Source organism: Canis lupus, chromosome 26 (assembly GCF_048164855.1).
Source record: "Canis lupus baileyi chromosome 26, mCanLup2.hap1, whole genome shotgun sequence".
NCBI classification, from domain to species: domain Eukaryota; kingdom Metazoa; phylum Chordata; class Mammalia; order Carnivora; family Canidae; genus Canis; species Canis lupus.
Window position 1 is genome coordinate 35,451,380 of NC_132863.1, and position 141,993 is coordinate 35,593,372.

The 141,993-nt window shown below is 52.4% G+C and overlaps 1 protein-coding gene and 2 long non-coding RNA genes across 3 annotated transcripts; 2 read left to right on the forward strand and 1 right to left on the reverse strand.

Annotated features, from left to right (window-relative positions):
• Positions 1 to 24,478: 24,478 nt before the first annotated feature.
• CDH22 (cadherin 22) lies at positions 24,479 to 92,137 on the reverse strand. Its single transcript, XM_072801277.1, has 11 exons — positions 91,883 to 92,137; positions 82,929 to 83,223; positions 69,676 to 69,795; positions 61,393 to 61,560; positions 57,646 to 57,839; positions 54,997 to 55,250; positions 46,076 to 46,212; positions 35,266 to 35,387; positions 35,032 to 35,149; positions 28,763 to 29,014; positions 24,479 to 25,812 (listed from the first exon to the last, which is right to left on the reverse strand). The coding sequence occupies exons 1-11, from the start codon at positions 92,135 to 92,137 to the stop codon at positions 25,226 to 25,228; spliced, it is 2,502 nt and encodes an 833-aa protein (XP_072657378.1). The 3' UTR covers positions 24,479 to 25,225.
• Positions 25,610 to 30,267, forward strand: LOC140618561 (uncharacterized). Its single transcript, XR_012018641.1, has 3 exons — positions 25,610 to 25,790; positions 26,299 to 26,416; positions 28,849 to 30,267. It is a non-coding gene; the product is annotated as an uncharacterized lncRNA (long non-coding RNA).
• A 39,969-nt stretch (positions 92,138 to 132,106) lies between the features above and the next one.
• On the forward strand, positions 132,107 to 136,409 carry LOC140617894 (uncharacterized). Its single transcript, XR_012018041.1, has 4 exons — positions 132,107 to 132,615; positions 133,584 to 133,650; positions 135,205 to 135,299; positions 136,054 to 136,409. It is a non-coding gene; the product is annotated as an uncharacterized lncRNA (long non-coding RNA).
• The last annotated feature ends 5,584 nt before the right edge of the window (positions 136,410 to 141,993 follow it).

Consider the following 141,993-nt stretch of genomic DNA (forward strand, 5'->3'; position numbering starts at 1 on the left):
TCCTGGAAGTCCATCCCACTAGCAAAGGGACAACCAAGCTTCCTATCACCCATGCCCATTGCCTGGGGCAAGGCACTGAACGGTAGGACCACAGGCAGAGGCAGGAACACAGCAGCCTCCAGCCCCTTTGTGGGGGGCGTCCAAGTTGAAGTGGGAGAGAGTTGAGATGGCTCGATCTTGAAGGGGTGACTTGGGAACCCACTTGATGAAATGGGAAGAGAATGGGCCAGATCATATCAGTGTCCAGCCCTTGTTTCCCTTCTCCCATTCCCAAATGACAGAAAACATGTATCGGATGCTCATGCCATGTCCTGCACTGAACTTAGCCTGTTGGATGTAGCATCTCATTTAAATATCACAACAACCCAGGAGGCAGGCATTGCTACTGTCCCACCCGTTTTACAGATGAAGAAGCTGAGGCCCTCTGAAGTCAAGTAAGTTGTTCAAGTTCATCCAGCACGGAAATGACAGAGGCAGGTCTCAAATCCAGGCCCAGATGACACTGAAACCTGGAATGCCAGTCACCCTGTCCAGTTGTCACTCAGTGCTGCCAGGCTCTCCAGGACGGCCCCCACCCCGTGCCACAGCCCTAGGAACACCCCCCCCAAACACACTCCGTTCCCCTCCTGGGCTCATACCATGAAAGCCCCGTGCAGAGCCTTCTACTCTAGAGGGATATATATTATCTAAATTTGATAAGACAACTTAATTTCACTCCGTGTCTGTTACCGGCGATAAAACCAGGAGACTTTTATGACCCAGCGTCCTCGGCAAGATTGTCAGGAACTTATTATACAAGGTCTAACTGGATTTCTCTCTGCAGATGGCTGGGAGCCATGGGCTGGAACGCAATTCGGCAACACATTTGGGGGAATAAATGCAAAATGCTTGTTCCAGAGACTTAGATAAGGCAGCAGGCCTCTGAGCTCCCCAAGAATAGGATCCGTCTTCCCTGGGCCCCAAAGGGTGCTTTGGGGAGGATTTGCCTTGTTGGGGGAGGAGGGGATGGTAGGTTCTCTCCTCACCTCATCCCTTGATCCTCCTCACCCCAGGGAAGGAATGTGGAGGCTCCTGAGGCTTGGGGTTCAGAACACTAGCTCCTGGAGAGTCAGCAGTTCTGGGCAGAAGTGGGGGTGAGGGACGGAGGCTGAATGGGTGATGGAGGGTGAAACCAGAGAAAGGAGATTGTGTGCACCGAGAGAGGAGGGAGGAAGAAACGAAGGATGGGGAAGCTGTCTGTCTTCATCTGCTGCCTGGGGATCCACCCAGGACTCACACCTTACTGCCCTGAGATGCCCAGCTCCTTCCTAAACACACTTCCGGGGCTGGCTCAGACCCTTACAGCAGGGCTCCCCAAAAAAGACTTCATTCCTCGGATGTGGGGTTCATATACTTGATATTGGTGTACCCCAATTCAGAGCTCACTTCAAATTCTGATATGTTCCAGGCACAGGCTGACAGGCTTGGGGGCTCAGCTCGGTCCTGATAATACTAAACTTGGATGTGCAGACCCCCAAACCTGGAGCATCACAACCAGGCTCAGCCCCAAGTTCAGAGCTCTCCCTCCAGTACTGACATCCCCCAAACTTGGGCTTACCTACAGATTTGGCACAAATCCAGAATCAGATATCTCCCTGAACTAGACCTCAAACCCTAGTTTGGGCTCCCCCAGACTCTGAGGGGTCACTCCAGGTCCCCCTAAATAAGTTCATACCAAGCCTTGGGGGTCACTGCCAGCTCTGGCTCTCCCAGTGCCCCCCATGTGCAGGGGAGCTGCTTCACTTCCAATGGCCTGGGATGTTTCAGGCCTGTCATGGCCCTTCCTACCAGGCCAGGGAGGCAGTGGAGGTATTTTCACCTGTCACCCACCCCCTGATGCCTAATTTTCCCACCTTCCCCATCCCTTTTGGGACCTCTCTCACCCTTTTAGCCTCTTCTTCCATCTGGGATCCTCATCCCAGCCGGGCCTTTCACCTTTAGGAAGGAAGGTCACGTTTACTGAGCATCCTATGTGCCATAGCCTCACATGTCTGTGGTCTCCTGGAAACATCACCACAGCTTTTCCAGCTAGATTTTCATCATCCTCTTCTACAGATGAGAAAACAGGGCACAGAGACCTCCAAAGGTACACAGCTCAGAAGGGGGAGAGCTTTTTCTGCCAGGATCCTGCCCCAGGACTTGGAGCAGAGCTTTGGAGAGCTCTCAGGCTTTAGGACTTGAAAGGGCTATCACCTAAGGTAGGAGGCTGGGTGGGGGGAGGCTATTGTCATTGAGCTAAGTCTGTATTATTTCCACACTAACAAAATTAATTCTTTCCAGTAGACCAGAGGATGGGGTGGGCAGGGAGCAGAGAAAACTGCAATGAGGTCAAGGGTACCGGTTCCCCGGGCCAGTCACCGTGGTGGGGGTGGCAGGAGCCGGCCTTTGCCAGGAGACAGTTATGAATAGGCTGGGTCGCAGCCATGGGGTGAATGGCAAATGGAGATCTGGTTCCTAGGTGTGTGTGGAGGGGTGTCAGAAATCACTGCCACCCTGGAGGAGCCAGGAGGGGGGACCACCCCATCATGAGTGCAGGCTGGGAAGTCTGTGGGGCCTCTGGACTACTAATGACCTCTGACTAGCCCCACAGGATGCAGCAGGCAGGCTGGAGCCCCTGCCTGGCTCCCCATCCTCAATCTGGTAGGTTTCTGTGGGGACTGGGACCAGGGAATGGGGTTGGATAGGACCCTGGCTGCCATGGGGAGGTCAGGACAAGGCTCTACCAAATCCCTGCTGTGTGACCTGGGCCAATCACCTCACCTCTCTGAGCCTCAGGTACCTGTGAACAGGTACAATCATGCTGACCTTGGGGGTTTGTGAGGGTTGGAAGGTATACAGTCAGTGCTCTTTCAAAAAATGGTGCTTCATATTATAAAGGGCTTACCATGTCTACAATCTAATAAGCAGGCCCTGGAAAGAGCCTCCAACGAGGGTAGAGTCAGAACCCAAATCCCTCAGCTGAGAGTGATTTTATTTTATTTTATTTTTAAAAAGAGAAACAAGTAATATAATACTCAAAGGATTTTCCCTCTTGGCTCTAAAGAAAAAAAAAAAAGAGAGAAAGAAAGAAAAAAGAAAAAAGAAAAGAAAAACTAATATCTTCATTTCCATCCTCCCCCTTTTAAGCTAATTTGTGGAAAATTAAAATGGGGAACTCATAGAGGCTGGCATTTTAATTGGATCTTGTCTGGCGTCCTCTCTAGGATTCCCTGATTAGCTTCCTCCATTGATTCCTCTGTGCTCTGGTTAGCCAGTTTCCTGCCCTCTACAGGGCCTGGGTGACTCCCCACGTAGAGAATGCGGCTTCAGGCTGGTGCCCCAGCTGCCCTAGAGGCTCTGGGGTCAGGGTGGCCCAAGTTGGAATTTTGACTCTATCCAGTGATCTGTGCGAGGCACCCTGCTCGTCTGCTGGCTAGGCCCACGTCCTCATCAGGGTTCACCTGAGTGATTTTACCGGGTACATTCAATCAGTCCCTGATGTTGCCTTCTTCAGCCCATCTCCAAATGCGTGGGGGTGTGGGGGGTGGCTTCCTATAGTGAGAGGAGGGCCACTCCACCCTGCCTTTACGCCCTGCCTGCATCAGCTATCCAGCCTCTGGTTAAGAAGACAGTTCCCTCTTTTTCCTACTTTCAGGGATTTGGGTAATTAATAAACTAAAATGATATTGGGGCACCCGGGTGGCTCATTCAGTTAAGCATCTGACTCTTGATTTTGGCTCAGGTCATGATCTCAGGGTCCAGGGATCCACCCCTGAGTGGGGATCCACACTCAACATGGAATCTGCTTCTGTCTCCCTCTGGTCCTCCCCCCTCTTATGCTTTCTCTCCCTCTCTCTCTCAAATAAATAAATAAATAAATAATAAAATCTTAACTATAAATAAATAAATAAAGTTAAGATTTTATTAGATTTTATTATCATTTAAGAAATGATGTTTCTTAAATGCTCATGTCTTATCAGGCGTGTCACTTGCAGAAGCTTATTTTGTCCTCATGACAACCCAGAGAAGAAGGGACTACTGTCATCTTCCCATTTTATGAAGAAACTGAGGCTCAGGGAGGTTAAGTAATTGCTACATGGCTAGCTTAAGTGGCAGAGCCAGAATTAGAATTAAAGCACTTTGGCCCATGGAGGCCCCTCAACCCAGCCTCAGTTTCCCAGTTTTGGACTTAAAAGTATGTCTCCTGGCCTGTCCCTCTGCAGCTCAGATTTTAGCCCCCAGGAGCCAGCCTCCTCCAGGGCTGGTGAGAGAGGGACCAGGTGGATGAGAGGGACCCCTGGTGCCCTGCACTCCCCCCCTCAGGCCCAGCTCCCAGGCAGGGCTCCCTTTCTGCCCCGCAGAGCGGGGGCTGCAATCAGTGCTAATCAGCCTGGCTAATTACTCAGCCCACAGGGAGGTGAGCAAGCAGAGACGCTAGGAGGGTTCCAGCCCCGCGGCTGGCGCAGTGGGACACTGGCACAGTGCTCTTCCTTCTGGGTCTGGGTTTCCCTGGCTACACACTGGTGTGGGTGAAGGTAGTAGGTCTTTAGCTCTGAAATGCAAGGGAAAGAGCCTAGCCACCTACCTCAAAGAAAGCCAGGGTGGCTGCATAGCTCCTGACCAGAGGAGTGGGCTTAGCCCAGCTGCCCAGTTTAAAACCTGGCTCTGTCCTGAGCTGCTGGGGTAACTAATTCAGCCCGGTCTCACTTTTCCCATCCATTAGATGGGGATAAGCTTGGAGTACGGACATCTGCTTAAAGACTTTTATTTATTTATTTATTTATTTGGGAGAGAGAAAAAGATTGAGCATGAGTGGAGGAGATGAGCAGAGGGAGAGGGACAAGCAGACTCCATTCTGAACATGGAGCCTGCCTCAGGGGCTCGATCCTACGACCCTGAGATTGTGACCCCAGCTGAAATCAGACCCTGGGCACTCAACCGGCTGATCCACTTGGGTCCCGCTGACATCTGCTTAAAACGATTGTTACAAGGATGCAAGACAGTCCTTAGGAGCTGTTCCTGACATAGTGTAAGAGCCCAATAAATGGCAGCTCTGGTTAGGGAACATTTTGCTTGCATTATCTCATTTAATTCCCAGAACAGTGTGGCGAGGGAGGCATTGTCACAGATGAGGAAACTGAGTCCTCCAGGGGAGGAGCCCCTTGCTTTGTGGGGCTGGCATCCGTTCCCCGGGGAGCTCCAAGCCCACTGCTGAAATGGACAGACAGCTCCCACCCTCTAGGGGCTCAAGGTCCAGCAATTTGAATCACACCCCACCCCCAACCTTAGCCCCCCCACCCCGGGGAGGGATACTTCCCCACCTCCTCATAGTGGCTGGAGAGGAAATAAGGGGGGGGTCCCAACAAATGGATATCCTCGGGGTTCGGGTGCCTAATGATCCCCTCCTCATAAACATCTCATGTAAATTTCTTTCATAATTACACTGAAAGCTATCAAACTATCTAATTTAATTTCTTTGCGAAAATAAATAGCTAAAGTGGCCCTAGGTACCGGCATAAATACTTCAAGCAGAACGCTTGGGGATTGCTGCTTGTGCAGGCCTGACTCTGGCCGCAATACCCACTTAATAAGTACATATTTATTGGTCCTGTACCCCCCCCCCAAGAAGAGGCAAGGATTCTGCTGACTCAGCCAGAAAGAGAGGAAGGCAATTGGGGCCATGGTGGCAATGTGGGAAGGAGGGGAGGGACGGGAGGGAAAATATGCTGGGTAATTAATTATCCGTCTTTGTACATCCATAACTTTTTATTAAACAAATATGCAAATGCTGCCTAACCGGCTGCCTTCTCCTGGGTCTGCTGCGGGGATGACTGTTAATCTGCGGCCGGGGCCACAGGGAGCAGGCCTATACGCAAAGTGGGTCAGGGCTGAGCCAGCCTCCCCTCCCTCTCTCACCTGCTAGGGCTCCCCAGGTTCACGGGGCCCAGCATTGTTACTCCGATTTGCTTACCCACAGCAGGGCAATTTTGCCGTCTTTATGCTGCTCCTCAGCATTCCCATCGCTCGTCCCTGCTGCCAGGGCTCAGCATCTGGCACCATCCTCTCTTGTTCTGGCTCTGTCTCCTACTTTGTTTCCTATTCTGCTCCCTCTTCGCTAGTATGCCTCAGCCGTGCTGACCTCCAACTAAACCCCGTCTACCTCAGGACCTTTGCACTGGCTGTTTCTCTGCCTGCAATGTTACATTCCCACAGCCAGCTCCTTCTTGTCATTCAAGTTTAAATCCATGTGGCTAATGTGGTCATTTCTACTTTTATGCTACTCTGCTTTTTTTTGTCCCCCATGGCATCTATCACCTTGCTAATTCTCCTTTTTTATTTATTAGCTTTGTAAGTTTAATTTTTTCTTCCCCTAGAATGTGACTTCTCTTAAAATTTTTTTGTTAATATTTTGTTTATTTATTCCTGAGAGACATACAGAGAGAGGCAGAGACATAGGCAGAAGGAGAAGCAGGTTCCCCATGGGGAGCCCGATGTAGGACTCAATCCCAGGACCCTGGGATCCTGCCCTGAGCCAAAGGCAGACGCTCAACCACTGAGCCACCCGAGCGCCCCTAGAATGTGACATCTAAGACACAACAGCCTTGTATTATTTATTGCTATATCTCTGGTGCCTAGAACAGTACATTGCTGGTCTTGCTAAACATACATTACCGGATTGAAGGAAGGAAGGAAGGAAGGAAGGAAGGAAGGAAGGAAGGAAAGAAGGAAGGAAAGAAGGGAGGGAGAGGGAGGGAGGGAGGGAGGATGGAAGAGCCTCCTCACTCCTCCCTCTGTCCCCAGCCACCCTCTTCCCTTGTCCACAGCATTTAGGATAGTCTTTTGAAGACAAGAATCTCACTGTGGACAACATTCCACGGCTCCTTAGTTCTTTGGAATAATATCCACTGCCCCTTTGCAACCTGGCCTGTTTACCTCTCCTTCCTTCTCTGTCCACCCTGGCTCTCTTCCTCCCACACACATTGGCCTTCACACGAAGCACCAGTCTTCCACATGAGCCGTGGCACAAATTGTTCTAGCCACCAAATTTTCTCCCACACTCCTCTTTGCTTGGTCAACTCTGCCTTGTCTTTTGTTTCTCAGCTTGGGCATCACCTCCTCCAGGCAGGCTTCCTGCTTCATCTGCTTTGCCTTCCTCCAGGAATGCACTTGCATCTCACTCTCTTACTTTTCTGCTTCTCTCTAGACGGAGACTTTCAGGAGGGGCGGGGGATGATGTCTAATTTCTCATCATTCAATCATCAAACAATTGTGTAGCCAGATTCTGGATTAAGAATGGGGATTCTGGGGACACCTGGGTGGCTCAGTGGTTGAGCATCTGCCTTCAGCTCAGGGCATATCCCTGGGTTCACGATCAAGTCCCACGTTGGGCTCCTTGCATGGAGCGTACTTCCCCCTCTGCATATGTCTCTGCCTCTCTGTGTCTCTCATGAATAAATACATTTTTTTTAAATCTTAAAAGAGAAAAGAACACGGATTCTGGAGCCAGGCTCCCTGGATTCATACCCCAGCTCCCCTATTTACTGGCTGTGCTAGGCCAGTAAGATGGCCCCAGTAAGGTGGTGGCATCTGATATTCCCGCTTTCTGTAGTGTGGGTTGGACCTAGTGGGGCTAGCTTTGGGTAAACACAATACAGCAAGGATGATGGGATATCACTTTTTTTGGGGGGGGGATTTCACTTCTGAGAGTGGGTTATAAGAAGCTGGAGGCTTCCATGTTGGACCCCCTCTGCTGCTTGAGGGAAGCCAGCTGCTAAGTTGTGAACTGCCACCTGGGGGAGGCCCACATGCCAAGGAGCTGATGTCTCTGGCCAGGAGCTGTGAGGCCTGAGGCCCCAGCTAAATGGCATCAGGATTCCTGACATACAGAAACTAAGAGAATAAACATTGATTGTGTTAAGCTGCTACATTTTGGTCTAACGTGTCTATACAGCAGTAGGTGACTCCATACTGACTGTGTTCATGGGCAAGTTACTTGATCTGTGTCTCAGTTTCTATATCTGTAAAATAGGGCTAATTATCACACCCATTTTGTCAAGCTGTTGTACAGATTAAATGAGTTAGTACTTAGGACAGTGCCTGGTATACAGTAAGTGCTATATAAGTGTAGCTATTGTCATATTCTCAGCACTCTGGAGATGCTTAGTAAGCATTGAACAGAAGTAAACAAGGTAAGAATAATAGTCACAGTGTATTGCTCTCTGGGCATGAAGGTCCAGCTTCTTGAGATGGCACTCAAGGCCCTTTATGCTTCCTCTGACTTCTGCCAACTTCGTGGGGCTGTGCTGCCGGCCACTGTGTTCAGCCCGTCATGCCCCATCTCATCCTTACACCATCCCTGTGAGGTAGGGACTATGTTATAATAAACATGGAGACCGAGTACAGGGAGGTTAAATAATTTGCCCAAGGTCACACAGCCGGAATGATTTGAAATTAAGTTTTGAATGCAGGAACATCTAGCTTCTGGTTCAGACTATGTGCATGTCCTCAGTGCTGCCCACAGGCCCAGCATAAAGTAGGAAGAGGGCAAAAGGAGTGCCTGCCTGCCTGGATGAATATTGCTCCTTCCCCTACCTCCCATTTGTCAGGTGAAAAGACAAAAAAAACCTCATCTTTGCCTAGAAACATGGAGAGCAATGCCTACCCCAGAGGACTGACTGGCCGAGGGGGCCTAAGGCATCAGCCCAACGACCCTGTTCAGTGGCCTGCTTTATAGAGGAGGAGGCGGCCCCGGAAGCCAGCAGGAAGAGCTGCCCATTAGCCCTAATTAGCAGCCCGTCTGGAAAAGAGCTTGGGCTGAAATTAAGATGCTGTCAGTGGGTCCCAGCTGGGTCATAGCAGAGCGGCAGCTGCAACATTTCCAGAGCCTGAGCTTGAAGCACTCAGCTGGGAAGTCCTCTCTGCCTGATTCCATCTGAACCCAGCAGCCCCTGGGAGGCAGCCAGACCCTGTCCCAGGAAGGCAATGATCCCTGAGACCCTCTCATAACATTGGAGGACTCGCAAAGCCCCCCTCCACCTGACTCTCTCCTCCCGTAGTGCTGGGAGATGGCACCTCTGTACCCATTTTGCAGAGGAAGAAACAGAGGTCTTGAGAGTTTTAATGATATGCTCAAGGCCACACAGCTAGAAAGTGGCAGACTTTTAGGGCGCTCTTGAGCCTGTGCCCATCCAAGGTTGGGGGTGGATGGCAAAGGGAGGCCCAGAAAGATGCTGGGTGGGTTTGGGTGAGGGTAGTCACCAGGAGGACGAGGGGCTCCATTCCCTCCTCCCATGCCAGGGCAGGGCAGAGGTCAGAGACAACATATGCTGGTTAGCAGAGGTGGGTTGGGCTTGGGGCTTGGGAGGGTGGGGAGCCAGGGGTGGAAGAGCAGGAAAAGCAAGCATCAAGAAAGATCCAGCCTGCCTCCAAATCTCCACTTCCTCTTTTAAGGCACTAAGAATAAACCAGGATTTAAAATCAAACTAAAAAAAAAAAAATCACAAAACCCCTAAAGCTGCCTTCCAAGAAATCGATGACAGTGATTTGTGCAGCAGATGTGTGGTGGGGAAGCCCTGCTGGACAGCGGGCGGGGCTGCGTGGGGGAGTTGAGCCAGCCTGAGTTGGCTGTATTGTTATTCATAATAATAACAGGTAACGTGTGGAGGGCTTATCGCTTGCTAATACTTGCTGAGTGCTTTGTAAAGATTAACTTCTTTTCCCCTTTGCAATTAGCTTTACGAGGATGGGTATGTATCAGTCCTCTCTCTTCTTTTTTGCAGTTGAATAAACCAGGTCCAGAAGGTGAAGACATTTGTCTTCATGACAGGTGAGGAGGGGGAGTGAGATTTCAGGTCCAAACCTGTCAGTGTCCAGAGATTTAGGTGTGTCTTGGCTATGCGGGGTGGAAGTGCCCTGTCAGCTCTGAGTGGGTTCATGATTTCACCTCGAAGAGTGACTTTGATCTTTTCCGATGAGTAAGTTTTGAAAGGGGAAAGAAGGGAGCACGCACGATCACGGCTGCCCCAGGAAGCATGTGGTGAGCCCTCCTGGAGGGGAGGCTGGGGCCTCACAGGGGACCTAGACCCGACCCATCACAGACCTTGTGGGGATTTCCCTTGACCCTGGGGCCTCCTCTGTCCTCCCAGATCTAGACTAGGGCTTTGCAAACTACCACCTGTGGCTGGTCCCTGCTTGTCCTTGTCACAAGAGGTCTACTGGAACACAACCATGCCCGCCCGTATTGTCTGTGGCTGCTTTCACACTACAATGGCACAAATGAGCGGTTATCAGCTACCATATGGCTCTCAGAATGGACAATGTTTATTATTTGATCTGGCCTTTTACAGATAAAGTTTGCCAACCCTCATCCTAGACAATATAATCATCCCCTTTTAGATCTCAGAATTTTAGAATATCAGAGCTGAAAGCATCCATAGAGGATATTCTGTCCAACTGAGGCACAGAGAGGGGAGAGGATTCACCCAAAGACACACAGCACATAGTGAAAGAATCAAGGCGAGTGAGAACCCTCCTCAGCTCTCATGTTGGGCTGTTGTGGTGGCCAAGTGGGTCAGCCCTGGGAAACCCTGACCGTTAGCATCGAGCCTAGTGCTTCCAAAAGTGTGACTTGCTTGGCCCCAAGATCCATAAACAGAATTAAATAACACTGAACTACCACCTGGCAAGAGAGGGGGCTCCTTTCCAGCTCTTTCCTTCTTCTCTGAGCAGATCTGGTGCTAGCATGTCTGAAACACCTAATTCTCAGTAACCTCCCTTTGTTATAGGAGGGCATAATGGGGCACCTGGGTGGTTCAGTGGTTGAGCATCTGCCTTCGGCTCAGGGCATGATCCTGGGGTCCTGGGACCGAGTCCCACATCAGACTCTGGAGGAGAGCCTGTTTCTCCCTCTGCCTACGTCTTTGCCCCTCAGTGTGAATAAATAAATACAATCTTTTAAAAAAAATAAAGAGGGCTTAAGACAGACTAAATCTTCGATTGGTAGCATTATCAGAGCAGGCCATGATAATATCGTTTTACCTGAGTATGTGTGTTTTATGTCACCGTCTATGTCCTGTGTTACTGTTTATCCATTTAATGTATTGATGTAAGTTTTACTTCCCAAATAAAATTAGGTGTAAAATGGGGGTCATTGGAAGAAAAAGATTCAGTAAATAATAGTCCAGGTGGCACTTAGATATGTCAGAAATCATGAATATGGTATTCGAATAGCTGAAATGGGGAAAACCGGATCGATTCAATAATATTTCTAGAGCTGAAGTTCCAAGGTTCTGTGATTTAGCAGCAGAATCTCATTTCAAAGCAAAGATCGGGCTGTTATGCATGGTGGTGCAGGCTGGGTACTGCACAAGGTTACCAGGCCCTCCCCTGGACAAAGAGGGTCACTTTTTCTAATTTATGGGAAGGTGTGCTATGGGCTAGCAGACTCCCCACCAGGTTCCATCACCCCTGCCTTCTGACTTTAGATACTGATCCTATGGCGCTGGGATTTTGGAGACAGCCAGGTGACTGACAGAGGTTATAGGTTGCGGGGGGTGGGGGGGGTGTGCCACATGGTCAACCGTGTCTGTAGCGAGGGCTCTCATCCCGAGCTGCTGTGTAGCAATGCCCATGCTGGCATTGGGTGACTTGGCTTCAGAGGCTGCCAACTGCCATCCACAGGAGCCAGGCTCTGGGATCGGTCAGATCAATCTGGGATCAGTCAGATGCTGACTCTGCTACATCCCTGCAGTGTGACTTTAGGCAACTTTCTTCACCTCTCTGAGCCTGTTTCCTCAACTGTGAGAGGGGGCTCTTTAGTGATTGGACCTACCTCCTGGGTTGCCCTGAGGGTCTGGATTAGGTGGTGCAAGGGAGTGGGTGGCATGCAGTGGATGTGGAATACATGGCAGGCGGACTGAGCATTCCCCATCCTGGGGTGGCCCTCTGGGAGGTACCAGGCAGTCAGCTCTGCCAGGGGTCATGGCTGGATCTGCACAAAGCTGGCATCTGCAGAGGGGCTGGGCTGATGACTAGAGCTTGTGTACCCTCACCTCAACCTACCTGCCCACTTTGCTGCCAGGCAGAGTTGATGGCAATTGGCTCTCCAGCCGGCAGGCAGCTACTGACGGTTTTATGGGTGGATCACAGGTAATGAGCTCTCCCCTCCAGTACCTGGGGACATTCTAGAAAATGGTATTCGAATTGGAGAGTGGGAGCAGGGAGAGTAGGGCTGGGAGGTGAGAGGCCCTCCCTGCCTCTGCCCATCTCCACCCCCACCCTCAGCCCCACTGCATCAGAGAATCAGGTGAAGCCATCAGGCTCACATGGAGGCCCAGAACCACACAGGGGCCCAGTAGGTGGACTTGTCTTCTGTTTCAGGATTACTTCATATTGAACTTTGATCTCAGGAGCTGATTGCTTGGAATTACAGATGGTACTTATCTTTGCTCTGAAGGTCTTTCTTTCTTTTCTTTCTTTCTTTCTTTCTTTCTTTCTTTCTTTCTTTCTTTCTTTCTTTCTTTCTTCTTTCTTTCTTCTTTTTCCTTCCTTCCATCCTTCCTTCCACCCACCCTTCCATCCAACCAACCATCCATCCACCATCCAACCACCTACCTGGTAAGGTTCTGAGGATAGGGTGGTAGAGTGGCCAACGGGGCAAAGAAGAAGTTCCTGTCCTTCCTATTCAATCACTTATTCATCTATTCAGAGGATAGTTATTGAGCTCCTATTATGTGCCGGGCACTGTGGCTAATGGGGATATAGTGATGACTAACAAGGACCCAGTCCCTATGCTTGCGGGCATCAGTTAGGTTGTTTACCCAAGGGCTTTGGAGATGGACACAGATGGGTGCTCCTGAGAATATAGGTGATGGGCTTGCAAGGGCACTGGTGAACCTTGATGGTGCCCCAAAGTCACTGACAGTGTTCTCAGGCGAGAACTGTTCTCAGGTGCTAAGCACTGTTGTGTTTCCAAGGGCATTGGTAATGGCCATTGATGGTGCTCCTATGGTATCAAGGGTGGGCACTGGTGCTGAGCACTAGTGGTGCTCTCGATCACATAGGCCCTGGGAGGGATCAGTCTTTGCTTCTGCTGGAGATCTCAGTTTTCTCCCCATTTCATCTCCCTTTCCTCCCCAATCAATTACAGCTCCTGCAGGAAGACAGACATTGGGATGACACTGTGGTCCACAATGTAATGTGCTGGTGGTCATCCCACCGCTTCTTCCCACTGGCAGGGCTGGCTCCCCAGCTGGAGGCGAATTGATCCCCTTGCCTGGGATTCTCTCTGTGGCTAGAATGTCATTTTCCACAGAAAAACCCTCCTTCTTGCAATTACTGAGAATTACTTATGAAGAGAGAGAGTGTGTGTATTGATTACCACCCCCGAGAAGCTCAGGAATCATTTAGAGTAGATTAACCTAACTTTCTTTTGCCTTTTGGGAAGTTGGACTGTAAGTTATTTAAGGAGATTAATCAGCTCATCAGAGAACCAGACAATCTTCCCGCCTCTTCCATTCTTTTTGGACTACCTGAGACTGTGTCATTTTCACTCTCCCTTTGAAATATCTTTTTTCCACCACACCGTGTGCATTTCCACCATTATTGCCCAGTTCAGTTAAGCAGGGTCCTCTGTGGGTTCTTCTTCGGGGAAAAGGTAGGCACATCTATGGCTGATATTTGTTTATGCAGACGGCCACCTATTGCCCAGACCCCATCTGGACACAACCTCAGAGAGACCTGGGCCACCCCAGGCAAGTCTCCCTCATCCAAACCCTGGCCTCTCTGCAGCTGTCACATAGCAAGGGTCCAATTGTTCCATTTACTAGAAGGCGATGGCTTCCAGTGGCTTTTCTGTGAAGCTTGCACATCAATTCTGCAGATGTCAGGCCTAACTATCCTCACCTCTAAGTTTCCAGGGGCAGCACAGTCCCCTCCTCCCTTCCAGGAAGCCAGCCCAGACTGTGTCATCATTCTGGGGACTGCTGGTCTGCTTAAAGAGGTGGAGAGGAGGGGAGGGGAGAGGAAAGCAAAGCAGCCAGAGAGAGGTAGGGGAGAAGAGGGGAAGGAGGGGAACATTTTCTGTGGCAGGGACTGGGTAGGATTCAGCATCTGTCTGACTCCACTGCACACCTGAAGTATTTGCCCTGTGTGGATGGAAAGAGGGTGGGGTATGAAGTCAGACAGCCTGGAGTTCAGATCTTAGCTCCAGCCTTTCCTGGTTGTGTGGCCTTGAGCAAGTCAGTTCACCTCTCTGAGCTTTAGATCCCTCATCATTTAAATGGACAATAGCAGTTCCTACTTTTTAAGGTTTTCCAATCCCAAATGAAGACATGGACGTAACATGCTTAAAACAAAGCCTGGTACTTGGTTGGCGCTGGCCCCAGACCAGATAGAGGGACTCCCAGTGGATCACCTGTGAAGACTTGCTGTGTGGTCTGGAACTTTGTCTCTGTCTTGGGGACCTCCATCCCTCCTCCCCCATGCCCCCATCCCCAGGCAGATGCCCAGGAGCAGTCAGTGCCCCTGGATCTCTGGGAGGAGAGGCTGAGAGTCTCAGCTCCTTTTCAGAACATTGCAAGCCCTCTCTGCCCCCTCTCTGCCATTTCTCTCCTTTTCCACAAAAAAAAGTTTGAAGTCGAATGGGTCCCGAGGTGGGATATTTTCCAAATGTCAGTGCAATCTGTGGTACATTACAGCTAAATGTGATCATCTCAGTGCTGGCTCTGAATGTCAGCACACCGGCCTTGATGGAGTGACAAACAGCAGGTTGACAGGAGTGTGTGTGGGGGGAGTGGCTCCCCCTCTCCTGGGAAATCACCCCAGGTAGTGAGGGAACAGGGCCATTTCTGGGTTCAGCGGCGGGGACCATGGGTCTCTGTGGCGATGTGCAGAGGGCCAGCGAGGCATCCTGTGTGTTTTGTGTGCATGCATGTGTACCCCTGCTCCCATGTGTCTGTGCCTGCACACTGCTTCATTGTCATCGCGTGTCGGTGTCACATGCTCAGCCGCCCTGGGAGGATGTTCACTGAGGACAGGTTGAGGTCTGTGTGTAGTTATGTTCAATGTGCCCTCCATCTCAAGGTGCCGTGGACTGTGTTCAAACACAGTAGCAGAACTCCTGGAAAGGTGTACGCATATACACCAAACCTGAAACTGCTTGTATCTGGGTAGATAGATAGAGCTGCCAGCTGTCTCATGGTGCCTTCTACGTGTTGTGTATGCTCTCTTCCTGTGCCTCTGTGTGTGTATGCACGCTATTGTGCCTGTTTCTGTGTATATGTGATTGTGTGTATGTGTACAGTCTCAGGATTTTAGTGTGTGTGTGTCTAGGTTTGCAAATCCCCATCTCGACTGCGGAGGTAGATGGGGAAACCAGAGTGGGGAGGGGGCTCTCTGCTTCGCATTTTGATGACTGCCTGTTCTGGGGAGCCTACGATTGGCTGGGCGGGATGGGGATTAAATTGCCTCCAATTACTAGGGAGTGAGTGGTGAGCTGTGAGGCCACAGGGATGCTGTGTGCATGCCAGGATCTGCTAACCACTGCTGGATTAAAAAGTCCTGTGTATGGGGACGGCCTTTGCGTGCACGTGAATGCCTCTGTCCGTGGGTTTTGTGTCTGCGTGTGGGTGTATAGGCCTATGAGAGTGCAGGCGGGCAGATCTGTGCTGTGTGATTGTGAGGTCACAGCTGTGTCCCTCCCTGTGCATCTATCTGGACACAACTGTCATTGTGCCCATGTGGATGTGCTAGCATGTGGCTGTGTGTCTGGAGATATGTGTGAGTCGTGGTCTATCTCGGTGCGTGTCTCCATGGCTCTGAGCGGGTACATTCAAGAAAAGATGTGTAAGATTCTGCAGGTGTGTGTGTCTGTGTGTCTGTGTGCCTTCGTGTATATGGGTGGGTCTCTGAGGTTTTCTCTGAATGGAGAGTCTGTGTGTGTGTATTTGTGTGTGACTGTGGTTAAATGTGAGGTTCTTTTTTTTTTCTTTTAAGATTTTATTTGTCTATTCATGAGAGACAGAGAGAGAGAGGCAGAGACACAGGCAGAGACACAGGCAGAGGGAGAAACAGGATCCATGCAGGGAGCCCGATGTGGGACTCGATCCCAGGACCCTGGGATCACGCCCTGAGCCAAAGGCAGATGCTCAACCACTGAGCCCCCCAGGTGTCCCTAAATGTGAGGTTCTGAGTGAATCAATGGATATGAAGGAAGAACAAGAGAGGAAACAGTAGTCTATCCCTAACCCATCCCAGCTGGCATTGGGGTCCCAGGGCCTCCTCTGTCAGATTACACAAGCCTCCACCAAAGGGCAGAGGACACACACACAGCCCAGTAAGGGAGCCCAGCAAGGGGTCTGTGGTGACAGCAAGTGCTGAGTCCGGGATTAGGGGGTGTCCCCCTACAATTCATATGCTGCTCTCCTAACTGGCAGTACTTTAGAACGTGACCTGATGTGGAAATTGGGCCATTGCAGATGTGATTGGTCAAGATAAGGTCATGCTAGAGTTTGGGTGGGGCCCTCATCCAATGTGACCGGTGTTCTAAGAAGGAGAAATCTGGACAGAGAGACAGACACAGAGGGAAGACAGGGATGAAGAGACACAGGAGAAGGCAGCACATGGAAGGAAGCTGGGGAGAGGCCTGCTCTCACAGACCTTCCCCTCTAGTTCTCCGAAGGAACCAAATCTGCTGACACCTGCATTTCAGCCTTCCCGCCTCCAGCACTGTGAAATAATGAATCCTTCTTGTCCACTTGTTTAGACAACTCGGCTTCTGGGCTTTGTTATGGTGGCCCTACCAAACTGAGGCCTGGGACGTGTAGGGTTAAAAGCACTTCTCCTTCCATGCTCTTCTGGTCCCAGAAGGCCCATTTCACAGGTTTCTCTGGGGTCCTCGGCTGGCTGGCACATCTTCACTCTGCCCAGTGGGATCCAGCTCAGAGCCCTCAGCCCCAAGGCCTCAGCTTATCGGCCCTTCCTCTGGGCTAGATAACCCTACCTCTGCCCCCTCTTAACGCCTGTCCAGTCCCTGGATCTTCGCTTCCTCCAGTCTCTCCAGGCAAGGCTGGGCTTTATCTCCTTGGGGTAAGTGTGCCTTCTCCACATTTTCCCCCCTTTCCCCACCTGGCTCTGTGTTCTGTATACAGGCAGGTGCCCACTAGAGATCCCGGTGAAGGGCCCCAGGCTTGCACTTCTTTTTGGGCTTGGAGTGGGAAGAGGACTCATCCCCACTGCTCCTTTGCCCACATGCAGCCTCGAGTCCATGTCCTGACAACTCTCGTCTATTTTGCTTATTCTCTGTGGGGACTGAACTGGGTGCTAGTGTGGGTCACTTTGTCCTCCAAACAACCCCATGAGGTAGGTACTCTTTTTAGCCCCATTTTCCTTTTTTTTCTTTTTTTAAGATCTTATTTATTCATGAGAGACACACAGAGAGAGACAGAGAGGCAGAGACACAGGCAGAGGGAGAAGCAGGCTCCATGCAGGGAGCCTGAGGTGGGACTCGATCCTGGGTCTCTAGAATCAGGCCCTGGGCTGAAGGCGGTGCTAAACCGCTGAGTCACCTGGGCTGCCCAAGCCCCATTTTCCAAAGGGGAAACTGATCACAGGGAGGGGAAATAAATGGCCTAAGATCACACCTAAGAATTCTTGAATGTTAGATCAAGAAGAAACTTTAGGAATAAGTTAGGTTACCCCTCTCTCCTGCCCCATTTTATAGCTGGAGAAACTGAGGTCCAAATAGCTCCTCTCTCTCCATCCATGCCTGATGCTTTCTCAGCGTTCCCCTGGACCCTCTGATCCCACAGTTCTGCACTCTGCTCAGGCCTCTCTTATTCTTATGGCTCTAGGGATCCTATAGATGAGGGTGACCAGCAGAGCTTGTGAGCCCCTCCTCTTTCCTGTGCTCCAGTCCTGAATTTCCACATCTAGGGTACATGACCTTTAGGCCCCTCACACTCAACCTACCCAAACCACACTGACTTCCCATGATCCAGATTCTAGGCTTCTCCTGATTTCCCTGGTCCATACCAGCTCCATTGTCCTTATCCCCTCAACCTTCTTTACCCTCTGGCCTTGGATCTCTTCTATCCCCCATCCCTACTCCTGCTCCTACTCCCCATATCTACACACCCACCTACTCCTGCTGGGTCTTCCTCTTAAATATTTTTCAAACCCACTGTTGCTGGCTCCAGATTAAGCTTCAATGTCTCTCGCTGAGATTCCTGTGTCAGTTTCTTGTATCTGCTAGAAGTAGACTTGGCTATTTGGGAAGAAAAACAAAGGTGCCTTCAACAATTGAAAGTTTATTTCTCTCTCAATGGAATCCAGGTGTGGATAGGGGCAGTTCAGGATTGGTATGGTGGGCCCATGAGGTTGAAAGGAACCACGTCTCCTAGCTCATTATTTTGCCATCCATGGGGTACAGCCTTTGTCCTTGTGGCCCAGGTTGTGTTCACCCAGCAGAAAAGAGGAAGAGCAGGAACGAAAAGGCAAAAGGCATTGGTCAACAGTCTTTTGAGGAGGTGTCCAGAAGCTGCCATATGACCATTCTACTTGGATTGTACTGGCTGCAACTCAGTCCATACAATACAGTTGTGAGGGAGGCCAGGAAATGTGGTCTTTATGATAGATGGCCATGTGCCCAGCTAAAAATTGAGGGCTCTTTGATTAGAGAGGAGGGTGAGACTGTGGCCTCCCCACCTCTTCACGGATCTCCCTCTCTCTTCTCTCACCCTCTAACCTACCTTGGACCCAGCAGCCAGGAGGATCTGTCTAAGATGCCAATCCATATATAGATTTGCCAGATTTGGCAAATAAAAATATAGGATTCCCAGTCCACTGTGAATTTCAGATAAACAATGACTAAGTGTTTTAGTGTAAGTATGTCGTCTGCAATGTTTAGAACATACTAATGCTAAAATAATTATCTGGTATTTATCTGAAGTTCACATCGAACTGGGCACCCTGTATTTTATCTGTCAACCCTAAGTACCTTTCCTGCTTCTCCGATGTTCTGGGGAAAAGGCCTAAGCTCTTTGGAAGGGCTTTCTGGGCCTCTTAAGATCTGCCCTCCACCTGCCCTAGCCAGCCCAGCCCAGTGTTTCCTGGACAAGCCCTACACTGCTACTATGTCTCCAAGCCTTCCAGTCTTTGTTTCATTGGCCTGGAATGCTGTTCCATCCAGGAAGCCCCATGCATTCAGGAGGAACCATGGCCTCTGTGTTTTTATGTTCCTGTGACCTGAGTGAGAGATTATTTGATGAATGAAACAAGCCCAAGGCTGCACAGCCAACAAGGGGTGAGGTTGGAGTGGGCGCCTGGACTCATGATTCTCTCCCCAGTGCTCTCTGCACCCTGGCTGGCTCACGTGGGCCCAGCACTGGGATCTGTCTCTTGGGCCTTCATTCTCTGCAAGCATGACAGCCCCAGCACGCAAGGGGTTAAGCCAGCCTTGGAGCTGGGCGCTGGAGCCCATGGAGTCCTTCCTGACAATAAAGCTAATGAATCCCTCCTTGCCGGTTTCTCTAGCACAATAACATTTAATCATCATTTGCACAGCAGATGAGAAGTTTGCGGCAGATGCAATTCTGCATGAGTGGCGATTTCTGTGTGCGGGCACTATTCCTGCTGTCCCCAGCACACCTGACAATCTGGGACCAGGGCAGGCTACACGCTAGAAGGGGTGCACCAGAGTGCCAGGGCTCTGACCCCATGCACGAGTCTGTGTGAGTGCATGCTTGTGTGTGAGTCAGGCCCATGTGACGTAGTGTGCGTGAACCATGGTGGGTCTGTCTGAAGGTACATGTGACTGGAGGTGGTTAGGTGCCTGAGGACTGTGGTCTAGAAGTAGAGGTACATACATGTAGGCAGGCAGATGCATGGGGTATATATCATTCATTGTTTTTCTTTTCTTTTCTTTTTTGAGAGAGAGTAGGGGCAGAGGGAGAGAGAAAATCTCAAGCAGGTCCCACGATCAGTGCAAAGTTTGAAGTGGGTCTCAATCCCATGATCCTGGGATCATGACCTGAGCTGAAACCAAGAGTTGGATGCCTCACTGACTAACCACCGAGGCGCTACCCTGCGTGGGGTAGTTCTGAATGCTTGTTCAGGATGCCTTGTTGTTTAGATGCTTATAACTGATCATGTTTATTACGTGCACATAGACTTATGTGCTCATATACAGGTCTATAGGCATTATGCCCTGGAATTTAGAATTTGTAACTGACAGTTGTTCCTGAGGCCACACATGCTTTCTTCTGCAAGGACACAAATGTGCATATGGCAGTATGAATGTATGTGTGGAGCTAGGGGTTTGTGTGCACAAGCACATCTGAGGGGATACACATTTATGTGCTGGGTAACTGCATGGGAATGTCATGAATGTGTATGAGTGCCTGTTTGCGTTGGAAAATGGAAGCGGATCGGTGGATACACATGCTCATGCATGTAAGAGAACACACCTGCAGAAGGTATGTATGTGGTTTGTGTACAAATGTGAGTGCACACACGAAAGCTTGCCTTCAGTACACGTAGTGTGCCAGCCTGTGACCACATTTGCAGACCTGCAGATATGCTCTATGTGCATGGCCGTGAGCATGTGTATGTCAGCACTGTGCACCCAGGTGGGAGCATGTTGGGGGGGGCACACCTGCGTGCATCCTGTGCTGGTGTGAGCACGTGGCCGAGCTCATGCACCCGTGTGCAGGCATTGAAGCATAAACCCCCTTCCCTCAGAGTGAGGGCTGACAGGGTTACATTTTCCAAAGGCTCAGCGGCCAGTGACAGAGCTGGCCCGAGAGCGCTTGCTGGCAGGAGGTAAGTGGAGCTGCTGATTCGTGACCCGGGGGTGGGCAGCGATGACGGCTGGCTGACGGATGCGGACGCTTAGCCGCCCCCTATGACAGCAGCTGGCTCTCTCAGCTGCCCGAATCCGGGAGGTGGGAGGTTAGTTCTTGACCTTTGTGCTTGGCGCCGGCTTCCCCCTCCCCCGGTGCATGCCCACAGCCACATGCAGATGCACGCGCATCAGTACACAGACCCGGGCATGCACTGCGGCCTCGGCCCCACCGCCACCTCGCTCTGCAGCTCGGCCATCTGTCTGCAGTGCCTCCCCTCCCCTCCCACCAGCTGCTCCTCTCCCCTCCACCCTCCACCCCAAACTCCTCCGAGTCATCCTGGTTCCGTGCAGACTCATGGGGTGGCATGTGTGCAATGATCCCGCCCTTACAACCTCTGAGCTCTCGAGCGAGCCTCTTCTCATCTGTGAGCACTGGATTCCTCATCTGTAAAATAGGGCTAATCATGTACCTGCTTAAAATTAACGCAACTTATGTAAAGCACTAAACACAGTAAACGTAGAGTCCACCCTCCATGGGTTTTACCTGTACTGGTGATAATTACGTGCCGGGCTTAGAACAGTGCCTGGCAGGCAGCAAGTACTCGGTAAGCGTGCTGTCACCGTCATCACTGTTAACCATCGTCGTCGCTGTCATTAATATCCCTGGCTCTAAAATTCTTGGCCAATTATATGCCAATTCTTGCTCATGACCCTGAATCCTCCTTTATTCCGTGATGATGACGGTGATGGAGACAATGACAGCAAAAGGGAATTCTTTCCATTTTCCCTGATGCCTTGAAAAGAAGGCAGACCTAGTAAATGGAAGGTTCATTGCTTTCTGAGCTCCTTGGTAGAGTCGGGTGTGGCCAATTCGAGCCTAGAACTAGGAGGGTCTCTGGTGGCCGTGCTCTCTGCTTGGCACAGGGAGAGGATTTGGAGCTCTTGGGAGAATTTGGTGGGAACCCACAAGACAGATGGCCAAGGGCTGTGTACACAACAAGACCCTTCTCTGTGACCCTAGACCATCAGAACAGTTGCTCGCAAAATGCTTGCTGTTCTTGGTGTTTGTGGACACGTTGTGGGGCCCAGTACAGGGGCTAGACTCACCACTGGATTTCACTCTTAGGCTGGTTCGGGTCCAGTGGGGACACAGGAGCTGGAAGCAGAGGGGCTGAGGGAGCATTGCTTTGCCCTCCACGCCCCACTCCGGAATAAGAAGAAATTGTGGGGAGACTTGAGGACTGCCACAGGCCGTAGAACACAGCAGCGAGTGAAGAACAAACTCTCACAGGCATACATGGTGACATCGGGTGCACCCTGGTCACTTGTCCAGTGCTTCCCGTGTGCCAAGCACTGTGTGTGCTCCTCACGGTGGAGGTGCTGGGGCCAGGACACCTTGATGAAATCCTGGCATCTCTATCAGCTGTTTGATCTTGGGCAACACACTCAACCTTTTTGTGCCTCAGTTCCTCTCCCATAAAACAAAGGCTACTTATTGGGTGGTTATGGGATTAGATGGATTAGTTCACGTGACATGCTTTGAGCAGGGCCTGGCACATGAGAGATGCCCAATAAGTACCAGGTATCAGCGGCCATTCCTGCATTCTATCCTCACTACAACCCTATGGAGTAGGTGGTCTGAGTCTGCAAAGCATGGGGAGGGTAAATAACATATCCAAAGTCACACAGCTGGTAAATGGTAGAGCCAGAGGCTCAGAACGTGAATCTCGATGAATAATGTTCTTTATTTCTGGCAGGATCCTGGGTGACCTTGGGAAGGTTATTCCCACGTGTGGGATTTGGAAGATGTTCAAGGATGCTTGTGACTCCGTGTGTGTCTACATCGTTCTGGACATGTAACCTGAACGTAACCTCCTTCCTGGCAGGGTCAGAATCTGTCAGGGCAACCAGGACACAAGGAAAGAACAAAGACTTGGAATTAGGGGTCCTGTGATATCCCAGCTCTGTCCTATACTAGCTGGGGGACCTTGAGCCAATCACTTTACTCCTCTGGATCTCAGTTTCTCCTCTGCAATGGAGAGAGCAAAAACCAATCTGAGAAATGTTGCTGGGATTCTGTATATGGCAGCTGAACAGACACAGTGAGGGAGGGGATTACATGTCTCCTCCTGGGTCCCTGAGTTACCATGCCCACTTGTAGAGGAGATAGATACAGGAACCATGGGCCAAGTGTCCTACATGGGATGAGGGTCCCAATGTCACCCAATTTGGGACTACCTCACTCAGCCCATATATCTACTTTCAGGAGACATGCTCAAGTGCAGGGAAACATCCAGTTCCTCAGCCTGGCCTTCGAGTTCCTTCCCTGCCTGCCTCCAACCAGCCTTCCCTGCCTCAGGGCTCGCCATCCCTCCACCCAGTGATCCAGCCCCTAGGACTACACGTAGTCCCTGAAGCCATCACATGCTTCTGGCCTCTCCCCTCCTCCTGCCTTTGCAGATGCCTTTCTCTCTGCTTGGAATACTCTTGCTTGCTCAGACATCTCATACATCTCATTCTTTAAGATACAGCTGGAGTCACCTCCTCTGAGAAGCCCTCCACAAATTATTCAATCTTCCTTCAGTGTTTTCAGGACCTTGCCCCGTTAGTTCTGCTACAACTCTTATCAAGGGCATTACATTGGCTGCTTCTGCCCACCATGCCTGGTCCAGTGGGCCCTTTGCAGGAAGGCAGGAAGTACTTCTGACCTGCATAACCTTGGGTGCGTTACTACCTTCAGGACCTGTTTCCTCACCTGTGAAGCGGGGCTGACAGTATCTAGCTTAGATGAAATAATACAGGTAAGGCACTCAGGGCATAATGACCATCTCTGGATCTGTCACAGGGAACCTTGGCAAATGTGAAGGGAATCAATGACTATTCCCTGGATGAGTTAAAAAAATAATAATAATGCTAATGAGCATCCACTGAGCATTTCCAATGTGTCAGGAAGGCACTGGGATCAGAGCTTAACATGCATAATCTCCTTTAAGCCTCTTAACAACTCTTTAAGGGAGGGACTACCTACCATTAGCCCCATTTCACAGATGAGTAAACTGAGGCTTCAGCAGTTGAAGACTTTGATGAGGGCTGCCCAGCTAGTAGGAACTGGAATTTATAGCTGATTAATGCTGAATGAATGAATCACTTGGGGGTGGGCTGGGAGGACAAATAATCTATATCTTGTAATCATATGGTTTTAGAACTGGAGGCTCTTAAAGACAACTTAGCCCAAAGTTTTTAACTTAGGGGTCATGGGTGGGGAGACTGATGGGCTCCCGGACCAAACAGATAAGGTGCCCATCACACCCAGTGGCTTTGGCTCCTCCATCCCCTGCCAACTCTCCCACCTCACCGGAGTCCTTGAGCCTCTCAGCTTGTCCTCTCTTGGCACTCCTGCCAGGGGTCCTCTCCCAGTTCCACCTGACATTCCGGAAGGCTCCACAGTCACTGGGAATGTCCCTATCCCCTACTTTGGGTAGGAGCAGAGCCGACAATTGGAACCACTTCCTTCTCCCTTGGAGATGTTGGGAGAAGGGGGGAGAGCATAGCATGGCAGGAAGACAGTCACGGGGTGGGGTGGGGGTGGGGCTTCTAATAACGACAAAGATAACAATAGTATCAAAGGCTAACATTTATTGAACACCTACTATGTGCCAGGCACTGTCCTAACCACATGACCCCTATGACCACTTCTTACCCTCACAACTCATCGAGGTAGGTTCTGTTATTAGCCTCATGTGACACACGAGGGAACTGAGGCCCAGAGAAGTGAGGTAACTTGCCCAAGGCCAGGCAGCCTGGAAGGAAGCGCCAGAGGCGCGTCGTTCTGGCTAGGTGTCCTTGGACAGGCCACAGCCACTTCTCTGGGTGGCCGTCTCCATCTGTTACTGCAGGGTCCCACCTCATGTTTTCCGCGACGACTAAGATGGTCTCTGTACAGTGTCCCAGCACACAGTAGGCGCTTAGTAAATGAACAGCCCTCCTTCTCTCTTGACTCCGATGGGGGGAGACCCGGGAGGGGGGCACCTCAGCAGCATCCTCCCTCCGGGGTTCCCCCCCCAGCCAGGAGTGAGTGACCCGCCCCATCTCCCCTTCTGACCCCAGAGCCACACAGTGCCCTGTCTCGCTGCAGTTTTAATGACGATGGTGGTGAACCCCCCCCGCACGTCTGGGCCAAAGCTGCACCCCCTCCCCTCCCCTCCCCACCCCTCCCCCCGGGCGGGCCGTCCAGGAGGCCGTCTCCCAAGTCCCCGCTCCCGTCCGGCCGCCCTGGGAGGGTAGGGGGGCTAGGGGAGGGGCGAGCCGGGAAGCGCTCGGTCCTGGGGCCCCGGGGCGGGGCGGGGCGGGGCGGGCGGCGCGGAGGGGCTAGGAGGCCGGGGCCTCGTCGTCCGCGCGGTGGCCGGCGTAGAGCGCGGCCAGGGGCCGGAAGCGCGGGCCCCAGCCGCTGAGATAGGCGAAGTCCTGCTCGGAGCCCGACGAGCCGCTGTGCAGCGAGCTGAGCGAGGCGGCCGGCGAGTCCGCGCCCTCGAAGGCGTAGGTCTGGAAGGCGTCGTAGGGCGGCACCGACAGGTCCCCGTCCGCTAGCGCCACCTTGCGGCTGATGAAGTCCCTGAACACCGAGAAGTCTGGCTCGGGGCTCGGCGGCCCCTGCGGGAGCGAGTGGCGCTCGGACGGCAGGTGGGCCTGCGGGGGGGTGCCCGCGCCCCCGCCCGCGCCCCCGCCCGCGCCCCCGCCCGCGCCCCCGCCCGCGCCCCCGCCGCCGTCGCCGCCCTTGAGCTCGCCGCCGAAGTCGTAGAGGCTCCGCAGCGCCGACATGTCGTAGGCCTCCGTGTCCTGCTCGCCGCCGCCCTCGTCGTTGTATTTGATGACATTGTCCCGCATGTCCTCGTCCTCGTCCGAGCTCAGGTGGCTCTTGTGGTGGCGCCTGAGGGTGAGGATCAGCAGCACCAGCACTGCGCGGGAGACAGAAGGGGCACGTGAGGGCCGGGCCCAGGGGCATTCCGGGGACCCCCCCCCCACCATCACCACCACCATCCCTCACACACAGGGGAGCCGGCCCAGCCTAACCGCTGGTGCGAATTTCCTAGATTTCTGTGCAAGAAGACGCTTCTTACAGTCAGACTGTACTGGCTATATGGATAGGTAGTGAGCTACCCATCTCGGGAGGTGTGCAAATCGAGGCTGCACCACCAGGCTGGGGTGATGGCACAGATGGCAGTGTTAAGAGATTTCAATGGGTGTGGGGGGCTGGATCCAACCTCTGAGGTCTCCATCCTCAACTCTATGAAGAGATCCAACCTGAGAGGTCTCTAGGTTCCTGGGGGCCCGGGGTGTGTGTGTGTGTAAAGGGGGCAGCTGAGGGGCAGATGGGGCAGGGGAATGAAAGATGTTTTCAACCTGACCTCTCTTTCCGCCTTACCCTCCTCTGTCTATTCCAGAAGTCCCGAGCACCTGCATTTGAGACCCCTTGAGTCTCGGGTCAAGATGTCCTCTGCAAAAGCCCCCACCCTGAGAGCTCCAGGCCAGGTTCCGAGCCTTCACCTCCAAGCTCCCCTGGTGAGGAGTCCCTCCCTCTGTCTCTCCGGTTCTCAGAGTGCAGTTGCTGGACCACCAGCAGCAGGAGCATCTCCTGGGAACTTGCTAGAAATGTGACTTCTCGGATCCTGTCCTAGATCTTACTGGCAGGCTGTCTTGATGAAGCCTCCAAGTGAGGCCCAGGCACTCAGGTTTGAGAACCACAGCTTCCCCCACCCCCAAACACACACTCTAAACTCTCCTTGGGGCCCCAGGGCGTGTGCCCCTAGCTTGGTGCCTGGCAGGCAGTAAGCCCTTGAAGCATGTTGTTGAGCGAATGACTGACTGAAGAGGTGGATGGAGAAGTAGTGAGTATAAGGATGAAGAATGAGAGGATCGCTCCTTCTTGTGCTTTCTGCACTTGACTTGCAGGACTCCACGTTCTCTCCTTCTCCCGCTACACTGATCACTCATTCTCCGCCTTCTAAGCAAACCTCCCCTTGCCTGTCTGACCTCTTAAAATCAGATGTCTCTGGATGGGGTCCTTGGCCCCGTATCCACACCCCTCCGTGGGTGCTCTCTTGTGGTCCATTTTGGGGCTGACCGCTCCCACATCCTAGCCTCCCACTCGGACTTACTTCTCCCTGTAAATCTACCTGTACGTCCAGCTTGCTCCTCAGCAAGTCCTCTGGGCCGACCAAGAGAATCTCACACTTAGCACTTGAAATAACCTTCCCCCTTCCCTGCCCTCAGTCTCCTCCGTGTCTGTGACGGCAGCCCCAACTTTCCAGTTACTCAGGGCTTTTGTGGGTTTTTTTTTTTTTTCTTTTCATGGATGGATCCCAGTGCCTGCAATAGTCTAGTACATGGAGGGGACTCGCTGGATGGATAAATAAGGAGCTGATGAACCATTGAGAGAATTAAATGGGTAGGTGAGTGGGTGGATGGAGAGACACGTGCTGGGTACCGTGCCAGGCACGGGATTCTTCTCGCTGCTCCTAACAGCTCTGGCGGGGCCAGTGGCCAGAGCCAGCTGCTGGGGCCAAGGGGCCGGGTTCCAGCCGGTGACCTAACAAGGTGGCACATGACAGGGAAGTGGGTGGGGCCTGGGAACAGGTCCGGAGGGAGGGAAGGTGTCAGGAGAGAAGTGGGAAAGATGGATGGACAGCTTTCGGAGTGGAGGCTGGGAGCTGTGGAGGGGGATGCCCGAGAGAGCAGATGGTGGGGAGTGCGGGCGGCGGGCAACAGATGTGCCAGGCCTGATCAGCGATTCCGCCCGTCACCTTTAGAGCACTGATGTGCACTTTCTTCGTTTGTGGGCAATTAGGCAGAAATTTGTTTGCACTGCCTCGGAAAATGAAACCGCTGTAAAGTGCACCCTCTGGAAAAAGGGTTTCTGAGCCATGGGCTGGGGAGGGGAGAGAAGGGGGGCTGGGGCCTCCCAGCCAGGAGGAGCCTGCCTGCCCAGGGCCACCGCAGGGACCCGAGGAGGTGCAGCAACACTGGCAGGTTCTCGGCGGGGTGGGTAGCGGCCACCGCACCAGCGCCAGCGGGCAGGCGGCTGACATCTCCCAGGGAACAGAGCAGAGCTGTTAGCCACAATCTGGACCACACTTGGGTTCTTGGAGCTCTGGCTGGTTGCTGAAGTCCGGCAGTTGGAGCTGAGGTGAGGCAGTGGGAGGTGGCATTATGGCCACTGGAATCCAGCTCAGCATCTAGAACTTGACCTCTTCACTGGTGACGCTTTGTAGGCTCAACTGGATGCTGCTGGGATTGCTACCAGAGTAGATTTCGTCTCTTCAAAAGTCTTAAGATTTTTGCCCCAGCTCTCCTTGGGTTTTGCCCAGTTGAGCTTCATAGCAGGTGGCGTAGTTAAAGGGAACACAAGGTGAGGAGGCCTGATTTCAAGTCAGAACACTATGTACCCTTATGCAAGCCACTTAACCTGCGAGCCTCACTTTATTCCTCTGGAAAATGGGGATGATACACCCGGCCACATGGTTGTGAGGTTCACAACAGCCCCTTTTTACTAAAAGGATTTTACTAAAAGTCCTACATAGATAATAAAAAGGACAGTGGACATGAGAGAATTTTTAATAATATGCTTATTTTTAAAAACTGGGGAGAGTTTGGGCTGTGTAGAGAGGATGGCCGGCATGCAAATAGTCTCAGGTAGGGGTTGACACTTTGTGGAGTTGGTGGTGGGGCTGCTCCATCCTTAGAAGACTTGTCACAGGAGCTGCACCTTGGGGCTTGGACATCATTGGGGCCACCCTTCCTTGTGAGAGAGGGAAGCTGAGACCCGGGGGCAGGGGGTTACTAGGAAGCAAACCCAGGGCCCTGGGGTGGAGGCCAGAGAAGCAGGGGCGGGGCTCTGGGTGGACTCACCGACCAGGATGAGGACACAGACCAAGAGGGCGATGAGGGCGCCGGGGCTGAGGGAAGCAGCCATGACAAAGGCTGTGGTGTTGCAGGACTGGATGGCGCCAGAGCTGTCACAGCCACAGATGCGGATGGTGAGCGTGCCCGTGCTGCTCAGCGTGGGCGGCCCGCTGTCCACCACCAGGATGGGCAAGAAGAACACGTCCTGCTCCTGCCGGTTGAAGCCCAAGTGCTGAGTGTGCACCGCTGCTGTGTTGTCTGCTCCGGAAAAAAGGGAGTGGCGTGTGACTTGGGGTCCCGGGTCAGCCTCCCCTGGCCTGGCCACCTCCTGATGCCACCTTGGGACTTGTCTCCCTCTGCCCCAAGCTCCTGTCTCCCAGGGGACCCGTGGATCTACTCCTCGATCTCCCCAAATTCTGCCCCCACCTGCCTGACAATCCTGTTCCCAGCCATGTAGCCCATCGTTCCGTCCTTAGCTGTCACAAGATTCTACTCCCAGCTGTCTCAAGATTCTGTTTTCAGCTATTCCAAGGTTTTGTCCCCAGCTGCGCCAAGGTCCTGTCCCCAGCTTTTTCAAGATTCTGTCCCCAGCTGGGCCAAGGTCCTGTCTGGGGCTATGTTAATTTTTTTCCCTCATACATCTCAACAGCCTGTTTTTCTTCCACCCCAGCCACCCAGTGTTCCCTGACCCTGGGGTCCTGGGGTCCTTGGGTTGTGGCTTACTGTGTCCTGACAAGTCCTGGGTCACAGAGAAGACTGAGATGTCTTCTCTGGCACCTGGCTCTGGCTGAGGGAGCTTTCTTAAGAGACTGATACTGGAGGGCTGAGGGCATAGTCCCTGGGGCCTGATGAGGGGACCCTGGCGCACCAGGGTCTTCTTCCTACACGTGTGACCAGAGAGGACAGTGAACTAACACAAGTCATGCTCATTACACCACTTCAGCCAGTTGCTGGGAATGCCAGGCAGGCCTCAGTGGGACTCTGGTCTCAGGGCATGGGCTTATGTGCTAGGCAGTGCCCACTTCCCCCGCCCTTCCTGCCTCTCTTGTATAGGTCAGGCCATCCCTGAACCTCCACCATTTTGATGCCTGTCAATGTGGTGGCACAGACTCGGGGCCCAGCTGGCTGCTGCCCCCACCCCTCACAGCCAGCTCCACACAAGGGGCCCTGCCTCCCTGTGGGGAGCCCGGGCTTCCCTCCAGAGTCCTTCTCCTGCCCTCACAGCCTTCCTTCCGGCTAGTCTCTCTGACCTCCAGCTTTGGCATTCTGGGTCCCCTCCCCAGCTCTGGGGTCCCAGTTACTCCAATTCATTCCTTAGTCCTGGCTTCCCCCAATCATGGACATGATGCAGGAGGAAAGAGCTGACTTGTGACCTTGAACACATCTGTGAAGTGAACTAGAGGTCCAGCTCAAACAAGACTGCTCATGGGTTTTAGCTCATGTGATGGTATCATGAGGTTTTGTGACATTATTCTATCTACTTTTACACACATTTGAAAATTTCCATTAAAATATTTAGAAAATAATGCCGAGTCTATCATTTACTAGCTTGGGACCTCACTTAGCTTCTCCGGACCTCAGTTTTCTCATCTATAACTGAGGCAAATCGTAGGACATACGTGTGAGGGTTATGTGGTGAAATTCATGCATAGCCCTTAGAATCAGTCCCAGCACATAGAAATTCTCCATAAGTCCTGGCTATTCTTTTTGTCCATGCCCTACCCCCATGGTCCCTGTGCTGCACCACTGGCCTGCTCTCTGTGTAAACTGCCCTGCTTCTACTCGCCATGTCCCTTGCTAGCTGGAATACCCTTTCCACCTTCTTACCTGGGCAAATTCCTCATCTGTCATGCTCCAGCTAAATGTCACCTCCTTTCTGTGGCCTCCTTTCTCCGCTTCCCTGGGAAGGAAGGATTTATGGCTCCCCCTCCCTGCTCTGACTATGCAGGTGCCATGCACACTTCTGTTAAAGCACTTGTCACATTGTGTTAGGTTAGCGTGTGCCTGTCTCTGTCCTGGCACTGAGCCAGATTTAAAGACTGGCACTTGAATGAACCACAACTTTTGGGGTAACTGGTGGTCCCCAGGTCAGCTTCTCAAGCTCTGGCTTCAACTGCAGCTGGCCTATCAAAGGGGATATCAACCCGAGCTGTGAAAATATCTGCCTTCCTGAGGGGAGGAATGAAGTTGAGAGCAAGATAAGAACAAGGGAATGATGTGGGGCTCCTCTGCATTGACTGCATGCTTTTGATGTATCAAGGACTGTGTGGATGTTTTAAATAGATAGTAATGTTTAATTGTCCTAACCACTGAGAGTTATGACATTATTTACATTTTATGCACGTGGAAGTTGAGGTTCAGAGAGAAGTGATTTGTCTGAATTTATCCAGTGAATTGGTGACATAGCTATCTTTCCCATCCACCCATCAAATCACCCATTTATCCATCCATCCTCTATCCACCCATCCATCCATCCTCCATCCACCCATCCATCTATCCACCTATCCACCCATCCATCCATCCTCTATCTATCCATCCTCCATCCGCCCATCCATCTTCCACCCACAAATCCATCTATCCTCCATCCACCCACCTATCCATCCATCCATCCATCCATCCATCCATCCATCCTCACTCACCCATCCATCCATCCTCCATCCACCCATCCATTTATCCATCTATCTTCCATCCACCCATCCATCTATACATCCATCATCCATCCATTTATCCATCATCCATCCACACATCCATCCTCCATCCACCCATCCATCTGTCCTCCATTCACCCATCTATCCATCCATCCATCATCCATCAATTCAACCATCCGTCCATCCATCCATCCATCCATCCATCCATCCATCCATCATCCACCCCCCATCCACCCATCCATCTTCCACCCATCCATTCACCCATCATCCATCCATTCATCCATCCATCCATCCACCCACCCACCTATCCATCATCCGTCCATCATTTATCCATCCAATAAGTCTTTATTGAGTAATTACTGTGTCCTAGTCCCTGGGAGAAAACAATGGAGAGCTAAACCAATCACAGTCCTGGATATGAACTTATATTCTAATGTGAGAGACAAATGTTAATTGAGTAAACCCACAATTTAGTCTATAATTACAAACCATGGGGTGAGTGCTAAGAAGGAAAAGTACAGGAAGAGCGCCTAACAGAGGACTCTACTTAAGTAGTCTGAGAGGTAAGGGGAGATTTTCTTGAAAGAAGTGATATTATTGCTGAGACCCAAGTGGTGAGTTCAAGGAAAGGGGGCACCCTATGCAAAGGCCTTGAGATTGGAAGAAGCATAATTTTCTCAAGGAACTAAAGCAGTCCTTTGTGACTGGAGGGATGAAGGTGATAGCTAGAGTGAGTCAAGGTCAAGCTGGGGGTGGGGGTCAGGAGCTCATCATGGAAAGTCTTAGAGGCCATAGTCAGGAATTAGGGTTATTTTCTTAACGAGAGGCCATTGATTGGTGGGTTTTAAGAAAAGAAGAGACTGAGCAACATGCCATCCATTCATTCCACAGAAAATACTAATTGAGCACCCTCTCTATGTCAGGACTATCCTAGCACCTGAGGAGATGGCAACGAACAAGACAGACATGGCCCCTGCCTTTGCTAAGCCTACATTCTAGGCAAGGGAGTTTCTAATCTAAAACACAAGAGTGGACATGGAAGATCAGTTAGGAAGATATTCTGTGTTTTAGGTGTGAGAGGATAGTGGTAGTAGAGGCATAGAGAAGTAGATAGATTTGAAAAATGAGTAGCTGGTTCTGGCTCAGCCTCAAATTCCTAAGCAAGAACAGGGGAGAGGAGAGGAGATGTTTGTTTCTCAGGGTTGCTGTCTTTGGCCATGGAGCCATATGTTCTGAGAGCTCTGGTCCCTGCCACTCCTCCACCCGACAAAAGGGAATCCCTGGGCATCAACCCTGAACTTCCTGAGTTGCCTTCCTCGGCAGCAGCTGGCTTCACCTGGGGAAGCCGCTGGTCACTCCAGACCCTTACCCCACCCTTCCAGGCAGGATCTGCGCCCAGCATTGTACCCATCCATCTGGCCTGACATACATCAGTGTCAATCCCTGGCTGCAAAAGCAATATTTATAAATCACGTTTCCAAACTGGCTACAAATGTGTACAAAGAAACAGATGGGTTGGGGTAGCTGTTTGTCACCCAGGATATTTATACGGTGAGGAGGAGGGGGCTTGGCAGGCCGTGGGAAGGGGCTAGAGAGCCAGTGGAGGAGCCCTTCCACGGCTGTGCTGAGCTCAGCATACGGCTGCCACTCGTGCTCCTGGAGCCTGCACCAGGTGGTCACACTGGATGGGAGCGTTTGGCGGCTCCCCGTCAAAGAGGGCAGTTGGGAAAGAACTTCAGGCTCCTTGGATTGGAAAGACTTGTGAACTTGGCGAGGTCAAGCCAGGGCTATTTGTGTCTCCTGGGGCCAACTCAGGATACCGCTGGAATAATGAGCAGGCAAGGCACTACCAGTTGTTAAAATACTGAAATACTTCCAAAGAGGTTTCAACAGCTCTGACTCTGCATGCCCCAAGTCCCCCTGCTGTCTCTGTCTTTCCCCCATGCCCACCCCTAACTTTGACACAATCAAGCCACTAAGGTAGTACAGTAGGGCTCCAGGGTCCTGCTCCAGGTTATTTTTGGTCAGTGTCCCTTTCGGTTGGTTATCTGAACTGCACTGGTTGTGAAATATTTTTAGTATGACTAAAAATACTAAATAATAATACTAATAATAATACTACTATTTCTCTTGGAAATACAGAGAATCTGGCTTCACAGGCCACTGAGGTCCCTCCTTTTAGAGGGAAGGGTTGTAAAGGCATTGGGGGTGATCCCAGACCTGTTCCAGGGTCAGAAAGAACCAACATGACTTGATCTCCTAGTCCTGGCATCCACTCACTCCAACCAGACAGGCTTTCTGTTCCTTGAACATCCCAGGCCTGCTCTCACCTCAGGGCCTTTGCACTTGCTGTTCACTCCACCTGGATCAGTCTTTATCCAGCTATCAGCATGGCTCACTCCCTAAATTCCTTTACATTAGTACTCACTATTGATTCCTTCAGAGAGGGTTTCCCAGACCATCTTATTTTAAAAAGCTCCTACTCTTACTCTGCTTTATTTTCCCGTGTTTTGTTTAATACCCACTATGTGCCAGGCACTGCTGTAGGCACCCATGGCCCAGCACTGAACAAAACCAAGTCCAGACTCCTGTGGAAATTGCATTATTCATCCTCCAGCCACTTAGCATCCCCAACATATTATCACTTGTTTAATCTCTACCTCCCCTCACCAGAATGTCACCTCCACGAGGGCAGGGATATTGGCTTTTTTGCCACTGCATTTTGGGCACTATGTTTCAATAAATAATTGCTAAATACAGGAAACTACATGTTCTAGGTACTAATAATATACCCCAGCAGCCCTCATCTTGCTGGGGCTCCCTAGCCAGGTGGCTAGGCACTTTCAGCTCCAATTTACAGATGACAAAACAGAGGCTTAGGAGGTGCAAATCTTGCCAGCATTGCACAGAGAGTCCCCAGCTGAGCCTGGGCTGGGATCCAGGCCCCTCACGCCCAGTCCACTGACCACTCCCCCACCCCCACCTCCAGTTCAGTCCTCAAAGGGTCAGACTTGGGCTTCTTGAGGAATTTGCAGGGGCATACAGCGGGATCAGTAAGGCTGGGCAGGGTGGTCACTTTCAAGGTGGCAAATGAGCTAAAGCAGGAAGCACTCTGGATCGGAGACAGGGACTCCCTGTATGGCCCTGGGTGGGCCCCTTTTCTCTTAAAGTCTCTGTTTTATCACAGGCAAAATAGGGGGAGGGGCAAGAAAACCACCTCCCAGGGCGGCTGTGAGGACGCAAAGGGAAACATGAGTGGGATACAGCACTTTTTAAATTGAAGGGTGGGAGTGAGTGCACGTGGCTTATTTCAATCTTCAGTTAGACCAGGGGCTCTTTCCATCCAGGACTCTGGCCCACCCACTCCTCATCTGTTCTTTCTCTGTATCTTTCCATTCTCTTCTCTTGGGGCGACCCCTCCCCACTCTGCCAACCCGCCCCCGGCCTGTTCTTCAGAGTTTGGCCAGTGGGCTAGGGAGCACCTTTAGCTTGATTTTCTGTTTGATCTTGAGCCCAACGCTGACCCTCTGGGGGTGCCTGGTCTCTCCACCTGTAATGTGGGAAGGGGAAGGGAGGCGAGGCCCTCCCTCCATGCCTCCTAGGTTTGGTGGTTCAGAGAAAACTCACCTTGGATGTCAAGCAGGGAGAAGTGAGGGTTGCTGGGAGCTTCAGGCACCAGGCGGAAATAGAAACGGTGCCCACCCTGAGGCTCATCTCTGTCCACAACGCTGATGGTCTGGATAAGCTAAAGGGTGAGGACAGAGCAGGGAGCTGATGTGAGGCCGAACCCACTCTAAACCCAGGTAGAGGGTGTCCTGGCCAGTCCTGGCAACAATCCCAGTCCCCAGCCCCTTCGTGTACCTGTCCTGGCTTGGCGTCCTCACACACAGCTGCCTCGTAGGGGGTGGCCAGCTCTGGGGGATTGTCGTTCACATCCAGGATTCGGATCCTGAGGGATGCCCGGGAGAGCTGGGCATGATTGTCTGCAGTGAGAGCACAGGAGCAGGGTGAGCGGTATCAAGTGTGAGATCGAGACAACCCCCCATCTGCCAGGAGGACAAGATGAGGCAGTGGGGTCACACTGAGAGATCTGTGGATTGATCCAGCAGGTAATAGGATCAGGACTGAGGACATTGATCATGAATAGGTCACCACCACCACTGCTGTCACCATCACCACCATTCGCTCATTACTGTCATCATCACTGCTAGTGTCACTATCACCATCACCATCACAACCTCCACCACTATAATCCGCAGTGCCACCCAACACCATCATCACCACCATCCCTACCACTGCTACTTTCACCATCACTGTCACCAGTACTCTAACCACTACCCTCATTAACATTATCCTTGCACCTCTACCAACATAATTACCAGTACCACCATCACCAACTTTACCACTCTCACTGTCACCAACCTGTTAGCTTCACCATTAGACCATTACCATCATGACCATCACCATCAAAATGAGTGCATCACCACCACCCTATCCAAGGCACCACCACCTCATCTCTATGATCACAAACACCAAGGCCATAACTATCAGCGCCCTTACCACCACCATCATCACCATCCATGCGATCACTATCTCCACCACCATCACCATTACCAGCCCCACCCTTTCTACAGTTACCTCCGCCATAAACACCCATGGCACCATCACATTGGCACCCCTACTCCCACCTCTAGCGACACTGTCATCGCCACTGCCATCAACCAACATCTCATCTTCAACATCCCATCACCACCGTCTGCACAGAACGCACCCGGAGCATCCCCACATCCATCATTTCAGGTATCCATGTGGAAATCCCGTGCTTTGGTTCAATTTATATCCCCACATTGTAGAAGAGAAACAAAGCATGAGAAACTTGAAAGAACTAGTCAGCTGGCAACTGGGTCTCTAGCCCCGCTGGCAGGGGCCTCTTTAGGGCGCAGCCTGGGAGCTTCCAAGCAGCCAGGAACCCTATGAGTTCTGGGGGGAGTGGGGCTGGTCGGCCGCCTCTTTCTCTGAACTCAGGCCACTGCGGGCTGACTGCAGCTGCTCCTGTGTTGATAAAGAGAAATGGGATGGGGAGGCAGGTGCAGCCACCTCCGGGGGTCAGGGAAAGAGGGGGGCGAGTCCTTAATTAACACAGACCTCGACCCCTCTCTGGAGCTCCCCTTAGCCGGGGGCACCTTATCTTCTCGGCTCACCCAGATCTGCTGCTTCAGTGATTAGAGGGGGCTTTTCTGAGGGCGGGAGATTGGAGTCGTGACTGGGAATGCCGGGCAAGCCGTTATTTTTAAGAGCGTGTTGCCGGAGAACTTAAACAGGCAGAAGGTGGGTGCATTTGGGAGGAGGGGGGTGGGGAGGGTGAGGCCCGCTGCCAGGACCAGGCACCTCTTTCCTTGCTGAGCAGAGGGAGGGGCACAGGGGCCTGTGTGGCATGCAGAAGGGTGACCTCAGAGTAGGGCCAGCTCCTCCGAGGCTGAGACACTCTTGGGGGGCTGGGTCCACTCCTGGTGAGACCCCCACAGTTGAGCCATTCCTTTACCATCTGCTGGGCCTCTTCTACCTCCTTTTTTTTTTTTAATTTCTATCTTTATTGAGATAGAATTGACAACATTGTGTAAATTTAAGATTCACAATGTGATGATTTTAGACACATATTGTGAAATGTTTTCCACAATAAGGTTACTTAACACATCCTTCACCTCACATAATTACCTTTTTGTTGTTGTCCTGCCTCCTCTTTCATTATTTTATTTCCTATTTTTAGAGGGAAGGAGCAGAGGGAGTGGGAGAGAGGATCTTAAGCAGGTTCCCCACCCAGTGCAGAATCTAACATGGGGCTCGACCTCACAACCCGGAGATCATGACCGGAGCTGAAACCAAGAGTCAGATGCTTAACTGACTGAGCTACCCAGGTGCCACCCTACCTCCTCTTTTAAAATGTCACAGGTCACCTCTTGGGAAAGCCCCAAACCTTTTGGTGAGGCTGTGGATCCCAGGTCTCAGAGGTGGGGCGGCTGAGTGAGTAGTGAAGGGTGAGCCAAGTGCTCACTTGCAGAACTGATCCCAGGGACCCCCGAATTTAAGGCTGGCCTAGAACCCCCAGAGCCTGTGTGCCCATGACATCACAGCAGCTCCAGCCTGGCTATATATTACAATCGCTGGGGAAGCCTTTTAAACACAATGATGCCCAAGCTGAGGTTTTTAAATGGCTATAGGAATCTAATGTGTGGCAAGGGTTGTCAACCACTGCTCCGGGGTGACTAGCAGGTGAGGGAGTCCAACCTATTATCTTACTTCTGGTGGACTTCCTCTAAACCCCTCCTGATCACACTTAGCAGCATTTGTGATCATTGCTAATAATTAATTCATAATTTTACCACCTTACATGTTTCTGGGAGTAAACAAAGACTCCATCAATTAATTAATCTTCACTTCTGTGCAGGACTTTTCAACTGATAACAAACTTTCTTATCTATGACCTCATTTGATCCTCAAAACAACCCGTAAAGGAGGCCTTGTTAAACCCATTTCATAAATGAGAAAACCGAGGCCCAGAGAGGGCCAGGGCCTTGCCCAGAGCCACAGGCAAGTCAGCATAGAGCTAGGTTGGCTCCTGGTTCTCCTGCCTCTAAGGCCATTGCTTTGGTCTAGATCCAAGGCCAGTAGGCCCTTCTGCCCCCTGGATATCTGTCCATCCAGTACCGACTACTGCTCAGACCCAGGTCCAAGCTGACTCCCCCAACGCCCAGCAGCAGGTGCCCTCCCCCAGGGGGCTGGGTCCTTCATGGGTCCCAACCCCCCTCTTGGCATCTCAGTTCAGCTGACTGACATGCAAATTAGTTTAATTATTTCTTCTTCTAAAATAAATTATATTTTGCAGTAGCTGCAATATGTTGTGTCAGGCAAAATTGCATTCAATATTTTTAAACTAATTGATGCAGCCTTGAGGAAGGCTGATTGACAGCCCGGAGCTGAGCAGGCCTGCAGCCTTAACTGGTTCCTAGATGAAAATTAAATGTGCTCCAGCCTGGTGCTCCCTCTCTGAGCTAACTCACTAGGAATCGGGGAAGGTGGCAGGTGAAGCCCTGGAGGCCTGTGGGGCTGAGGAGGCTGGGCCATTCAGTAGGTGCCTCAGGAAGAGACTGGGATGGGGGCAGGAGAACTGCTGTGCACTGTGGACAGGTCTCCTGCCCTCTCTGAGCCTTGGAGAAGTCCCTGATGTATAACGGATGGGATCAGACTGAGCCGTTTGGAGCTGAGACTTCTGGGTTTTGCTGACAATTATGAATTGAGTACCTCCTTTATGCCAAGGACATTACAATGAACAAGATCAACATGGTCTCTCAGTCTAGTGGCAGGGACAGACAGTACTCCAGACTGATAAGAGCTAAGAGATAAAGGTTCAGGAACGGGTGGGTGCAGGGATGTTTTCCCTGGAAAAAGTGACCTTTAGGCTGAGACCCAACTAGGAAGTAAGCAGGTGAAGGGGATGGGAGGGAAAGTGTGTCCCAGGGAATGGGAACAGCACGTGCAGACACCCTGGAGGAGCACAGAAGGCTGTAGATAATGAGACTTTGGATCCCTTCCAAGGAAGACCCCAGCCCTCAGCAAGTACACACCTGGAATCTGAACCAAACTGGGTTTGGATGGCTGGGGGCTACTGGGAAGGGACAAGGACATGGGGCTGGCCTGGTGACTCTGTTAAAGGTCCTCCTAGGAATGTGCTCCTTCCCAGAAAGACAGCAGCAAACACACACAGAGCATGTGCTGTGGGCCAGGGTCTGCACTGCCCCATTTCACCCTGTCAGCCACGGTGGGAGGTAGAGACGAGTGCTATTGACATTTTACTGAGGAGGAAACCGTTCAGAGAGGTAGCGAACTTGCCCAAGGTCTCGTTGGGGACGACCGATCAATCTGGGACTTGTGCCTGGCCCTGGTTCCAAAGGGGGAGTTTCTAATCATCAGATGGTACTGCCTTTCTTGCCGTCTTTAGCTGTTGGAGTCCCACTTGCCCCATGTCCTAAACAAATGTCTCTGCTTCCTCTTGGAAGCTTTCCCTGATTGCCTTAGTTCTGGGCCATCAGAATATAAGCCCAAATCCTACATGGCCGCAGGCTTCCAGTCCTCTCCCTGGCCTTGACCCTCACCCCTCTCTTCAGCTCTGCTCCAAGTTTTGCTCTGTTCTCTCCTTCAGATCTGCACCCAGATGCCTTCTCAGAGAGACCTCCCCTGATGACTTCTTTAAATGTGCCCCCTGCCATTCCGGCCTTCCCTACTTTCTCTCCTTGACACTTCCTAACCCCCTATATTTGTACTTACTTGCTCATCACCTGTCTCCCCCACTAGAAAGTAAGCAGGATTTCTATTTTGTTTACTGCTCTGTGGTGGCACATAGTAGGTGCTGCTTAAAAGATGGTCGAATGAATGGATGTCATTGTCCGTGGCATCCGTGACTATGCTGGGATACTGGGGAGGCCCCAGGAAGAGACCAAGACCTCCTGGGATGGACTGGTTGTGAGACTCACACCCCCTCCAGGGCCCCTCCATCTGGGAAGGAGTCAAGCTGTGACCCTGTTCTTGCCTCTCTTTGGACTAAGGTTTTCTCATCAGTAAAACAAATGGAGAGAGAGAGAGAGAGAGAGAGAGAGAGAAGCCCAGGGACAAGGAGGGGCAAGGGAGGTTTCAAGAGTGGGAGAAGTGGGGGAAGGAGAGAGGGACTGGCAGGGAATGGAGTGGGGAAGGAAGGAGGGTGGGGGGAGGGACAGAGCTTGGGGGAGCGTCTAGAAGGCATCGTCTTCCCACTCACTTCAGTGGGGGGTGGGCAGCAGAGCCGGACCCCCTTCCCAAGCTCCCCCAGCCCCTCCCCCTCCCGAGAGAATTAAATTGCATCCAAACACCAGGCTCTGATTAGAGCTGGCCAGCTGGGCAGGAAGATTTATCATCCCAATTACCCGCTGGCCAAGACAAGCAGGCAGGCCGGGGAGGGGGCTGGGTGAGCAAGTGGGGGTGTTCCAGGAGAGGGGTGTCAGGGCTGTTGAAAGTAGACTCCTTGCACCCCCTGCCCTGTCCTCACTCACCTTTAGCAGGAGAGAGAGGTTTGGGCACCTCTCTCTCTCTCTCTCTCTCTATCTCTCGACTTTATCTCTTGAGCTACTCAGTGGAGATCTACCCAGTGGAGATTGGAGGCTTTGACCTTGTTGCGGGGGGGGGGGGGGGGGGCGGGGGAGGATGTGTAGTTCTCCAAAAGGTAAGGGAGGACTTCGGGGTGAATCAGGGGCTCTAGAAAGGGGGTGGGGTGGGAGAAAATTTTCCTTCCTAGGGCTGAGCTGGTCCTGATGTTCTGGGCTGTCCTCTGGAGACTCCAGGGACATGACAAAACCTTTTATTCCGGTCGGCATCTGTTAGGTCCTCAGGTGGCAAAGGATTCCGGGAGTTACCAAGAGGAGCCCAGGCCTGATTTACACACCTCTGGTGATGGGGAGTTCAGTGCCTCTCGAAGCAGCCCCTTCCATGCAGGGCTGTGCCAAGCCTCTTCCCCAGACGACACCACACTCCACTTCCCTGGTGATTTTTCCTGCCCACCCCCAGCTCATATCTAAGCCTGGGTCTTCCCAACAGCCTCCTATGTGTCCTCCTGCTCCAGGCCAGCACCCTCTGTTCACCCATGAGCCCGAGTGAACATTGGGACCGCACATCTGACCAAGTCACTCTTCTGCTTAAAGACCTGCATTGGCTCCCCGTTGTCTCCGCGAGATGCCTGACTCCTCAGAGGACATTCAAGGCCCTTCCTGTAGAAGCCCAGTGAGCTTCTGCATGCTCACCTCACCTCGCCTGCTCCAGCCGTCCCCCAGCCCCAGCCTCCAGCCACACTCAGTCTCCCCGTTCTCAGAATGGCCAGTGGACTGCTGAGCTTCTGGGTCTTTCCGCTTAGAGCGTCCAAACCCCCTTTCCTCAGCCTTTGAGACCCAACTCAGATGTCTCCTCCTCTGGGAAGGATTTTTAGCTTTCTTCCCTCTGGTTGGGCAAGTCCCTCCCTGCTCCTCCTGTGTGCCCACTGTCCCCATCCACTCTGTGTTGTTCTTGATTGTTGACATGTCTCTCCCCCACCCACCCGTGAGCTCCGAGGTCGGTGGCCAATCCTTGTTCACCACCAGATCCCAGCACCCAGCCTGGATTGGGCAGTGGCGAGAGGCCCTCAGAAAACACTAACTGAGGGTAGATATGGGGGGGGGGGGTTATCTTTGTGGCAACTGAGTACTCTATCTCTCACCCCACTGCAAGCCCTCACCCCCATTCCTATTGTCCTCCTAAGGAGCACTGGACTGAGAGTCATAAGGCCCTACTGCTGGATGTGGCCAGGGTGCCTTCCTTCCTTGGGCTGTCTCCCCAGCTATGAAGTGGGAGTGGGGGTGGGGGTAAGGGCTGGAGTCTATCATCTCTGACATTCGTTCTCTCCTCGGATTCTTTCTCTGGCTATGAATAGCTCATACCGTGTGTCAGGAACCATGCTAGGCACTTCACATACACAGATTCTAACGTACATGCCATGTAGAAAGCTTTCAGTATGATGTCTGGCACATTGGAAGCCGCAGATAAATAGAAGCTGCTATTATTGTAAAGATATGGTAAAATTATTATCTTTTAAATTACGATCTTTACAGCCACCTAACACAGTGTCATTTTAGAGATGAGAAAAATAAGGCAATGAGAGGGGGAGTGACCTGACCAAGCTCACACAGCCGGGAACTGTGCAACTGGCACCAGTTCTCCGCCCCCCATGCCGTCCTGCTTTCCTAACTGGGTGGGTCAGTAACTTTATCCATTCATTCAGTAAATATTTACACACGCCTACTAAGTGCCAGGCCCCATATGTATAGTGCAGGTGCAGATGAGCCCCCACCCTCTTGGAAGGTACAGCTTCCTGGGGGAAAACAGATTAATTAAATACTCGCACAAATGCATATATAAATCATAACGCACGCTCCATGGTATGCAGAAAAAAACGGGGTGCTGTAAGATGTATTTGGCCTGGGGTGACCCAGATGGGGAAGCTTCTCGCTAATCTGGTTAACTCTTTGCTGTTTCTGGCAGCTAGAGAATGCCCCCTCCAGACCAGATTAGGGACAGACGACCCTGGAGGAGGGGGCAGGATGCAGCCCCTGGCACCCCCAACCCAGCACTGGCCTTCCAGTCTGTACCCCCAGCTCTTTGAGGACTGTCCCTTTACAACTGCCCTTTCCACCGAAGGATTCAGACACAAATTGTACTTTAAATTCAATATCGGTCATTAATATTTCATGATTACAAAACGTTAAAGATAATGTCAGTGGAAGGAGCGTCTGCATGGGCAGAATGGATGACTCAGAAGTTCGGGGAGAGGGGAGCCGGCATACTAAGTGGCTCCAGAGTCTTTGAGGTAATCCAGTATGACAGCGGCGGCTCCCGACTGAGTGCAGCCTTCTCAAAGGTGCTCACCGAGCTCCGCCACTGTGTATAAATATTTCCCCTCTGATTCTTGTCACCTCGTGTTTGTTACGCCCGGAGCAGGTGGGGCCACCATGACCCCACCAGCATCCTCTGTTTCTCCTGGAGCAGGTGGGGCCACCGTGACCCCACCGGCATCCTCTGTTTCTCCCGGAGCAGGTGGGGCCACCGTGACCCCACCAGCATCCTCTGTTTCTCCCGGAGCAGGTGGGGCCACTGTGACCCCACTGGCATCCCCTGTTTCTGAGGAAGCCAAAGGGATGCTTCAGCAGGAGGTCACGGGCAGGCAGACCCACTGGCATTACACTTGGAGCTCAGGTTGGCTGCTGGGAAGCAGAAGGTCTGGGGGTGGAACCCTAGCCCTGCCTGGATTTGCTCTGTGATCTTGGAACCATCGCTGTTCCTCCCTGAGCCTTTATTTCCTCGTCTGTAAACTGGGGATCATAATTTTGCCCTTGTCTCACAGAGATGGTGGGAAGCTGGAGTGGGTGTATTATTTGTGACACTCCTGGACTGGTGCCTGGCACCAAAGAAACATGACTCGAGGGGCATCCAGGTGAGAGCCGGGCTTCGGAGTCAGACAGGCTGGGGCTGGGAATCTGGACAAATGACTTCACCTCTCATCCATACAGTGGGGATGAGGCCAGAACCGGCACCTCTTAGGTGGGAAGGTACAACGAGCGAGCGCATCACACTGTAAAATGCCTTGCGCAGAGTAGGTTCTTAAGTCAAGTGCACAGAGTCAGGATCAATAGATACCACTAATTGAGCACTTATTAAGTACTAGGCAAGTTCTTTCCATGCATGATCCTATTGAATCCTCCCACTAGGTCTGTGAAGTGGGAGCCATTCATTTTCTCATTGATTAATACCTGGTGAGGGTTGGGCAGGGGTTGTTGATTGCAGCTCGGAGGGCAGGGGGGAGCGGAGGGGGGGGGTGTCTCTAGCCCAGTGATCAGTCTCCTTTCTGAGCCTCATCATCCCCATGGCCGGTTGCTAGGCACCGGTGGGTGGGAGAGGGGCGGGGCTCAGATTGCTGAGAGTATCAGGAAAAGGGAGCTAGGTGGTAATGCCCAGGAAGGAACCAGGCAGACTTGCTCCAAATCCCAGCTCGGCCACCGCACATCCTCGGGCAAGTTTCCTCTCTGAACCTCGATCTTCCCATCAGCAAAGTGGGTGCTGATCGGTTACTGATCATACTTCAATAAAAGTCCACACTAGGAAGCATCTAGCCCAGAATACGTATGAGGCAAACACTGTAAAATGTTTGTGGGAGAGTCCCCTCCACATTCTTTCTTCTGTGAAATGGCAGCATTACAGGCTTTGTATGCCACTCTGGCTGCTCGCTGAAAAGAGACCCACTGGGCAGCAGCACAATGCTTAACTCAAGAGTGGGACGTCAGGCAGTGTGACAGGCTGTGGGGGGAGATGTATCTGTGGGCAGAGAGAGGCGGCGGCTCTGCCCAGCAGCCAGGCCAGTCCCCCTGGCTGCCCAGGGAGCAAGTTCAGGGAGGTAAGGAGGGGGAGCTCTCCTCCCCCCCAGTCCAGCCGCCACTTCCTCTCCAGCCACCTTTGTTACCTTCCTTTCATGCGGTGGAGGAGTGGATTCAAAGGCTCCAGAGCAGCAGGCACTGAGGTTTGAGCCAGCTTTGTATTTTCTTTTAAACTGAAGTTGAAAGAGACGAAGGGAACTTCAGCCTAGGGACTTCCTTGGCCCACGGGCCGGTGGGGCCTGCAAAGTGGGAGGGCACCAGCAGGGGGAAGAGTAGGAAGGCTGGCAGGGGGCTCACAGAGCCAGGAGGGGCTTGGGGCCCGAAGTGCGGAGTGCAGGAGTGTGTGCAGGGGCAAGTTTGAAAGTCACCCACCCACCCACCCACCCACCGGAGGCTCGGAGGCTCAGAGGCTCAGAGGCTCTTCGAGTCTCTCTGTTGTCATGGCTGCTTACTGGCAGCTCTGTTGGCTCCTGGACCTTGAGAGCTGTTGGGGGGTGGTGCGGGGGTGGAGGGCTTGGAGACCAGGTCCAGGCAGTATTGCTCTGGTTTTGGAGGAGTCCTGGAACAGCCCTCTCCCCTCTTCTGGGACTCTGTGAACCCCTGTGGTCTTAGTTCCTCACCTCCATGGCCTTACTTATCTGGACCCCATACACAGGCCGCCCCCCCTTTCTCTTGCAGCTCACACTGTGCCAATGGCACCAAACTGCCTGTGGGCACACGCACGTGTGCACACACACACACACACACACTTCCAGAAAGCCAGGTCAAGCTCCTTGAAGTAGTCCCGGACCCCTTTCCATCTCTTCTCTCCATGCCCATCATTCCATCAGAAAGTCCCAGGGTGCCATTTTCAGCCAGTCTCCCAAAGCTGACCACATGTCACCTATCGCCCTGCACCAGGCCACTGTCTCATTTTCCTGCCACTGTCACACTTAACTTCCACTTGAGCCCCTGCTTCTCCCCTCACCCCCCAAATGGCCTATTCTCATGCAGCAGCCAGAGGTATCCTGTCCCTCCTCAGTTCAAATGGCGCCCCTGTCCTGTGATTCCAACCGTATTCAGAGTAACGCCCAAAGAACTTGCAATGGCTGATCACTCTGCCCCTTGCCAACCACGCTGGTTTCCTCGCTATTCCACCAATATGCTGGACAAACTACCACCTCAGGGCCTTTGCACTGGCTGTTCTCTGTTTAGAACACTCTTCCCTCACACATGGGCATGACTCTCTCACTTTCCCAAGGTCTCTGTTGAAACGTCTCCTTCTCAGAGAGGCCTCCTAAGAGGAACAACACCCTTGTCTTTCCAAACCCCTTCTCCGGCTTTCTTCTTCTTCCCTGGTTTATTATCACTAGCATTTCACATCCTCTGACATGTGTACACCTGTTTGCTGACAGTCTAGCGCTCCTCCACAAAGACAGGAGCTTTTTTGTCTTGTTCAAGGCGGCATCCTCAGCTGCTAAAAACAGGGCTTCGTACGCAGTGGGTGCTCAATAAATGCTGAGGGAAGAAAGCCAGCTTCACGACCAGCTCTCGCCTTTTGGCTTGGGATCCTGCCCAGGTTCTTTGCTCCAACTCCCGGGCTTCTGCCTCCCGCAACCCGGCCACCTGGCCACCTGTGCCGGCTTCTTCCTCTTCGCCCCGCCCCCTCGGCCTTCGCCCCGCCCCCGACATTCGCCCCGCCCCCGGCTCACCCGCCTCCATGGCCAGCACCGTGATGTTGTGCCAGCCGGCCGTCTCGCGGTCCAGCCCCTTGCCCGTCACGATGGCGCCCGTGTCCGCATCGATATCAAAGATCTGGTCCAAATCCGAGTCGCGGTCGATGGCATACCTGAGGGAGGCAGGGCGGGGCTGATTGAAGGCGCCCTGGCGCCAGGTGGAGCCCAAGCCCAGGTCCACTACCTCCACCCCCCCACCCCGCCCCCAACCCCCGCCCCTAAAAGAGGGACCACCTGCCTGGGAGACGCCAGGAGCAGAGAACCCCCTTCCAGGAGAGGAGGGGTGGAAAGGGATCTGGGTTTGCATCTCTGCCGCACCGGTACCTGCTGTGCGACCCCGGGCCGCCCTCAACCTTTCTGAGCCTCGGTTTCCTCAGCTGGGTAATGGGGCTAGTCATTTGCACCCCTCGGTTGTGAGGGCTGGAAGTGGGCAAAGTCCCTGGCACGGAGCTAGCCGTCACTGTATATCCGATTCTTCTCTTTCCTAAGAGGCGACCCTAGCACGGGGCTTGGGAAGGGGGGGGTCGGCACGGGTGGGGGAACAGAGGTGCAAAGGATCGTTCGGAGAAGGGCGGGCAGGAATCCTCCCGAGAAGGGCAGCCGGTGCCCACCGCGCAGCCCCGAGAAGCAGGTGGAGTGCGGCGGCGGGGCGCGGGATTCGGGGCTGGGCCGGGTCCCGGGGGGCGAGGGGAACCGGAGCGGGAGGGAGGCGGGGGGCGCGCAGGCCGCAGCCGGGCCACGGGCGGAGCCAGCGCGGCCGAGGGCTCGGGGACGGCCGCTGCCCCTCCCCGCCTGCGCAGCACGCGCGAGCTAATCTGCGGCTTTTCAGTTGCCGCGTGAAAAAGCCCTTTGTTCCGCCTTCTTCCCGGGCCTTTGTGCGGCGGCTCCGGGCCTGAAAGGCCTGTGTCCAACACATGTCTCGGGCGGCGGCCCAGGGAGGCCCCGCGGCTCCGGCCGCCGCTTCCCTGCGCTGATAACGCGGGCGGGGGCGCCGCGGGGCTGCGCGGCCCACAAAGGCCTCGAACGCCAAGCAAGGGCGCATTGTGCGGCGAGGACAAAGACGCTTGGCCGGGCGGGGCTCACCCTGAGCCATCCGGCCCCTCCCACACGGAGGAAGGGGACCCTCTCCGCAACTCCCAGAGGGGGAAACTGAGGCCCAGGGAGGCGAGGGCACCAGAAACGCCCCCTGCGGGAGGCTCAAAGCCCCGAAGCGACCCCCTAGTGGGGCTTAGCTGCATTACAACTTCCCCGGGGCCTCAGTTCCCCCATCTGTTGAATGGGAATGATGACACTCACTGGGACTGCCCGGGGCCTTTGCGTAGTCAGCGCGCTGCTGCGTTTGAATCCTAGGCTACCGCCTCTCCCTGTGTGACCTTGGACAAGTCACTGGAGCTCCCTGGCCTCTGCTTATCTGGAAAAGGGGGTGATCTATACTCACCTCACTCTGCTATGGGTTAGAGGAACTAATTCATAAGACGGGGCATAGGCACAGGTGACATCCCTTATTTTCATGGTTACTGGGGTCCAGGTGAAGGTGGTGAAGGCTGTGACAAACTATAAAGGGCCGTACTATGGTATAGTAGGCATTTACAGCCCGTCTCCCAAGACCCCATCAACTCTCCTTCCCATCCCTGAGCTGCCAAGCCCACATCCTCCTTGCCCCTGACCCTCCTGAGTCCTCCTGACCTGGGTGAAAGTATATGGGGGACTTCAAACCCAAGATGATATACTTCCTTCCGCTAGTACAGCACTTAATAGTTTATAGTCTGCTTTTCCCTTAGCCATCCCCCCATGCATTCCTTTATGCCTAGACATTAACTGAGTGCCTTCTCTGTGCTGCTCTGTGCTAGGTCCTGGGGACAAAAGGGCAAATGAAACAGATGAGGTCCCTGCCTGGCATCCTATGAAGCTGATGGGATCTCCCCAGTTTTGCAGATAAGAACACTGAGGCTCAGAGAGGAAACTTGCCAAGCTTTGACTGCCAAGTATGGTTGAGCAGGTTGTGTCCTGCACAAAGGAGTGAAGTGGGGTTAAAGTCTAACCAGCGTTCCGCTTGCCAAGCCATGTGTCCTAGAAGAGGGAGTATCTTCTCAAAAAGGGATCTTTTTATTTATGCAAAGATGCCGTGTGGGTTAGTGATGACCCTGCTCAAAATTGCACAGGGACTGTCACAGAATTGGAATTTGTACCCAAATTTAGGACTCTCCACCCAGAGTTCTTTTTAGCTCACTGCACCACCCAACGCTGCAAAGCACGGAACCTCAGGTCCTGTTTGCCCCCAGGCTGGCCTTGTCAGATGTTTGGGTCCAGAGGAGGTAGAACCAGACTCTGAGCGTCAGCTCAGCTGGGAGGAACCTCCTTCTGATTTTACTGGTGGGAGAACAGAGTCCAGGAGAGAGCCAGGGCCTGACACCGCCCAGGGCTCCTGACCACTGGGGTCAGGACTGGGCAGGAGGCAGGGCTGCTGGGAGGATGCCTACCGCCTTCTCACTTCTCCCGCTTCTCCCATTCCTGCTTAGATCTCCCTCCTCTTTTCTCTCCTTCCCATTTTTCTCTTTTGTTCCCTCCTGGAGGGGAAGGGGGTGGGTGGAATCTAAGTGGAGGCAGCTGTTCCCAAGGCCATGGGGCGGGCGGGAGAGACCTGCCATTAACCGGCAAAAGACTTGGGGCTGCAGGTCAGTGTGGCTGGCTGAGCCCAGGTGGTTTTGTTCCAGCTCAGGAAGCCAGCCAGTGAGTGGGAGGGAGGGCTGGAGGGGCTCGGCATGAGGCAAGGAGCTCTGCCGAGGCCTCGCAAATATGGGGGGGGGGTGGCGGGAGAGGGGGGGGCTTATGGACCTCACGTGTAGGTACACGAGTTGTATGTCTGGTCTGTGTTGTGGGTGGAAAGTGTGTGTGTGTGTGTGTGTGTGTGTGTCCTGAATATATGAGCGGTGTGCATGTGTGTCTGTGTGTGTGTGATATGGCTTTGCTGTTGGAAAAGCTAAGGCTCAAGAGGCAGCTGCTTAGCCCTGGGTGTGGATCCAAGTCCACGATGCCCCTGACAAGTCACTTCAATCTTTGAACTTTAATTTGGAGCAAAATGGAGATGATAATCCTACCTTGCAAGTTGCTGGGAGGATTAAATGCCTAGCTTCAGGATAAGGTGCCTAGCTGAGCTCCTGGAAGATTACTCCATGAGAGAGAACGATTGTTATTCTAATTATTATTCAGAACCGTCTAGCAATGGGTACACAGGAGTCCCTCCAACTAGTGTGTGGTCAGTGTTCCCCGAGGGTGGGAGGCAGCTGTGGGTCTAGAAGAAGGTCCTGCTCCTCATTCAGTCAGCCGGGACCTGGATGGCAGAGAGCTGAACCAGAGCAGGTGTGGGAGGAGGAGTGGATCGAGAGAGCATGGGTAGGTGTTAGCTAGTGTGTTGTGTGTGTGTGTGTGCCTGTGCACCGTGCAAGGGAGGCCCTGGAATGGTGGTCAGGAGTGTGGAACTGGTGGCCATCTGCCTAGGTTTGAAACCTAGCTGTGTGACCTTGGGTAAATCACTTAATCTTGGTTCCTCCGTTTCCTCCTCCTCTTAAAAATGAAGACAAGAACAATACCTTATTGAGTGGCTGTGAGGGTCAGACAATAGCCTCTGGTAAAACACTTCTAGCAGCACTGGGTACCTGCCACATGACCTATGGATTAGCTTAGGTTTGTGCCAGGCCTGCAGAAGGGCTTTAACATGCATGAGCTCCTCCAATCTTCCCAGGCACTGTTATCACCCCCATTTCATAGATGAGGAAACTAGGCTAAGAGAAGCCAGGTGCCTGCCTCACCCTGGGTCACAAGGGCCAATTAGTGGCAGAGCCCCATTCCCAGCCCACATCTGCGCAGGACCTCGTGTCTAAGGGCACCCTTCTAAGGGCCAGACAGGCACAGCTGCAGACACAAAGCACACACTCCAACAGCACAAAATGCTGCTGTGGCCAGGGTTAGGTGGGGGATGTGGGGAGGGTACTACTTCCTGGCCTGGGCGTGCATTACGTAGCATGGTTTTCCCCCACACAAATGTGTGCAAACAGCATGCACACAGGCACGATAAACATAAGAGGCAGCAGGCTCGTGTGTGTGCAGGCTTCCCAGGGTCCAGGTACATATGTGCACGGCAGGCTGAATGCTGCAGCCCCTACCAGAGCTACTAGACAGACAATCTCTTCAGATGCAGAAGGGGCTCCCCTACCCACCCCCAGGGATTCCTCTCTGCTCACCTGGCCCTCCCCAGTCTGTGACTTTCTCCTGCACCTGCCCCTCCTCCCCCTTAAGACACACACTTAAAGCCCAAGCATGATACTTGGGAATTTGTATGTAGTTAGTGCTGATCGAAGAATGAAGGGCAGAAATGAGTGTCCAGGCCATAAAGGAAAAGAGTACTGTCCATTTCCTGAGGGCCTATGATGTGCCAAACAAGCCTCTGCTCCAGCCCTGGGAGCACTGAACACAGAACCTAGTAGAACACAGTAGACATTTAATACCTATTTTTTGAATAAATGAATGCGGCGGGTACCATCACGATGCCCATTTTAGAGACAGGAAAACTGAGGCTTGCAGTGGGTCCAGTGATTTTTCCCATGGTTCTACAACTGAGCTGGGATTCTGACCCAGGTCTTTGATTCCAGAGCCCATGTCCTTTCTGCTGCGCCTCACTGTGGAGTGCTGGGAGGAAATGAGATATTTGCTCCCTCTGGTCCAGTGTGGGCTTTTGCTGGTTCTGATGTTTGAAGAAGACTCACCAGGGTGTAGAGCTATGCAGGGCTGATCAAGAGCCTGACTATCTGCAAGGCTGCCTAACCCAGAGATGGGCCTGTCCTGAGCACTCTCCTCCCTCCCTGCAAAGCTTCCAAGGCTCCCCATTGCCTAAGTATAGAGTCTCACTTCTCCACCTGACATTCAAGGTCCTTCCCAGCCTGGCCCAAGTGCCACTCTGTCCTCATCTCTGCCCACCCTGACATGAGCTCATCCAGGGCACCATCCTGCTGCTCAACTAACTTCCATGCCTCTGTTCCTGCTTCCCGGCCCCCAGCATCACTCCAGCCAGGAGCATCCTCTCCCCCTTCCAACCTCACCTCTTCAGCCTTGCTCAGGGGCCACCTGGGGAAGCCTGGGCTCATTCCCTTCCATGTACCCCTGCACTGAGCACTTGCCCCTCCATGGAGCTCCGTGCTCCCCAAGCCCTGGCCTCACCCCAAGACCCCTCAGACTTAAACATGTCACTAGAAGCCTTCACATGGAGGCCTAGCCTTCCTGTGGGCCTATGTCTGATTCATCTCTGTGCCTTATGCACAGGGGAGGACACCTAGCCACAGAGAGTAAGAAGCAGGGATAAAATAACACGAGGCTGAACTCAAGAAGCAGACAATAATGGGTTAAAGCACTCCTCCCCTTTCAAGCTGAATAACACTGGGAGAGTCACTTCTCTCTGACCCTCAGTGTCTTCGATCTGTAAACTGGGTATGCAACAAGATGAGGCACTTTCCACTCTCCCCAGTGCAGGAACTCAGAAAAACTGCTCTGTATATCTGCATCTCTGTATTTCCCAGGTGCCTAGTGTGTTAGGCAAAATCTCCCAGGATACCACTTTACTTCTTCATCTCCGGGATCACACCAAGTTGCCCCATGCCTCAGGACCTTTGCACTTGCTGTTCCCTCTACTTGGAGTCCTCTTCCTCACATCTTTGCAGGTTGGGTCTCACTTTATCATTCTGGTCTCAGAATTATTCTCCTTGACTACTCATTCCATAGTAGCCCCTGTGGCCCCCATCCTCCTTATCCTATTGCCCTCTTTATCTCCCTCATAGCTCTTATCAGCAATTATTTGTGTCTACAAATGTTTTACTGCTCGTTGACTTTTCCTCTCCCAGGAGAAGGCCAACTCTCTGTGGGCAGGGATGAGGTCTTATCACGTTTCCCCCTGGACTCCATGGGTAGGTGGTGACTGAGTCCACAACTATAGAACTCGGGAGCCTGGATACAAACTAGGCTCCGGGCAGCACATGTGCCTGGTGAGGAGCTCTTCGGCCTCAGCGGCCTCAGCGGCCCCTCCCTGCCCCTCCCTGGCCTCTTTGAGGCTGTCCCTTTGTGCTCATCCCCAGCTCTGTCTTTGGCTGAGTCATCTCCTCATCCTGGGGCCTGGCTCAGGGCCTGGCACGAGGAGGAGTTGGGTAAATGTTTGTGGTGGTAAATTGGCCCTGTCTCAAGCTCCTCACTGCCTCCACATCTGAGGAGCCCCAGGGTAGGGGCCAGCCAAGAGAGATGAAAGGAGGTGAGAAGCTGGTTTCAAAGTTGGCCCTTTCAGTGCAGATAAAAGCCGGTGGGAAGGGAAGTCAACAGAGGGAGGAGGGAGAAGACTGAGATGGGCTGTGAAAGCGACATTGCAGGGGAGGGGAGGCGGGCAGATGGGGGAGCACTAGCCTGGAGGCAAGGACTCAGCTCCTACCTTTGGCTCTCCACTGCCAGAGAGAGCCCAGGGTCGCCTCCTCCCCTCTCTGGGGGCCTCCTCCCCTCTCTGGGCATTGGCTTCCTCACACACAGGGTGATAATCCCAGAGTGAGCAGAGAGCCCAGGCTAGGGGGCTGCTCCCGGACTGTCCTGACAGCCTGAGCAGACAGGCAGCGGAGGAGCTCAGAGGCGGCAGGCAGGACGGTTTAGGCTGTGAGGAGGACAGAGGCAGCCCCAGGCCCTCCAGCCCTCCGGCCTGAGTCTGAGCAACTTGGCCTGCCCTTGAGGCCCGTTGGACTTCATTTTTGCTGCCTCATCTCCCTCAGTCCACTGTAGCCATCAGGGTCTGCTCGTCCCCAGGCACATCTACCTCTGCCTCCATATGTCTGCACAAGCTGTTCCTCTGCCTGGAATGTCCTTCACCTCGTATTTACACCTGACCATACCCAGGTACCAGCTCAATTCATTTCCTGCCTCCTCCAGGAAGTCTTTTAAGACCCTTGAGGGTAACTCCTAGTCTGGGAGTCCGTAGGGAGTTAGGCAGGATGGCATCTCTCTGTTCTCACCCATGTAAGATTGCTCAGGCTGTGCACTGTACAACTCAGAGAACCATCCACCTAGATGATGAGGGGAATGTTACCCACCTGGAACTGTAAAAAAGAGATCCTCAAATTAACTTCCCTTCTCCCTTTCTTCAATGCTCAGCACAGAGCCTGGCACACAGCTGGTTCCGGGATTACTTACTGATTACGTACAGGGGTTTCGGAGAGAAAGCAGGAGCTTAGGAATCTCCTTCCCGTCCATCCAGCAATGGCCATGCCCCCGTCCCTGACCCCCTCTGGATCATTTCTGCTACAACCCTTCTTCCCTTCTCTTCTACCTGACCTTATTCCAACTTGGGCCACAGTCTGGGACCTCCCACCCCGCTACAGTCCCCAAACCCCTCCAGGGACAGGGACAGAACTGCAGCATCCCCTCCCCTCTGCCCATCTGCCTCCCTCCCTGCCCACCCTTCTCTCTCTCCACGTCTGTTTCTCTTTCTTTCCCTTTCTGGCTCTCCCAGCAAATCTCCTCCGTCTCCACATTGTCAGGTAGGTCCTCTGCCTCTTTTAGTTCCTCTCACCCTCTTTCCACCGGCTCCCCCCTCTCTCTGACCTCCTCCTCTCATTGTAGATCTGTACCCCTGCCTCTGAGTCTCTCTCTCTTTCCTCTGCCTTTACATTTCATTCACTCCCCAGGGCAGTCAGCTAATGTCTATGTGTGCAGGGCATTGTTACGCCCTGAAGGTAAAGGGATAAGCGCACAGAATTCCCTGCCCTCAAGTGGCTTATCTTGTAGCGAGAGAGACACACATAGTCGGAAAATGAGGTAGTGATAGTGTGTGAGATGGTGACGAAGGCTACTGAGCACAGAGTAACTTGAGGAAAGAGGATGTGAAGGGTAGGGCTGGGGGTTGGGTTGGAGTTGAAGTTTTAGAAAAAGTGGTTCAGGAAGGTCTCACTGAGAAGGTGATTCTTGAGCAAAGGACTGGAGGAATGGAGAGGAACAATGGCAGGGATATTAGGGAGGGGAGGCGCAGGGAACAGCAGTTGCAAAGGCCCTGAGGTGGAGTGAGCTTGGAGCACCTGCAGAGCAGTGAGGACAGTGTGGCTGAGCAGAGTGAACTAGAAAGGAGGGACGGTCTGAGGCTACAGTGAGGCCAGATCTCATGGGCCTGGGGGCCACTGTGAGAGCTTGGTCTTTTATTCTGAGCCAGATGCCTCTGGCGGGCTCTGAGCCGAGGAGGGCCATGCTCTGATTTCTGTTTAGACTGGATCAGCCAGGCCCTGGGGTCAGTTCTAGATTAAAGAGGGGTGGGGCAGAAACTGGGAGGTCAGTGGGGGTTGGGGGCAGTGCAGGAATCAGGGTAAGAGAAGATGGTGGCCTGCACCCCGAGGGTCGAGGGTCGCAGGGTGAGTGGAGAGAGGTGCTTGGATTCTGGATTCGCTGATAGACTGGAGGGAGGTGTGGGAGAGAGACAGGAGGCAGGGTGTCTCCAATATTTTAGATTTGAACAACTGGAAGGTTGAGGTCCTCGTTTTGGGGTGCAGCCACCTGGAGCTCAGTTCAGAACGCGGTGAGCGGCTGCTGAGACGTCGGGGTGGGCGAGAGAGTGAAATTGGGGGTCAGAGGCCTAGGGATGGACAGGCTGAGGGCACGAGGGCGCCAGCGTGGGCAGAGGAGGACCGGGGGCTGAGCCCTGTTCCCCCTGCTCCGTCTGGCAGACCTGGGTCTCCCTCCTTGTCCGGAGTCCCCTGACTCTGTTTCCTTTGTCTCGGAGCCGCGCCTCCGTGTCCATCCCCCCGCCCCTCCCCCTCTGCCCGCAGTCTGGCCGCGGGGGCGGGGGCGGGTTAGCAGGCAGCAGGCGTGGCCCCGGGCGGGGGTCTCACCGGACGGGCCGGTTGGCGGCGTCGGGGTCCCGCGCCGTCACCACGCCGACCAGGGAGCCCACCTGCGCGTCCTCCTGCACCTCCAGGAGGCCGGAGGGCGGCCGGAACTCGGGGGGCTCGTCCACGTCGGTCACGGCCACGCGCACGATCGCCTGGTCGCGGAACGTGCCCAGGTCAGCGAAGCGGGGGTCCACGAACTTGTTGAGGGCCTCCAGCACCACGGTGTGCACCGGCTGGGACTCGAAGTCCAGGCGCTGCGGGGAGGGGGCAGAGGGCGGGTGGGTGAGTGGGCCGGGTGGGCCCACAGGGGGCGGGAGACCCCAGGTCACGCTCACTCTGCGTTGGGGCGCCCGGGACCTGGCCGTTGGGAGACCCAGACCAACCCTCCCGGTTGCAGGTGGACCAAGGGAGACTGCGAGGGAGTTAGTCCTGCCAAGGGAACACGGTCCATTAGGGCTAAAGGGCGCTGACACACCGCCCCCAGCGCAGTACGTGGGGGCATTTCATGCATTTATTAATTCACGGAGCACTTACTGTGCGCCAGTGCTTTAGATACATTAACTCATCTAATCTTAACAACATCACTAAGAGGCCTGTATTGTGATTATCTCATATTATACAGGAGGAAAATTTGTACTTTCGCCCAAGGTCACTTAGCAGTCAGGTACTGGCAGAGGCAGGGTTCAAATCCAGACAGTGCTGCTCTCAAGTCCTGGCCTTTAACCCCAGAGGAGGAAAGCGCACTGGATCTGTGCTGACTAGCTGTGTGTGTGTGGGTAATCTATTCAGCCTCTCTGGGCCTCGGGTTGTGAGGGTTAAGGAGACATTTCCCAGTGGTCCGTAGGCGCAGCAACTAATGTTGAGTTGAGCCTGATAAGCCAGGCTGCCTTAGAGCTTTCCTTGGAAATCTGGCTAAACCCATGCTGAGCCTGGCTTCTCATCAGGGAGTGCTAATGGGTGACCTTCTGATGAATGAGCTCCTTGGCTGTGTGTTGGCTCCGGCCTTCTAGAGACAACTCCTCATAGCAAAGGGAACCAGCAGTGGTGGGCTCAGGCGCCTCTGTCCAGTGAGGGGAGCTATCTGAGTGGCCAAGGTGACCTTGCTAGAGACCTGCCCTGTGCGTAGAGACCCCTGCCTTTTGTCTCAGAACCTCCCACCCCCACCTTCTTGAGCAGCAAACACGGCCACCTCCTTCCTCCATCCTGTTGCCTGGGAAAAATCAAGATGCAGGGAGGCAGGCCGGAGCCTGGCCTGTGAGTGAGCGATGGGCTCTGGAGCCAGGTCATCAATCAGGCATAGGCTCTGCTCCCCGAGCCAGCTCGCCTCCACCGAGACACCTCAGGCGCCACTGGGGTGGCTGGGAGGGGCATGAGATGGAAGCAGGGAGGCAGGGGCAGCCTGGAGAGGAGAGCAAATGCAGAGGCTGGGCTTGGAGCATGATTCTGCTGCTCTGTGATGCTGGGCCCCATCTGTGAAATGGGCTTATCTTCCAGAGAGGACAAATGGATCTCAGAAGACTGAAAGACATGTCAATGCCTAAAAGGGTAGATTCTGGAGCCAGACTGCCCCAGACTCATAACCCTACTCTGCTCTGCAAGATGCATGACATTGGATGCGAATTGTTGAATTTCCATGGCCTCAGTTTCTCATCTATAAAATGGGCAATGATGGTACCTCAGAGGGCTGTTGTAGGGATTGATTAAGTTAATACATGAAAAGCAGTTGAAGGGTGCCTAGCATGTAGTATACACTTTATAAGTAATAGCTATTATATTTTAATCTTCAGCAGTTGAGCATCTGCCTTCGGCTCAGGTTGTGATCCCAAGGTCCTGGGATTGAGTCCTGCATCGGGCTCACCAGAGAGAGCCTGTTTCTCCCTCTGCCTATGTCTCTGCCTCTTTATCTCTCATGAATAAATAAACAAAATCTTAAAAAACAACAATAACTGGGAGTTTTCTCTCTTTTCAAACCTTCTGGTCCAGCTAGAGAGCAGGTCATTATGTGGGGATTGAGTGAATGAAGGGCTGGAGGGGGGCAGATGTTGCTGTGGGTCCCAGAAGGCAAGGCCCAGGCTGATGGGAGCTGATTTGGGGAGACTTATTCTGGCTGAATGGCAGGAGACATAGCTGCACAATGGCAGGGAGTGAGCATCCCATCCTGGAGGTGTACAGAGGCCTCCCATCATTTGCAGGCCAGTGCAGGGGATTGACCTCCTGTGGGAGAGCAGGGCTGGGGTGATGGTCTCAAAGGCCTGCGTAGCCCTGAACTGCCAAGCCCACGACCAAGTCCTGGCAGGTGGATCTTTTGCTTTTTATTTGCCCTCCATCCCCTTCCCCTAGGGACTGCTGGGTTTGTTCTGGTTCCTGAGAGCCAGCACAGTGCTTGAGAGCACAGATCCAAATCTGGTTTGAATCTGGGCTCTCCCAATGGGCTGTGCAACCTGCACTCATCACTTACCCTTTCTGTGCCTCATTTTCTCATTTGTAAAAATGGGACTGATAGCATGGCTTCTTCCCAGCTTGGTCCCGGGTCCCTGGAGAGACCCAATCCCTGGAGTGGGGTAGAGTGGGGCTCTGCAGCTGCTCTGGGGCGTCCCTATCCCTGCCACCCTGGGTCTGCCGCCCCTGTCCCTCCTGGGGAAACCACACCTTCTGCACCACAATGATGGCCTCCTGGGTGTCGCTGTCCGTGGTGACCTTGAACACGTGGCCGCCGCCGCCACTATCCTCCTTGAGGTGGTAAGTCATATCTGTGTTCTCGCCTACGTCTGAGTCCTCGGCCTTCACTCGTCCCACAGCAGTGCCGATGGGGGCCGACTCCTGGATGCTGAACTGGTACATCTCTGTAGGGGACACAGCTGTGAACAGGGGTGGGGGGCAGCCCCTACCCCAACTCTCACCAGCTTTATCAGAGAGGAGAGGGGGGCCCAGATAGGCTCCAGCAGGGGAGTGTCTGCAAGGGGCTCCCAAGTGGGCGGTACAAAGAGGAGGGTCCTAATTCTGACCCTGGGTTGATTTGCTAACTAATGGGAAAAGTGCCGGCTGTGTTCTGGGCTTCAGTTTCCCCATCTCCCCATGAGGGGTACAGAGGAGACTCAGGCTCCAGAGTCAGTCCCAGCTGTGTAATCCTGAGCCTTGGTGTCCTCATCTGTAGAATGGAAATAGTGCCTTCCTAATGGCATCGTCATTTTCCCAATTAACTGAGATGATGAGGCATGGAAAGCACCTAGTACAGTGCCTAGCACTTGGTAGCTACTCAATAAATGCAACCAATTATGGTAAAATAGTGGAGCTTCATGCCGACTTCCTGTTGCTCTGGATGTGAATGGTATTGATTCTTTCATTTCCATGTATTTGTTAAGCTGTTATGATGTCCCCAGATGCAGTTCAGGCACTGGGATTCCAGCAACAAGCAGGATAGACCCAAACCCCAGTTCTCACAGTGCTTTCCTCTCAACAGGCAGAGAAAGACACAAACAATCACATCAGTGGAACATGTAGTCAGTCTATCAAATGGTGATAGGGACTTTGGGGAAAAATAAAGTAGGGGAAGGAGAATGGGGAATGCTGATGAGGATATGTGTGAAGTTTTAAATAGGGTAAACAAGAAATGCTTCACTGGGAAGGTGACATTTTTGTCAAAGTCTGAGGGAGGTGAGGGAGTAGGCCAAGCAGATTGGTGGGAAAGAGCATTCCAGACAGAGGGAACAGCAGGGGCAAAGGCCTTGAGGTGGGCGCAATGCCCGGTATGTCTGAAGAATGGCAAGATGGCCATTGTGGCTACAGCAGGGAAGCAGAGCAAAAACATAGGGGAAGGAGGTCAGATGGGACACAATGGTCCCCTGCCCTCTTCCCAGAGTCAAGGTTGAGATGAGGGTGATTCGCTAAATGATGGGCCAGTGCAGGAGAAGCAGGGCCTGTGGAGCTGAGGATGGGCCTCTTGGCGTCCCCAAGGTCTGGTCACCCCTCATGTGGAGTGGCGGCCTCCAATGCATTCTCACACGGCAGCCGGAGGGGCTCTCTCTATAACATCCTGACTGTGCCACTCCCCCGACTGGAGTCCCCTCCACAGCTCCCCGCTGCCCTGTGATGAGGCCATACAAGCCCTCTGGCCTGCCTTACAGGACGCTCGCTGCCTGGCCCCTGTGGACTCCTGCAGCCTCAGCCTCCTTCTCCCTGACCCCAGCTTCACCCTGTCTGAGGTTCTTCTAATTCCTCATCTTCTAATCCCTCTCTCTATTCTCCTTTCTGCTGTGCCCTTCCCCAATTCCTGCCCTTCCTTTAGTCTCACTGAGCCGTTCCCTCCTCCAGGGAGCCTTCTCAGACCGACCTCCAGGCTCTGGTCTTGTGCCCCAGGACCTCCGAGCTCATCCCACTGTAAGGATTCCTGCATTTCCCTACTACTTTCTGCTTTTTCTCCTCCTGCTCTCTCCCCTCTCGTCCGTCCAGGGTGTGAGCTCCTGGAAGGCAGGAACCACATCCTTTATTCATCAGGCATTCTCCGAACCTGGAAGAACACCAGACTGTCACATAAATGAAATGTGTGAGTGACTAGGGAGTGAATGAATGAAAAGATGCATGGGTCCACACTCGCTGGCTTAACACAAATTAAAGAGTCTGACAATAGCAAGTGTTGGTGAGAATGTGCTACAATGGACACGTGCATTTTTTTCACAGGGGGTTTGGGGGGCGGTGGGGAGAGCAGTTTGGCTTTATTTAGTAAAGCTGAAGAGGAGTCTATCCCATGAGCCAGCTATTCTGTTCCTATGTCTACACACCGGAGAAATGCATGCAAATCGGCACTTGGAGATGTTTTACAAGGTTCAGCAACGTTCAGAGCAGTGTCCTTCATCATAGCCTCAAACTGGAAACAAACCAAACGACCATCAACATGTAGTAGATAAATGATAGGATGCTGTACAGCAACGAAAATGAATACACTACAGTGACAAGCAACCACATATGATTTCATAAACATAATTTTAAGAAAGAAAGAAAGCAAGACACAAATAGTTTATATGATATAATTCTGCTCATATAAGGCTAAAAAAAACCAGGTGAAATTAAGCTATGATGTTAGGTGATGCGTATATGGGTCAATGGACTCTAAAGCAAGGAGGCGGCGATCAAAAGGCACATGGAGGCTTCTGGGGTCTGGGAGTGTGGTCTATAGGAGTGTTCGTTTTATAATTAGTTGCCAGACTGGACGTTTATATCTTACACCCTTCTGTTTGTGTGCATATTTCACAGTAAAGAAACGTTAAAAATAAAGAGAGAAGGAATGTATTTATGGATAAACAAGAGTGTTCCTGGGGCCCGGGGTCCCTCTTCTCTGCTCTGCCTCACTGCTTCCAGCTCAGAGCTGGCACAGAGCCTCACACAACTGGGCAAAAGAGTGGGTGGTCCCCACACCTCCACACAGTGCCTGGAAGCTTCCCCATCAGCTGGTGGCGGTGGGGAGGGGTTCTGTGCCTGAGCTCCCTGGAGACACGGAGCTGGCTGGCGGCTCCACTCACCCCACTCTGAGTCCAGGCTGAGGCCCTAGGCCCCGGTGATGGTGCGCTCTCAGCTAAGGGATTGGATTCCCTTATCTCGCGGGGGTCAGTCCCCTGTGGCGGGCCTAATGTGAGAGCAGCAGACCTCGAGTAATGACTCCCCGATAGGGATCAGCCCCGCTCGCTGCGGTATTTAGTCTCTGCCAGCTTGGGCAGCTTTGCCGGCGTAGCTCTCGGGCCAAGACTGGACAGAGGGGCTGGCTGATGGGGAGGTGGGGGACTCAGCTAGAGAACCGCCCCCTCTTTCATCCCCTGTTGTGCCAGGAGAGGCAGAGAGTGGAAAGACATAATCCAGAGGCACGGAAACCTGCCCTCCAGGCTTATTGCAGGGACAGACCCATTACCCCAGACCTCAGCTTCTTCCTGCAGCATGGGTGGGCCTTGGCCTGGATCTGGCCAAAACCTCTGCCTAGATCCCTGGGTCTCTCCCCCACCCCTTCCCTTTGCAAGCTTGGGTCACCAGGCAGGTCGTCTGGGATAATATGCAGGAGTGGGGTATGTGCTGAGGGCCAGTGAGGGGTTGGAGTAGGTCCATAGGAAGCAAGATGAGAAGTAGGAAGGTAACAGTGTTACTTGGCCGTGTGGGAAATCAGACAACTTTGAGGAACTTCTCTGCAAGAAATGGGATTGGAAGGGCACTGCGGGTAAATGCGTGACTTGGGTGGATGGATAGACAGGCAGATTCAAGTCCCTTTTCAGTGGGAGCTTAAAGGGAAGCATGAGGTCGGTGGGTGGCTGGACACCCATAATACGCCCCATGGAAGCCCGATGGGAGGGTGCTGGGGGGTCTATCAGATGGACACAGATGCAGCCATCTCCTTCTGGAAAGGGCATCACTCACTCTGCGGGAAACGAGGTGGGTTGTCATTGACATCGGTGACCACGATAGTGACGGTGGTGGAGCCAGAGAGGCCGCCCAGCTGGCCCGCCATGTCTGTGGCCTGGATCACCACCTCGTAGCGCTCCTGGCTCTCGCGGTCGAGGTCAGGCACGGCTGTCCGGATCACGCCTGTGGGTGAGTGACAGTGAGGCCGGGGATGCTCCCAAAAGCTGTGGCTGGTACAGAGACCCCTCCCCAGGCAGAGGCCAGGCTCAGGCAAGTTCGGGAGGGGAACGCAGAAGACAAGGAGGTGGCTGAACAGTACAGGTGCAGCCTCAGCAGCCACCACACACGCTCACGCACACTCACCCACGTGCTCGCACAGATAACTCACGATAACTCACACTCACACCTGCTCATAGAGATATGCCCTTTCATCTCTGTCAGTGGCACTCAGCAGAGCCAGCACGGAGCAGCAGTGTGGGGAGTGTTAACATGGTGAGCTGGACTCACACCCATACTCATGCACACTCACGTTGGAGTCACACTCCACTGTATACATACACCAGGTATGTCTCACACACTTAGGTAGTAAATACATAAGAACACACGAGATCACATACACACACATATGCACACTCACAGCTACGAGTGCACACTCTTATTGTCACACGTCCCCCTCCCCCCTCTGGTGGAGTCATTTCCCAGTCCTTGGGGCCCCATGTGCTGGCCCAGCCCTAGATTCTCTGTCCAGGCACCAGCTAATCACTGATCAGACAACCTTTCAAGCTGTTGTTGATGCAAGAGGGGCAGGGGCAGCAGGAATGGGGGTGACCGCAAGATTAATTCTGCCGAGAAGCAGAGAAGCAGAAGGCCGAGCTTTTTGTCTCCCTGCCAGTGGGGGACCAAGGTGGAGGGGAGAGTCGATGAGGCATTCAGAGCCTCCCCCGCCACTCACTCCAACCTGCCGAGTACCAGGTGGTGACAGGTGGTGCCGGGGGCCTGCACGCCAGGTGGAGTCATGCACCAGCAGCCCCATGATGCGCCCCATAAAACCCAATCTCTGACTCCTGATGTCCCCAAACAGCCCCCAGACTCCAATAAAGATGCAAGAACGAGGGGAGAGGCTGCAGTGTGTGCGTTTATGTGTGTATTTGTATGTGTAGCTGGGGGAGCCGGGGGTCAGGCAGCTAGGAGATGGCCCTGTTTTTGTGGGATCACATGGAGATATACAGAAAATGTGTGGTCTATCTAATCAAGAGTTGTACAGACTCTCTACCGGTGGCCTCCAAGACCCCATAGGCTCACTGCTGACCCCTCCTTTACCAAGAATGTCTTCGCAAGGGCAGAGGAGCCTTGGAAGCAGATGAAATTGGGATAAATCTGAGATCTGCCATTTTTGGGGCATGTGATCTTGAACAGATCCCTTCTTCTGACCCTTAGTTTCCTTATCTGGAAAATGGGACAATTGCAATATCTCCCCACAGAACAGGAATTCTCAACCTTGGCCTTTGGGTGGGATAATGCTCCCCACCAGCTGCCAGTAGCAGTGCGCTCCCCACCAGCCCTAATTCTGGCCAGAGTAGGTCCTCCTTGACCTGCCCCAGGGGCTGCACCCCAACACGGGGACTGGGGGGGCTTCTGGTGGTGAGCAACACTCAACACCCTGCTGCTCCACTGGTCTGTCCGCTGAGGCTTTGCAGCCCTGGCCAGCAGGGGAGACAGAAGAAATGGAGGCCAGGGACAAGAGAGATAAAGAGAGGCAGGAGGGGAAAGACCAGAGATACAGGCCCTGGGGACAGAGAAGGGAGAGGAGAGGGAACAGAGAGCCAGAGAAGGGAGTGGCCAAGCCAGAGGGAAATGCACACTCAGAAGGGGCCAGGGAGAGAGAACAGAGAGCCAGAGAGCCAGAGACAGAACAAGAGGGAAAAGAAAGAACGAAGGTGAGAAAGGAAGACAGAAAATACCAGAGACAAAGCAAACGGCCCTTCTCACCATCGGCAGGGACACCCAGGGGACAGGGGATGGGAAAGGGGGAAGAAGATGGTAGAGGGAGGAAAGGAGAGGGCAGACAAACAGACTGACGGTGGAGTGGCCACCAGGCCAGAGACAGGGGCTCCCTGAGTGAAGCAGTCGGAAAGGCAGAGAGGGGAGCCAACCAGCGGAGCCTTACTGCGTGCTAAGCCATGTGCATGCACTTGGCATCCAGGACTGCACAGAATGCAGAGATGGTGCTGGGATTTGGGGTGACTGTGCACCTGTGAGCTTGTGCACCAAGCACTCATGAGTGAGGCTTGGAGTGGGGCTCTGGCTGAGGAGCCATGCTCATGTGGCTGCCTCCTTGTTGTCCCTGCCACTTCTAGCTCTGGAGGAAGCAGGGACACTAAAGTCTTTCCATTTGGCAACTGGTCAGGAAGCCTTGTAGATGGTCAGATGCCATCCCTGGGAGGCTAGGAGGTGGGTACCCAGATGCCATGCCGCCCCTGGCCCTGGCCCTGGGATGACACCTAGGGATAGGCTGGGATGATGACAGCTCCCAATAAAGCACACCTGCTGATAGGCACACTCGGGTCACCCCCTCTCACACTGGCTCTGGCCTCGGTCATACAACTTGCTTTGGCCCATGGGACATCAGCAAGCATGACAAAAGCAGACGCTTGATAAGCCCTTGTGTTCTGGGGCCTGTCCTCCTGGAACTCCAAGACCCCCGTGCTGAGAAAAAGCCCCAAGATGAAGGCCACCCAGAGGGAGGGGGCCCAGCCATGCCAGCTGTCCTAGCTGATCTGCCAGCTGACTGCTGCCACACGAGTGATCCCAGCAAAAGAACTGAAAAGAACTGAAGCTAAGCCACAGAATTATGACAAATAATAAACTGTTGCTGTTTTAAGTCACCATGTTTGGGGGCAGTTTGTCATGCAGCAGTAGATAATTGATGGAGAAATCATGTTCTCCGGCCTGTTTCTCTCCCGGACTCACTTATGCAGCCACATTTCACGAGAGGCTCAGCTGGCCAGAAGGCCCAATGTGGCCTCACGCATATGTCTGGCAGGTGGTCCTGGCTGTCAGCTGGAGCTTCTCGTGTCTTCAGCAGGCTGGGCTAGTTTCCTTAGATGGTGGTCTTGGGAGAGAAGTGTGAAGGCTACAAGGTCTCTTAAGGCCTAATCTGGAACTTGGCAGATTCAAGACTCCACACCTCTCTCCCCCTCTCTTTTTCTCTCTACTTTTTTTAAAGTAGGCTCAAGGCTTGAACTCATGACCTTGAGAGCAAGAGTCCCAAGCTCTACCAACTCAGCCAGCCAGGCACTCCTCAAGACTTCACCTTTTAATAGGAACAGTGGCAAAGTCCCTTTACCTAGAGGGGTGGGAGGAACTGATGGTATATTTCCTTACCTGCTACATTCTGCTCCCTACCCCACCTCCCCACGCTGGGAGGAGCACCCTCGGGGCTGGTGCCTTGCTCCCGCTCTGGGGTAAAATTCCATGCAGTTGTTCTTGAAACCTCTGGCTCTGCAGATCCCTTCATTCACTCATTTGTTAGATGTTTACTGAGGACATACTATGTGTAGGGGTCACAGAGTCAGATATGAGGCCGTGCAGAAAGGAGGGGCTTTGGGGTCAGACTGGTTCAAGTCTACTTTCCACCATTTATATGCTATCTGACCTCGGGCAAGTTCTTGAGTGCCTCTGAGACTCAGTTTCCTATTCTATAAAATGGGGCTACCCAGTTGGAAGGCTTTTAAGAGAATTAAAAGAGACAAAGTTTCCAGTGGCAGGTCTCACATTCTGGGGATGCCATGATGATCCCCCCCATCCCAAGACCTGGATTGGGTACCTGACTAATAAGCTCCGTGAGGGCAGACATTCATACTGACCTTGTTCATCATCTTAGAGTCTGGAACATAGTAGGCGTTCAATAAACATTTGGACTGTCTGACCTACTGCCACAGACCCTCTGTCTCTCCTCTCACAGGCAGGGTGTCATTGTCTATTTGTTTCTGGCTTCTCTGTTAGAACAAAAGCCCCCTGTGGGGCAGAAACCAGATCTAGTGTATCATCCTGACCCCAGGATCTGGCACTTTGAAGGTGCTCGGCAAAGATTTGTTTCATTCATCCCAGGAAAACAGACGTCTCTGGTCCAGTTGAGAATTTTCAGCAGATAACTTGGAGCCTCTGAGAAACTCTTTCTATTCTTCTGGGGGTGGGGGTGGGCAGGGGCTGGAAATTAGAACCTGGCCACGGCTCCCTGCAGCCCCATCCTCGCCCATCACCCTAGTTTCAGCTGTTGTCCTCGCCACCCCCCGCTGTCCCCTCCAAATTCTGCAGAAGGGGCCCTGGAGCCCAAATGATGCCTCATTAGCCCGCAAATGCCAACCCTGTCGCCCCTGTGGGGGGCTTGCTGGCAGGCCTGGCCTTTAAAACACACAAGTTAATTCCTCCTCTGGCACTCGGCCTCATGGCGCCCCGCCTCCTCCTTTCCCTCACACCTTCCTCTCAGGGCCCGTTCCGGCTCTGCTCCCTGCTATCTGCACAGCAAGAACAGACTGTACCTCGCAGCAGCTGCTAAATATAGACCTGCATCAGCGGAATATTCCTGGCTGGGGAAATGGAGCTGGGGCTGGGAATGGCACCAGGGCGGCTCCTGCAGTGGGGCTGAAGGCAAGGGGAGGAAAAAATCTGGTCCTTCCTGGGAAATGTCGGACAAGACCTTCTAGGACTAAGAACGTGGAAGACCCTAGGACAAGGACTTGATTTGCGCTTCTTCTCCTGCCTCGCTCGGTGCCCACTCACTGGCCTCTTGGGAACCGTTCCCGCCCTCCTGGGCTCTCCAAGCCCTCCCACTTGCCACCCTCTTCCTGATTCTCTGCAGCGGGGGATGCTCTTTCTTAGAACCTGGCCGTCCTCCTCACTTTCTTGGAATCTGGTCCTCCATCTGCTCACCCCCACCACCTCCCAGACTCAGTCCTGACCCCTGCCTTATTTCTGTCTCTTTCTCCCTTTCTGAAAGAGGATTGACTCTAAGGGCCCCCTCCTCAGGCTGAATGAATGAAGGCTTTGGTAGTGATAGCAGCCCCTTGGTTTACCAGTAGGTACCAGGTATTGTGCTGAGCACTCCATATGCTTGCTCTTCCCTTGGCCTGCACATTCCTTTCTAGATACCGACCAAGGGACTCATACCCTTCCTTCATCCATATCTCTGCCCGAGGTCACCTCCCCAGAAAGGCCTGTCCTATTCCTTCACCTAAATCTATCCCCTCACCCTGCTTTCTGTGTCTTCCTAGCACTCATTATGCTATAAATGCATATGCTTATTTTCCATATTCCCTACTTGAATTAAAGCTCCATGAGGGTAGGGCCTTGGATTTGCCTCCTGCCATATGCTTAGAGCCTAGAACAGAGCCAGGCACATAGCAGGCACTCACTAAAGAATTGTTGAGTGAAGGAAGGGACTCTCCCATTGGATCTTCACAACAATCATGTGAGATGGGAATTACTATCCTTCTTGTACACATGGGAAACCAAAGCTTAAAGAGCCCCAGTATTCAGGGAGCTCTGGGCCCATATTTCAGATGGCCTACTAGATGTTCTAGATGTTTCTTTCTTCTCCTCTCTCCTCTTAAAGCCACTATGGTTAAAAATGGAATTAATTAGCTCTGCATCAGATCCCAGGGCACATTCACTAATTCTTCTGCTCCTACTTTTTCTAATCCATATTCCTCCTTCTGTTTCTGTACACGGTGCCCCTTCCCATCCCAGGCCCCAAAGCTGGGAATCCCCAGATTCGTTCCTCAATCTACTCCCCTACATCCATCCAGGTGCCCAAGGTTTGCCCTTGGCAGGATCTCACTGTCATCCCTCCTTCTCCCTCCTCGGCATCTCTATTAATCTTCACCATCAATCCTGTGTCATCTCTGGCTCCCTAACTAGATGGATCAGGTTAAGGAGTCTGGGTGGGAGGCCGAGAAAAGGCGCAGGCCTTGGTGTTTGTCCTTTGGGGCTCTCTGCTGGGCATCCCAAGCTACGGAATCTCCCTGAATTCAATTCCTGCCTCTGAGCCATGCTAGAGAGAGCAGCCCGAGGGATCTTGTTAAAATGAAAACCTGAGCATGTCACTTCCCTGCCTAAAAGTCATCAATGAACCCAGAGTGCTGGTGAGGAGGAGGGGAAACAGGCGCCTTCCTATGTGGCTCTCGGGAGTGTAATCTCGTACATTTCGGCATTATCTATCCGGATTCCAAATGCATGTGGTCTTTGACCCAGCTTTTCTACTTCCCGAAAATTATCCTGCAGATACACTCACACAAGCACAAAATGATATATGTATGAGGTTATTCACTGTAGCATTGTTCGTTGTAGCAAAAGATTGGAAACAGCGTAAGTGTCCATCAATAGGGGACTGGTGAAATAAATTTTAGTGTATCCACAACAGCTGTTAAATAAAAGAATGAGGAAGCTCTTTATGTACTGATATAGAATAATCTTCAAGATGTATTGTTAAGTGAAAAAGGCAAGCAGTGTGTATAGTGTGTGTTTATAGCTACCATTTCTGTAAAAAAAAATAAAACAAATACATGTACCTATTTTCTTGTACATGCATAGAATAGCTCTGGAAAGATACCCAAGAAAATTACATTGGTTGCCGTGGGGACCCAGACTGGGTGGCTGGGGGACTGGAAGGGGTGAAGAATTTCCACTAAATGTCTATTTTGACTACTTTTAAAATTTTGAATCTTGAAATGTGTTATCTATTAAAAAAACAATATTTTTTTTAAGTGAATGAGTCCAAGGTCTCATAGGATATATACATCAAGTGGCTACCTTTGGGGCTGCAATTAGGGGATGAGGGTGGGAAGCACCTTTCTTTCTTTCTTTTTCTTTCTTTCTTTCTTTCTTTCTTTCTTTCTTTCTTTCTTTCTTTCTCCTTCCTTCCTTCCTTCCTTCTTTCCTTCCTTCCTTCCTTCCTTCCTTCCTTCCTTCCTTCCTTCCTTCCTTCCTTCCTTCCTTCCTTCACATTTCTTTAATGTTAGAGTGTTTCCTAAAATGTATTACTTTTGCAAGGAGAAAAAAATGACAAAGATATTATGTGTAAAATAATACAATTGTAACTATGCTCATAGCCTGGAATCCTTAACTCCCCACCCCCCAAAAACAAATACACAAATGAAAACCCAAAACCTAGATCACACACACACACACACACACACACACACACACACACCCTTTCCCATTACCCTTAGAATAAAATCCAAGGTCTTAAGGCTCGCTACTACTAGGCCCAGTAGGGCCCCTGCCAGCCAGTCCATATCACATCTGAGCCGGCCTGCTTCCCCAGTCCTGAGCTGCTTACAATTCCCCTCATGCCTCAGGCAGTTCTTTCCCTCCTAGTTTTGCCTGCACCATGCCCTCTGCCTGGAGTGCCCGTCTCTGAATCCCAGTCTGGCCAACACCTTCTCATCCTTTGGAGATCAGCTGCTTCCGCCTCCCAGAACCTTGCATCCTAACTGCCCATGCATCTTCCCTTCGCCCCAACCCTCACAGGACTGTGAGTCCCATGATAGCATCTGATAAACATCCTGTGGTGTGCGGTCTCCCCTCTCCCCTTCACTCCTGCCCTGCCCCTCCCATCGCGGGGAGGGGGAGAACACCGCCCTTGGCATCAGCAGCTGCGCCCAGCTGCGCAACCTCAGTGAAGCACTTCACTTCTCTGAGCCTGTCTCCTGCTCTGCCCTCCCTGCCGCTCGGGCAGGGCCCCTCAGGGACATAATCAGGTTCTAAGTTCAGAGAAAGTGAAATAGGGACTGTGTTTGATGGCGTTGGGGGAGGGGAAGAAGCCAAGAAGCCATCCTTCCCTAATGGTCTCTGTCTCTGTCTTTCCATCAGATCCTTGACAACTGCCCTTTGAGCCGAGCTTTCACAACTGCTGAAAGGTGCCCTTCACCACCTGACCCTCCAAACGACACTTACGGCCGACCTCAAAGGGCTCCAGACACACTTGCCTCAATTTAGCTCCAAGGACAAGAGGGCCGCTTAGTTGCGACCTCGGAAGTCCTTTCAGGGCACCCATGGCGGAGGCATCCTGCCTCTTTGTTTCTCTGCGAGTCTTGCAAGTGCCCCCCTCCCCACGCCCCTTCCTTTTCTGTTCCTCAGCGGTTCCCTCTTTCTGCCTGGCCGCCCCTCCCGCCCTGCAACCCTGCAACAAGCTAGATGCCTCCGCGCTGTCCAGTCAGAAGGCTGAGAGCGGACCTCAGTCCATCCTCTGGCCCCGCCCCTCCGCGCCCCCCGGCCCCGCCCCGCCCCGCCCCTCACCGGTCTTGGGGTCCACGGTGAAGTGGTGCTCGCCATCCAGCACGCTGTACACCAGCCGAGCGCTGCTGCCGTACGTGGGGTCATCCGCATCCGAGGCCATCACCTGCATCACCGACGTGCCTGGGCCCGGGGGACCAAGCGAGACGGGGAGTCACCTGGGGCTGCTGTGCTTGTCCTCCCCACCCCAGGGAAGCAGGGGGAGGAGATCCAAGCTGGAGGTCCCGGAAGCTAGTCCCCTCACAGTCCCCATCCTCAGTCCCGCTTCCTGATCTGGGGCCTTCCTGTGGTACAAGCGTGACCACTAGAGTCAGACCTGGGTTCAAATCTCCCTTTGGTGGCTCCTAGCTGCAGGACTCTGGCAAGGGAAGGCAGCCTCTCTGAATCTGTTTCCTCTTTAGCAAATAGGGAATAATCCCAGTCTTTGGTCCTTGAGGTTGAGGGAACGCACTTTAAATTCTCAGTGCAGACGGGGCTCAACCTCAGTGGGCAATGCCAATGGTCATCTTCATCAGTTAAGGTCATTACTTTCAAACTTAGAGCCAGGACTGGAAACCAGTCACCTGACTCCCAAAGCAGGGGTCCTTCTACCCCACCCCCAACCCCTCTTGATTCCTCAAGGGAATTCTGTTTTTCTTCCCTCCCTCCTTACCCTCCCCACCAACAGGATGGGGATTGGGCAGCCCAGAAAGATAACCAAGTTCACTGAGGCAGTGTCTTTTGGATCTGGGGCCAGAGGATGGCTGGACCAGCTTTCCTTTTGGGAAGTAGTTGGCTGTGGGCTCTGGCGCCCTCCTTGCTCTTCCCCCGGGTGTCCAGACAGTCCCCCACCCCAGACACACATGCACACACACAGACACACACACACACACACACTTCTCCACATGCTCCGCACGCTCTGCACGTAGGCTGCTGGGGAGAGTATAAATTGGATAAAAGTCCATCAAACAGCGGCAATTAAGTTATTGATTTTCGACGCTGCCTCATTAAACTGGGAGCTTCTCTCGGCCTGTCCCAGAGATGCCTCTAATTTGACATCATGTTCAATTTGACGAAATCAGGGCTTGGGACGTGAGGCTGGACAGGATGGGGGTGAGGGTGGGGTGGGGGAGGGGTGGGGTGGAGAAGCAGGCAAAGCCTTCTGGTCCATCTGAACCTTTCCAGAAAGGAGTGGGTGAGGTATAAGACCCAAGAGGGAATCAGTTAGGGCTCAGGATATGACCTAGGGGGATGAGACTCAGACATCACTTCAAGGAGATAGATGCCTTCTTTTGGTGCCCTGCTGGTGAGGGGATGGGGCCCGGACCCCCTGAGGTTCTGGGTGGGGCCCTCCTGGGGCTGGGTTGGACTCTCTGGGCCAGGAGAGTGGCATGCTGGGAGGGAAGGCCCATTCACAGCTTGGCTAATGAGTGAGGCTCTAGAAATGCTACTGCAGCAATTCTGCTAAGCCCAGCCTGCCGCCCGCCTCTCCCGCCTCCAGCCTGGGGCCCTTGATCATTCCAGACAGACATATGTATTTATTTTTCACTCTTTTGCATTTCTCATTTCGCTCTCCATGCCCCCCCTCCCAGCCTGAGCCTCCTAAACTGGCCCTGCAATGCGCCTCTCTTTGGCTGCTCCTGCTCCACGTCAACCATGTCAGGGTTGCCCATAGAATCCAAAGAAGGGATTTGAGCATGCCCCCTCCCTCTTGATGCATGGTGCCTAGGGTCTCCTACTCATGGCCAAGGACATAACCCCAAGGTTCCTCCTATTATACAGAGAGAGGAGAAAGAAAGAAACTCCTTTTGAGCACCCACTACATGCCCAGCTTCACCAAGCACTTAAACCCATCATCTCTAATCCTCATTGTATTTCCAAGAAGCAGAGTGGGCCCCTCTAAGTTACAGGCAAGGAAACAGGTCAAACAGGTAAGAAGACTTGACCAAGAGCACAGAGAGAGGAAGTGGTAGAATTTGAACCCAGGACTCTGAGCTCAAACCCTGCTGGGTGATAGTCAGCACAGGCAGAGTGGCCCCGTGTACTGAATCACAATCAGGGATGACTCTGCCACCTACTAGCAGTTTTACCTTGAACATGTCACAAGCCTCCTTGTGCCTCACTTTTCTTATTTGCGAAATGAAGATGATGGTAACTACCAAACTCCGGGGATTGTTTTGAGAATTCAAATAGCCTTCCTTGTTCAGCACCGAGGACAGTGCCTAGCCCATGCTAAGAATTCAATAAATGCAGGTTGTTGTTGTCTTGGGAGGCACGGCATGCCCCTATACAATAGAACAATCATGCCTCCCTCACAGACATGCTGAAAAGGGAGAAGATATATAAAGCATCAGGCTCATGGTGGGTGCTCAATAAATAGTGGTTGTTGTAACTGTTATGAGAGAGGGTCTCCCTGTCACTCCCCTCTGCTTGTTCCCCCCACCCCTTGGGCAAGGCACAATGTCGGGCTGAGTGACGCCCCAGGGACATGGCTGCCCCCCTTCTCTCTCCCTGGCTGCATCCCAGGGACTCCTGCGGGGTTGATGGAATCATTTCCCCAATCCAGGATTCTTTATTGCAGCCATTACAGTTAATGCCTACACGTGGGGATGGTGAAGGGTCAGTGATTCACCACTGGCTCCCCAGGCTCCAGACCCCCTCCCACCTTCTTCACAAGTCAGCAGCTCCCCAGAATGGGCAGATAAAAGGGTTCTGCGCTTGTGGCTGTTATGGAATCACCTCGGGGTCATCCCCCCTCCATTCAGCAGCTTGTATTTTTATAATGACTATCACATCCACTCCCACCTTTAGTTCTCAGAGCAACTCCATGATGTAGATGCAGTGGTGTACTGGTACATGTGTAACCATCGGCTCCAAAGGCTAGAGGGGTGAGGAAGAATGCCTTGCCTTGTAGTGTTTGTTGATTTCCATGGTGTAGAGACTCTCACCATGGCCAATTTCAAGCTACCAATGTGATACCAAGTGGCTCACAAAACAGAAAATCAATATCTGCCTATTGTGAGCTGATACGGACCAACACAGTACAATCCTGCACCATTCCCATTTTACAGATGAGGAAACTGCTATGCATGGTGAAGGGTGAAAAATGTGAATAAATAAAGATGAAACCCTTTATCACATATCATTATTCAATGGTCATGATAGATTATGTTTATTGAATAACTCCTTTGTGCTAGATCCTATGAGAAGCACTTTATGTATGTTACCTCATGGAATTTATAAAATAGGCTTGAAGTAAGCTCTATTAAGATTTCTACTTTACAGATGAAGAAATGAGGCTGAGTGGAGTTAAGTAAGGAAGCCCTTTGTGCTTCAGTCTCCTCACTTGTGAAATGAAGGTAATATTACTGCCAAACTCTCAGGATCACTGTGAGAACTCAAATAGTTTTCCATGTTCAGAACTGAGTTCACTTGGCAAGGAAGCAGGAATGGCAGGATTCAAACCCAGGATGATCTGATGTCAACCCCCATTCGTGCCTGGCCTTATAAAGTAGGAGGAGGGAGGTCAGTAGGAGTAGGAGACAGGCAAGTAAGAGAGGGAAGAGTGGAGAAAGGGGAGGGAAGGATGAGGAGGGGAGTGGCAAGGAGTTCCTTGCATTCAGGATTCTCCCTGCCCACAGCTGGTCAAGCTCAGACTTCTAGAAGCAGGGTTGGGATTAGCTAGGATGAACTGGTCGCTGTCCGTGGTGCTGTCAGCCAACTCTTCATCTACGAGGGGTTAAGGGCCTCTAGCCAGGCTGGCATAGGAAACGTTGCCTAAATGATTCTTGGATAAACAAGATCTCAGAGCAGAGCTCCACATGGAATGTTAGATGTGGAAAGGTTGGTCCTTGGAGAGCACAGAAACCAGTGTTTCTTACCCTGGCTGCACATTAGAATCTCTTAGGAGCTTTAAAATAAAACTGATGCTGAGCCCCACCCCAGACCAATTCTCTAGGACTCTCCTGGGATGGAACACAGACAGGGGTATTTTTAAAAGCTCCCACAGTGATTCTAAAGTGCATCCCAAGCTAAGAACTGATGTTCTAGACCAAACCCCTCATTGAACTGATGAGGAAACTGAGTCATTGAGCAGAGGCAGAGGCTCAGTGACATCCCCCAGATTCTATCATTAGTAAGTGGTAGGGGAAGATTGAAACCCAGGTCTGTGCGGCCATCATGTCACCCTCCTGGATTCACTGTGCCTATACTGAGACTGACACCAGGAAGGAAGAAACAAGGACAACACATGCCACCAAGTCAGCAAAGCTCCTCCCAGGCAAAATCAGCATGAGACATCAGACTCTCCTGCGAGGAGATGAGATGAGGTGGGCTTTGGCATCAGAGAGTCTTGGGTTCAAATTCCACCACTTCTTCACTCTGTGCCCTTGGTCAAGTCTTTCTCCCTGTTGACCTCTTTCCTCACCTTTGGTCTAGAGGGGGCCCCTCTGCCTCCCAGAGATGCTCTGAGGACTAGAAATGATGGATTTATTTGGCTGATAAAGCTGGATATGTAGCAGCTCTCAGGAGTTTATTCCTTTCTTGTCTCTGACTTTTCTCCCTGCTTATCTCTCTGAGTCTCTGTCCCTCTGCCCCTTGTCTCTCTGTCTCTGACCCACTTTCTAGCCTCATCTCCCCATGCCATCTTCTCTGTCACTTATCTCTGGGCCTGCCTCCTACCCTTCTCCCCCACCTCCTCCTCCCCTGCTGGCACATTCCTGCCTCTCCTGCATATCATTAGGCTGCCCTAGTCGGGCAGCTGGAAGATGTGAAGGCAGCGCTGAATGGGCAGAAGGTCTCTGGGACTGTGTGCTTGGCCTGGAGTAGGAGATGCCTGGGCACCAGTATCAGGAGGGAGGGGGCATGGCCACCCTTCATCTCTGGTTTATCTGGGTGGCTCTGACATGTTTTGCCATGGAGCCAGAAATGGAACCCATGGCCTGGCCCCCAAGCCAGAATTCTTTCCTTTCTTGTCTCTTATCTTTGTTATCTGTGAGGTCCAACTGCAGCCCAGACTTGGGCTCTAGAGCCCCCAGGGGGAGCTCCCATTGACTCAGGAGGGAGGTGGTGCTGCATGGAGGGAGCTCCAGGATTGAAGTCATCCCAGCCCTCTCCTGGGCTGTGTTGGCTGTGGGAAAATGGACCTGACTGGGCCTCAGTTCCCCTTCCGTAAAATGGAGATAACACGTCATCCTCCTTGCCTCCCTGGAGGAGGGAGGCCCTTTAATGAGATGAAAGAGATGAAGCAGTTTGGAAAAGAACAGAATCTTCCCACAAAAGAACTAACGAACAAACGAACGAGGTGACCAAGTGTCATTATTATGAAGATGTTTGTAATTATTACCATCCTGCCTCTTCCTTACCTCCCTTTGCTGCCCTGCTGGGCCTGGGGAAACCCTCAGCTCACATTTAGCTTCTCAAACATTTATAAAAAATGAGTCCCACCCCCTGCTGCTGCCAGAACGGCACGGAATGCTTTCTATTAAAAATTAAAAACCACTTGTCGAATCCCTGGGAACGTTCAGATAACACGGGGAAACAAACCCCTTCTCAAACTCTCCCTCCCAACTCCCTCTTTGATCATCACTTATAATGCTGGCTCACGGGGCTGGCCTTCACAGCTTCCGGCTGCCCGGCCAGGGCAGCCTAATGATATGCAGGAGAGGCAGGAATGTGCCAGCAGGGGAGGAAAAGGTGGGGGAGAGGGGTAGGAGGCAAGCCCAGAGATAAGTGACAGAGAAGATGGCACGCGGAGATGAAGCTAGAAAGTGGGTCAGAGACAGAGAGACAAGGGGCAGAGGGACAGAGACTCAGAGAGATGAGCAGGGAGAAAGTGGGATAACAGATACCCAGAACTTCGGGAAGAAATCAGGACAGAGACAGAGAGATGAGCATCAGAGAGGCAGAGATACATAGAGACGGAGAAAATGGAACACAGAATGTGACAGAAAAAGGCAGAAATGCACAGATAAAGTCAGAAAGTAGACTTCTATAGAAACAGAGACAGGCAGAGATACATATTAAGCAAGAGGAGAGTGGGAGAGAGTGGGAGGGGGGAAAAGGAGAAGAAACAATTTTGGTTCAATGGGATGAGGGTGCCCTATGTTGCAAACACGCTTCTCCAGAGCCTCCAGTGACCTCTGGGACACTGTCCCCTCTCTTTCGCCTCATAGATTCCAGGCATGGACTCACCCATGAATGCATGTGGGGATCTAATCTGTACCCCCCTCCCCCAAGAGAGGGCTTTCCTACCATCCCAATTTGAGAAATTTATGCTCTTCTGTCCTTTACGCATTTAAGTGGAACCCTCCAGTAAGTAGTCTGGTCATCCTGTTTGTTTGGGACAGCAACATTGTAAGTATCTGCAATAGCATCCCTCTGCTTGTTGTAGAAAGCAAACTTTTTTTTTTTTTATCATAATTCAGTTCCATTCAGTCACCCAACACAAATGAAGCACCCACTGTGTGCTGGACCCTTGAGGGCAGGATGGTGGCTTTGTCACCTTTGTACCCACTGCCGTGTAGACGCAGGGCCCAGCATAGAGTAGGTGCTCATGTTTGTTGAATAATTTGTTGATGGAAACGACAAAGAAAGGCACGGATACGCTCTTTGCTGTCCAGGTTCCCAGGGCCATGGGGATGACTCCTGAGGGCCAGGGCCTCTCTGCTCCTCCTCATCACCTCTCCCCACCAGAAATCTCCGGTCCTGTTCCCCCCAATCCTGGATGGTGAGAGCCAGTGCCGTTGCTAGGCAAGGAGATATTGCACATATAGATCTTCCTGGACTTTAATTAAAAACATCTTTAGAAGTTGTCTCTGCAGAGGCCAGCGATTGATTCCTGGCTTGGGCCTGAGGGCTGCTGAGCCACACTCTCTCTGGCTGCAGATAGGACAATCAGAGGCTCCCAGCTTGTTGCTGCCCTCCCCAAATGAGGCCCTTGGGGAACACACTGCCTCCTGCCTTCCTCCTTTCCTCCCTGCCACTGTCCCCCGCCAAGCACTGGACTCAGCAACCAGATAGTGTGCTCTTCCAATCTTATTTCCTTCCCCTTGTGAGCCTCAATTTCTTCAGCTATAAAATGGGCATGTTAACGCTTGGCCCGAGTGCTCCTGGTGGGGATGAAATGAGATCAGGGATGTGAAAGTGCTTTGCAAGCTGTAAAGTCCCTGGGCATGGCTGTTTCCCACTAGAGCCGAAGCAAGTGGCTTGGATTCTACTTCCAGGTTCTGGGTCCAGTTCTGGTTCTAGCTCTTACTCTGGAAACTCAGGCAAGTTACTTTATCTCTCTCTGCATTTATTTCCTCATTGGTTAAATGAAGACAGTAATACCTGCCCTGCTTATTTCCCAGGATTGTTGAGAATAAAGGGAAATAGATCCGTGAAAGCAGTGTTGGCTGACAGCTGTTATTTAGTAAATGTCCCAAGAAGTGCGGCCTGTACTACAAAACAGCCTTTCCATCTATTAAAGATGCTGCTCACTAAGGAACTAGAATACATGGGAACCCAGCTCTGGTAGAGCTCCTGCCCATGTCCACATCTTGTTGAACCCCAATCCCATGGTCCAACAATGCCAATCCTATGCCCAAAACTGCCCCATTTTCCTGCCTTTGCTCACAGCAGACATCACTAATCGTTTGTGGTGCTTTCTCCTGAGCTTGAATGGGGCCTCAGACTGTCTCAACCAACCCTACAGTCACTATCAATTGATCAGAGATCAATTGACCCCAGAGATGAAACTGATCGGCCACCACTCTGAGGTCAGGCGAGGGTCTTGCTCATCTTTGCATCCCCACATACCTAGCAAAGTGTCATGTACACAGTAGGCACTAATGTTTATTGAATTGAAAGCAACTGCTTATTTTTCTATCCCCTTGGGGCTATATACATAGATAAAGTAGGTGCTAATAAATGTTTGCTAAGTTAGGTGACTCATCTTTGCAACCCCTACAGAGCCAAGTACACTGGAGGCCTTGTACATAATGGGTGCTAATAAACATTTGTGGATTTAATTCAATTACTTATCTTTACATCCCCTGCAGTGCCCGGAATAAAGTAGTGGCTAATAGATGTGTGTTGGATTGAACTTCTCATTTCTGTATCCTCAACAGTGCCAAGCATACCATCTTATACATAGCTGGCATTCATAAGTAGGTGGAGTCGAACTGGGCACGAAAGCCCTGCGAAATTTTGCTGTCCACTGGTCAGGTTGTGACACTTGTGGGAAGGGGTCTGGTGTCCCCAACATTAAGAGATTGTCTAGTCCAAGCCTTTTCTCTCAAAACTCACTCTTGTTGATTTCACCTAGCCTCAGGCTTTAAGTTCCTTCTCTCTGCTGATGACGTCCAATATTGTATCTCTGACCCTGATCATGCTCCTGACCTCCAGACTCAGAGACCCAACTGTCCCCTTGACAATTCCACTTGGATTTTTTAGTAGACATCTCAATCTTAACATGCTCAAGAGTGAAGTCTTGAGTTTGTGCTTTAATCTTGCTCTTCTCAGAGCATTCCTCATCTTAGCTGCTCCATTCGTCCAGTTGCTCAGGCTAAACACATCATTACCCTTGGCTTATCTCTATCTCACTCCCCATATCCAATCCCTCACAAACCCAGTTGGCACTGTCTTCAACATGCATCCAGAATCCCATATCTTCTCACCTTCTATGCTGATCTGAGTCCCCATCACCTTTTGCCCGCAACCTGCCTCCTCACTAATCTCCCTACTTCCAACCTTGTCCCTTACAGCCCATTTTCGACATGGTGGCCAAGAGGCCAGTCTTTAAAAGTTTAAGTTGGATCACATCATTCATCGACTCTGTATCTCAGAGTACAACCAAAATCTTTAAAATGGCTACAACGTCCTACAGGATCCAGTTTCCAGTACCTCCTTTGATCTCATTGGACATGCTCCTCCCTTCACTTACTCTTCTCTCCACCCATACTGACCCCCTGCTATTCTCAAACATGACAAACACACTATGCCTCAGGACCTTTGCACTTGCTGTTTCCTCTGCCTGTGCATTCTTCCTTCAGCTTAGTGGTTCTCCAAGTGTGGTTCCTGAGCCAGCAATAACAGCGTCACTTTGGAATTTATTAAAAATACAAATATTTCTAGTGGCCGGACCTACTGATTCAGAAACCCTGGGGGAGAAGGGGCATCAGTCTGTATTTTAACAAGCCCTCCAAGTAATGTGGATACACAATACAGTATGAAAACTACTGTTTCAGGGATGCCTGGGTGGCTCAGGGGTTGAGCATCTGCCTTTGACTCGGCATGATTACGGGTCTGGGGATCGAGTCCTACATCGGACTCCTTGTGAGGACCCTGCTTCTCCCTCTGTCTATATCTCTGTCTCTCTCTGTGAGTCTCTCATGAATAAATAAATAAAATCTTAAAAAAAGAAAAAACTGTTTCACATAGCTCCTTGGTTCCTTCAGATCTTTGTTCCAATGTCCTCCTTTATAAAGAAAGGCCCACCCTGATTCCTCTATTTAAAATAGCACTCCCTCAGTATAATGCCAAATTCCCTTGGTTTCACAGCATTTATATACCACAGGACCTCTAATATACTGGCTTGTTCATCATTTTCCTGTCTCTCTCTCTCTGCTCTGGACGTAGGCTTCCTAAGAATCCCCAATGCCTGGAACAGTGCCTGGCACAGAGTAGGCACTCAATAAACATCTGTTGCATGAATGAAGCCCCTCAATACTTAGAAGGGAACTTGGTGCCCAGAGAGAGGCAGGGACCTCCCCAAGGTCATGTAGGGAGCCAGGCCTCCTGACTGTCAGCTACAGGACCTACTTTGCTGCATTAGGCTCAGCTTGGCTGGTGTGCCCCTCCTCAGAAGTGCGGCTCATTGGAGGCCCCCGGCACACTTCCCTTCCTTTTTAAGCTGTGAGTGGTTTAATTTGCGAGCAGTGCTGTCTTTCATGTCCCAAGCTGTGTCCCTGCTCCCTCTGATCTTCGAAGCTGCCCAGACCCTGGTGCCGCTTGTCAGCCCCGCCCTCCTCAGCCCAGATCAGGAGGCTCAGTAATTGTGTCTGATTTTCAAAGCTGCCTGGAGTCTCCACGAGCACCCCGGTGTCAGATTTGCTTCCTCTTCAAAAAGTTGCTTAAATGAAATAAACTAATTTAATTTCTGTTTCCTCCTTCTCCCTCCCGGGTTCCTTGGCTTGTCTGCGTTGAATCCAATGCCAGACTCTTTCCTGAGCAGAATGTCAGAGTCCGTGGGCTGGGAGGGGGAGGGGAGGCAGGGCAGGGGCTCTTCAGGCTGATACTCATGAACCCGGGGCTGGCTCTGCTTCCTACAATCTGGGTGATCTTGAATGTGTCCTTGCCTTTCTCTTGGCCTCAGTCCCCCCAAGTGTGACACAAGCACTCTTGCCATTCCCAACAGCCTGGGAGGCAACTCTTGGCTGGCTCAGGCACTGACTTGCTATGTGACAGTAGGCCCATTTCTCCCCTCCCAGCCTCAGTGTTCATATCTGTTCAATGGGGATGCTACCACCAGTCCCCCCACCGCTCACAGTTGAAGTTGGGAGTGGAGTGATGGATGAGCACCTGGTGGATGCCTCCCTCTGGAGTCCCCTGTCCCCACCTATCTTCCAAACTGTAGCAGAGGGAGCTTCCTAAATTCCATGTCTGCCCACATGGCTCCCTTGCCAAAGCCCTTCCCAGCTCCCATGCTTCCCTCAAGTCCTTCGGGGGTGGCTCCTGCTTTCACCTCCTGCCTCACCTCGTGTTACCTCTCTGGCCTCTTCCATGTGGAAATGTGCAGGTCCATTTGGGATGAAGAGAGAGGCAGGGCTGTGATTTGAGTCAGTGAGTAGGGGCTGCTGGACCGGGGATATCAGGGGCTTGAGGTGCCCCTGACTTGCTAGGTGACCCTGGACACGTCATGGCCTCACTGAGCCTCAGTTTACCCCATTTGCAAAACTGATTTCTAAGTAATCACTGGGCTCTGAAAGTCTGTGGGTCTTTGCTACTGACAACTTCTGATGCTCTCTCCAGTGAACCTGTATGTTGAAGTGCCTTTTGTAAGATCTCCACTTGGCTGTCTAATAAGTACTTCCAACATTAGCACTACAGCAACCAAACTCCCGATGTCCCTCACTCAGTCCCCGAGATCTGCCCCTCCCGCTGATCCTCCCATCTCAGCAAATGGAAATCCCATCTATTTAATTGCCCAGGTCAAAATCCCTGAATTGTCTCTCTTTCAAACCCCACATCCCATCCATTAGCAAATGCTTTCAGCTTCTTCTCAAAATATATCCCAAAGCCGACCTCTTCTCAGTACCCTTACTGGTCCCACCTTGTTCCAAGCCACCATCATTTCCCGCCGAGGTAATTACAATATACTCCTCTGCTTCTGTCCTTGCCCCACGCCCCAATCCCACCACAATTTGATCGTCATAGAACAGCATGGGATCCTGTTAAAACTAAGTCATATCATGTCACTCTGCTGAACAAGCCTCTCTACTGACTTCCCAGCTTTCTCACCATAAAAGTCAAAGCCCTGACTGTGGTCCACAGGGCTACACAATCTGATTGCCTTTCCACTTCTCCTTGTGGCTTTTGCATGGACTGTTCCCTCTGCCTGGAATGCTTTTCCTCCCAGGACCCATCCTTCACTTTCTTCAGGTCTCTGCTTCAATATCATCTCAGAGAAGCCTTCCCAGTCCAATGATCTGGACTTTCCTTACTGCCTATCTTCCTCAGCTGAAAGGTTCCCTCCGTGAAAGAGAGGCTTGCAGCCTCCTTGACACTCTGTTCCCAGGGCCCAGCACATAGTAGGTCCTCATACACACTTGTCAAATCAATAAATTAATATGCTCAAAAAAAAAGACACATAGCATGGCATACGCATGCACAGGCCTTAAAGTGCCATTTGACCAGCCATGTACATGCACACACATGTGCAAATGCATACACCCATCAGGCACACGTGCACCCCTGTGTGCGTGCACACCAGTTTGCACCCACCTCCCTGCCCCTGCCCTCACTGTTCCGTGTCCTCCCACTGTCCCTCTGTGTCCACCCTTATCTCTGGTGCACTTCCCTCTCTTTCATTGCTGGCTGCTGCCTCTACCCACCAATCTGCCAGATTTAGCCCAATCTGGGGAGGCGGGGGCTGACAGCACCCTCTCCCACAAACTCAGACACCCCTGCCTCTGACATGCATCAGCAGAACTGGAAGGCCCAGAGAGGGGCAGCTTGGAGGCCATGACCACAGTGCGGCAGGGATGGAATGAGGTGTCTAGGACTGAGGGCCACTGCTCTCTGCCCAGCCTGGTGTGCAGGTGCTTGGGCTAACCCAGTGGGTAAGAAGATGGCTGTGCCCCTTGCCCATGACTCTGGCTTCTCCCAGAAGCCCCGGGCTAAGGGCGCCCCACCGTGGGAGCAGGCATATTTATCCAACCTTTAGCTACAGTGTCCCGCTGCTATGTGAAGATGAGCCTTTGCCTGAGCTCTCCTCGCACATGGGGGTTCTGGTGTGTGGGCCCCCATTTTACACGTATCACTGTGCGTTCCCAGCGCCCCTGCACGTTAGCAGCCATACCCGGGTAGGTGCCGCTGAACCACTGTCTGGGGCTCAGTCATTTCTGTGAACCTGTGTCCCCAGGGGGCTGGGGCTGGGTGTGGCTGGGGTCTCTGGTGGGCAGGGCATGAAGCTGTCTGGATGCTGTCGCACCTGCTGCTGTGGCGACACTGATGGAGCCTGGCCCGGGGAGGGTCATGTCTGTTTGTGGCTTCTGCCCATGTCTACGTAGGTGGCTGTGTCTGTGCATAAGTTCCATCTGTGTGAGGGGCTGTTTGCTGAGTGGTGTTGTACATGGTTCTGTGGGGTGTGAGGCTGTCTGGTCGTGTGGTTCAGCCTTGTTCCAGCTGTGTTCCGCTTTGCTTGTTCCCAGTTCTAGCGCACCCGCCTTCAATTATGCCAGCGCCTGTGGGGGTCTGTGGCCAAGGGCTGGGCGAGGTCTGCGCAGAGCCGTGCTTGTGTGGGGCTGTGTACAAGTGGTCAGCTGAACTTGTAGGCTGTTCATGTACGTGCCTGAGGTCATGTGTGTGCCAGATGTGCAGCTGTGGCTGTGCCATCACTATTGCCTGAGCCCATGTGGGCACCTGGGCTCATGACCGTACTGTACCCCCTACTGGGGCAACAGCCTCAACTCTCCCAGATCATCAGTCGGTCCCCAAAGCAGACTCCCCCAGAACCCAGCAGCTCCCCATATCCTGGCCCCTGGCTCAGCCTGGTGCCCCCGGAGCCCGACGCACACCTGTAGGTGAGAGCTCGGCAACGCTCCCGATGTAGGGGCCGTGCAGGAAGCGGGGTTCACTGTCGTTAATGTCTTGCACCTTGATGATGAACTCTGACTCGGGCTCCAGCAGGCGGTTGGTGGCACGATCCCGAGCCTGAGCCCTCAGCGTGTAGAAAGTTTTCTGCTCACGGTCCAGGCGCTCCATGGCATGGATGTCTCCGGTCAGCTCATCAATGAGGAAGATGGTCCCAGCGCCCTCGCCCGAGATGGTGTACTTGATGGCTCCGTCACCCTCGTCGGAGTCTGAGTGGATCTGGGGAGGCAGGGAGGAAGTTCAGTGGGTCCGGGTTGAGGCCTCGGGAGTCTGCACCTCTATCAAGGTTCCAGATGGCTGTCTCTGACTCCCACTCTGAGATATAGGTCCATCGCCCCTTTAGCCCCCCAAGACTCTGAGCTCAGCATGTAGTTGGGACAGGGGGTGAAGGGAGCAAAGAAGGAAGAGAATGCATATTGAAGGAGAATCTACTCCATGCCTGGCACCGTGCAAAGCCATTTCCATACTTATCTGTTCAGACTTCTTTAAAAACTTTTTTTCAAGTCCACAGAAGGCACTAGCACCTGCCTGGCACCACGGGACACATGATATTTGTCAGCCAGCCTGGCGGGGGCATTGCCATACAGTGGTACTGCAGCAGGGCCCTGGCTGGCCAAGGCAGGACCCTCTGGCTATTGGATCATGGAGAGGTACAGGGGGCAGACGGAGGGAACGGGGGTGAGGGAGAGGAGAGAGACCATTTACCGCAGGTGGGGAGCTTTTTCACTTTCTTAATGACCGCCACAACCATACTCGTATGTACTAGCTGAAAATCAGCCCTGCCCGAGACGTAATAAGTGTCCAATAAATGGTAGCTATCGTTGCTATTATATTATTTACTAAATGTTAGCTATATATAACTGGGATTTAATCCAGGCACCGTCAGGCTCCAAATCCCAGGCTGTTTTCACTGAACTGAGATCTCTTAGGGAAGAAGCCGGTAGCAAGCTTGTTACCCAAATAGAAACCCCTAGGTCCTGATCCTCCAATGCCCACAAGGCAGCTCTAAGCAGAGGGAAATGCATCCGATGAAGCTGGTGACCTTGGGTGGGTCCCTACTCTGCTCTAAGCTTCTGTAGAGATGGAGTGTGAGTGACAGATTCCCTAAGGCCCCTTTCAGGCCAGGATGCCACGTACCCCAGCCCACTCGGCAGGACAACAGGTGCCAATGAAGTCGTCACGAAGGGGGATGAAAGCCCACCCCTTGCCACGCAGAAGAAGCCCGGGTATAAATTCTGCTGGTGGAACTCTGTGTCTGAAAGGTGGATTATAGAAGTGCCATTTGGAAGATTGAATGGCCCATAAACATTTTCATATTTCATTAGCCGATTAATGGGCATCTCTCTCTTTTTGGCGAGTCTGCTGATTCTCAGCAGAAATTGCGGGGAGTAAATGGAGGCGTCTGGTGGAACCTTCCCGGGTCCCCGTCCTGTTATAGATTGCCCCAATTAATGCCCGTTCTGGGCTCCACTGAGAAGCCTTCTTCCTGTCCAGTTACTGTTAATAGATTTCTCATAAGTGGCTGGATTGTAAAAACCTCATAACTCAGTTTAATGCCCCCAATAAAATTATCTCAGGACGTCAGCCCTGAATCATTGGCAGTGCAGGGGATGAAGAGACCTGTCTCTCCTGTTTGCTGTTTATGCTTTCCCTCCACCTTTGTCCAGGGCACGTGGCGAGGGTGAACTTGTCCCTTCAAGTGCCTCCATCCACTTTCCAATCAGACCTGTCCTCTGGTTATTTAGTCAGCCAGCACTGCTGAGCTGTGTGGTGGAACAGATACCATGTGGGGGAATGCTTCACAGCTGTAATCCTATTAGTTTTCATCTCTGCCCTATGAAACACTGTTCTTCCCATTTCTCAGATGAGAAAATGGAAATGCAGAGAGGGTAAGCCCTTTGCTGTGTCGCACGGGTAAGTTCAGGAAGCCAATCTCCTTTTTTTTTAAATATATATTTTAAAATTTTTATTTATTTGAGAGAGAGTGAGAGAGCGAACACAAGTGGGGAGGGGCAGAGGGAGAGGGAGACACAGGCTCTTAGTAAGCAGGGAGCCCCACATGGGCTCAATCCCAGGACTCTAGGATCATGACCTGAGCCCAAGGCAGATGCTTAACCACCTAAGACACCCGGGTGCCCCGGGGAAGCCAATCTCCTGATCCCAGCACTCAGTAATGTTCTGGCCATAGGCTTGGTCCATTCCTCCTCTCTGTTTTCCCACCTGAAAAATCAGATCAAGCCCTCCCTAGCACAGGTGTGGTGAGGACTCAATGAGATCCTGTTTGTAATGACCCGAATCTTCTGTAGACCTTGTTGCCCTCTCTTTCTGTCCCGTGGGACTCTATCATGTCTCTGCAGACCTTACTTACATGTGAGCTCAGACCCTGGACAGGGATTGCTCACGAGTGAGGAGTGGGGAGGAGGGGGTGGAGCCACCAGTGGTGATGTCACCAATGTTCTTCTTCCGTGAAGAATGACACGCTGCTCATGCGGTGGCCCAGAGGCTGCTCTCTGGGGACTGCAGAGTCAGACAGGGCTGAGCGACGGGGGCAGGAGCTGAGAGCTGGGAGCTGTGGGTTTGGGCTGGGCCAGGGCTGCCTGCACTGCCTGCCCTGCCTGCATGGGTCCTGGCTCCGGATCGAAGAGGGTGTGCCTGTGTCTCTACCCCTTGAAGGACATTTCTCAAGACTCTCAGCTGTGAGTGGAGGCTGGAGGACAGTGGTCTTGTTTACGGAGTGCCTACCACGTGCCAGCTGTGTTGCGGGCCTCTGCAGAAATCTAATTTAATGTTGGAGTGCCCACCGTCGTATCCCCCTCTTCCAGGTGAGGACACTGAACCCGACCTATGTCTGTTTGACTCCGAAAGTCCAGTCTGTCCCTCTGCAGCCTCTGCAGATCTGTTAGCCTGGACACACCTTCCGCCTTGTACTGGCCTCTTCTGCCTGAGTCTCCACTTCACTGAAACTTAGAAAAGGACTTTGTGTTTGAGAACAGCTGGGTGCCAGCTTAGGTTTCGCCACTGGCCCGTCACATGGCCCTGACCAGAGACTACCCCTCTCTGAGGCTCAGTCTCCTCATCTGTAAAGGACACAATGTGACTCCCGTGCATTCCAACAATTCATAAGATAACGTGTGGAAGCTCCTGGCACTTAGTAGGTGTTCAATGCAGATTAGTTCTCTCTCCTTTTCCCATCCTGAGCTCAGGAGGGACTGAGGGTCACCCACTTCATCCCCTATCTCCTGACACACCACCATAGACTAAAGTCCTGACCCATTGGAGAGACAGGGGGATCATCATCTAGTACTTTGTCTTTTAAACTTGGCTTGTTTCCTCTTTCAGGCAGTCCTCTCAGGTGTCTTCCTCCCCACCCTCCCCCATTTGGTTGAAGAGCCTTCGCCCTGCTCCATGCACACTCCTCTCTGCTCTGCACTCCCCTGTAATACCTCAGTGTGGCACAACTCTCTCCCCAGCTGTTCTGGGCGTCAGGGGTGCCAACTAACTGACTCATGCCTGTCTAAACTCCCCATGCCTGGCACACATAGATGTCCTGACCAGGCCTGCAGAGAAAATATGGGGGAAAGTGAGAGAGCTGAGTGTGTGCATGTGTGTAAGAATATATGCAGGTGAGGGTGTGAGATGTGAGCTCCTTGAGGACCAAGCATATGACTGTTCGTTTCCTTCTACCCAGCACATAGCACAAGGCATGGCACCAAACCAAATAAATGAAGAATGAAATATATGACAGTCACCACAATTTCCCACTAACCTTCTGGGATTTCTGGAGGATCTGGTCACTGTTAAATCCCAGGTACACATGAGCTAGACTAGGGAAGTCACCAGACACACTGCTAGACCCTTTACCACAACCTCACTGACATCTCATCATGATCTTGTGAATCAGAGGTATTCTCTCCCGACTGCACAGGTCGACATGCTGAAGATCAGAGAGGGCCTACATCCTCCCTAAAGTCACACAGCCAGCAAGGGGCAACCCTGAGGCTTGATTCCACCTCCTGGGTTCTTCCACCTGCCATCAAGTGCGGACAGCCCCAGGGGAGATCCCCGCCCCGCCCAAGCCCCAGCCCTAGATCATAAACAACATGAAAAACACAAGAGTGATGGCTTCTCATCCCGGGGGGAACTGAAAAATGGGATTTACGAGGCCATTAATTACTTCCTCCTAATTAAATCAAAATTAAATGCGAGCAGAGGTACGTTTTCCTTATTAAAGACAATTAAACGGACAGCACGGCTACGCAAATAAAACGAGTCCAGGATTTAAACGGAAAGCAAATCAAATAAAGAGCCTCCCCTGGAATGAGGGGTCTGTTCATGCCTGTGCTTCTCGTAAACCAGGAGTTCATCAATTTTCTTTAAATATTAGCAACTTAATTAAATCTGCTCTCCTCCCCACTTTAATCCTGCTGTATATCTAAAATAGATCTCACCGCCCACAGGAGTTGGTCATAAGTGCTGACCCCATAATTCTATCTTTTAAAAAAAAAATTAAAAATCCTACAAAATCCACATCCAGCTGACAGAAGCCTCCAGGGAAATTATAGTTCGGAAAAGGGATTAGTCAAAGTACCCAGATTGTATGGAAATCTGGGAGGTTGCTTTGAGGGTGGATGTTGTGGGCAGGTTAGGGGAAGAGGTGGGCCAGGCTGCCCAGGGAGCAGGACAGCGGAGGGAGCCGCGGATGTGGGGCCTTGGTGACAACCACGGGCCCCAGCGGTTCCTGTGGGTGCCGACAGGAGCCTGGCGGTGAGTGATGGAGAAGGCATTTGTAAAATAGGTTACTGTTGGGCGCCCGGGGTTCACTCGGCGGATGGTGCTGTTGCTAAGCTACCTTTGGAATTCGACAAGGACGGATGCTCCGAGCGGCTCCCTGGGGCGGGGGACCAGGAAGCAGTGAATTCACTGAAACCGTGGAGAAGTCTTTTCTCCTGCAAAGAGCGAGACAGCATGGTACGAGCATGTGTGTGTGTGTGTGTGTGTGTGTGTGTGTGTGCACATACAACTGCCTGCACAAAGGTGAGGTTTGGCTGGAAAAGGGGACAGGTGGTTTTTAAAAGTCCAAGCTCAGGGATCCCTGGGTGGCGCAGCGGTTTAGCGCCTGCCTTTGGCCCAGGGTGCGATCCTGGAGACCCAGGATCAAATCCCACGTCAGGCTCCCGGTGCATGGAGCCTGCTTCTCCCTCTGCCTGTGTCTCTGCCTCTCTCTCTCTCACTGTGTGCCTATCATAAATAAATAAAAAATTCAAAAAAAAAAAAGTCCAAGCTCATACTCCTCATATTCCTATTGAATACTGCGTGAGGGGCGGGCTTAGCGACCCCTTCCCCCTGCCCCCCACCAGTTGGTGGGGAAAAACCGGGACATCCGGTTGCTTGAGAAGCCTTTCAGGGTTGGGGGCAGGGGTTCACAGTCACTGCGATGCTCAAGCTGGTGGAAATACCAGGCAGACCTAGAATAATAAAAGTATAATAATAAAAGCTAACACCCAGCACACGCCGGGTGCCAGGCACTGGCTCTTCTAGGCTCATGACATGCGCGAACTCAGTGATTCCTCACCACACAACCCATTGAGGAGGGGAGAGGAACAGCCTCACTCAACAGATAAGGAACCTGAGGTTCAGAGAGGTTAAATAATGTGCTCAAGATCAGAGAGATAATAAAGGGCAGAGCTGGGATTTGGGCCCAGCAGCCTGGCTCCAGTTGGCCCCCTCGAACCACATACTGTATACCACTTTTCCAAAGAAAGTGTGCTCTGGGCAAATGTTTGCAGAGAGATGGAAACTTCTCTCTCTTCCCTGCACGAGGAGGGCTCTGGACTAAGATGGGGAGGCTCTGGGTGAAGGTGACAGAGGGGAGGATAACATGGTCGTGGCAGCAGTGGGGATGTTAGGAGAGGTGGGCACAAGAAGAAAGACCTGGGCACAATGCTTGGCTCATGGCCAAGGGCAGTCACATTGCATTGGGCCCCACGCTAGTATCCAGAAATCTGGTCTCTTGGATTGGTTCTGTCACTGTGTTGCTGGGTGACCTTAGCAATGATATTCTCTGCCTCTAGCCTCAGTTTCCCGGTCTTACAATGAAGGGACTTTACTAAGGCCTCAGACTCTGGTTCCTGGAGATAGAGATAGGGTTCCCGTCATGTTGTTGAGATGCAAAGGACTATCGGGATGCAGCGCAAAGTGCTGAACCAGTGATGGGTTCTCTTGTGTTTTCAGGACTTGGGTGGCTGGGGAAGCCTCGGAACTCCAGCTGCTGGGCAGAGAGCAGAGCTCAGGTACCTGCCAGCATGAAGCTGATATCTAGGCAGATGCGTGCGAGTCCTTCCCTGTCTCTCTGGGGGTTTCTTGGACCCAAATCCACCTCCCAGGCCTGTATGTCCTTGGACAGGTTTGGAGATGAGGCTGGGATGGGCCTCCGACACACGCAGGTTCAAGTCCTGGCCAAGCCTCTTGCCCACTCTAGGGCTTTGCCCTCTCTCCATCTCGGTTTCCTTGCCACACTAGGGAACAATGATTTCTACCTTGCAGTTTAAGGATTAAGTGCTTCATATGAGAATAATGAGAAAACAACAATGAACAGCCAACCAGGCTGCAGGCTGAACACTGTATACACTGTTTTCTTCCTTAATCCTTTCAACGACCCTATCAAGTGGGCTCTCTAACCCCCCCTTTTACAGACGAAAAGACAGATTCAGAGAGGTGATGCAACTTGCTCAAGGTAATACAGTTCATGGGTTGGCAAAAGCAGGCCAGAAGCTTAGGTGTGTCTGGCCCCCAAGCCTGCATTCTTAGTTATCTCACCAATCTCGCCAGACCTGGTCTGGAACTGGTCCCTCCTTCCCCATCCCCTCACCTCATTCTGCCAGCACCACCATCTCACTGCCCTGGCTGGGAGTCCGTTGTCCTAGGCTCTGTCACTAGTTTGCCAGGTGACCTTGAGCAAGGGCAGGTATGGAGGGCAAAGTAGCCAAGAACCGGGGATTACTGTGTCTAGACCAGAGAAAATCTAGGTTTCCTGCAAGACAAACCCAGAGATTTACATCAATGCCTTCCTCCCCTCCTCCAGCCCTGAGTTTCTGACCTGAGCAGTTGGTCAGCCTCCCAATCCTCAGACCTGTTGAGCACACAGGAAACTCCAGAGTTGGTCCCTCCCCTCCCTTGACTCTGCTATCAAACATGTTTGGAAAGCTGACTGGCCTCAGCAGAAACCAGAGAACTGTGCCCTACCAGCACCCTCCACTTCAATACCTCCACTATTGACAAGTCTCTGACTAAGCCAGGCTCCCTAAGGCCTCCAAGTCTTTGCACAGCCTATGTATGCCCTCTTCCTCATCAGCCCAACGATCTCCTACTCATACATCAAAAACCCCATTCATGGGATCCCTGGGTGGCGCAGCGGTTTGGCGCCTGCCTTTGGCCCAGGGCGTGATCCTGGAGACCCGGGATCGAATCCCACATCGGGCTCCCGGTGCATGGAGCCTGCTTCTCCCTCTGCCTGTGTCTCTGCCTCTCTCTCTCTCTCTCTGTCATAAATAAATAAAATATTAAAAAAAAAAAAAAAAAACCATTCAGGTGTATTCTCCTCCATGAAGCCAGCCAATGGATACCATTTATTGAGTGCCTACTCAGTGCTAGGTGCTGACCTGTGAAGCTTTCCGTACCAGAGCATCTCTGCTACTCTGGGGAGCCCCCCAAACGGCAGAGGCTGGATCTTACTTGCCTTTGCCTCTCCAGCCTCATACCCATGAGGCACTAGGAATTGAATGGCTGAACAAAAGCCATATCCCAGCTTCATATATCCCTAAGGCACAGATCCTTAGCCACAATTAACCAGCATTTACTCAGAGAGTTTAGAAAGTAGCTTTCATTCATTCATTCGTTTGTTCATTTAATTGCAAACAGTTTATGAAGAATGTGTTCTAGGTGCTGGATTTAACAGTGTACAAAACAAGCACAGTCTGATAGGAAATATATACATTAATTGCATAATCAAACAAACACATACATAATGAAGTGTGATGAAGGTAAGATATGGGGACCTTGGAGGGCACGTGACAGGGAGGGATGGCCACATACAGGGGAATCTAAGCCTGCATGATCAGGCTGGCTTCCCTGGAGATGTGGCATTTGAGTGGAGACCTGAGTGTCAGGATAAAGTAATCAGCAGGGGCAGCCAGGGTGGCTCAGCGGTTTAGCGCCGCCTTCAGTCCAGGGCCTGATCCTGGATACCTGGGATCAAGTCCCACATCAGGCTCCCTGCACGGAGCCTGCTTCTCCCTCTGCCTGTGTCTCTGCCTCTCTCTCTCTCTCTCTCTCTCTCTGTGTCTCTCATAAATAAATAAAATCTTTAAAAAAAAAAAAAGTAATCAGCAAACCGAGCAGGACCGACCTATTCAGAGGGAGGAAATGACCCAGGCGAAGGGGCGGTGGCAGGAGAGCGCAGGGCGCTGAGAGGACCACCATCAGAAGAGCCCTGGGAGTGAAACTCAGAGGAGTGGGGCAGGAGGTGAGGCTGCAGGGGGAGCCAGACCTTTGTAGGAGACCGATGAAATTTGGACTTGACCCCAAGTGCCTGGGAAGCTACTGAAGAATTTTAAGCAGGGTGGGGACAGTGTGCGTGTGACATGATCAGATTTGCAAACTTGTTTCTACATTCTAGATGCATCCAGCGACAAGACGGCCTGGGTTTACTTACTAGCTCGCTCTGCTCTGTGATGCACGGGGGAGAGGGACCGGAGGGGGGTGGGGCCCAGGAGGCAAGCCCAGGGCGCGGACCCTGCTGGCTGGGAGGAGGCGGCAGGGACTGGGACTTGGGGGCCTCCGGGGTCCTGGGCGCGGGCAGGGGTGCGGGGCCCCACTTTACCTTGCCCACGTACAGGGGCTCGGTGCCCGTGTACTCCTCCACCACGAAGAACTGGTTCCACACCCAGCCGCGCTTCACGCGGCCCGCGCCGGGCGCGCCGTCCTGCCGAGCCCCGGGGGCAGCCGGCGCGGGGGTGCCCGCCGCCCACAGGGGTCCCGGCAGCGGCGGCGGCGGCGGCAGCAGCAGCAGCAGCAGCAGCGCGGGCGACAGCGCGGCCCCCGCCCGGAGCGCCCGCCCGTCGGGCCGCGGCCTCATGCTTGGCCTGCGCCTGGCCGGGGCCGGGGCCGGGGCCGGGGCCGGGGCCGGGAGCCTGGACCGGAGGTGCGGGGCGTCGGCGGGCGCTCGGAGGCACGACGGAGAGCCCCGGGTCACATGGTGGCTTCAGCGCGGCCGCCGGGGCGCAGCCCCCGACGGGGCACCCGGACAGGCCCGCCGCCCTGCGCGCCGCCCGGCGGCGGGGGCGCCCGGCTGCAGGTGGCGGGGGCGCGGCCGCGCCCGGGGCATGGACGGCCCCCGGGGTCCCCGCCCGCGCCCCCCTCGCGCCGCCGCCGCCGCGGGATCAGCAGGCGGCGCCCCGGCGGCTCCCCAGGCCGAGGCCCGTGTGCGCCATGGTCCCCGCGCAGAGACAGGGGTGCTGGTCGGGGCCCCGCCGATCCCTGGAGGGCTGGGGGCCGTCCCGCCCCGGGCCTGCGAGAGAAACAAGAGAGCGTCAGAAGAGGCACCTTCGGGAGCTGGGCGGGGGAGTCGACAATTAAACACCTGCTGTGACCCCCAGGGGTCCCTAACTTCTTAGGCCCCCGGGTTTAGTGCTCTGCTCCTCCTTCCCCTGCACCCCGCCCCCCCCAGCCCTGGATCCTTTCTTTCAGCTCCCATCACGCACCTGTCCTCCCCCAGCCTCCCCCACTTTCTCACGGCCCCTGGCCCAGCTCCTTCTCCGCGGTGCCCAGGGGAGCCCAGACTTTATCAGCTGCTTCCCCTGATGCTGGCTGACAATCGGTCCAGCCCAGCCCACCCCCTGGAAATTCTCCACCTCGGAGAGGGAGCAGACACTTCTAGAAGAGGTCTTCAAGGGCTCCCAGGACCCAGGCCTCCTGCTGCACAGAGTCCAGCATCCAGCCTGCCACCCACATTCCTGCCTTCTGAAAGCAGGTGAAAGGTCATTCCATTAAAAATAGAGCCTAGGGAAGGCCCTCTGATCATGGCCCCTTGGGGGGGGGGGCATCTGAGTCCCAGGGGGCCTTGCTTGGAGGCGCCCTGAGTGACTTTGGGCAGGGCCACAACCCCTCTGAGCTTGCTATAGTGCCTCCACGTTGCCCTGGAAAACCCTCCTTTTGCAGAGTCTGGGAGACACTTCTCCCCATCCTGGCCCAGCACTGCCGTCCCCAGATGAATCCATCTCTCCTTCCCTCACCTCCATCAGATCCTGCTTTCAGCAAGAAAGGATCTGAGGGACTAACTCCTACTCAAGCCATAATGATGAATAATGGCTTAATGTGGGTGTTTACAGGGGACAGCACTGCTGCTTTAATGGAGGAATTTCAGGCGCTGACAAGAGTGACTGGAGGTGAGGGGCTCAGTCCCCTCCCCTCTCCCCAGGCCCACTTCAGCTCAGTTCAACAGCTCAATTCCACTGAGCATCATTGGCTTGGGCGGTCTGGTCGGGATGCTAGGACAAAGAATAAATAAGCTCACAGTTTAGTGGGGTGGGCAACAATGGTGCCAGGTGGTGTGTGAGCAGGGCTCCAGGAAGGGTTCAGGGAAGAGAGTGGGCACCGGTGTCTGGAAGGGGAAGGTGGTAGGAGGGAATCCAGGCTGTTCTTGGAGGCGGGGCTTCTGAGCCCAAGGGGAGAAAGGGATGGGCATGGTGGCAGAGGAGTGTGCAGGCAGTCTAGGGGGTGTCTGGCTGGTTGGGGTAGTCCGGAGGGAAACATGAGGTGTGTGGCTGGGCAGAGGATCTGAGAAGGATTGACCCGGCCCCGTCCAGGTCCTCCTGTGGAACAAAGGTGGCTGGAATCTTTGGGGCAGAAGAAATGCAGACCACCTCCTGTGGCCCAGCTCCACAGCATGGCCTTTAACTGACTTGTATGTCATAGCAACTGTGAAGGTTGCTATTTTATACTCCTTCTGCACATGCTTGGTTCCCCACTGTTCTTTCCCTGCACGGGCAAAGGGAGCTTCCTTACGGAAGGGGTTCAGGGTGGGGAGTCACCTGTTGGAGGAGAGGACCGTGAGGAGGTTAAAGTTGCATCTCAGGGCAGTGAGAAGGAGAAGACCTCACAGCCCCTCAGGAAGAGAGGGAGGAGTCCCAAACAGGTGAACGTGCTGTTCCCTCTTTCCCATCAGGTCCCAGCCTGAACTAATGGAGGTCAGGAGGTCATGCGGTGACCCTGGCAGGAGCATCCCCAGCCCCCCCCCCCAACCCCTGTCTCAACCTCTTCTCACCCCCTGTCTCACCCCACCCTGTGGGGCCTAGGCATGAAAGTAGAGCCAAGGGATGAGGACACGCCCCCTCCCCTTGTGGCCCTGCTCTGCTGTCCTGGAGCTGTGCCGCTGCCTCTGGGGATTCGGCTCTGATCTCCCCCCGCTGCCTCTGGGGATTCGGCTCTGATCTCCCCCGTTACAGCCTGGGCTGGTCGTAATGAGGCTGGAGTTATGGGTGAGGAGGAGGCATCGCTCCGCAGCCTTCATTTCCTGGAGCTTATGACTTCCCTGCGGGCTCGGCAGGAACTGTTCCCCTGACTCCATCAGGCAGTTCCAGGACCCATCACAGCCCTGCAGGGATGCAGAGGGGAGGGGCCGATGGGAGGGTGGGACTGGGGGGAGGCTGGGACCACCTCTGGGGAGAGCTGTGGGGGTGCGGGGGTGGGCGATCCCCGGTGTTTGCAGGCACCCCATTGCTGCTCTGTTTCCTCCCCTCTCCCTCCTTCCCTTTCTTTCTTTACACCACCTTTTCAAAGATTCTGTCATTCATTCATTAGTCAAACCTTCGCATCTACTACAAGTGGGGAGCCCGAAATGCATTCATTCATTCATTCAATCTGCATACTTTCAACATCGTTTCTCTGTGAAGACAGCAAGATACAATCAGTTCCTCGGCTCTATATCAGGAGAGAGATACATTTCTTATGGTTATTCGTTTACTCTTTCAGCGAGTATTTACCACACCTCCCCAATGCCAGCCCCTGTGCTGGGCACTGCGAACAAAGCAAAATAGTCCTGGTCCTTGTGAGGTTGACCTTCTATTTATAAAGGAAATAAACCTACCAGAGAATTTCTGGGGGTGATATGTGTTAAGAAGGAATATAAGACAAGAAAAGGGGGAAGAAGAGCATGATGGAGGGGCTGGAGTGGGTGTCTTATTAGAGATGTGCTATCAGGGAGGGCCTCTCAGAGGAGGTGACATTTGGCTGATCTGGAAAGATGAGAAGGATCCTGGCAGGAAAGGTTTCCACGTAGAATGAACAGTACAGGCAAAGGTCCAGAGGCCGGATTAAGCTGAGGAACAGTAAGGAGGCCACTGTGGCTGGTGCAGAGCAAGAGGGTGGCTTAAAGATGAGTCAGCACTGGGGCGCACGGGCCAGATCAAGCAGGACTGGGAGCAGGGAAAGCAGTTTCCATTTTATTCTGTGTGTGAAGAGAAGTACTGAGAGGAATTTAATACAATAAAAGCCACAGGAGACCGAAATGGTCTCCGGCCATAAGGGAATTTTATGATGGAAGTCCTTCAACGCCAGAGGGCCAAGCGCAGCACAGTGGGGCACAGAGGAGGGACAGCATCGTAGAGAAGGTGGCCTTGGAAGTTAAAGCGCAAGAAGGATCTGGACTTGTGGAATTGGGGGTGTGCAGGAGCAGAAGGAGCTCTCCCTGGAAGGACTGCCTGGAACAAAGGCCAGAGGTCAAGTCCCACTTTAGAGAGGGGCAAAGTCAAGGGTATCGACCAAAGTGGCAGAGTGTGGTCTCGAACCCAGGACTGCCCTTGGTGTAGTGCATCTTTGAAGGAACAGGAAAAGTCGCCCCTCTCAGTGGATGTAACTCCGTGCCAAGGGGGGCGCTTGGCAGAACAAGGGTGGCTGTGGCTCAGCCCCGGGGCCTGTCCCTTGGCCAGGCACCCTGGTGCAGGGCAGGTCCTGCGCTACAGTTTGAGGGGCGGGGCCCTCAGAGCCTCCACCTCTTCCTCCTCCCCAGGCCTCGGTATCACCCTCCCGGGGCCACTCATGGACGCTTTGGCCAGGTTTCCTGGCCACCTGCCAATTCTCCACCACTCCGCGTGGCCCTGCCAGGACTGCTGCAGACACTCCGGCCTCCTCTCTCCCCCACCTTCCTCCCTTTCCTGCTCCAGCTGTGTCTTCTGAGCGGGTGTAACCATGGGACCCCATCCAGGCCTTCAGGGGAGGCCGCTGTGGAGCCTCGGGCCTGCATTCGAATCTGCCAGGCCTTCCCATGAGATCTTGAGTGTGTTGGTGGCTTTCTCTGAGCCCCAGGTCTCAACCTACTGCACAGCTGTTCCATCCCAAATGGAATTAAAAGTCAAGCCCTCGTCTGGCTCAATAAATGTTGGCTTTGCCCTCTCCACTCTTCAGCCTCAGCTCCTGTGATCCATGTGCTCTCCCAACCACGTACTCGTATGTGATTCCTATGTGCGTGCGGGCCTGCATCTGCGGGTGTCGTCGTGTATGCGTGTATCTCATGCACATTCATTCATTCCAGAGATATTTGCGAATTTCCACTGTGTTGTTCTAGGCACAATGAAAAGAAATGAGTAGAGTCCTTGTCCTTGCAAGTCTAGTGGGGGACAGACAATAAACAAAGAACATGACAGTTCATGGTAAATGCTGTTGAGAAAAACAAAGCAGGGTAATGGGCATAGGAAGTGCTAGAGCGTGTGTGGGGGGTTGGTAGGGGTGGGGATTAGCTCGCTCTCTCTGTTTCCCAATCATCTACTATAAATGATAATTTATACAAGGTGGTCAGGGAAGGCCTCACGGCTAAGGTGTCATCTGAACAGAGATCCAAAGCGAGGGCAGGAGGCAAGGCTGTGCACATAGCTGGGAGAAGAGCATTCCAGGCTGCGGGAACAGCAAGCACAAAGGTCCTGAGGTCAGTGCATGTTTGGCGTGCAGGAGGACTAGCAAGAAATCCCTAGTTGCTGAAGTGGAGTGATGGGGTGTCAGCAGCGGGAGACGGAGTCAGAGAAAATACAGAGGTGGGCATCAGAGCCTGCAGCGTCTCCTCTGGGTTTTTACTGTGAGATGGGACCCCTACCCTGGGAGGGTTTGAGCAGAATTGACATGATCTAATTTACATTTTAAAAGATCTCAGTGGCTATTGTGCTCAAAATAGAGGGAAGCTGGGCCTGGAAGGGGTCTGGGGGGATTGGCTCAACAATGCAGGGGAGAAGCGAAGGAGGCTTGGACCATGGGGGAGCAGCAGAGGAGCGGAGAAGTGGAGCCGTGCCGCAGGTACAACGTGGGTCCCAGATGGGCTGCCAGGGGAAGAGGACCCAAGTGTGACCATCGGGCCGCCTCAGTAAGGGGAGTGGCGGGGCTCCCTCTCACCAAGCTGAAGGCAGCTGCGGGCAGAGCAGGTGTGGGGAGGGCGGGAACGCAGTCTTGCACGTGTTATATTCAAAGCCTGTTGGACACCTGGTAGCATGGGGAGCAGACCAGCGCCCCTACCGCCAGGGGCTCGGCCGCGGGGGGGCCCCGCTGCAGGTGTGAAGCTGGGCACTTGGATGGTATTTAGGGCTGAGACCGGACAAGCCCACGAAGGAGTGAGCACACTCCTGGGTGGAGAGGCCCAGCATCTTCATTGCGGAAATCAGGGAGATGAAGAGGGCCCATGAAGGAGCCTGAGCTGGAGGGAAGAGGAGGGCAGGGGAGGGGAGGCAAAGAGGGAGGAGTTATCCTGAAAGCCCACTGAGGACAGTGCGTGAGAAGGAATGGGTCATCAACTGTGCAGGCTGCGCTGTCTGGGAGTGACCTCTGTCCAGCTTGGCCTATGACAGTCCTGCTTTACATCTGTTGTCCTGGCACCACTGCTGAGAGTGTCCCCCCCTTTTTAAAAAAAACATTTTTAAAAAGATTTTATTTATTTGACACACACACACACACACACACAGAGGACTTGCAGGGGGAGCAGCAGAGGGAGAGGGAGAAGCAGGCTCCCCACTGAGCAGGGAGCCCAATGCAGGGCTCCATCCCAGGACTCTGGGATCATGACTTGAGCCCAAGGCAGATGCTTAACCAACTGAGCCACCCAAGCACCCCTGTCCCCCCTCCCCTCTTTACTCCCAGTCTAGAGTCACCCTACTGCCAGGTCAAGTCAGATGTGGACCTTGAACTCCCCACTGGCTTTAGCAACATGGAGGTCATTGGAAGCCTTGATCAAAGCCAGTTTGGTGGCATGGTGGGCGCGCAGGCTCGAATGGAGTGGGTTCAGGAGAGATTGGGAGGCAGGTCGGCAGAGACACAGGTGGGGGTGGGTGACAGCCCCTCTGGGGGTTTTTTGAAGGTTCCTTTTGCCTGCTCTCCTAGCCCCTAGCCTGACCCCACAGCCTGCTGGGTTTCACGATATATAAAAGAGAGGGATGGGAAACAGATGGGCCTGCTGCTAATAGCCAGTTCATTTCCTAGTCCTTCTTTCTTGTTTCAATTCTGTTTCGGTGTTCGCTCCCAAGCTTGGCCATGTGCTCAGCCAGCCCCTGTGAACAGTGATTAGTCTAAACCAGTGAGAACCATTCCCCTGTCCCCACCAATGATTGTTTTAGAAAGTATCATGTGACACAACTCTGGCTAGTGAGATATAAAGGGATACCTGCTGGAGAGCTTCTGGGACTTGTTTTTTGCTCCTTAAAAAGAGAGGCCTTGAGGATAAACTTTTCATTTTCTGCTTGTGTGAGGAGGGGATGGCTGGAGCTACAGCAGCCACTTTGGGACAATGAAGGAAGCCACCCTCCAAGAAGCTCTAGGGACTTACTAAGAAAGATGGTACAATCTGTGGCTTTGGTGATGTTGAACGACTGACTTTACCCACTTTGGGCCTTGAGGATCCAGTTCTAGCCCCTACTTCCTCCAGACTCTCATTCTCTCTCCTCTGAACTCCCTTGGACCTGTCTGGCTGAGTCGTCTCTGGGATTTGGTGTCAGCAGTGACAGCAAGCTTCTGGAGGACAGAAACCATGACTATTGCTTCTTCCATCCCTCCCTGTTCCTTCCCACACATTCCTGGCAGAGCCACGCAAGAGCTGGCCCTGGGAGGGACCCTGGAGAGTCTTGCCTCAGACAGAATTTGCTTGGGCAACATTCTTTTCCTCTCAGTGAGGACCTGCCAGCCTTGCTGATTTGCTGTGGCCTTGTCTATGCTCTGGGCATCACTGCCACTGCCCACACTGTGTCCTTCCAGTGTCTAGGCTGAGTGGCCGGCATGTCCTTTCTTGATTTCTCAATGCCTTGGTATCATTGCTGCCAAGGCTGTATGACTGCCAGCTCAGTGGCTCCAGGCTCTCCTTTGTCATCTGGCTGTCTCCCTGGGGACAGAGGAAGGGCTTCCTATCTACCCATCCCACATTCATTTCCTACCTTCTCTCTCTGCCAAGACCAAGAAGAGGGGCTGGGCACAGCGACCCCCAGGCACCATAAAGTGGGGGAGACTTCATGGAGTAGCCTGGAGCTCCTCATCTCTGCCTCCTCCCTAAAGCTCCTGATAATCTTCCTAGCCCCTATCTCTGGGGATTCAGGGAAACTAAGATGATGGGGTCCAAAGTCAGGGGTTTGAGTCGCATCCATTCCTGTATGTTTGACCTTGGTAAATTTGCTCCATGTCTCTCTCGGTTTTCTCATCTGAGAAATGGGGCTAGGGTCAATGTGAAGAATCAATGGGATGATGCACATGGTGGGATCTATGATGTTTGGTAATAAATATTAGCTGATGTGAGAATACTGGCTGTTGTTCTTATTTCTGGTCACCTGACAACTACTACTGGAACCCTGTTTTGTACCAAGTAGGTAAAAGGGGTTCATAGATATTTGTCTCCTTGTTGATTTATTCACTCATGCACTTAACAACTGCCTTGGAGCCCACGAGCACACCTCATTCCAAGAAAAGTGAGGTGTGTACAGGGTAAGGGTGGTGCCTCCTGCTGTAGTACAAAGCTGGTGCCCGGGAGGAGGGGGGGATTTGCCAGCGGGGGCCGTGCCCTGCAGCCTGGCTCCTGTCTGCCCTCTCCGAATCCCCGCGGCACTCTGCCCACTGGATCCTGAGCCCAGAGCTCTCTGTGCTTGGCTGCTGTCTTCTCCCTGGGGGGAAATTATTTCTACCAGCTCAGTGCTCTCCCTTCAGGCCAAAACAGCCCTCGAACAACTCCCTGTACATTGGAGGTGCAGTGAGTGTGCAGGGAGGGACTGGATGGGAGTCTGCTGTGTGTGGGCTGAGCCCATCGGCTATTTCTGGGGCTGTGGGTGGGTGTGATGCCATGTCCTCTAAACTCAGCAGTGTATTGCCGGTGTGGGGTGGGGGTTACATCTCTGAGTGTGTTTGTGTGTGGGGGGGTCAGGATCTACCAAAGCTTCTGGGCCAGGTAGCTGGCCCATTACCTAGGGAGGCAGAGGTGGGAGGTGAGGGGAGAGGGGATGAGCAGAGCTGAGGCCATACACATCCCATTCACATGGTCACCCCATCTGCAAAGGCTATTCCAAGGGCCCCCAGTCTGTCCCCCAGTCTATGCGGAGCACAAATATGCCCTCATGAAGCCCAGTTCAGTCTAGAAGGTTCCCTGTTTGAAACCTTCTCTGAGACAAAGTGAGTTAGTTACCATTCATTAGGTACCATCCGGAGTAACAAAGGGTTTCTCATGCTCAATGAAGCTGCACACAATCCTTTCAGGTACGTACTGTTACTTGCCCTCATTTTCCAGATGAGCCAACAGAGGCATAAAGAAGTTGTCTGGTATGTTGGGGAGCTGGGATTTGAACCCGGGGCTGTTAGCTCCAAAGCCTGTACTGTCTGCCACCACACACGTGGCTGCTCAAGGCCCTGGGAGATCCAGACCTGCCCACCCTACCTCATGGCCATTGCCTCTTTTCCTATGTCTATCTCTCAAGCAGAGGGCTCCACCCACTATTTCCAACCTGCATGCCTCAGGCCCTTTGCTCCTGCTGTTCCCTGTGCTAGGAATGCCCTCTCCCTTGTTGCCCTATGTGCAACCCTGGCCCACCCCTCCACACCCAGCCCAGTTGGCCTCTGCTCTGTGCCTCCTCCCCCAGACCCCTGTGAGCTCATTCGTCTGAGCCGTGGCTCAGAACCAAATTCTCCCTTGATTGACCTGCTGGCTGTGGGCGCCTCCACTATTGCTCTGTGTGGGCATGGATAAAAGAATGAGCGGATGGACAGATGAACAGAAGGACAGGTGGCACCGTTTCCTTCTGCTGCTTCTGTTTATTGAGTCATCAAATATTTATCGAGCACCTACTATAGGCCAGGCTGCGTTGGAGGCTAAGGATGTAGTCGTGGGTGAATCAAAGTCCCATGGCCATGGCCTTCTGTTGCGTGTGTGTGTGTAAGGAGAGATGTTTGTTAACCCAATAATCTCATGGGTACATGTACAATGTTCCACAACCAGAAAGTACAAAGACCCCCCACACTTCACAGGAGACACACTCTCATTAGGGGCAGATGGGTTGGTGACGGGCAATCCCCCGAGAAAGGGGTTTTGAGCTGAAACATAGAGGAGGAGCAAGTGAACAAACTGCAGGTAACAGAACCAGCAAAAAGCCAGGGCCTCAGAGCTCAGGGGCCGGAGCACAGCGTCGGGGGCGAGGCAGCTTACCAGCAGCTTAAGGAGTTTAGATTCTGGCTCAAGAACAACAGGAAGGCATAGAACACAGAAGATGTGATCAAATTTGTGTTTTTAAGATCACCGAGTTTGCCGCTTAAAGACCAAACTGCTGATGTGCAGGACAGGAAGCAGGGGACCAGTGAGCAAGGCAGTGGCAGCGTGGCCAGAGTCGGTGGTGATGGCTCAGACCAGGGAGGCCACCTTGGGCTGGAGAAGAAGTGGCAGATATGAAATATTTAGGAAGCAAAGGGACCAGACCAGATGGATCAGATGTAGCGAATGAAGTGGCAGCTGGGGGGCGGGGGGGGTTGGCGACATCAAGAATAACTCTTAGCTTTTGTTTTGTTTTAGCTGACATCCGCCGAGCACCTACTAACGCTTTGGGCTCCACCCCACTTACTGCTCACAGTAGCTCCATACAGGAAGTTACTGTTACCCCTTCACAATCTCACTTCCCTCTGGTAAGGATGCGGGGGCAGGGGGACCCAGTAGGCTTTGTCCCAAGCCTTGCTCCTTTGGTGGAAGAGCCTTGGCGGATATAAGGAAGAGAAGGGAGAAAGAAAGGCAGGTTGCATATATTGAGCCGATTCTGAGTCAGTGAGAATAATGATAGGTAACATTTATAGAGCTTTTACTGTGTGCCAGGCGTGGTGCCATCCAATTAGCTAATAATAAGAGGTAACACTTAGTTCTATGCAGAGCACTTTATGTCAGTGGTCTGATTGAATTCTCACAACTCACAGCTGTCTTTAAAATTTCAGAAGAAGGGACAGTGGTTCAGAGAGGTTGAGGGACTTGTCCAAGGTCACACAGCTCGTTGGTGGTGGATCTGGAATCCAAACAGGCCGTGGTAGGGTGCTGGGTGACTGCCCGGAAGGACAGGCTTGCCTTTGGCTCTAAGCACGAACCATGTCCCTCCCGACAACGCCTCTTGATGCTGTTCACCCTGTGCCTGGGTCCCTTCTCAAGGCCCGACCTCCCACGCAAGTGACGAACACACACGCGTATGCATACACACGCACACACACACACATGCCCCTTGGCTGCCACCGCTCGCCTACCCAGGGCTGGCCTGCCCAGAACCTTCCACCCCAGATGCCCCCGGCCTGCACCTGTCTCCCTGCCCTGCCCCCGCCCTGCCCGCCTGCTGGTGCCGCGGGCAGAGTCCGCTGTACATCATGTTGACAGTAGAAATTACATCCCGAGCTGCTGTTTTACACCGAGCCCTGTCAGAACTCACCGCAGCCCAGTGATCAGGACAAATTGAATACCATCCTGGCCGTGTCAATATTTATTCCATTTTACAAACGCGGCCGGATGGGGGACAGGGCCCCGCTGTGGTGCCAGCCAAGCATGGCCCCAGGAACCCCTTCTCCCTCTCATGCCGGAGCCGCCTCGTCCGTTCGCTCCTCCTCTCTCCCTCCTCCTCTTTGTCAGCTTTTTGTCTTCAGCGAAAATTGTGAAATTCAACATTTCTACCAAAAATTGTACAAATCATAAATGGGGAGTTTAACAAATAATCAAAGTAACTCATGCAAAGTACTTAGCACAGTGGTCAATAAGTGATCAATAATAGAAAATGAGCCCTGTGGAGCCACCCGTCCATCAAAACACTGAAAATAGCCCCCTCCTTAGGAGCCTCTGCTGTATCCCTTCCTAGCGGCCACCCCCTGTGTCCCTCTATCCTGGCTCCTTGTCTTTCTGTAGAGTTTATCACCCACCTATGCCCTCCTAAAGTCTCAGCTTCGTTTTGCTTGTGCCTGAGCTGGATGTAGATGGAATCCTACTCTTTTTGTGTTTTGCTTCTTTTTCTCAGCATTATGTTTTTGAGATTTGTCTTTGTTCTTGAGCCTGCCCTTTTCACGGCTGTATAGTACTCCACAGCATGGCCATACCCTGTTCCCTACCTCCATTCCAGCCATGCTCCTTCTTCCTCTTCCTTCCTCCTTTCTCCTGCCCTCTTCCTGGTCAGCAACTCCTTTCCCTTCCACCTCCTTCTCCCCTGTTCTACCTCCCTGATGGTCCGTCTGCATGACCCTGATGGTCTGCATTTGCTCACATCATGCACACACCTGATCCCAGCTCTGCCATCCGAGCAGCAGCTTGATGCTCCCTCTGGGTCTGCCCCCACCACACACACACACACACACACACACACACACATGCACACAGTGCCTGGGATATTGGCTCCAGCTGGAGGGAAGGTCCCCCAGACCTGAGCGTATGACCATTTATTTATTGCAGAGGATCCCTATGGGCAGAGACCAGGCTCTGTAGCAGAGCCTTTGCCCTGATGCATCCAGCTGCTCTGGGTTAGCAGCCTTGGTAGAGAAGGACTCACCTCTTGCCCCTATTCAGATGGTAAAGCACTACCCTCTGGTCTGGGGTGAGAACTGAGGTGGCCCCATGTGGCTCTGCATCTGTCAGTGGGACGTATTAAGAGTGGCAGGGAGAGAGCCTGGGCCGGACGAGGGCCAAGCCCCATCGTCAGCTCTGCTAGCTCACAGTCTCAGGTAGTGCCCATCCTATGCCTCGTAGTGAGTCTCACCCCCACAGCAGAGGCGACCAGCAGACCGGCTGTGTGTGTGTGTGTGTGTGTGTGTGTGTGTGTGTGTGCCCAGTAGGGTAGGGGGACCTCCAAAGAGCCACTACAGAGCCCACTTCCGTACCCCAGGAGCACTTCTGACACATTTCGTTTGTCTCCCTTAATCCCTTCTCTGTCTTGGAGCTGCTTTGATGATGACATATTCAGGGTAGTTAATTTTTATTGCAACCCGCAGATGACATTAAGGAATCCGTCCCTTTGCAGTACAAGAGAAAGCTCTCTAGACTGGAAGGCGAGTGGACAGGCTGGAACTTGGCTTTGATCCGGCCACGCTAGCTGATTTTGGGCAAGTCTCCGCCCTCTCTGGGCTTCTTTACAATGAAAAGTCAAACTGTGATTTCCAGGGGTCGTCAGAAGGCAAGGGTCATGCTGGCAGTGTAACGAGGGGGACTTGCTCAAAATACATCCCTGCGTCCCCAGAGCGTCTGGTGCAGTAGCAATGATAATAATACTAATAGGCAACATTTGAGGGCACTTTCTGAGTGCCAGGACTTGAATATTTGATGAGGTAGATGTGAAGAAGCTGGGCTGACTGACCACTGTGCTAAGTACTTTACACGAGTTACCTTGTTTTCTCTGTGCCACGGTCTGATTATTATTTTACAGATGAAGAAGCTGGGGCGCCGAGAGGTGAAGTAGCTGGCTCTGGGTGACAGCCAGGAAGTGGAGGAGCTGGGCCCTGAACAAGGAAAGTCTGAGCCTGTCCTTGGTCTGGGATAGCTCCCAGCAGATTCTGGCACTGACCTGGGAGCCCGGGGCTGGGTGGCCAGGAAGTGGCACCACGGAGATCAAGCACGGTGCACCTACCATCTCCGTAGTGAGTCATCAAGACGTGTGTGAAGGCACCCCTCACCCCCCGACACACAACCAGCGCGAGCTCTATGGCTAATTCATTCGACCATCCTCACAGCACCCTCCTGAGCACGGCTTTAGCTTCTCCTGTCACTGATGGAAATACAGAGGCACAAGAAGAGGTGGTTCCCGACCACGTGGCTAAGGGTTCAACTCCGAAGCCGTGCACACTGCTTCGATTACCTGCCCCGCCCCTCCCCTGCGCCTGGTAACAGATGGGGAGTCACACCCTCCAACCTTCTGGGCCTCAGTCTTCCCTGCTGTGAAATGGAGGTGTTGGACTCCTGGGCTTGGAGTCTAGTGTCCTAGCTTCTGCCCCTAACGCCAAGTGTTCCCAGGTAAGTTTCTTCCTTCTCTGGCCTCAGTTTCCCCATCTGGAAAAGAAGTCTCTGTGACTCCATCCCAACACTACACACAGATGCTGCTTTGAAACAAGCCTCCTGGGGGGTTCAGTCTGTTAAGCATCTGACTCTTGGGCTCAGGTCATGATCTCAGGGTCATGGGATTGAGCCCCATGTGTTATTGGGTTCCACGCTCAGCGGGGAGGCGCTTCTCTCCCTCTGCCTACCCTTCCCACCCACCACAATCGCTTGCATGCACTCTCTCTCTCAAATAAATAAATCTTAAAAATAAAATAAAAAATAAAATAAAATAAAATAAAATAAAATAAAATAAAATAAAATAAAATAAAACAAGCTTCCTCCTCGTGACAGAAGGCCTCAGGTCTGGCTCCCTGGAAACAGACTCCAGGGCAGAGATTGGCCTGCAGGAGGTATACTGTGGAGAGTTGTGGGGAACACCGCAGGAGGGAGGTGCTGGTGGTGAGGAGGAAGTTGAATCATGAGGTCATCCCAGTGGAGGCCCCAGCCCGATCCACGATCCATGGGCTCGCTGAGCAGCGATGCTCCCAGTCGAGAGAAGGGGCCGGGCTTCGATTCCATGCATCTACCAGATTCCATGCATCTACCAGACACTGGACATGGGCTGCCCACCCCTCCAGAGGGTGTGACCTTGAGCAAGACAGCTCCCTTTGGCTGAGGGCAGTCCCGGGAAGAGGCTTAAGCTGAGGGCTGTCAGTAGCTGCTGGCACCGCCGTCCGGGGCAGCACGTTCTGCTACATCAAATCTGCTGAAAAACCCGGGGCCTGGCCTCAGCTCTGGAGATGACAGCAGACACAACGTGGCCTGAGCCCTGGGCTTAGCCAGCTGGCCTTGGCCCAGCTCTGAGCCCCGCTACCTTGCGTCCACCGCCTGCCGTGTTCACGGCGGGATCAGAGCCCTGGAGCTCGCTCACAGCCTGGCCGCCACCTCCTGCCTGGTGGCTCATCTCCCGTGGTTCCCCGAGGTCCCGGCGATTATGCCACTGAAAATTCCGCTTTCATCTTGTCAACCTCGCAGTAAATTACAGGCCCGGGGAGGCGTGGGCCTCCTCCTTAAACAAGATTCAATTCCACTTAGCTGCCCCCCTTCCTGCCCCACACGTGGGGCCCTCCCTCCCACCACCCCGGGCGCAGGATTTATGGCCTCTCCTTGCAGGCAGCTGGTAACCATGGCAAGCTCCTTAGGGAGGCTTCAGGCTGGAGCCTCGTCAGCCCCAGACTCCAGTGCGGCCGCTTCCTCCTAGGATGGAGGAGAGAGAAGCCAAGATAGTGGGAAGGGGCTCCCGGAGACTGAGGCAGAGAGGTCATAGTAACCTCAGCCGTGACAGGCACATGGATGCTGTCACTGCACATCCTTACACCACCATGATGCAGACACTGTCATCCCCCCGTTTTATAGACCGGCAAACTGGGGCCAGCGAGCATGATCCAAGGTCACACACCAAGGAAGCGGTCGAGTCCAGGGCTGGGGCACCACCTCTTCCCCTAAGTGCTGCTCCTGGAGGGGTGTAGAATCTCTCAGGGGGTTTCAGGTCCTCTAAGACCTTGGCTTCTCCACCTGATGTCTGATTCCCTTAGATCTCAGTCCCTGCTCATTTCCTCCAGGGATGGGGAGATCACTGCCTCTCTGGAGGGCCCATTATCTCTCTAATGACTAGACACAGTCTCCAAATAATTGATCAAGCCCTGTCACCCCTCAGAAGCATTGTTTTGGCATTTAACGTCTTCCATGATCCAGCTGCTAACTCCCTTCTGCTAACTTATCTTTTGTGGCTCACCAACACTGTAGACTGCCTAGGGATCTCCCCGGCTGCTCAGTCCTCAGCTCTGCCCCTGAGTCTCTTCTTATACCACCCCCCGCCTTACAATCACTACCTCCCTTTATTCCTACCCCAGAATATCAGAGCTGGCAACCCAGTCCTTCCTCCTTTTCCTGCTGGAGAGAGGCTCAAAGAGGGGATGAATTTCCCTAATGCACAGGGGGAGCTGATGATGGGCCCGAATCTTCTGCCAATTAAAATGACAACTAGTAATAAAATAGCTAACATCCACTGAGTGCTTGATACCACCATTCTGAGCATCTCACATGTATAATCCACTTAATTCTTGAACGACGCTATGAGGCAGATACTATTCTATTGCCATTTTGCGGAAGGATGAAGCATGGAGAAGTCAGGTGACTTGCCTAATGTCCCCAAAGCACCCTGACGTCAGAGCCACGCTCCTAACCAGGTGCTTCCCCTGCTCCACGCTGCCTCTCTCCACTCCACATGGCTTGTTGGTGAATGGGGGAGCAGACACAAGTGCCCAGAAGAGGCTAGCATACCGGCGAGAAGCAAGGATGGCTTATCTGCCAGGGAAACTGCCTGTCACTCGGGTTCTTGGGCCTGGGGCCTAAAGTCAACACTCCCCCTGTCCCAAGCCTGTGCATTAGAGGTTGTCACTTCCCACTTCCTCTGCAACTCCCCATTCATGTCCCAGGGGCCTTCTGCATCATCACTTCTTCCTACTGGTGGCAGGGCCAGGATCTGATGCATCTCTGTATCCCAGAGCCTAACTCAGGACCAGCACATAGTAGGTGCTCCAGAAAAGCTTGCTTTTATCTAAGGGACTCAAGTAGGGCTTCCCGCAACAGGTGACATTTGAACTGCTCCTGGAAGGATAAGTATGGGTTCACCACATAGGCTAAGGGGGAAAGCTGATGGCAGGCAGAGGGACCTGCTTGAGCAAAGTCTTGGAGGAAGCAATATTCAGAGTGTGAAGGGGAATAGGGTGGTGGTGGTGAAGAGGATGGAAAGGTAAATTGAGACCAGGCTGAGCATGTTGGTAAAGAGCTGGGTCTTAACTTGTGGGTGAGAACACTCTTTATGACTCGTGCCTGGGATGGGTGGGAAAAGAATATTTCTCACAGGTTCTACATTCACAGGTTGGGGCTGCTGGGGCTACAGTCTGCAAACCATTTGGCCAAATCACCCCCCCAAGAGCATGCACAGGACCTCGTTTGGGGTGACAGAGAGGCAGCACTGATGCAGGGGCTCAGGCAGATTTTACTTTATTCTCTCTCCTGACAAGTGATGCAGCTGACAGATAGAGGGTCATTGTCCCTAATCTCTCGTCTCAGGCTGCCACGAGGAAGCAAGTTGAGCCCGTAAGCCCAGCGCCTGGTTCAGAACTTAATCCCCTCCTTCCTGAGTTTCAAGCTACAGATTCAGGGATTCCCCATCTCCAGGGAACAGAGCAAGTATAGAAGAAAATGGAGCTGACACACAGGGCTGTACTGTCAGGGACGCAAAGCGGGTGGGGAGGCCCAAAGTCTGCATCATCTTTACAGAGAATGCAGGAGCTGGACCTGCACTCCTGACTCTGCTGCTGCCAGCTGTGTGACGTCAGGCAAGTTACTTCACCTCTCTGAGCCTCAGTGTTCTCCTCTGTAAGACGGGGAAAATAAATCTTTCCGGGTTTGTTGGAAGGCTCCAATAGATGATGAATACAAAAGTAATCCTCTGGAAAGAGTCGAGTGCAGGTGAGGCTTGATTATTATTATCCACTTGCAAGAGCAATAATAAATCTCTCAGAGTCATGAGACTGAAAGATAATAATAGTGGCTCTTTGTATAGCTTTTACCACCTGCCATACCTCCCTAGTGTGGGCCCGTTATAAAAATCCATTCAGAGAGTGCCCACCCCAACGCCCCACGAGGCGGGCTCTGCTATATCCCCATCTCAGAGATGAGGGAGCATGGTTATCCCCATCTTTACTGCCCTTTGCAGTGGTGTAAATGTCTCTCTTGGCAGAGTCCAGTTCCCTGGTCTGGGTTCTGGAGTCCATTCACACCTCCCTGGCATCTGAGAAGCTGTACACTATGGATTATCCCTTCTCTTGCCCTATCTTTACCCCTGTCTGATGGGCTCCTGGCATAACATGTGCTCAAGTAGATTAAATCTTAAAAACAACAGCAACAAAAAAGGTCCTGGGATTGAATTCCACATTGGGTTCCTACAGGGAGCCTGCTTCTCCCTCTACCTATGTCTCTCTCTCATGAAGAAAGAAAGAAAGAAAGAAAGAAAGAAAGAAAGAAAGAAAGAAAGAAAGAAAGAAATCTTAAAAAAAAGAAGTCTGGTTCACTTTATATCTTAAGTAACTCCTCAAGTTGACCACTTTGCAATCATCTCCATCACCAACCTAATTCAAACCAGGGATTCAGGATGATTCTTAGATTTTTGGCTTGACACTGGATGGTGTGACACCGACCAGGATGGAGCAACTGAGGGGAGAGGAGGTTGGGGAAGGAAATAAGGATTCCTTTTTAGGTATGTTTGATACATTCATGAGACCTGCAAGTGGAGATGTGTCGCTGGCAGCTGGATGCAGCAGTCTGGAGCTCCAAGGAGAGGGGACATAAATCTGAGATCATCAGCATGTAGTAATATTTAATGCTGAGGAAATGAATGAAATCACTTGGGGAGACACAGGAAGTGGGCCCAGAAGTGATCCCTGGGGCACTCCAAGATCAGAGATGAGATAGGAAAGGAGGCACAAAGACTGAGAAGTATCTGCCAGTGAGGTTGGAGGCCATCCAAGAGCACGTGGCGTCATGGAAACCAAGAGTAGAACTAAAGATCAGCATGTTGAAAGCTGCTGAGAGGCAAGGTAAACTGAGGTTGGAGAAGTGACAGACTCCCCTGGGCAATTCAGAGGGTGTTAGTGGCCTTGAAAAGAGTCCTGAAGTCTGTCTGTTTTGTTGGACTATAAGCCCCACAAGGCAAGAAATATCATTTGTTTGCTCATGTTGTACCTCTAGTGCTTAGCTCATTAGCATTGTTTTCTGGCATGTCTGGTTATCTTTGACTGTGTGTTGGCCATCGTAATTGGATTTTTTTTTCTTTAGGAAGAATTTCAAATTCAGGATGAAGATTTTTTTTTTTCTAAAAAGGATTTACATTTGGCTGTGGTGCAACCATTCTGGGATTGCTTTAAACAAAAATCCAAGGCTTGAAGTTCCCTGGAATACCCAAGTAGTTTGGATGAGGCTGCCAATCCATGACTCAAGGCTGGGCTACCTTTGGTTCACCCTTACCCCAAGGGTGAAGCCCTCTGGAGTCCCAGCTTATTTCCATAAGGATCGCCTACTTGACTGCCTACCTTATGCAGGCCATGGACTTTGATTTCAATTCCAATTCCCTTTATGCTGTGAGATCATCAAAAAACAAATTCAAAATTTCCGAGATCAGCAAATGCCCTCAGGACAAAAAAGGATTCTATGCTTCCTAACTTCTCTGGGTTTCTGTTTTCCCTTCAGTTTTGACCTAATAATTCCTGGTAATTCCTTACAAAGAGCTTACTTGTCAGTGCTTTGATGCTTTAATAAGATGTTTTTTCTATTTTATCTATCATTCTTAGCTCTTTTCAGCTGAAGGGTTGGTCAAAAAAAAAACCTAGCCTCCTATTTCTAAACCCAGAAAAGCTAATCTTTAGGGCTTAGCACTGTGCATGGCACATTGTAGCGGCTCAATGAATATGTATTGATTGAATGGATGAAGTGGACCCAAGTCTCCAACATCCCTGCTTCTTCCAATGCACAGGACATCACACTCCCAGGCCAAGATACCAACAGAGCACTATGATCAGAGCTCAGTGAGCTGTGCAAAGAGGCAGGGCTATGAGCTCCAAGGAGGGGAAGGATCTCTGTGGGATCAGGAAGGACAATGGCAGGGGGTAGAGGATAGGACCAGGGTGAGCATCAAAGTGTAACTTGATGGTAGATTAGCCATTGGCTTAGGAAAGGAGGACCCACAGGAGGTGGCACTGTAAGTAAAGGCCTGAAGCGAAGGCTGGAATGTGTAAGGGATTCAGCAACCAAGAAGGGGCAGAGAAGCATGGGCCAGCCAGGAGAAAGTCGTGAAGGCCAAGCAGAGCCCCTGGGCCCGAAGTGAAAGCAGAAGCAGAGCCCTGGCAGAAGGAGGGAGGAGAAACAGCTTTTGTGAAAATGCACACATGGTAATTGCTGAGAAGAGTATCTCCCCCAGTTTAAAAAAGCTCTCTCCTCTGAATTTTCCTTGGTCCCAGTTTCAAAGGAATTTTAATTGCAAAGAAAATTTGTCATCTCCCTGGGGGGAGAGGGCTCTGTAGCTTTGAAAAGTCATGCCTGATGCTGATTCTCTCTCCAAACTGGAGATTTCCACGCTTTGGGTGCGTGGAAGGTGTCTGGGGATTGGGCAGCGCGGAGGGACGTGCAGGGGTGGGACAGGTCTTCTTGTGCCTATCTGTGTTTGGGAAGGCTGGGTTTACAGTCAAGGGTTTCTTGGCCTGGGTCCTCCATGAGGGTCTTTGGTGCCAACCCAATGACAGTCTGAACTCCTTTCTCCTCGAACCCAGTGGGTTTATTTAATTAATTACATTAATTAAACAACCGGTCTCTTGGCTTCCATCCTTGCTTTACTGTAGGCTATGCTTCATCAGCAGCCCATTTGGAAAATAATTTGGTAGTTTCTTAAAAGTTAAACATAAATTACCATACAATCCAGCAATTTCACTCCTAGGTATCTACCTAAAGAGAAATGAAAATAAATGTCCACGCAAAGACTTGTAAGCAAATGTTCATAGCAACATGATTCAAAGTAGCCAAAAAGTGCAAACAATTAAAAACCTACCAACTGGGCAGCCCAGGTGGCTCAGCGGTTTAGCGCTGCCTTCAGTCCAGGGCATGGTCCTGGAGACCCAGGATCAAGTCCCATGTCGGACTCCCTGCATGGAGCCTGCTCCTCCCTCTGCCTGTGTCTCTGCCTCTCTCTGTGTGTCTCTCATGAATAAATAAAATAAAAAATAAAAAAAAAAAACCTACCAACTGATGAATGGATGAACAACTGGGTGGTATATCCACACAAAGGAACACTATTAAGCAACAAAAAAGGAACAAACTGTGGGTATGTATATACTACAGTACGGACAGAAGCATCTCAAAACCATTATGCTCAATGAAAGAAGCCAGATGCAAAAAATCCACATATCGCATGACTTTGTTTACGTGAAATGTCCAGCAAAGGTGAATCTATAGAGACAGAAAACAGAGCAGTGGTTGCCTGGGGCTGGCAGTGGAGATGGAGACTGACTGCAGATGGGCATGAAGGGTCTTGCTGGGGTAAAAGAAATGGAAAACTGGATAGTAAGAGTAGTGCAACTCTGTAATTTTCCAAAACTCACTGGATTGAACACTTACCATGAGTGAATGTGATAGTGTGTAAATTATGCTTCGAGAAAGCTCTTGGAAAAAATGGCTCCCATCTCTCTGGGAACAAAAGCCAGAGTTTCTACAAGGTCCTATACGATCTGTACCTGCAGCCATTGGGACCTACCATCCCGTCCCCTCCCGCTCAGCTCAAGCCCGAGAGCCTTCTGGGTTGTCCTTGGGACAGACATGCTCCCACCTGATAGCCTTTGCACTGGCTGTTCCCTCTGCATGGCATGTTCCCCTCTAGATAGTTGCAGGGCTTCTTCCTTCACCATTTTAATATCTTTGTTCAAATATGATCTTTCCAGTGAAAAGTAACCCAAGCTTTCCGTCTAAAATTGTAGCCTCTCACTAAGGCTCTGCCAAGCACGCTTCCCTTATTTTTTCATAGCTCTATCACCTTCTAACCTATAATTTACTTATTTATTATGCTTATTGTTTGTCTCTCTCTCTTCCCTAGCATATATGCTTCACTGGGACAGGAATTCTTGTTGGTTTGATTCACTGATGTACCCTTAGGGCATAGAACAATACCTGGCACAGAAAGGTGGTCAATAAATATTTGTCAAGTAAATGAATTAATACGTGATTTCTGAATGCCCTCTCCGTGCCAGGAGCTGAACATACAGCAGTGCATTGGAGGAACAAATCTCTCTGCCCTAGGTGGCTTGCATTTTAGTGGCAGAGAGACCAGAAGCAAGAAAATATTTTAAACCAGTAATGGAAGGAAACTCCTAGCCCCATCACCAAGAAATCATGAATATGATAAACTTGACAAAAGGCTGTTTTGGGGGCAGGATGAGGGCAGGTCTTCTTGGCAAGGGACCCAATGGATAAGTATGAATGGGCCAATTGGGGAGGAGGGAAAGAGGATTTCAGGGCCCAGGGAAGAGGATTTCAGCATGTGTGAAAAAGCTTAGAGGCCAGAGAGAAGGCGTGTCCTGTTTGGAGACGTGAGAGAAGTTTGCTTCAGTTGAAAACATAATCTGTAACTGGGAGAAATGGGGCTGGGGAGGTGCGCTGGTGTCACAATATGGATCAGTCAGTTCAGCAGGGCCAATTGGAAAAGACCCTGATCATAAACAGCTGGGACATTCCAGAGGAATCTGTGCTGTGCTTTATGCTCTCAAGAGAGAGCCTGGGGGTTCGGATGTGTTAGGGATCACTGGGGGGTTTAAGCAGGAGAGTGACAGTGACACTTCTGAAAGGATCACTCCAGCTGCCAAGGGCAGAACAGATTGGAGGAACCGGAGGCTGGGCAGGAGGCTTTGTGCCAGTCCTGTTGAGGGTGACTTAGTGAACATAGGTGGCCAGGAAAGGGAGGGTTCATGGATAATAGTAATTGCCACAGCCAGCATTTGCTGAGCAGATACTGTGTGCCAGGGAAGGCTCTGAGCCCCCGACCGGTACTATCTCTTAATCCACACAGTACGTGAGACATTGAACCACGGGGAGTCTCAGTGACCTACATGGTGCATCCGGGATTCAGACTCCACAGATGATATTAGGCTTTCCAGAGTGGTCTCCAGGTTGTTGGCTCGGATGAGAAGTAGAGCCATTTGGGGAGACAGGGGTGGAGGCTGGGGAAGAAAGAGGGAAGCCGATTTGTGACAGAAGATGCTACACCCACAAAAAAGTGTGAGGTTCTGGGGACCAGCCAAGTGGAGATGCCAACAGGACTGCTGAATATATGGGTCGGAATCCAGAGAAGAAATTATTTTTCTTAAAAGATGTTATTTAGGGATCCCTGGGTGGCTCAGTGGTTTAGCGCCGCCTTCAGCCCAGGGCGTGATCCTGGAGACCTGGGATTGAGTCCCACGTCGGGCCCTACATCAGGCTCCCGGCATGGAGCCTGCTTCTCCCTCTGCCTGTGTCTCTGCCTCTCTCTCTCTCTGTGTCTATTATAAATAAATAAATAACATCTTTTAAAAAAAGATGTTATTTATTTGTTTGTGAGAGACGCACAGAGAGAAGCAGAGACATAGGCAGAAGGAGAAGCAGGCTCCCTACCACTGAGCCACCCAGGTGCCCCTCAGAGAAGAAATTTAAAGATGCTAGTGAGTGATTTGGGTGTTATGCCCACAAAGACACCAACTGATGGCAGCTGAGACAGCTGCTGATCAGAGTGAGGAGTGACAAAAGGCCAGGTAAGCCCCAAGATTTCAAGGGTGGCAGGAGGAGAAAACAGTGTTAGCATGATCCCTTCACAGTAAATAAATAATATTCAAACATATGTGAATACTGTTCATACGCCAGCATGAACAAAACGTTTTTCTAGGAGGAATTCGGAGAAAGTGCGAACAGGGTTTACCTCTGGGGAGCAGCTGGCAGGGTAGGGGAGGAACTCCCATCCTACACATGTTCCCAGACCTGTGATACAAGTGCCACATCTATTTCTCAAAAAGCACCAATGGGGGAATAGGCGGTTGGTGAGATTTAAAGTCATTTCTGCATGTTTTTTTCTCTAGATACTTCTTTGTATTTTTTAAAAAACATAATGGTGTTTTTAACAAATGAGGGACCAGGTGGATGAGGTGATGTCAAAGGTGACTCAAAAGGAGCCACCAGGGGCACCTGGGGGGCTCAGTTGGTTAAGCGTCTACCTTCAGCTTGGGTCATGATCCCAGGCTCCTGGGATGGAGCCCCACATGGGGGTCTCTGCTGGGCAGGGAGTCTGCTTCTCCCTCTCCTTCTGTGTGCTCTCTTTCTCTCAAATAAAAAAATTATAAATAAATAAATAAATAAATAAATAAATAAATAAATAAATAAATAGGAGCCAAGAGACAGGTGGGAAGAAAATCCCGACAGAGTGGGGTGGGGTGAGATCAGGGGAGAGAGATTTGGGAGGAGGTCCAGCTGGATGTCTCAAGTTCATAAGAGGCTCAGCGTGGCGAAGGGATGGGGGCTGCAGCACAGTATAGCAACCTCCTGCGGGGACCCTGTGAGAGGTGTATGATTGGCATGGCTGGAACAAGTGGGAGAAACAGGCTGCAGGGGGGAGGCTGAGAGGGAGGGCTGGACCAGGGGCAGCTGGGGAGGCCTGTGTGGTGAGAGGGGGGCTTTCAAGAGAGGGAGCATGGAGCTTATTAAGTGCTGCTGGAGGTAGAGACAGGGTACTGAAGACTAAGTACAGTTGTAGGAGGCAAGGTGTCTCGAGCCCAGGCAGAGAGACGACATGCCTCTGCCGTCCCAGGTGGCCTGTGGAGGGGAGAGCAAAGCCAGGAGCAGAAGCCAGGCCTCAACAACCTGAGGCCACCCCTCCTGCTCTCTCCCATCTGGTTGTGGCTTTCTGGGGACAGTGTCTAGCTTGCTTCTTGTGTTGACCACCAAGCCACGCTTCCAGGCCTCTTTGGTCAAGTGCTCTGGCCACTGGACAAGGCAGCCTCCTGATGGTGCTCACCCCCTGGCTTGCAGTGTGACCTAGAGCAAGTCCTCCTCACCCCCACCACTGGGCCTCAGTTTCTCCTCAAAGGCCTGTCCAGCTCCTGGATCCTAGGATTGCATGGCTCCGTGTGCTTGCTGGTTGGTCTCTGTCCCTGATGCCTCAACCCCAACATCTGCATTCAGGAAACCTCATGAAGGGCAAGGTGGTTCTCCCAGCTGACAAGATGAGCCTCCTGGCCCAGAGATGACCTGGACACCTCGAATTATCACCAAAAGATGCCCGCCACCTGGAGTTTTGTGGGTTCTGGCTCCAGAATGGCCTGCTTTGTTTTTCCAGATACTCCTGCCCTAAGACAGCCAGGTCCTGGTCCACACTCTGTCCCACCCAGCTCCACAGGCGTCGGTAAATCCCACAGGGCTCTGGGTCTCAGCCTTCTCATCTGAGAAGTGGACGTGATCGTTGCTCCCACGTGGTTTTACTTCAAGGGTTAAATAAGACAATGCACGTGAAGATCCTAAAATATAGCAAAAGCTCACTATCTGAGAACTATTGTTTAAAAAAGCTGCACCTTGATCTATAAAAATTGAAAATGTGTGAAACCCATAACCCAGAAGTCTATACTAGAGACACACCAGCATGGGGTGACTATGTACACATTGCTCCTGATAAGGGAAAAAGGGAAAACATTCTACATGTCTCTTGGTAAGGGAGTGGACAAATAAAAATGGAGTATATTCATACGAAGGAATATAGCCACTTAAATGGGATAAGCCAGAGCTATATATATCAACATTGATAGCTTTCAAAAACATTGTAGAAGAGAAAAAAGCAGGTTGCAGAGTGATGATACATCTAGTATGAATCCATTTATATTAAAAAATACAAAACAATGCTACTTATTTTCTGTGGGTGCAGATCATGGACACTAAAGCACCAAGACAGGATGCAGTGCTACACACCAAGCTTTTTTTTTTTTTTTAATTTTTATTTATTTATGATAGGCACACAGTGAGAGAGAGAGAGGCAGAGACACAGGCAGAGGGAGAAGCAGGCTCCATGCACCGGGAGCCCGATGTGGGATTCGATCCCGGGTCTCCAGGATCGCGCCCCGGGCCAAAGGCAGGCGCCAAACCGCTGCGCCACCCAGGGATCCCCACACCAAGCTTATCATAGCAGTGACCCCCGAGAAGGTGGGAAGGAGACCAGGTTGGAGGTGGCGGTAAAGGGGTCCTCGGCTTTGTCAGCAAGACCCTGATATCTATTCGTGCATTTCTTGTAAAATTAAAATTAATTTTTGAAAAGAAATTTTTAAAAATCCCTGCCTGCCTATTTCACTAAATTGTTTGGAGGATCGTATTATATGTGCACAGAGAATGTGTAATTCATTTTCTAGTTGACAGAGCATTTTGGCCCACGTGACCTTACTCCATCGTCTCAACAAGACTTGAGATGGATGGATTATAATTCCTGCTCTATTGAGGACAAAACGGGGGCACAGGGAGGTGAAGCATTTGTCCCAGTTCGCACCTGTGGAGTGGGGCCAGAGCGAGGATTCAAGCCTGAGGCTGTCTGGTTCTATAGGTTGGCCCAGCTATCTACTGCTCCAGGCTCGGGGCTGAAAATGCCTTTTCAATGGTCTCCAGGCCACTGTGGTCATTAGGATATCGATGGTGGGGGTACATCCCACCTTTAAGTTCCCTCTCAGGGACAAAATCCCTGTAGCCTCCAGGCAAAAGTCCTATAGCCCCACCTGAGCCGGCCCCAAAGACCTCAGCCACATGGTTAGCCACCCTCTCTCTCTTGAGACCCTTAACCACAAGTTTCTGGGAGGCAGTAAGGTACTAAGGAAAGGTCTTGGATATCGGTCTCAGAGAGACCTGGATTTGAATGAACCCTGGCTCTTGAGCCAGCCACTTCCTTGCTTTCAAAGTAATACTGAGTTTTTAGGCTGCTGTGTGCGAAGTGTACATAGTAATAAGCACTCACTAATGTTAGTTCCTGCTCTTTTCTTCTTCCCATGGCCTCCCCGACTCTAAGCAGAGAGAGGCCTGATTTACCCTGGAACCCTGTGTCAGGCACAGTGTTCCATATGAGTAGGTGCCCAGGGAAGCCTGTGGTTTGGCTTCTCCTGGGATTAGATTATCGGTGACAACCGGGGAAGTCACCACAATCTAACTGGTCCTCATAAGCAAGGGTCCTCCCAGACCCTAGCTGATTGCTGGGATTAGATTACTAGGGCCATTTTGAACTCTACCTTGAGGAAAATGGGGAACCTTTGAAGGTTTAATCAAGAGAGTGACATGGTGAGATTGATCTCAGAAAGAACACGCAGTATGGAGTGTGGCTTTGGAATGGACAAGCGCAGAGGCAGAGACGAGGCTGCGGTGAACAGTTCAGGTAACAGAAGGAGCCCCAAGGTCCCTTCTCATCCTATGAAATACCTGGGGGACAGGGGGAAGCCAGGAAAGAGTGGGTGGCTGGACTAGATTTTGAAAGAGGCTGAGATTTTAAGGAGACTGAGAGAAAACACGTGATGTATATGAGAATGTGTTCTGTAAACCAAAAAAAAAAAAAAAAAAAAATCACACACACACACCCTGATCTCATTGTCATGGTCACAGCCTTTTCTTAGGCATACAACATCCCTGCCCCTTTGTATTCAGGGAGCATCAACACAGGTCTCAAGCAAATTCCCAGCTCACCTGAATCACTTGGCAGAAACAAGTTTTTATGTCAACTCACAAAACCGACCCATGTAAGCCCTCCAACAAATACAGCACATTATTGCGAAAGGCGGTAGCCAGCGAAAGGGAATGGCCAGCTTCCTTTCTCTTGTTTGTCACAGACACGTCTGTTGACCTACACCCGGCATTCAGGATAATATCACACATGCCCGAAACTTCAGATTCAAGGGAAAAGCATGAAAAGGCCGGTGGGAATATGGACCGCGTGGGGGGAGGGAGACTGTACAGCAAAAACAGCACCTGCCACCTTTCGAATGCGTCCTATGTGCTGGGCACACGCACTATCTCGATGTGGGTGCTGTTTATATATGTGCCGTTTACAGACCCGGGGGTGGGGGTAGGGTTGCAGACCTAGGCAATCGAAGTATCCTACCCAAATTCACACAGCTGCTTAGGTGGCAGAGCTGGGGTCTAGAGCTCGTGGAGCTCTGAAGTCCACTGTGACAGCTTGCTCTTAGCATTAGACTTGATGAATAACAATATTTTCTTTTGGTTCCCCAAAGACACGGATGCTGATGATTTTAATGATGTCGCTTCATTTATTCATTTAAAAAATAATTATTGAGCACCTACTCTATGTTTGGCAATGAGGAAGGAGGATGGCAGGAGGAGGGCATGGGCGGAGGTCGGGAGACAAGAGATTGGATGTGTGTGCGACGCGCCCAAGACACCCTGGACTTGCCAGGTTCCACCCTGGCCAGGTGGGGAAGAGTTCTGGGGAGACAGGGGTCTGTAAAGGGTGGGCGGGGAAGGGGTGGGGCAGGAGAGCACGGAGGGAGCAGGGAGGGAGTCTCGCTTCCTTATTTATTACCTCTGGGCTCTCAGATGCATGACTACCAGGCAGACGTGACAAAATAAAAAGGGAAAGGAAAAAATGCCAGCTACAGCCAGAATAAAATCAGGGCAAATAGAATAAAACCTGACAGCCAAGTATAAATAAATATTCGTAAAAGAGTTAAAGGACAGATTAAAATAAAAACACCAAATGCAATTCTTACCCCTTGACAAATGCAGTGCGAATTGGGTTCTTTTAATCAAATGTTTGGCAGGTGTATGAATTATTTATAATTCAATATCGGGTGGTTAAATGGAAAATGGAAGATGTTCCCGTCGTCTTCTCAGAGCTTATCCGCCTCCCCCAATGAGCTCTCCCGGGAGGGGGGTGGCCCCTCCCCCACGCCAGGCACCGGCCTGGACCCCAGGCCCTGGAGCCCTGCCTCTCCCTGGGTGTCGCCACTTGCCCACTTGCTCCCTGGTCACAAGCCTTCATGCTGCTCTGGAAGGAGGCCTCTCAGCTCTGGGAACAGGAGCAGGAGCGGCTGACCCAGGATAGGGAAGCTGGGAGTCCAGAAACCTGGGTTCTTGACCCCACCTTCCATATACTCTGAGCATGCTCTTGGACAAGTCTTTGCCCCTCTCTGGGTCCTCCTTCCTCAAATGAGTCTCTCCATTGCCGTCTTTTACTTTTTTTGTCCCACATTTCAGTTTACAGAGTGCACGCCACATCCTTCTGTGGCAGGGAGTGTGATAAGCATGCCCATTTTACAGAGCAGAAGACAGGTTCAGAGAGAGGCTTGGATGTGCCTCCAGTCACACCGCTGGTGTGAGTTTGAGGTTGGAGCCCAGGTCTTCAGACTTCACTGGGCGTGTGATTCTGGGAGCAGATGGAGGTCTGGGATCTGGGTAGAGTCAACAGGGCACAAGCTCCAGAATCAGATAGACTCAGGTTCCAATTCCAGCTCTGAACTCACTGTCTGTGTGATTAAGGGCAGGTTACCTAACCTCTCTGGTCCTCCACTTTCTGCTGGGTACGCTGCGCTGATGAGAACAGCTACCCTCAGGGCCACAGTGAGGATTAAGATGGGGAGGGGTCCCCTGAGCAGTGCCTGGCCAGTGAAAGCCAGACATTGCTGTTACTGGAGGACAAGAAATTACACTCATTTTTACAGATGAGGAAACTGAGGCCCAAAGAAACAAAGTGAATTCCCCAAAGGCATTCTGTGAATTATTGGCAAAGAACCTAAGTCTCTGGGAGATTGTCAGGGCCTGTGCTGCTGGCTCGTGCGCCCCCTACCCCACTTGTGCCAATGCTGAGCTGGACTCCTCCCCTCCCACCCCTGCTCCCCATTTTTCTGTCTCTCTCTCACACACATGCACACGCACACACGCCCTGTGAGTGAAAGCCGAGTGGAGAAGCCCTCCACGGCAACTGTTGTCTAACTTCCCTGAGCAGCAGATGAATGAGTCCAAGCAGTTAACAAACGGCTCTCGGAAAGGTGGGAGAATGAAGGTAATTAGTCCCCTTAATGCCGATTTCAGACTAATCTTTCACACTTAAGGAAATTGTTCCAATGATTTTCTTATTTTCAGGGGAGCTCGTTAAGTAAGAATCAGAAAAATAGATATGGTAGGAGATAAGAAAATGGATCTGGTAATGACAAGCTGCCTGAACGCACCAATAGGGGGCTGGCCGGGCCGGGCTGGAGTGACAGATCCAGATCTGCCTGGGATGCGTGGTGGCAGCCGGGTGATCCAGGTGCGCACCCCCCTCCCCCACCCCGCCCCAAGGCAGGACGAAGACCCCTGGCAGCCTCAGCTTGGGGCTTCTCCAGAGTAGGTGCTCAGTGTACGCTGGTTGCAGCTGCCGTGTTCGGACCTGGCACATCTCCATCAGCCTCTGTGGTCCCTGGCTCTGGCCCAGAGCAGGGGAGTTTGGGGGGAGGAGGTGGTGGGGGGGGGCAGGGCACTCATCAGACAACTTCCCTGAACACCTGGAAAGACAGAAGAAGTGCTGCCAGGATCTAGGGCCCACTGCAGGGAATTCAAACCTCAGCACCTTCTAGATCCTCTAGGGAAGCTAAGGAACATTCATTGATTGCCCGCTGTGTGCAAGTTGCTACGCTGGGTGCTTTATCTCCATCTCCTCCCAGAGCCCCAGGGGGTGGATGCCAGGGTCGAGTGTCACCGTGGTGTACCGGTGGAGACGGGAGGCTCAGAGGCAGAGCTGAGGATGCTCAGCCATCCTCCTGGCTGTTTCCAGGGGTTCTGCTCTGCCTGCTTAGTGTCTGTGCCGTCACGGCCGTGAAATCCTTTGAATAGCGCCTTTGGTCATGTGACTTGGCCAAGGCCACAGGGCTGTGTGTTCCAAACTGCAGGTGGAACCCACGGTGTCCCCCACTGAGGCACACACTGCGTCTACCCCGCTGTGTAATGAGTCCTGGGTGGGTCCCCTTCTCAGAAGGGATGACTTGGAGCCAGAAGAAACAGTGTCCCCTGCAGAACAGGGGTGGCTTTCCCAGGTGGGACGGTGGGAGGGGGCCTACTGGAGAAGGAAGGCTGGCCTGGTGTCTGTCCTTCTAGAATGGGCACCGGCTAATTTTTCCCCTCACTCTCCTCTGCCACTCCTGTCGGCCTCCTCGTCTCTGTTAGGCTGTGGCTGTCCCCTGACCTGCTGCCAGCTTCCCCTTGTCTCTCTCCCTGGACTCCAGCCTGATGGCTCCTGGCCTTCATTTCCAAGAGCCTCAGCTTTCTCCCTCACCTTTGAGCCTAGGAGGGACCCAGAGGCCCCACTTCTAGCTGCAGTGCATTCTGGGAAGCTTAACCTTACATATCCAGTGACCTGTGTGTGGACCAGGTCAGCGCCATCGACAGAAACAGCCTGGTGATTGGCTCTGGCAAGAAGACTGCTCTTTCACAGGCCAAGTGGGAAGACACGACTTTGTGAAAATGTCAATATGACATTTCTCCTCCAGTCATGGGCTAGGTCGTGCATTCAAGTCTTGTCTCCTCTCTGTACTTCTAACCATAAGGTAAACCTCTGCTGTTCAGAATTTGTGCCTCGTTTCGAGAGAACTCCTAGAGCAGTGGTTGTCAAGCAGGGGTGATCTTGCCCCTCACAGGACATTTGCAAGGTCTAGACACATGTTTGCTCATCCAACTAGGGTGATGCTACTAGCATCTAGTGGGTGGAGGCCAGAGATGCCGCTAACCATCCTACAGTGCACAGGACGGCCCCACAACAGAGGATCATCCAACCCAGGATGTCAACAGTGCCAAGATTGGGAAACTCCTCCCCAGAGTCATTTGATCCAGTGGCCCCATTAAGTAATTTACCCAAGAGGGGAAGATAGGACCCAGCTCCTCTGACTACGTCTACGCATGAGATTAAATGGTAGAAAGGCCAGGAAGCCTCCAAGTCAAAGATTCAGGCTTCTGACACTTTGTGTTTTCAATACAACAAGCGTATATTGTGCTCCTACTATGTGCCAGGCATTTGCAAGGTGCTGGACAAAACATAAAATCTCTGCCCACATGGAACTCACAGTATAGTGGACTCTGAGCTGGGTCACCTTAGATTTGTCTCATTCCCTCAGTTTTCTCATTGCTAACATGGGCACAACACTGTCTCTTCCTCCGTTGTTGTGAGGCTGTGTGAAATCTCAATGTCAAATACACCTGTGGACCCTTGATAAACATGTAAGTGGACTGAATGCTTCTCCTTTCTGGAGAGGCCCGGGCAGGTGGTGGGGACAGTTTTCTATTAGAAGACAGAGGGGAGAAACTGAAGGTATTCTTTAGCACTTACTGTGTGCTTCTCCTGGATCCTCCTCTCACCCCTGCAAGGCAGGTGTTCTTTCACACAAAGTGCAGATGGGGAAACTGAGGGGCTGCTGGATCTGAACCCGAATCCCCCCCCCCCATTCTTTTGGTTCTCTCCCTTTTGCCATCTGCAGGGCCTTTTGAGGTAGTGCTGGGCCCTTTCGAGGTCTGAGCCTGACCAGGCCTGGCCTTCAAGCCTTATTCCCCAGCATCCCCCCGAGGTCTCGGTCTCACCCCATTAGCGCTGCTTTAAAAAGTGCGGACCGACCGGGGCGCGTTATTGCCCACATAAATCAGGCGGCTCCAAGTACCGAACACCTTTAAACAAACAGCTGATGGGAGTGAAGTTCCAGGATCATTATTAATAGCTTTTCATTTCGGTGGCCGCTGTGCTGTGACATGCCTTCCCAGCAGAAGCCCCGCGCAGCCAGCCCCCGATCGGCTGATCCCCCGAGTCCGCCAGTCAGAATGAATGACTGTACCTTTGTGTTAATTGTGGAGCCCAAGCCACACTCAGAATGCTAATAAGGCCAAGTGGGAGGGGGCAGGTGCCAATCTTGCCTGGCTGCTGGGCAGAGAAGGACCCCACCTCTGGCCCTCCTGCCCAACAGCCAGCAGCGGGGTCTTTCTAACACACTTAACTGAGCTCCGCCCTCCTCTGCTCCAGAAAGCCCCATGGGTCCCGTGGCCCCAGGCCAACTCTGGACTCATCTGGCTGCCATTCGGGGTTGCTCTCGTTTCATCCTATCTCCTGCTCCAGCCTCTTTGCTCGCATTCCCACACCACCAATCCAGTCCTGCTCAAACTCCTACTCATTCATTCATTCATTCATTCAACATTCATTGAGCCCTCTGAAGGATGCAGGGGACGAAGCTATGAACAAGACAGACACAGCTCCTCATCTTGTGGGGCTGAACATCAAGCAGAAAAGACAGACATTCGTGGACTCTGCAGCCAGGCCATCTAGGTCCACATCCCAGTTCGACTCTCTCCTATCTGTGACTTTGCACACAGAACCCCTTCCGAACCTCGGTTTCCTCCTCTGTAGGATGGGAATAATAATAGGAGCTACCTTGGAGGGTTGTGTGAGGAATTAGAGAGCTAAAACTATATGAAAACACGTAATATACTTACTATCACTTATCGTTGAGCGTGAAGTACTCAATAACCATTAGCTATTATTACCATTAATTCACGACTTCAGTAAACCGCACAGTGATGGGTACAAAAGAAAGGTACAGGGAGCAAAGGGGGCAGAAGCCCAACTCTCTCAGATTGGAGGGATGAGTGGGTGCTAATTGAAGCAGTGGAGTGGGCATGGGGAGGGGAGGTGGAGGGAACAGCAAGGGGTCAGGTCAGGTGGAGGGCTTGGCATGGGCCCATGGCCTGAGGCTGCCTGGATGCCCAGGTGAGAAAGTCGACAGGCAGCAGGAGGTGGTGGGTCAGGAGAAGTAGGTTGGTGGGGGGGTGGTCACAGCACGTAGGACCTCTTGGGCTGGGGTACACTTTATGTTTTGTCCTGAGAGCAATGATAAGTGATGAAAAGCTCCTGAAGCAGAAGACTGGCATGAACTGTTATCTGTTTTCTTTTTTTTGTTGTTAATTTTTATTTATTTATGATAGTCACACACACACACACACAGAGAGAGAGAGAGAGAGAGAGAGAGAGAGAGAGGCAGAGACACAGGCAGAGGGAGAAACAGGCTCCATGCACCGGGAGCCCGACGTGGGATTCGATCCCGGGTCTCCAGGATCGCGCCCTGGGTCAAAGGCAGGCGTTAAACCGCTGCGCCACCCAGGGATCCCCTTTTTCTGTTTTCAAACTCAACCAGGACGCTGTTCCGGCTGCCCCCCACCTCACCCAGTGAGGGCCCCTCTGGGGTGGCCAAGAAGGAAACAGGGAGACAGGAGAAGAGGCCACTGTCCAAGTGAGTGATCATGGTAGCCCGGACCAGGGTGGGGGCAGTGAGGGTGAGAGAGGGGAAGCTGCCCCTGGAGACATACATGAGGCTGCATCCCCAGGACACCGTGGGAGGCACCTGTCAGGGAGGCCTCCAAGGTGGCCCATTGTTGATGTGGGGGCACAAAGAGAGCAAGTTTGGAGGGTCAGCGACCATGAGCTCAGTTTACACGTCCTGGTGGCTGTAGGCCTCTGCTTTTGCACATGCTGTTCCTTCTCCCTGGAATGCACTTTCCCAGTCTTGTCTGATGCGGGATTTTTTTTTTTTTTTAATTCATTAGAGAAAAAGTGAGCACAAACAGGGTAAGGGGCAGAGGGAGAGGGAGAAGCAGGCTCCCCACCGAGCAGGGAGCCCACCACCAGCCACCGGGCTCCATCCCAGGACCCTGGGGTCACAGGGTCCCGACCTGACCTGGAGGCAGACACTCAACCAACTGAGCCACCCAGATGTCTCCCAATGGGGGATTTTTAATTAATCACTCACAGCTGGGTCCTGACCTCACTGCCAATACATGAAGCCTTCCCTGGCTATCCCAGATTCGGCCTCTCCCTTTTCTGTATCAAGTTCTCTGTACGAGCGCACAACTTCATGAAGAAGTGTGACAGGGCAGCCTGGGTGGCTCAGCGGTTTAGCGCCGCCTTCGGCCCAAGGTCTGATCCTGGAGACCCGGAATCGAGTCCCATGTTGGGCTCCCTGCATGGAGCCTGCTTCTCCCTCTGCCTGTGTCTCTGCCTCTCTCTCTGTGTGTCTCTCATGAATAAATAAATAAAATCTTAAAAAAAAAAAAAAGTGTGACAAAGACAGCCAAGGTAAGGTACCTCACACAGCGCTCCCAGCTCCCTGCGCTGCACTGACCTCGGGGCTCCTTCACCTTGACCACCTCCACCTGGTCTCTCTCCATATGTTGGAGGGTTGCAGAGCTGAGGCGTTGGGTCATTCCTCTTTTCTGTCCACACCCGCTCCCGAGGGGACCGCAGGCAACCCCACGCCTTGAAAGGCCATCAGTCTGCTGTTGGCTTCCAAGAGAGTGGGTCCAACCGCGGTCGCTCCCCGCAACCCCGCTCCTACCTCCACCTGCCGGATGCACTTCAAACTCATTGAGTCCAAAATTTCTACCCCCGACATACACACAAATAGTAATGAGATAAAATAAATTCCAAACGGCTCCTTGTCCAGCTTCCCCCTTTTCGGTATCTGGCAACTCCATTATTCTGGCTGCCTCTGCCAAAAGCCTGGGAGTCCTTCCTGACTTCACGCCATCTCACACCCAGCATCCAATCCATCAGCAAATCCCGCCGGCTCTCCCTCAAAATAGATCCAGAATCTGGCCATTCTCATCACCTTCATTGTTAACAGCCTGGTCCAAGCCACCATCACCTATCTCTCACCTGAGTTGCTGCGACTGCCACTTCCCTGGTCCGCCTGCTTCTGCCTTGGCCCCTTACAGACTGTTCTCGGTCATGGTGTCATCACATAAATCAGATCCTAACACTCCTCCTCTTAAATTCGACTTCTTGTCTTACTCAGAGTAAAATGGTCCATAAGATCTGACATGATTGGGCCTCTTGTGGCTTCTCTAACTCCCTCCTACCATCCCTGCCCCCTACTCCGGCCACATCGGAGCTGGCTGTTCTCTGAATATAGCAGACATGTTCCCACCTCAGGGCCTTTGCACCTGCTGGTCCTCTTACCTGGAACACCCTTGATCCTGATATCTGCCTGGCTCTCTCTCCCCCTTCCTTCAAAGTTTGGCTCAGTTGGCTGAGCCCTGTGAGGCTTTCCCTGATACCCTGAGATAGAACAGCTCTTCCATCCCTTGTCTTTCCCATCCCCTCACCCTGCTTTCCCCCACCGAGAACGTAATGCTGTTTGGTATTTTACACTTTCCTTATATCTGCTCTGCCTCCTTGCCCTTCAAGAGCTCTATGTGTAGAGGCTTGGCCTTTTGTGCTCAGTGCTGTATCACCAGTGCTTAGGACAGTGCTTGGCAGAGCATAGGTGCTCAGTGGCTATTTCTCCAATGATGCTGGAGTCATTGCTTTTAACTATCTGTCTACTTGCTTGTCTACTTCTCTGTCTCCCCCAGTAAACAGTAGGCAGCAAAAAGGGTCCAATTTGCCATGTTTTTTCTGGTGTCCAAGGCAAAGCCTGCCCAGAGTGGGTGCCCATTGAATGTCTGAATAAACCAATGGATAAATAATAGAACTTCCAGGTGGGTTGCCTGGGGTGCTTTAAGGGAGGCATTGTGAGACAGGCAGAGTTGCCTCTTATTCCTGTAGCCCATCCTGCCTCTCCCCCAGGACCTAGGGCTACTTTGGAGAGAGGAGGCTGGAAGCTTGAGCCAGAGACCCACTAGGCACCAGAGGGACAGGGACCAGATTAGGAGCTCGTTCTAGAAGGATCTGGAAGTGCGGGTTTCCTATTGAGGTTAACCTTTGGATTGAGAATTCTGTTTGAGGTTAAGGAATCTCAAGTTTTGAAACAGGTCAAAGGTTTAGGATTAGGATCTGAGTTAAGGTTTGAGGTTGGGAACAAGTTGAAGTTTTAGATTTGAGGTTAAGATTCAAGGATTCTGGGTAGGGCTGAGAATATGGGAGTCAGGGCTGCTGCCTGTCACCAGCTGGTTTGGGGAATGGGTCAAGGATTGGAAGTTTGGTCAGAAAATGGGATAAAGCTGAAGGTGACATCAGGGACCCAAATTGAGGACATTCATTAGGTTTTAGAAGTTTTCTCTGCCAGGACACTATAAGACAGAAACTCTTATTTTATAGCAAAGTTCTAGAACAGTGGTTTTCCACCAGGGGTGATCTGGCCACCCAGGGGACACTTGGCAATGCCTGCACTCATTTTTGCGACTGGAGGAGGAAGGGAGCTATTGGTATTCGACGAGTGGAGACCAGGGATGCCGTTAAATATCCTGCAATGCACAGAGATATCCCTGCAACAAAGGACAATCCAGCCCCACATGTCAATAGTGCTGAAGCAGAGGAAGCCTGTTGAGAGAGTTTGTCTGTTCTCTGAAGGGCTGGCCAGGCTCTGAATGGGGAGTAGTGGGTGGCGGTTGGGGGGCGGTGGGGCAGGACGGGAGCCAGGACTCAGGTGTGAGTGTTCAGGCTGACGGCTGGTGTGATGGGCCTGAGTTCAGAGGGAGGTACAGGTGCCCACATGTGCCCCTCCCCGTGGATGCAGCTTCTCTCAGCTCTGCCCGGCTCTGGGGGTGGAGACAGGATCCTGGAAATCATGCACAAGCAAGGTGGGAGCTGTTGGGAGGGGGGTCTGCAGCCAGGCAGGGTGGCACAGGACCTCAGCCGGGTCCTGCAGCTCATACCAGCGCCTTCCTTGTTCCAGACAGAACCTGTGTAACAGCAACAACAGAAAGAGGTGCAATGGTGGCTGACACTGCATAGCGCTTCCTCTGTGCCACTCAAAGCGTCTTCTGTCTGTTAATTCGTTTTTCATCTGCCTTCCGAGCCTGTATGGTAGCTACTGCTGTAATCCCCATTGCACAGATGAGAAGTTGAAGCACAGAGAGGTGACGGTGCCTAAGATCCCACAGCTCTGAGTGGCAGGGCTGGCTCTGGAGTTTGTGCTCAAAGGCTCAGGGCTTGTGTTGCAGCGGAGGGGCTCGGGGTGGGGGGCCCCCTGACTTGCTGTGTTGCTGTCTTCCTCTGCCATCTGCATATGTGACCTCATTGCACCCTCTCAACTGCCTCCTGGGATAGGTACCATTATCACTGCCCCTGTTCCAGTGATGAAGCCCTTGGTGAAGCCCTGGAGAAGTTAAGTACCTCTCAACACAGCGAGGTCTGCCTGACATCAAGGCCACTTCTGCTTCTCTGCGTTACAGCTTGGGGTGCAGCCCTGCACAGCCCTCAGTGCCCTCTCTCGTGGCCTCATCTGATAGTCACGAGCAAGGCTCAAGCTGCAGGGCTTCTCCACCTCCGCAGTACTGACATTTTGGACTGGATAATTCTCTGTGGTGAGGTCTGTCCTGCACTTTCTAGGATGCTCAGCGGCATCCCTGGCCTCTACCCACTAGATGCCAGTAGCATCCTTGTCCCTCAGCTGTGACAACCCGAACTGTGTCCAGACACTGCCAAATGTCCCCCAGGGTTCCCCTCCAACCCCACCCCACCCCCACCACTACTATTAAGGACAACTGCCCCAGGGAGTAGGCAAGGAAGATCCTCCTCTGACACAGATGAGCATGGAAACTGAAGACCTGAAGAGGGGTGATGTCTTATGCAAGGTCACTCAGAGAATCAGGGGCAGGACTGCAAGCAGGCTCAGGTCCACTCAGCCAAGAGAAAGGTCTTGCAGCCAAGCTCTCCTGCTGGACTCCCGCTCCTCCTGTGCAAGTGTTGGTGCCAACAGTGGGACGGAAGCCGGCGCAGGCTGCCTGTCCTGCCTCTTGCACACGTCCCACGGGGGCAGCCTGTCCTTGTCCGAGCCCTCTGCCGTCTAGCTGAACTGAGATGGCACTTGCCATGCTCCCAGCTTTGGTTCGGGAAAGATCGCTCCACCTTTGATATCAGATAGACCAGCTTTCACGTCCCAGCTCGGTCACATCCTTACTCTGGGACATCCCTGACGCCTATTTCCCCATCTGAAAAATGCGAAGTTTGAACTAGAGTCTTTCAAAGCCCCACCTAGCTCTGATGTTTGGGTTTTCTGACAAAGTAAAGTATGCTGTGTTTTAGTCTTTGCTGTGCCCCAAAGCAAGGTGGCCCTTGGGGCAAGTCACTGCCCCTCTTCAGAATCCAGTTTCCTCAAAGGCAGCCAAGAGTTGAGCCAACAGAACTTCTCCCAGCTGTGAATAGTTCCTTGCCTTTGCTTATGCTGTCTCTGCTGAAATACTGTTCACCCCACTATCCACCTGGAGAACCCCTACTTATCCTTCAAGACTGAGGGGTCCCTGGGTGGCTCAGTCAGTGAAGGGTCTGCCTTTGGGTCAGGTCATGATCCTGGAGTCCTGGGATTGAGCCCCCAAGTCAGGCTCCCTGCTCCATGGGGAGCCTACTTCTCCCTCTGCCCCTCCCTCCCGCTCGTGCATGTTCTCAAATAAACAAATAAAGACTTAAAAAAAAAAAAAAGACTGAGCCCAAGTCATTTGCTCCAAGAGATCTTTCTTATTTTTGCAAGCAGAGTGCTAACCTCCTTAGTACTTACCCCCTGCTAACCCTCTGCGGCACTGGCAGCTGTTAGGGGTGCATGCATGCGAGTGTGTGAGTGTGAGTGTGAGTGTGTGTGTGTGTGTGTGTGTGTATTCCCTTCTAGAATGAAAGAGTCCTTGAAAATAGAGACTGGGTGTCCCTAATCCTTATATCCTCATGGCCCACACAGTGCCTGGCACAGAGTAGGTGCTCACTAAATGTTGAATAAATAAGAATGAATGAATGGCAGGAGTAGATGGTTGCCAAGACCCTTCGCGGTTCCAACACTAGAATCCAGGGAAGGAAGCCAACCTCTTGCTGTCACCCAGTCTCACGTTCAGAAGACTGCCCCCACCCCCACTCCCAGCAAGTGCCTGCCGCCCCCACCACCCCCACAGTCTGCGGACCCAGCGAGGGCCTTGGACAGCGACCAGACGCTATTTAAAAAATGCTTTTATCCTCAGTGGAGCTGCTGCGACAGGGAGCTGGCTGTGCAGACCTGTATCCCGTGTGTGCACAGTGATCCTAGAAAAAGCTTTGCTTCTACTTTTTGGTCCATTCCAGGCTGAGGACGAGGCAGGGACCTGCATTCTTCACATTTATGCTCTGAAGACACAGCCTCAGACCTAAGCTGGGGGTGGGGGTGGGGGTGGGGAGGGAGGATGGGGGGGCGGGGGCAGTAATTCCCTCCCTCCCTTCTCTCCTCCAGGAATCTCTCCTCCTCTTCCTCTAAGACACATGTCCCCAGATTGCCTCAACCCCCTCTTCCAGGAAGTTCTCTGACTGAAGAAAGCATGTGTCTGTTCCTGGTTTGGGGGGGAGCAGGGGCTGACAGAGGGAGAGACATGGCAGGTGCCCTTTGGGATCCATCCATTCAACAGGTATTTTCTGAAAAGTTACTAGAACACCTGTATTAAGCTTAACTTCGCAGGGCTCAGTTTGTTCACCTGGAAAATGGGATAAGGATGTTCGTACCAGATCAAGTCCTTAGAAGGGACAGCTCTGTGGTTTTATGCCAGTCCCTCAAAGCCACCCATCAATCAAGGCCAACTTCCGCTGAAAAACAGAACTTCGTGTCCTTATTTGGCTGCTTCCTTCCTGTGTGACCCTGGTCACAGTCCCTACCTCGTCTGTCCCTGAGTGGGGGTGGGGGTGGGGACAAAAGGAGTGTGTTTCTGATGTCTGGGTTCCAGTTCAGCGCTGGGGGCCTGAGTTTCTAGGATTCCAGGGGGAAGCGACCTCCTCTTTCCTCCTTCTCTGGGAAGGGGCTGAAGCCTCAGCGAAGAGGTGGGAGGGGCAGGAGCTTCCCGGGCTGGGGAGGAGGGTGTAGGAGAGGCGGCTGTGTCCTAGCCCGGGTGTGAGAGACGAGTTAACAGCTCAATTGTTATTTCAATTACACGGATTATTTGAAAACAATATTATGAGTTTCATCACTGACAACCCCAGGAAATGGCTGCCATGGCAACTAGGGAAAAAGAATGGGCCTGGCCAGCCAATCAGAAGTTCCAGCCATGCCCCCAGTTGTACAAACTCTCTCTCCTCCACGGGGCCCTTCCCTCCTCTGCTTGGGGAGGAGCCTTGGAAGAAGGACGGAAAGAGAGGAGCAGGAAAGAGGACCACTCTGCAAAAAGGAAAAAGTTCAATAGGGAAACTGAGGCCAAGAAGAGGAAGCCCAGGAGTTGGCTGCTTCTCCCAAATTCCTCAAGGATGAGGACTGGGTTTGGCCCATGGTGGCCCCCCGCGCCCCCAGAGCCCAGCACAGGCCTGGCCCAGAGCAGATGCTCTGGACCGGGCTGTGGTGGAGGAGGGGGCTCTAGGACACCCCTTCAGTCCTGGCTCAGCCAGACAGCGGAGGCAGCAGGGGGAGCTTCTCTGAGATCCGCTGGCAGAGTGTCTTCATCAAGGAGAGACAGCAATGGGCCTCACGTTTCACTGACAAGAAGGGTAGTCCGGTCAGGAACCAGCATCACCAGCATCGGGCCAGAAGAAAGGGCAGGTGAATTCTGGGGGGGCTCAGAGGTACAGCCAAGGGCCTCAGCCCCGTTCCCTGCTGCCCTCTGCAGAGCCTGCCTCTGTGTGCAGTGTCCCTGGGCCCTTGCTGCTCCAAATGAGGCACTTGAGTGTCTCCAGAAAAAGCCTTGCTCCTTCGAGAACAGCCCATGCTCTCCTTACTCAGAGCCCAATCTGACAGGCAGCTGGCTGGGCTCTAGCTCTGCAAAAACTCAAGTCTGAAAGCCCATTTCCTATCTGGCTTAAGCTCCCCTGCTGCCCACTCCTATGTCCCTGCATCCCCGGCATCATTTTTATTAAACGAATCGCTTTATAGGCCTTCCTGAGATGCCCGGCACTGTTGTAAGTGTTGTACAAATACTAGTTCATTTACTCTTCACCAGAATCCTGTGAAGCAGTTACTGTGATTACTGTCCCCATTTTCCAGATGGGGAACCTGAGAAGGTTAAGTCACTCGTGCAAGGTCTGGCCACTAGGGCGGGCAGTGGAGGGACCCAAACCCAGACAGTCTGGTTTGAGAATCCATGCTCTCAGCTACCATCCTAATTCCTCCTGATTGAAGATGGCCTGACCTGAGTCTTGCCCAATGGCCAGAAGTCTCGTAACTGTTCAACATTTACTGCTTCGTCCATTTTTTTTTTTTTTTTTTTTTTACAGCTTCGTCTTCTATCAGGAACCCCGCCCGCCCCCGCCCCACTTGGCAGTCCTGAAGCTCATGAGCCCTCTTTTTGTATCTTCTCAGTAGGGGAATGGAAGGCAGCTGAGTCCGAGCAGGCGATTAGGGATGTTGATACGTGGACATTCATAGCTAAATGCTGGCCCAAAGATCTGACCTGTCAGGCTCTGGATTCAGGGCACCTTCATTACCTTGGTACCCACCTTGAGCAGTACCCGTGACCTCACGGACTCCCATCACAGTCCGGCAAGGGAGGTCTCACTCTCCCCATTTTACAGATGAAGAAACCGAGGCTCAGAACATGAAAAGAGACTTGCTCAAAGGCACCCAGCTAATGTGTATCAGGTGAGGACTGGTGCCCAGCTCTGTCTGCCTCTAGTGCAAGTGATAGTTCCTGTCCTCGAGGGACTATCAGAGAGACAAGGGACAAGGGCTCATGAAGGGCTGGAAGGGGGCATTCAGACTGGAGAGAAGGCAGAGCTCAGCCCAGGTGAACAAAGGCCCGCAGGTGGAATTGGGACCTTGGAGCTGTGGCTTAGCTGGAGCAGGTGTGTGTCAGAGCTCGGTGGGTGACCATGTCGGATGATGGGATGGGGCCTCAAATGCCAAGCAGATGGTTTGGAGTGGATGGGTGAGGCCGCAGGGAGCCATTGCTGGCTTAGGAGCCTCTTTGCCTCCCTCCCGAGGCTGCCTCCCTCTCGCGCAGCAGAGCAATTTCCCAGAGCATTTTCTCTAATTTGTGATTGTTTTCCTAACCCAGAAGCTGCGAGAGTGAGTCGCTGCGAGTCTCCAGATTCTCCGGGCCCACCAGCAGAGCCTGGCTGCCAAAGCTGCTGGTCTCCGCCCCCACCCCAGTCCAGCCCACTGGGGGTCCTATGAGCCCCTCCCTCCCCAAAGCCCCCCAGGGTACCGAGGAGGCTGTGGGAGGGTCTTGACGGCTGACGGGGTTGGTGTAGAGCCCCAGGGGTGGCTTCAGAGCAGGAGTCACTATGTGCCACTGGCAGTGCCTGAAAGGAGGTCTGGGTCCTGGGGATGGGGGTGGCATCAGGGCTCTGCAAAGGGGGCGGAGGGCCCCCTGAGGAAACAGGGCTCAGGAAAAAGATGAGGGTTCAAAAAAGAGCCAGGATCTTGTTAGGAACAGGGCCAGCAGCTAAGTCAAGTGGCGGGGTGCTCAGAGAGGGACTTTGGTCTTCAGGAGGGCACGGTGCTCAGGGAGAGAATTGGGGGCTCCAGGTGGGGCATGGGGTTGTAAAGGGGAGCATGAGCTCCGCTGGCAATTTGGGAGGAGAGTCTCCACAAGGAGATGCGGCTCAGAGAGTGGGGACTCTGGAGGAGGGAATACGGGCCAGGGGCTCAGCAGGGGCCCTGGGATTTGTGAAGAGAGTGACAGGGTCTTCCAGGACCGACACTCAGAAGAGATGACATGGGTTCAGTGAGAGGACCTAGGGCTAAAACAATGGAGCAGAGGCACTGGGAGGTATGGGGACTGCGTAAGAGTCCCCCCCCCCCCCCCCCCGCCCTTCTGAGTGTTGTATTAAATGCAACTCTTTCCTCCCAACCCAACAGCTAAGTACCCTATTCTATCCGGGCTCATCCTAGCTCCAGTTGTCTCCTTGGCCCACATAGGCCCCTTCCCCCAAAACCCCCTCACCTTGGTCCTCTGCTTCTCCACACACCCACCAGGCTGAGCCCTGAGTCCTTCTTCACTATGCCCTAAATGCCCAGCTGGCACCTATTCCCTGTAACTCACCCATATGGATTTCGTACCGTGCTGCAGCCCCTGCACATTATCAGTAGGCACTTCAGACACCAGCAATGATCAGTAAGGTAGTTCTCCCTCCAAGCTAACTTTAATCCCTCCAGCTGCAAGTGCCGCCAATTTCCTCTGTTCTGTCCTAGGAATAGAATACAGCTGATCTGCAGGCCACCTTTTATCAGGGCATCTGTCATAGCTTCAGAGATGTAAAGTCTCCTCTCAAATTTCTCTCCTTTAGGTAAACGAATCCCAGTCCCTCCATTGGCCTTTCTGATTACTATATTTATTACCAGGAATCTCCAGGTGCTTGTGGCAGGGTTTTACCAGCCTGGCATACTGGAGGCTCACAAGAAGCATATCTTGGATGGATGAATGACTTGGTGGATTGATGGATGAATAACAAAGAGATGAAAAGACAAGTGTTAGTAGTGGCAGTGGATGACAGGTAGATAGATGCAGGGTGGAGGTGGATGACCTATGGACAGATGGATGTTTAAATGGAGGTGGGTGGGCAAAAGGATGATGCTTGGATGGATGGATGGATGGATGGATGGATGGATGGATGGATGGATGGATGGACAGGTGAGTGGAAGGATGGATGGATGGATAAACAGGTGGGTGGATGGATGGATGGATGGATGGACAGATGGGTGGGTGGAAGGAAGAATGGGATGGATAAATGGAAGAAAGGATGGCTTAGACAGGATGTTGGATGGATGAATAATCTCAGTTGGCATCTCAGCTTTTCCCCATATCTCCCAAGTATAGACTCCTTAACTTGATTAATGGCATCCCAGTTCTCTCAGACACCCAGGCCTGAGACCTAGTCGTATTTCACTTCTCTGTCATCTCCCACAACCAAACAGATCTGGTTGGGTCCTATTTCCTTTTCCCGTTGGCCCTAGTTCTCTGTAACCTCATTTAAGCCCCCAACTTATCTCCTGGACAACTTCAGCAGCCTGTGCCCTGCATTCCTTTCTCGTTCCTTCAAGCTGACCCTGAGACAACACCATCGGCATGATCTTCTACAGCTCAACTCCAGTCAACAACCTTCAATGACTCCTACTGCCTGGAGCTCCACACTTCCAAATTCAGCTGAACCTCCCCTTTCGGGCCCCCTCTCATCCCTCTCCCTTATGTCCTCTGTATTATGTAGCCTGGCTGTGACCCGAACATTCACCAAGCTTCCCCTCCTTTGCTCATGCCGTCCCTACCACTTGGAGTGCCCTCCCTGCCACCTCCACCTGTGGTGATGCCATCTTAGACTTCAACACACAGCTCAAGTGCTGCCTCCCCAATGAAACCTTCCCCAATCCCTTCAACCAGATACAATGAAACAAGCCACTTCATCAAGACACATTTGTGGAGCATCTACTATGTGCTCAACTGGTTTAAGGGCCCCTAATGAGGGAGGAGGAGGATGCAGGATGAGAAAGATACAAGCTTTGCCCTCAAGGAGATACAGCCTGCTTCTGAGCATGCAGGTGCACACAAACCCATACAGAATTCAAAGGGAGAAAAAAAGTTAAAATAGCATCATATTAGTAGTTAATGGGTATAGAGCGCTCACTATGCGCTAGGCACTTAATTCTAAGGGCTTCACTTCCAGTAATTCATTCGGTGCTCTTAATGAACCTAAGAGGTAGGTACAGATGAGGAAACTGAGGCCCATGGTTGGGCAATTTTTCTAAGGTCAGGCCACTAGTACGTGGCAGAGGAAGGATGGGATGGGGCGGTCCCACTCCTGGGTAGGTGCTCCCACCAGGGCACAGCAGTGTGATACACAGGGAACTCTGGCAGGGGGTTGGACAGACATTCATGATGGGGGCACTCTGACTTCCCAGTCCCTCTCCCCACTGTCATCTTCTCCCCTGCTGCCCTAGTCCCCAGCCCTGCAAGCCCAGGTGAGGGGCTCATGTGAAAAAAAAGGAAAATGATGGTAGATGAAATGAGGGGGCAAGGACTCAGTCTGCCACTGCGACACTGTAGGACACTGGGCAAGTCCCCATTTCCTCTGGGCCTCATTTCCAATCTACCTAATGGGGTTGGGTCCATCCGCTCCTAAAGGCCCTTTCACCTCTCAAATGTATAATCCTAAATACAGCTGCTTGGCTGACAGAAGATAGAAGCCCTGAGAGCCTCTTGGCCTCAGGGCCTGCCTACATGTCCCTGAACTCCCCTGTTTTCCCTGAAAACGCCACTGCAGCCCCGGGTTCCCGTGGGCCTCACTGGGAGGCTACAGTCCTCCACGTGGTCACCTGAATCTGTCCAGCTCATCACTGCCCATCATCCTGTCTGCCCACTGACCTGGATCCATCTGCCTCGGCTCCCCATCCATCAGCCTGCCTGGGCCCATCCACCTCATGTTCTCTGCCTGCCTGGTGTCTGTCACTCTGCCCATCTCACACACACACACACACACACACACACACACACACACACACACACGAGTCCACCTCTCCACCCCCCATCCCCTACTCTGCAAGCACCACAGCAACAACAGAGAGGTAGGGTGGAGCACCTCCTTCTTTGCTCATGGAGAAGTCCAGTCTCTCACTGCCATCCAGCATCTCTCCCTTCCCCGAGGATCCCCAACTCTCTCCTCACCAGGCCCAAGGACTTCTACTTGTGGAATCTGGTCAGGGCCACATGCCTTCTGCCAAAAATGTCCAAGTGGTCCCCAAGGAAATCACTGGACAAGAACGTGAAGATGTGTGTACAAGGATGTTCATCGCAGAATTGTTTGTAATGGCAAAGTGTTGGAAACAACCCAAGTGTCCAACAGTGGGGGCTGGTTAAATGAATTATGGGCCAGCCATACAATGGAGAACCATGCAGCTCTTAAAAAATGATGATGTAGATGTATATTTATCGAAATGGCAAGACATTCACAATATATTATAGAGTGAAAAAAGCAGGTTACAAAGGCATATGTGTAAAGCAAGATGCCATTTTTATTTTTTAAAAATCTATATATGTCAAGGAGGATATGCACTGAAATGTTAGCCAAGTGGTGGTGGGATTATGGCTAATTAAAAATGCTTTCTTATATAAAAAGACACACACACACACACACACACACACACACAGAGTTGACACATGCATATGTAGTCACTCTGTACTGACAACTAGCAGCCCCGCATTGCACTGAGTCTTTGTCTGTATCACCTCTTCTACTCTTCCCTGCAGTCCTGTGAGGTAGGTTTATTAAAGCCATTTTACAGATGAAGCAACAGAGGCTCACTCAGCTAGTAAGTGGCCGAGTCAGGATCTAAACTTGGCTTTCTCTGATTCCAGAGTCCATGCTCCTATCAGTAGGTTGTCATGTTTTCTCATTTTGTTTTTCTGTGAACTTGCCTGTTTGTTTTTTTTTTTTTTTTTTAAAGAACATGTATTTACTTGGATGGTAAAGAAATGACAGAAGTTAACAAGACAAAGAAAGAAAACCCTTCACAGCAGCGGGTCCTCAACCTCTGGGGTCTTCTGCAGCTTTTTGGCAGGCTTTCTCCATTGGCCTATCCTTCCCTCTTCTACAAGTGCCTGAATCTTGGGCTGGTGCAGCCTGCTGGGGAGGGAATGAGCGAGCAGCCTGGGGTAGGATTGGGCTTTAAGTATTGCAGACTGCCATGCTGTGTGGCCAGAGGCCCCCCTCCCCAAGCCCCCATTTAAATCAGTGAGGGTAGGGAGCGCTTGCCTTGTGCCATAAGCCGTGCTAGACGCTTGGTAGACCCAAATGGAAAAGCCCAGTGCCCACCTTCGGGATCTTTTCATCTATGGCTGGGTTTCTCAACTTCAACATTTTTGGCTGCACAATTCTTTGCTGTGGGGGCTGTCCTGTGTGCTGCAAGACGTTTAGCAGCATCCCTGGTCCCCACCCACTAGATGCCAGTCGTAGCCTCCTATCCAGCTGTGACAAACAGAAATGTCTCTAGACATTACCAAATGTCCCGTAGGAGGCAAAATTGCCCCTGGTCAAGAACCACAGATCTAGTGGGTAATACAAAGGAGGGAGCAAAAGAAAATCTAAAGGAATTGCTATGGGGCTCAGTATAGATGGCAGTCACGCATGCCCGCATGCCCGGATGGGTCAGAAAGGCTTCCCGGGGTGCACCTGTCCTTGAAATGTGAGGGCCCCTCGAGGTTCTTGTCATTCTATGGACCTATCCTGTGTGATCTCATCCATCCTGTGGGTTTAATGATCTACACCTGGCTTAGAGCTCCCAGGATGGGCGCTGTCTTTTCCGTACCAGTGTCCATCGGGATCCCCACTGAGCATCCCAGCTGCGTGGCCTCTGCCTCTTCTTGAAAGCCCCTCCTCCCAGGACCCACACAGCCTCCCAAATCCAAAACAAGGGCTCCCCGGCTCCCCAACATCCAGGAAGTCTCCAAGCCCTGCCCATTCTACTCCACCAGCCCTTGCAGGCTCTGCTGTGCTCCCGAGGCCCAGCCCAACCGCAGGGCGAGGCTTCGGAAGGCAAAGCCCGCTGGGCCACTCCCCTGCTGAAAACCCTCCAGTGCACCCACTGCTCCCAGATGAAGTCCAGTCTCCCCTGTGGTTTCCAATACCCAGAGGACTGGGCTGCTGTCCACCTTGATGGTCTCATGTCCTGTAACTCCCACACCTGCACCCAAAACTCTGTTCCTCTTTAGGCAACTGAACTTGCCATTCCTCCGATATCCCCCTCACCTCGGGGCCTTGGTACCTCTCATCTCTTGGTCCCATAGCCCACTTTCCCTGCCTCCATCCTCTCTCCAGGCCTTCATTGCCTAGATAGCTGCTAACACACAGGCAGGTCCTTGCTTAAAAACCGCTTCCTCCTGGAAGCATCAGCTGTTCACCCCCCAACCCCAGGGAGCCACAACTGGCTCTTATGGTGGCTTCTGGGAATTGTTTATCATTCTCCCTTCTGGGATCACTGGGCTCCTGTTAGCTGGGATCCTGTCTCCTTGCTCACCGTTGTAGCTCTAGGCTTTAGTACAATGCTTAGCACACAGTAAACACCTAGCATGTATGTGCAAATATATATTTTTAACTGGATAATGAATGGATGGACGGCAGACAGGCAGCCGGGTAAGTAGATGCAAAGAATAGGTCCTGTTTGAGTTGGGTTTTTAATGCTTTGAAAGATCTTCAAGGGAAGGGCGTCCAGGTAGAAGGGCAGGTGTGGCTGAAAGCGGGAGTGGTGTCGGATTGGAGGCACAGTGGGAGATAAAGGAGGATGCAGACGGATTACAAGGACCTTGAATGTCACGGTGCAGAGGCTGGACTTAATTCAGTAGGCGATGGGGAGCCATGGAAGGGTTTTAATCAAACAAGTGACACGATCCCACCTGCGTTAGAGAAAGATCGCTCTGGCTGCAGCAGGGATTGCAGATCAGAGGCGGGGAGGCCAGGGAGGAGGCTGCCACCACGGTTTAGGCAAAGTCAGTGAGGTCTGAGTCAGAGCAGGGATCATGGGACGGACCGAAGGGGAGAGAAGGGAGAGACCGGGTGCAACGGATCTATGGGAATCTAGCCCCCATCCGGATACCTCGGCTGCACGAAAGGACCAGGCAGTCCCTTGAAGGATCCTGAGGTCAGAGACCGATCCTGGTGATTTTGACAGAACTACACCCTCCCGCAGGGGTGCAGGCAGCCAAAGTCACACACAAAACCAGAGGAACATCACCGGTAGGCCCCACGGGAACCAAGGGATACAAATGGAGGGATGATAGTGACAATACTGCTTCATCTGGAGAATCCTGTGTGCCAGGCACTACGCTAGGCACCAGACGTACTCCTGCACATTTACTCTTCACACAATCCAATGAGACAGGCATTGCTTTTTTTTCCCCCCTTCCATTTCACAGAGAAGGAACAGGCTCAGAGAGGCAAAGTAATTTACCTGAAGTCACACAGCCAGAAAGTCACCAATCCAGGCTGGCCTGATTCCCAAGGCCATGTTCTCAGTCAGTTATTTATATACACACAGAGGGAGCTGGTAGCCAATGGATGACGAAGGCTTGTGAGTCTGATGAGGAAGCAAGAAGTTCCCAGCCTAACCCCAGTGTGATGGCAGGAAGGGGCCTGCTGGCCAGGCATGAAAGGAACAGAGCGGGTAAAGGAATTGCCCAGGTCCCTGCCCTGCAAATGTTCCGACCCAGACTCACACATTGAGAAAGGTGTGTCCCCGCCAGTGGGAGAATCGTGAGCACTGAGTGTGAGAGGAGTGAGCCGCTTAACCTCCAGCTGGGCCACCTTAGTGGGAATTAAAGAAAGGCAACTTCCTTGCGAGGCCTGTAGCCTTACAGCCCCAAGGCTGGTTAGTATATGAAGACTGCCTTGCAAATTAGGGAAAGTGTTCCTTTCTCCAGGAGGACCCAGTCTGCCTTTACAGCCCCTGATTTGTTGAGTAGAGCTTACGATGGATTTCAGCCTCTTTTCTCCTCCTGCTTTGAGTGCCTTCGGACACTCAGCAACCTGCCCAACTGTACATGACAGCTGTACCTCCAACCACTCTGTCCTGTATCCATTTCCCAGCAGCCACTCTGCACCATCCTCAATGAGAAAACCTTCCTTCTGGCAGATATGTAGAGCTTGGACCATTCTACAGACAAGCTTCTTGTTAGTTCTTGCCTCCTCCATAGGAGAAAAGACAAAGTCTGATTATACCCACTGCCCTGATGAAAAAGTTGAGGCAGGAGACTGTCCGGACAGTGAAAAACAACAACAACAAACCACACAAGGCCTTCTTTAGAGAGGCTTTTATCAAAACACAAGGTTCCAGGAAGCAGAGGCCTCTACTCAAGAGCTCCATCTTAAGGGCGCTCTGAGGCCTCCAGGGAGGTGGAGGGTATGCCCACCCTCACTGGGAGCACAAGGCTTCTCTCTCCCGTCTGGCCTGAGGCCTGGGTCTTCTTTCAGCCTGATGGGAGTGGATTTCCAGGCTCGT

Excerpts from the sequence above, each read along its gene's own strand:
- CDH22 (XM_072801277.1), bottom strand. The coding sequence starts at position 92,137 with ATGAGGCCGCGGCCCGACGGGCGGGCGCTCCGGGCGGGGGCCGCGCTG. Across the intron at positions 61,561-69,675 it reads CACCGTGGACCCCAAGACCG|GCGTGATCCGGACAGCCGTG; the intron begins GTGAGGGGCGGG and ends ACTCACCCACAG. Across the intron at positions 57,840-61,392 it reads CCCACCTCGTTTCCCGCAGA|AGATGTACCAGTTCAGCATC; the intron begins GTGAGTGATGCC and ends TGTCCCCTACAG.